Raw genomic sequence first — 111,927 nt, 5'->3', positions numbered from 1 at the left:
TCTTTCTCCCCCTAGCTGAAGCCTTGAGGGTCATCATTTTTTCTGCGCCACTTGACCAAAGATATAATGTTTTGATTAGGTCGTAAATCAAAATCTTAGGTTGGGTTTTTTCTTTTTTTCGGGGGCTTTCCTTCCCCTTATCAGCGGTGGCAGTTTGAACCTGGAACAATGGAGGCCGTAGAGAGGAAAAGAAAAAAAACGCACAACGAAATGGGAGATTTGCGAAATAGTGTGGGGAGGCGCGGAGGGGAGGGTGGTTAAACAACGGCGCTAGCCCCCCCGGCCCCCCGGCGGGCCGCCCCGGCCGCCCGCTGCGCGGCCCCCGCGCCGGGCGTGCGAGCGGCCAGCGCCGTCTGCCTCCCAATCCACATCCCAATCCACAGCAGCCAGCAGCGCGGCCCGTCCGCGCCCGCGCAGCCGCCCCCGGGGCCGCCGCCGCGGGGCCGCTGCGGGCGCGCAGCGTAAGTGGGGCGCGGAGCGGGGCAGGGAGCGCGCAGCAGCCGCGCGGGGGGCGGGCGGGGGATCCGCGGCCCCTCCGCGGCCCGGCGCAGGCCGAGGGGCCCCCGCGGGTTTCGTCTCGGGGCTGCCGCGGGGCCCTGCGCAGCGCGGCGCGGAGGCGCGCGGCTCTTTTGTTTTCGGACGCCTCCTCGGCGCACTTTGAACCCCGGCGTTGTGTGCAGCGCATTTATGGCGGGACTGGGGCGCCTTTCAAAGGTCGCAATTAAAAAAAACCCCACACAACTCGTTATTTCATATACACTCGTATATGTACATATAGGTATGCTTGCCTCCTTCCCTCCCGCCCTCTTTCGCTTCTCTTTGTATTATTTTTATGTATGAGTGCCTTCATCTGTGGGAGTGTGCATATATATATATATATATGTACAAATATATATATGTATCCTTACATACCTGTGCATTTATATCCACGTAAAATAAAAAAGCCCCCCTTTTTTTTTTTCTACGAGATTCATTAGCATTTTTAGAGGGAAATAACTTCCTAAGGAAAATAGTTAACATCTGAGGCCGGGGAAGTGTTTTAAAAAAAAAAAAAAAAAAGCACCTTTGCCGTTTTGCAACGTTTTGTGGTGGCGGAGCAGGGAACGGCGGCGTGTGGAGGGCACGGGCTGCAGCGCGGCTTTCCCTGCACCGACGGCCCGCAGAGTGCGCGCTGCGCGGGTGCGGAGTTCCCCGCGCTCGGCCAGCCCTGGGCGTGCGCGTGTAGGGGGTTGTGGGGTGGCCCACCCGGGTTCAAGCAAAGAACAAGGCTCAGGCCGAAAGTGCCCCTGCTCCCCCCACTGCGCCGCGTGGGCGCAGGACGGCGCGGATAGCACTCTCGGTAATACCTACGCGTTTCCAGGGCGTATAATTTACCTTGCTAAATGCCTACTTTGGTACGCATATTATACATGTGTAGGTCTGAATATTATGCACCCAACAGACCGTAACAGTCAATAATCCATGCACTACGAAGGATTTACACCTTCAGAGCTCCATACAATGCTGGACTAATTGATTGCTAAATCTTAGTTTTCTAAATGAAAGCCCATTTTGGAATTAATTTCTCCAATCGCCTGTCTCTTCTTCTCCAAGAAGAAAAGAGAGAGGAGAAAACAAAAAGACCCCCCTCAGCTGCAAATTTCTAGCGGCAAGGCTCGAAGGGGGTTTTTTGCTTGTTTGTTTCCAAAAAGAGGCGTCTGCGGCCGCGCTGCGCGGTGCCCGCGGCCGCGGGAGCGCGTGCGGCGGAGCCGGGGGAGCGGCCCCGGCGGAGACGATGCTCCGCGCCCCTGCGCAGCGGCGCAGCAGCCGCGCTGCTGCCGGCCGGCCGGGGCCCTGCTGCTGCCGGTCGCGTTTCCTCTCAGTGCCCGGTGGGTCGGGGGCGGAGGGTGGCTGCTCTCTCCCTTGCCGGCCCCTCCGCGTCGGGGCCCAGCGATCGCACATGACTAAACCCGGGGTTTTATTGACTTCAGTCGCATTAAAGGAAGGTAATATGTAATCAGACGGAGACAGGTTACCTACCAGGGATAAACCACGTGCCTTGAGAAAAGCCTATGCCTGAAACCACACTGGGAGCGGGCAGCCGGGGGGACCTGAGCACATAAAAGTCCCGTGTCTCCGCGCCTCTGCAAAACACCCTGCCGGCACGGGCTGCGCTGAAGGTGCCCGCAGCCCTGCGCTACCGCGGCCCCTCCGCGCCTGGCGAGAGGGCAACTTGCGGGGACAGAGCCGGGCGCCAGGAGCGGCTTAGGGTCACGCCGGAGCTCGAGCCCGAAAACGGAAAGAGAAAGAAGGAAAGACAGAAACAAAGAAGCCCGCAGCAGCGCACCTGGCGAGCAGGGGCCTGCGATGCGGCGAGGAAGAGCCGCGAGCCCTTCGGCCTCACTCCCCGGGCGGCAGGGCGCCTCGGGTTTACGCCCGCAGGACACGCTGCCTGCGAGTACCCTGCTACAGAGGCATGCCCTGCTATAGGGGCAGAGTCTGCTACAGGAGCCGGGCTTTGTGCACGCCGTCCGCACATCAGACGGGTGCTGGAGAGCGGGCTGGCACGGCACGGCCAGGCAGGGGCCGGCGCGCAGACTGCCCATACATGGCCCGTATCGATAACCCCGCGTCCGATGGAGGGGGCGGACTGCGACTGCCTTCCACTCTTTTCTTTCCTTGCATTTGATCTTTTCTCAGGCGTTTTTTGTTTTCCTCCTCCTCCTCCTGCGCAAAGACGCGGGCCGGTGCCTCCGCGGGGCTGCGCGCTGGGCCCGGCGGTCCCAGGGGCCCTTTCCTGGGGCGCGGGGCGCTGCGCGGCCGGGCGCGGAGGGGGACGAGCCCCGCCGGCGGCCGCAGCTGCTTCCCGAGCCGCGGGTTCGCGCTCACCTCCAAACCTGGCCCCCGTTGAACATTAACAGGCTGGAGCGGCCCTGCGGTGTAAAATGCTACATATAAAAAATGAAGCATCTCCCAGGTTCTAGTAAAACGTCCTCTAAAGCCGATCTATAAATGCCGGTATGCACTTAATGCTGCGGACCTCACTCACGTCCTGCACTGTCCTTGCCGCCCTCTCCTCTTCCCCCGCCCCAAATCCTGGAGGCCGCCGGCGGTCCCAAGCCCGGTGCCCCGGGCCCGACGCGGGGGAGGCGAGCTCCAGCGCCCACCCCACCGCGGGGCCCGGCCGCTTCCCTGCCTGGCCCCGGCCCCGGCACACGGCGGGCAGGATCCGGCCTCTCCTGGCCGGTCGAGCCGCGGCCGAGGTGAGCGCGCCTGCCGCGAGCACGCCGTTGAACCCGGCTCCAAACTGCAAAGAGAGGGGGAAAAAAAACCCCAAACGCCAAGGTCCTTAAAACTTCAAGGCGACAGGCAGCCCCCTGAAAGGAGCTGCCCGGCTAGTGGGGAGGTGGACACAGGGCAAGCCCAGGGGGGCAGGCCCCACCCGGACTGGGGCCCCCAGAGGAATGGGGCCCCGAGTGTGCCTGTGTGTGTGTGTCAAGAAGAGATATTCATATATGTCAGCAAGATCCTATAGGACTCAGAAAGGCTCCCACATGCAAATTCGACTCATATTTTCTCTCGTATTAAAGGCAAAAAGCAAGAATCTTTAATCAGAAGGAATGCAGCGCTGTGCAATTTTGGTGGGTAGGAATGGGCAGGAATCAATGAGAGCGCAGCAATCAATGCAGTGAGCAGCTGAAACCCATGATCAAGATTTATGCAATTGGAAAAGGAACCCGATTAACAAGCCCCTGGACTGCTGGGTGTGTATGTGGAGAAACGGCAGCACTCATGAAAACAGGAGGGTGGAGCAGAGCTCATCACTGCGTGTGTATATTTAGTGTGGTGGTAGTTCCACTGGCTCACAGGGGACTACTTCCATGCTTAAAGTTATTCACATGCTTGAGTGATTTGCTGGATTGTGGCCATATGTAAAGCAATAAATATAAGTGGCTACTTCTGTGCAAATAGAGATCCAGAGGTCTCACAAGTAATATTCCAGCAGATCCAGACCTTGTACAGTTAAGATAAAAGTGAAGAGAACACTTCGCTTTCATTCAATAACCCCCACCACCAACACCACAACCACCACCACCAATTAAGGTCACTGGAACAATACAAGCCTAAAGGAGCACAAAGCTCTTTCTTTAGGAAAATCCTTGCAGGGCACTTTCAAGGCTGCATTATCTGGAGAGGAGCAGGAATCCACATCCCCTGTACCTCTGTGGTTATTTTCAATCCTCTGAGCCACAAATTCTTGCACCATCATTGGTGGACGTAAAGCAAAACAAAAAACAAAACGATTTCTTGCTGGGCATGAAGGTGGTTGTTGGTGCCTGAGTGGGTCCCAGCCCCTTCATACTCCTTTGAAGTCAACGGAGCCAGAACTGGCAGCATTGAGTGCATGAGGAGGTCCCAAGCAAGCACAGACTCTCCGTATGAGTTTCGGGGGGGTGAATTCCCATGATTTCTCCAGGGAAGGCCATATGTGCTTCCCCCTCCTCAGCTGGGCTGGGAAGAGCAATGGAGACAGAGATGGCTCTTCTGCCCTTTCTCTTCTGTGGAGCCAAGATCTCTGGCAATTCACATTTTTTTAGTGTAAAGTAAAACAAAGTTTGATTAAAATAATAATATCCAGCTTTTGGCAATGCTTCCTATAAATTCATGGCTTTAGCCTGGTCTGTCTCATGGCCAGACTGTAAATTTTCACATTCTAACTCACTGTGACAAATCTCTAGCTTTAGTCATTGTTATTTCCTTCAGCTTTCACATCCTGCTGGCAAAAACCTCAAACTCTGGTATTCTCCCCCAAAACAGAAATTCCTACCACAAGGGCCATTACCCTGAGAACATTTTTAATAAACATGTTTGGAAAATGAAAACAAGACACATAAAATACATGAATGTGAGTTACATCAAGTGAAGACTTGGAAGCAGTTTCAAGTAGTATTACAAATAGGAAATAGCTTTCCAGAGATAAAAATACTCTTTGTGTTTTGTTAACACCAAAATTCAATCAAGCTTTATTCTCATGGTATATTTGGATGTTAAGGGACACCTTTGTCCTACTTGATGTGCTTGTAACTGGTGGCTGGGCCAGGAGGTCAGAGACTTCAGCTTGTAATCAGTGGGTGACTAGCAAAATCCCTGACAAATAATGTCAGTGTGATGCAATCAGGGTGACAGAGCCATTCTTGCATGTCAACAGCTATTGCTTAGTAAGTCAAAACAAAGGAAGTGGAGAGGGACATTTCATAGCAATAGGTTATTTTTCAAGTTCTGGTCCATGCACCTGAGATGCTATCCAAAACTCCAGCCCCGACACAGAACAGGAAAAATGGCTCCCACTGAGAGAGGGGTTTTTTTCAGCAAAAGGGGATATTAATCACCCTGAGAAGTAGCCCTCACTGCTGACTTGGTGGCAGTTGTAGGCTCTCTGCATCTTATAGGGTGTTTCCTTTTAATTGTCTAGGATGTAGGGAATGTTGCATTTTTTCTGTATTTGTTAACAAAAAGGCTTCTGAAACTGGAGTGCAGCTCTAACAATACTCTCCATGACAATAAAAGACTTAATTCTTGTGATGGCCAGACACTGCCATTTGAGACCGCTCAAATTCCCTCTGGTAGAACTGAAAGTTTTAAGGACATAAATAACACGGCTTCAGGACCTGAGAGTGCATTGTTTACATGTCAATATTACAGGCCTACCATATTCAGTGTTGCATTGTCTTCCTCGTAGTGGAAGGAAGAGAAGCTGTGACGGGCTCATCAACCCAACAGGGCACATATGTGTATGCTTAAATCCCATCAACTTCCAAGTTAAAATTTATGCTCATCTCTTATTGGAAGCCAGCAGGTATTAAGCATGTGCCTACGTGCCTTGCTGAATCAGGACCAGGTTCCATGGTTGGAGAGAAAGGACTGGGTTAAAATGGCTTCACTTCCTATGGCTTGAGAAACTCATTTCATCTTGCGCTGCTCAGCAAGGCGAATAACTAGGGAGATTCTAGTATGCCTGGAAAAAAATCCAAACCAGAAAATACTTAATCTCCCACCACAGAAATCAATCAGCTGCTTGGGACCAGCGTACGTCTGATGTTTAGAGGAAATGGAAGAATCAAATTTGAGGAAACCATCCAAAGGAGTTTGGTGAAGGCTTTCCACAGGGAAAGGAAAATGAGCCGGAGCTCAGATCCATGAAGAGCATGCTGAACCTGTTTGGAGGCTGTGGAAGAGTAACATGAGCAGATGCTACTGCAGCCTTGCATTAGAAACAAGTTGCATTAGAAGCCATGGAGCAGTTTTATTACTCTTCTTTTCTGGCTGGAAAAATAAAGTCGGAGGAGTAAGAAGAAAAGATGAAGCAGACTGAGAAGAAGAAAAGAGATCTTATTTCTGGTTCCTGTGATATTTCTTGTGCAAAGAAGAAACATTTGTTGAATATAAGGCCACTGAAGCCAATGCATGGTCATATTAACAAAGGCCTATGTGCTGTCTAGATCAGCTCAGGGGTGCTACATTATAGGAGTGATAATTCTGAATCTTGTTCTTTGGTGATGATACCCAAACAACTATATCTTACTGATTTTTTAATGACTTTCCCTTTTTAAAAAAAATCCCATTTATTATGCTTGCAGAGGGAAAAAGGGGCAATGAAGTTGGAGATCTTAATGCATTTCCATGATGATTGTCACTATTTATTCATTTTTATTCTTCATAGCATCTGAATAATTTCACTGTAAAGTTTAGTTTAGACACAATATAAAAGTAGAGCATGTGGAGAGATGAAGGTAGAACTCCCATTATGAACATTCCAGATTATTATGAATACAGGGCTATTAGGAAGAGAACTGGAGAACCTAACACAGGCCATAACAAGAAAACTACTGGGTTCTGTCCTGACACAGTTGCCATTAAAGGGATCTGTGGAGTACTTCCCTCTGAGAAGATACCTGCTCAAGGACTTGTCCTCAATGCAGTCTCCTAGTGAGGCAAAGAAAAACCTTGCTCTGTGTGTTAGGAGATGCCCAATTTGAGGCTGCAAAGGCAGACTGTAGCCAAACGGGTGAAAAGTATAAAATCATGAAAAGCCGTTACTGATATCCTGGAAAGAAATTCACAACCACATCTGACACTTATTTACGCATAATGCTAGTCCAGCCCTACTTAACTCTTAAGGGCATGACATTAAATAGCTAACCCTGGCTCTTTGTCCTCTGTGATTAAATTGCTCTCATGCAGTCTAGCTTCGTAACTGGTGCTGGAGGAGTAACGGTACCCCCAGGGGCTCTTGATGTTTTAGAGTCTAGTCAAGGGACTCATGTGAGAATTGCTGTGGACTGGAGAGATTGCACCGATCCTTCTTCCAGCTGTTTCCCGCTCTCCCATTTACCCTGGGAAGGGTTTATTTATGGGACCTATCTTTTCTCTGAAACTGAATTCTCCTGTCACAAAGTCTCTCTGAGAACAAATAATAAAGCCCTGAGGGAGCTGCGGTTTAGCCTGGCTTTGGGTCCACTGCACCAAGAGCATGGGATAGTTGCTGGGTACCATGCACACAAGCGCAGAAGGATGCTGTGTCCTTGGCACAGAGGGTCTGAGCGACGCACCACACCGTGGGGACCCTTCCAAGGGCAGGGCTCTTGGCTGCGGTGCTCCAGGCCCACCCTGCAAAGTGGCAGCTTCTGAAGCTGAGCCTAACTAATTAGGTGTCAAAATGGTTATGCATCTGCTGAACTCAGCCAAATGCTAGTTCCCATTTCAGCCACTGGGACATAGTAAAGCCACTGAGACTATGTTTAAACTGGTGGATCAGGGATGCTTCTAGACCTTTAGATCTGGGTGTATTTCCAGCCATCCAGTTTGGTATAATGGTTGAAGCATTCAGTCATGTTGAATATTCATATGTTTTCAACCATGGGAAGGAAACCAGGTATGCAAGCAAGCTAGAGGGAACCACAGTGTGTTCCTGTCAGGTCCCTGGTGCAGTACAGAGGAGACCAGAACCAAGGATGCACCATGAAATCCATATGCCAGTCAGGCTGGATTCAGCCTTACTCTGCCATGTATGACTTTCACCTCTCTTACCTGAACTAGAGTAACAATTATTTTCCATGTGTTATGAAGATAAAGGTGCATTAGTGGTTGTGAAATGCCCAGCTGTCACAGCGAGGAAAATCATTTCTGTGCATGGACAGCTAATTAAATCTATAATTTCCACCTAGCAGCAGGCACTGACTGGGCATAATGCACATGTTCATCTTTGTTAATATTTTTTTTGGCATACATAAGATTAGCAGTTTCAACTCCAGGCCTTTTATTCAGGTGAAGAACACGATCTTCATAAAAGCCTCTAAAGATAAAATGGCTTGTTGTCCTATAAGCTTGAAATAACCTACCTACACTAAGCACCACAAAAGATTTCAATCAAAAGGTAGCTACAGGAGAAACTGACTCAGAATGAAGCAGCCGCCTCACTACAGCATCATTAAGGAAAGACTTTAATAGGCTGGGACAGATTTATAATAATTAATACAACTTGCTCATTATCTGAGACAAGAAATCTACAACATATAGCATGTCTCTGCCTGAAATTTTAGACTTATTTGCACAAGTGTGGGCTGATTACATTACATGTAAGTAGCAGAGTGAAACAGGACATTTGGTCCAAATACATGTAAATAGAGTAACTAATAGTTTAAAGAAACTCATGTCATGGGCAATTTATACCCTCCTACTTTGTCAAATCATGTTGACCAGGTTAGACATTTTCATTTCGTCTCCTCAGGGAAAAGAACATAGTGTTTTAGAGGCTCGTCTCCAGAAAAAGTGCCACAGTGGTAGGGATGCCAACTTCTCATTTTCCCAGTGGGTGGTCTACTGCAAAATCCCCGAAAGGCGAAGGATCTAGAGCTAGCCAGGGCCTCCCTTAAGCTGAGGCGTTTAAGAGATTTTTATGTGTAATTTAAGATGTTTGCTGAGAAATAGAGACTCTGATTTAACTATTTGCAGCTTATGATTTTTCCATTAGAAAATCTTAAGGAACCATCAGCACATTCCGTATTTGACTGACCACAAAATCACAATTTTTTCCCTCAAATCTATTGCCCCACAGCAGAGTCCTTTGTTCTTCTCCCCTCTCATTTGGCTTGCACTTACTTGGAAATTGTCAGAGAAGACACTCTGCTACTTTTATTCACACCAAGAAATACGAGTTTCTAAAAAGATTGCCACTGATTTCTTTTGGGACAATTTGCAAAGGAAGGGTTTCATCTGTATGGCTGGGTGGACTGACGTTCCTGCTTAATGTTTAATACAATTCCAAAAAATGCTCAAAGGTGTCACCCTGCCCCTTCTATGCAGACACCCCTCCTTAATGCTGTGAAACCTCAAACTGGAGAAAAAGAGACCCGATCTCTTACCACAGGATGCAGATTTCTTCTGTACAAACTTCCCAACAATTCCAAGGATGCTTGAGCTGTACAGCAATGGACAAACGCAACTATATCTAATTGTCTTCCTTATTTAAGTGTTAAATTTCTATAGGAAATATATAACTTTTGTTTGACAGTGCAACAGGGTGGTCCTCTGTAAGCAGGGCAAAGAACCTGGTGCCAGTTTCCCTTCCTGCTGCTCCCCCAGTAAGCTCTTTTTAAGGAAGTAGATGTGTGAAGGAGCAGCAGACAAGATAGAGACCGGAGCCAGATGTTGCTCGGAGAGCTACCTCCTGACAGGGATAGAAACCCAGCTGTTCACTGACTCAGGGGGATTCCAGGTCGAAAGCTCTGAGATTTGGCGTGTGTGCGTGTGAGAAAGGCACAGCCTGCCCTCCCCTATTGAGGTTCTTCCCAGCCTGCAGATGGAGGGAGGAGGCACGTGCTGCGCTGGGAAATGCTAGGATGCTGCTAGGAAGGCTAGCGTGTGCTGCACAATGCTTTTGGGAGAAAGCCTCAGCCCCAAAAGTCATGAGGATTAGGTAGGTAGGCACATTTATCTCAGTAAAAGGGACTTTTATTAAGAAGTCCTGATCTGCAAAGGGAACTGCTACCTTAATAGTTTGGGCATTTGTCTAATTTACAGGCAGAACTCAGAGGAAGCTGCTCTGTTATGGATATGCTGTAGGCCGACAGCTTGTGCCTGACTTGTAAAATATATTAGATATTTCTGGGCATATTTACAAACACCTCCTAGTTAGGATAATAAGCCACTTGGCCAAAGTCAACATAAGCTGCAGCACACATCATGCCGCCGATGAAAACATACCTTCCACCTGAAAAACAGGGTTCAGCCTCAAAAACCACTCTCCTCCAATCTCCAATCTGTTTCACACCATAGGTTTTGGGGGAATGCAAAGTTTTCCCATGTGACTGGCCTGTTGCACATAGACTCTAACGAAGGGTCAGCAAGATGTGGTTCCACATGCTGAACAGACTGCTTTCTCAGAGATGTCTACCAATAACATACCACGAAGAATGAAGAAAAGCCTGTCCTTAGGATGGTTTTCATTTTATATTTTTTCAACATTCAGGAACAGGTGACGCACCTGTAAATTCCCTGCCAAAGGGATATTTCAGGCTCTTGCATAAAAATTCTGGAGAAGTGCACCATTATTCAGAATTATGAAGGTGTGCATGGCAAATCCCTATACTCTGTACTTGTTCTTATTCACAGGGTATTTCACTGAGACATAGGCAGTGGCAATTATCCACGCTGGAAAAACTGGGGCAATTTGTGGCGCTCTGCTGCAGAGTAGGAACACCATTCAGCTGCCTGTGAGCTCCCTGGCTCCCCCGGCTCCCTGTCACCCGGGGTCTGTGCTGCATGGCAGAGCTGGCCAGCAGTGCCCAGCACCTGGGAAGGTGCACAGCTCCTGCCCAGTGCCGCAAGGCAGAGCACTGAAGCCCACCACCACCGGCCGGGGAAAGCCTTGACGGCTCTGTGGGCTCACTTTCACTCATGGCTAGGATTACTTCTCGCCTTCCTTGATAAAGCCCAGCATGGGAGCAGATCTGACCTGCTCCTCGGCTGAGCACAACTCAGTAGCCACAGTCTGGCCCACTCGGCTCTGCGCTGCCACACGGTGTATCTTCAGTTTCAAGGCCTGCCTTCAAAAACCTTACTGTAAGGCGATAGCGTCGGTGATGCTACGTCACAGCTTCAGTTCCTGGACAGGAAGGGCAGCAGAACTGAAGCACAGGAGAAGGGGGCATCATTGCTCCTCTGACTGTTGCTAAGATCCCCTCTGGAAAAATAGTTTACAATTATTTTATACTAGTCCTTTAATTGGTAGTGTTATTAACTGGTTTTGCAGTATGCTAATCCCAAGAAAGACTGGTTCCCATTCAGCTAAGCACTGCTAGCTAGCGCAAGGTGAGAAATTCCCTGCTCAGAAAGGCTGCCATTTAAATAGATAAGACAAATTGTAGGAGGAGAAACAGAGCTAGAGAAAAGTGAAAAGACTCGCTCAAGGTCACATGGCAGATCAGTGGCAGATCAACAAAACAGTCTGGTTCTCTGAACTACCAATCTGCTGTCCTGCAAAATCTTTGGAAAAGATCTTTAATAACTATTGCTATCCTAGTGCCCACAGTGAAGTTGTGCAAATAATAAAACATAACTCAAATTATGGCATTCCAGAAATGAGTGTTTCCATATTTTATGCACTCAGAGTATGATCCCATAAGACAGCTAACTTGAATGAGGACCGATTTACTGGATTGGTCATTTGTTTTTAAAGATTAACTTTGGAAAAGCATAGTTATCCTGAAGTCTATTTCTTTCCATGGTGAGAGGAACATGCTGGTGACCATAATCTTGGCTAAAATATAGGATAAGGAACTATTCCCCCCCAGTGTGCTATTTTAAGTTGGCATGTGTTTACAGAGATAACATTTGATGTCATAGTTGCCACATTCGACAGAGAAAAGCCTGAGAGAACCATTAACTATAGGACGAGTCAGCAATCTAAGGCATCTTTGTCCTTTGCTAAATGATTAGCTCAAAGCAATACTTCTTCTGAAGTTTCCAGCTCAAGAAAATCCCACAAACAAACAGTCTAATAGCTATTATAAAATAAAGAATCCTTTATACATAGCAGAATTTTACAACAGCGCAAAACCAACCCATCTTTATTACCCACATGAAAAAATATTTATTTTTCATTCATTTCTAAATGCTTTATAGCAACATTAACAACAAATTTGAAAGTATCAGGGAATGAGAGAAGATAAACTAGAGACAAATAGGAGTCAAGATGCCAGATTTCTTTTTCTGCTCTACCACTTGGTTGCTTTGTAACTTTGGGTATGTCATGTAACCTCCCCACCCCACTGCATCCATATGCAAAAGGGCGAGGACGCGTCCTAATTCACAGAGAGATGCCTCTCCTTTTGCTGTATACCCAGTTCCTCGAACCTCCCTGGGAGGGGACCCAGGAAAGGGATCTGCTTTTGATGATCTGGAGAGAAGTCTTTTCTCAACGAATCCAGATAATCCCCAAAGAGCTCTGTGAATCCTGAGGGATCATGTTATTCAGGAGATGAGAGATGGCTGTCAAAGAAGAGTTATGTAGGAGCTAAATTCCCAGGACGCTGCTGATCACAGCTGCTTCGAAGACCTTTGAAAAGCTGCTGGTCAGCCAGGGAGCCCCAGGCAACACCTATTTCTCTTAGATGCCTCCAATGTGAGCAGGGGAGCCAGTGATATTTTTGCCTGCAGCTCATTCGGTTTCTGGGCTGTAAAACTCACTGGCCACAGCTGAGAGAAGGGGAGGATGTGAATGGGATAGGGGCAGCTTAAATTGTCTCCCATAGGGGAGGGGAAGATCTGTGCACAGGAGGTCCTCCAAATATGGGGGTCTGAGCAGCTGGGGGAAGAGCCCATACTGAAGCATATTTAACTTAACTGCTAACGGGTTAAGAAGAGCAAAACTCTTTTTTTAACTCGCTACTTGTGAAACATTTTTCCTTTTCCTTGGAGAAGTACTTTGGTAGAAGGTGTGGCACAGATGCCTGTAATAGTAAACACTGTTACTGGGAAACATAGCACTACATTGCATCCATAAGAATGTAAAGTCTCCTTTTGTAAAAGCCTATGCTAAGCACTTAAAATTTTTCCATACTGTCCTTCACACTAAAAACATCCATGCAGTATGTCTATCTTTGGTTGATGATTTCTTTATCTTTCAATTAAAGATTCAGCAGAAATGACTCAGCATTTCCAGGGATAAGGAAATTAATCTGTCATTTGGCTCATTTTAAAAGGGAGAAAAACACCTTCATCCCACTGAAAAGCACTAGCTCGTATGTGCTGAGAAGCAGGGATATGAAATTTGCTGACAGGGTCTCTCTGATGTCAGGAACACGTCCTTTGCTTTCCCAAATAGCATTAGCCAAATCTGTGAAATGCTAGTTTGGACATCCTCAGGAGAGACTTGCTAGAGCTGGGCAGCTAAACTCCCTGCAGAGGACATGTGCCGTCCTCCCCGCCAGCTCTAATCAGACTATGGCTGCTGTAAGGAGCATGCCCTGATGTGCCCTGAGACCCAAAGGCTTATGGACATCCCGGGGGCTTCCCGGCCACGATGTCCAGGGGCTGCTGCTTGCTTCAGTTTCTGGGACCACCTGGCAATCTTTCAAGCAGCCTGCAACGCTGCACTTTTGAACCCCAAGTGTATGGCCCCAGCTTTGCTGGACTGCGCAGGCTTGTCCTGAGGCAGTTTGGGAAATCTCAAGGAGAGGCTGTGGCCACTTGGCGGCTGGAATCACCACTTAGGCACTGCTGGGAGGAGGCCAGCTAAGTCTGCAGCAAGGATGCAGATCGTAATCAGCGTCTGGGGAGAAGCACTCAAGGGATACTGGCCTGACACGTAATTACAACTTGCCAAGAAACTTAAATTACTCAGTTCAAACTGAAATTTCAGGAGGGCTGACTCTTCCCCTGGAGAGACAATAGAGCTGAAGCTGTGCTTGAGACAGAAGGGCATGCCTGGCTCAGAGTCGGAGACCAGGAGAGATGGCACAGACACGCGTACTGTCACATGTGGAAGAACGGCAGTGGTTTATATCACCTCTAGAGCCTGGAAGCACTAGCAGAGGGCAATCACAGGGAGGAGGATGAAAACAGCAGTGCTGGGCAGAGGATTTCTTCATTGGCACGGCGAGGAGCATGTGGGGACTGGATGCTTGGCCATTTGACTGGGCACTGCTGCTGGCATTGCTCCTGCCAGCGCCATGCAAAACCAAGTGTCATTGTAGAAGGTGCCAGCGGCTGTGGTTGGCGAGGGGGGCACAAGCTGCTGTCGCCACCAGCCAGAGCGGGAGTGCCATGCCTCAGTCCCCGCAATTTGAACAGACGAACCCAGTTCTGGCCCATCTCATTTTCTCTTCCCCCCACCTGGCTGCCTCTGCCCTTGTTGTCTTAGGCCAGGAGAGAGAAAAAGCAGTCTTCTGGGACTGGTGTCTCCATGCGCAGGACTGGGAGCACTTTAGGCTTCCACAGCGCAAGTCCTGGCAGTGTCCCCAGCCCACGACAGGACAAGGCCAAAATTGCCCCGCTCATGGCCTGGAGCTGCAACAGGGCCAGGGCGGAGGACGCGAGGGCATGCAGGGGTGGCACCATAAGTCAACACTGGCAGTTAATAGCCTATATCTGTGCATGAGCAATTTTATACCATATGTATGGAGATAATTAGTTGTAATGATGGCTAGAAAAGGAAGGTGTGGGGAGCTGCAGTTTTAGGAGTCTCAGAACAATTTGGAATCAACTATATTTTTGCGCTACCCAGATTCTCATGCAACGGAGCAGGAGGCTATCGAAGCTTTGACTCTGAGGACTCACTGAACAACATGTTTTACTACACAATCCTTTCTTTAAACCCCAGCATCTGAAGGAAAGAATTGCTAGACACTTTATCTTTAAATAATGCTGGCACTAGTTGTAACATATGAATACCCCAAGAATAGTGTGTCACCTCTGAGGTTCCCAATTTTGTGGAAAGTTCTTGACATTAGTCTCTTCATGCTCATTTCCCCATGTTGAAAAGGAAGACAATACATTTCCTTTTTCTCCCCCACAGGAAAATTTTATTTTCCCCCTACCCTCAGGAAAATAGAGACAGGAACAAAAGAGAAAAGGGCAACAAAAAAAACAAACAAAATTAATTTTTTTCCTTAAAAACTTTGAACATTTTAAAAACAAATCATTTTTCACAAAAAAGTTCACATCTGTTATTTATAAAATTCCATTTTTATGTGATTCTTCTTTTGCTGGCTTCCATTCAGACACCAACAAAACAAATCAAACACAAGTATTACATGTTGTACCAGTAAGTGCTAGAGTCCCTGAAAGAATATAGCAGCGATTTTTTTTTTCTAAAGACTTGGCAAGGGAGGTGCGTTTGGAGGAGGGATAGAAGGAAGAGACGTAGCTTGAGAACAAAGAGAAGCGTAATTAATAGAGTACAACCCTCTTTATCTTCTTTGTCTCCAGATACCAAAAATATTCAGGTGAACAAGGAAAATGGCAAGTAAGTGTTACAGCCCTGATGAGAACCTGAGTCAAACGAAACAGACTTTCAGATAAATCCATTTTCTTTTTCAAACAAATGTATTCAAAAAAGGCACAAGCTTTGTCAGCTTGGGCACTAGACTTATTTTTAAACATTTATCTAGTCAGCATGCCAAGCTCCTAGATATGCTCACAAGCAAAATTCTTAAGCCCGGTGCTTTATAACTGCAGAACCTCTCTGCTGTCTTTCTTGGGAAACATATGCTTTAGGCCTTGTCTGCACACAGAAGTTGTGTCACTGCAGCCACTCTGGCATAAGAGCGCCAGCACAACCTTTCCCCTCTGCCCCACATTGCGACTGCCATTATACCAGTATAAAGACCTCATACTGATATTATTATTCCTTGCCAGGGAAAAGGAAGGAGCCACAAGCACCTTCCTGCCACTGTAAGTGAACTGATACCAGGAGCTGCAGACACAGTTAAAAGAACCCTCTTGTGCTTCCCCCCAAAGTATACTTGTACAAAATCTGTCTGTAGAGCAGGCTTTCATAGACTATGAGTCTTTACCCTTTTTTAATCCATTTAGATTAACAGCAGTGCACTGCTAATTCACATGGCAAAGGGCAAAGGGCTGTCTCCAAAGCACAATTTTCCCTCATAACAAAAATAGATGAACCCACTTTCCTCCAAAGAATTGATTGCTTGATGCCTTTGTGGGTTTTGCACAGCACTCTGGTGATGTGAATTAGGTATAGTTTGGTGAATGTGAAAGCTTGCTCCCCACCCACCCCCCATCTGTGGGGAAGGAAAGAATTTAGGTTTAGGTTTAGGACTGTAAAAGATACAGTAACTGTATTTTTTTTACATGTAACATTTTTGTTTTACACATAGTACCAAGCATTTTAAAACAAAAGAAGTACAGAGCTTTCTTTAGCTTTCTTAAAACGCCCATCATGCTAAGATTCTCCGTCTCTATTGAACTTGCAACACATTTCAATGAGGTACAAATACAATTATAAACCTATTATGTTAAGGGCTAATTCTGTTTTGTGTTAATACAGCTGCCAGTCCAAAGGAGCCTGGGTCCATAAATAAATTTCTTAGGAGATGGACAACTAAATATTATGGATTTACTAAATATTAAAGGATTGCCTGCATTTTGCATGTAAAACTTGTTTAGATTGGTTTTTAGGCCATTCAGGATTTGCACTAATAGAAATCAAGCAATTCAGAATCCAGGCTGTTACTGTTGCTTCAGCTGGGCTAAGCTGCTAAAGCCATTTTTAGATATTACATGCTTTCCTATGTACTACCATTCAGTTTTAGCAGTCCTTTTTGACCAAATGAAATAAAGATAGATGCTACAATAATTCTAAGAGAATAGAAATATATATATACAGTGGCAGATGCCACCAAAAAATGACCAGATCAGAGCCTGGAGAGGTGGCACAGAAAGGCGGTTTGTGTCTCTATTTTTTTCTAAGAACATCCTTCACTATTCAGCAATTTCTTTCTGGAAATTTTCTCAAAACAGTGGGAGATCCCTCAGCAATTAACCAAAGATGCAAATATTCTGAAATCTCTAACACTGGATATAAGTATATGAACTCAGTCAATAACATCATTCACATAGTTAAAGTGAGACTTGTTCTTGAATACTTTGCTGAAAGAGGAACCAAATAGACTTTCCTTTACTCGCTCAGCAAAGGAGTTACATAGGTGTTAACAAAAAAGTCTTTCTATATGAACTGATTATTAGTCATATTCTCTCGACCTTTCAGATTTCACTTCCTCTTTGTCTGACACTACATCTACTAAATCTCCCTTCACCTGTAGTGTAGAGCAAGCAGAACAAATTAGGACCTGAATTTTTTGTATAAAGTGTTACCAGAAAAATCTCAGTGTGGAATTAAAAAAAAAAAAGATGCTTTTGTAGAGATTAAAACTACAAAAAGTTATTTTCTCCCACTATCGACCACATTGGAGAGCACCCTTACATCTTCATTCACTTGTGCTTGCCTTTTTTTTTAAAAACTCCCACTGAAAATTAAGATTTGATTTGCATCAATGACAGTAAGAGGACATTCCTCCAAGCTGTGATGGAGATAAACATTGCACAGCCCTTCTTTTCTCTTCCCTTCCCTGGGTTCTACTTCATTTTTTCACACTGTGATAAATAGCACATAAATTCAGGATACTGCTGTATCACAAGCACAGCTTCCTCAAGTGTAACATCATGCTCTCCGTACCAGCACGCTGCCAGAGCCTGGGATAAAGCACAGCACATGCCTCTACCCAGCCTACAAGCGCCTTTCCAAAACGCAGTAAGGGCATAGTAATAATCTGCCCTCTGGATGAGTCACATTTAAGAAGTAAAAATTGATTTTTGTTCATGCAAAGCATAGAGCCAACATCACCACCAAACATATCAATAGTGTGATTGTGATAACTTCTGCTAATCACAGTAACTTAGGACTAATGCCATGATGTACATATCATGGTGGGGTACTGATATTAACATACCTATAAACATTTACACCTTTTCAGCTCCAATCCTGCAAACTATATCAGAGGCTTGCTTTTCCATAGAGGGAAGGGTCCTCTTTAGCAGACCAGATGGCAGGTTCAGGGCTTTTAAAGGCTCTATCCAGAACCCACTGGAGCAGATTCAGTCATTTTGCATCCAGTGACTCTCTTCTTGAGCACATGAAACAAAGAGCTAGCTTTTGCAATCACATACATACACAGAGCTGATAATTTTGGCTTTGTGAAGAGCGATTAATTCCTGGTGGCTGTGTCTTGCCTGTGATGCAGGAGCACTCTGTAATACTGCAGCTGTGGAGGCCACTGTGATTCCCTCCTAGTCCACAGTCCCCTTTTCTCCTTCCAGACTGGGCAGGAGCAAAGCAGAGAGATTGCGTTCCCACATTTCATCCCAACATGGTGTCAAGATGTAGCTGAGGTAGACAGCAAGATCCAGGAGCTAAGAGGTACTTGAGGTCAGACTGCATAAACACAGTCAGTATTTAAAACATATTATTTGCTTTTGCTGCAGTGCCTGGGGTCCAATTGTGTCTGAGAATGTTACTGTGCTAGGCACTGTACAAGTCCAGGAAAAACTAACCCTGACGTACACGTTGAATAAGAACAGCACTGAACCATGGCAGATTTAGAACCCATCCTTTAAAGATAATCATTAAAAATATTTGAAAAACCTGTTTTTTTGGAGCACCACCACCACCCCTTTAAAGGGGAGACCTTGTCAGGCACTAAACAAATGTTTACAGAAAGGTGTTTATGACTCAAAATTAAATAATGATTTAAGATGGAAATGTTGACAGAGCCTGAGTGCTAGCAATACTTGTAAGAATCACGATGCATTTAGGAATTTATTTCCTTTTACAGCCTATGATAAAAAGGAGAATAACTCTATGCATGTTTTAAAATAAAAGCAAAACTTCATGTCAAGTGCCAACCAAAATGATGTGCAATCCTTGAAAACAGAAATCTCTACTGGAAACAGGGATGAAAACTCCACTGTAAATGTTTCAGCAAGAAAAACGACATAAAAACATCATCTCCATACGTCTCATAGATTCCTTTTACTGTTTATTACTCATTGTTTCAGAAGTTCGGATTTTTAACTAGCACTGTCTTTTCATTTCTCTATTCCCCTTGTTTGCCTTTTTCTCTTAAAATGTGCATTTGCTTCAAAAAAAGACTTCTTAATTTTGACCCACTGGTGGCTCAGCTAAGTGCAGAGCTAATATTGACTAATTTTTCAAAATAAATTGCTCCCTCTAGTGAGATCATAGTAGTACTGATGTCTAGCAGATGTGACTAAAAATGGCTTGACTTGTGTTTTTCTGTACGACTCGCTTAAACGATTGGCTCATTATTGATTTGCTTCTGCACTCCCTACTCAGACAAAACTCCAGATGATCTCAAGAGGAGACTTGCCTGAGCAAGGAGTGCATGATAAGACCTTCTGCATTTAAGATAATTTTATTTACAAAGGCTTATGCCTCCTACACCATTAAAACCTTCCCTTAAACAACATGCCAATTAACGAGCAGACCTTTGGAGAACCACACTGGCTCGCAGAATGCTAAAGACTTTGCTATGAAGAGGTTTCATGCAAACAATACTGTTATCACAATCTCCTTTTCTTTCAGCTCCAAGTTATTTTAAAAAAAAAGAATCCAATTAGAGATAGAACTCAGGCTGAGCTGTGCGCTTCAGGATGCTTCCCTGCATCTAGCAGTTTTTAAAGCAAAAAATATTAATATGTAATATTTTACTTTGAAAGACTCCTGAGTGAAAAGAGTTTAAAAAGCAACAGTGTTAGCTTCTATTCAGCATCTTCTACCATGTCAATATGGTTGCATCAGAAGTAAGGCATTTAATAAACACCTGGGTGCCTAATATAATTGCAATTGTATGGTTTGTTTCTCTTTTGATTAACCAGACCTACTCTGGAAACAGTCAGGAATAACTCTGAATATGCAAAGACCTGAGGGCTAGGATGTTTCTCTGTTAATTCCTGCAAGCTACTGATCAGCAGTATTACCCTAAAATGACTGTGCAATCATTACACGTTCAGATACAGATGTGCGTCTCCCTTCCCCATGTATCTGCGTGGCGCAGCCCTGAGAGGGTGTCTAATGGCGGGTCCTTCGCCACCAGTACACGCAGACAGCACCTCCCCATGCCAAGCCAGGCCAGCAGGGAAGGGGCAACCCGCTAATTGGTTATCAGCGATAAGGCTTCCAGCTCCCCCTGCCTTGCTCATGTAGCTCGCAGTACTGCAGCCTCTCCCTTATTCCCAGTTTCTGGGTGGGTGCCCACCCCGCTGTCGGGAGCAGGCCCGCGTGCCGAAGGCACAGACCGATAGAGAGGGAAGGGGGAAAATTTGGGCCCGAGTTTCAGCACGTGGCAGGTGCGGCTGTTGCCCGGGATAAGGGCCGGGCCCTGCACAGGCCTGTGCTGCCGGCAGCCAAGGCATCACCCGGCCTGACGCACCGGCACCGGGACACCCGTCCTGCTCTCTTGCCTCGGGGGAGGGCTTTGCCCCCGGCCAGTTTTATATTTGTGTCTGACCGCGTTAGCCGCTCCCGCGCAGCTGGCCCTCGGCAGCGCCCTGGCAGCCGCGGGCGACGTCTCCCTACCTGAGGGCCCTCGCGAGATGGCGGCTCTCGCGAGATGGCGCCTCGGTGCGGCGGCGCTGACAGGGCCACGACGACGATGACGACGATGACGACGATGGCGACGACGACGACGGTGGTGGCTGCCCGCCTCCCGTCAGCTCCCCGGCTGCCCGGGGCTCGGCCTCCCGGCCTTCCTCGTCCCTTCAACCGCGGGCGAGCGGCGGGGGGCCTCGTGCCTGCGCGTGGGGCGGCCGCAAAGAGGCGCGGGGCCCTGGCGCCGGCCCCGCCAGGCGAGCGCGCGGCCGCCTCCTCCCGCCACCGGGGGGCGCGCGGCCGCCCCCGGCCGGCCTGTCGCGACGGCACGCGGCCTGTCGCGACGGCCCCGCGGGGGAAGTTCAGGCGACGACATCTCAGTGGGTTGAGAAGCGACCCAGCTGCCAGATCTGGTGAGAACGGAGAGGCCCGCAGGCGGAGGTGCTGCCTCGGGCGTCTCCCGAAGGCCCGGCCCGGCCGTCGCTGGGAGCTGAGGTAACCCCCGCCACCGTCACCTCCTCCAGTGGCCTTTTTTTCCCCCTTCTTTTTTCTTTTTTCTCTCTTTTTTCTCTCTTTTTTTTCTTTTCCTTTTTTTATTTTCTTTTATTTTCTTTTTCTTTTTTCTTATTTTTTTTTTTATTCAAGTCTTATTTGGCTTGAGCAGTGTAGGACAGTTTTTTGGGAGCGGCCTCAGCCCCCTCAGAGTGATGCTGGAGCCCGCCCCGCTGGCGGAGGCAGGCACAAGGGGAAGGGGCAAGGCAATAAAAGGGTGGGAATGGCGAGCCAGAGACCGGGAGGGGAGAGGGGGATTTGGGAGGAGAAAGGCCCTGATAAGGACTAATAAGGACTCGTGGCTGGAAAAGAAAATAATATATCTAAGTATAGGGACTTCTTCCTGCAAACATTTGTTTCTGTCAGGGCAAATCTCCTTTAGGTAGAATGGTTTGTTCCACAAAACTCATCAAAATTTCTCTGTAAAAGCTAGGCCAGTTGCTCTGAGATGTCTCCCTCCTGTCTGTCTGTCGGTGTCCGGCAGAGATGTGGTGTCACCATTTTGCTGTCACAAATGGCGCCATGTGAAGTGCTGAGGATGAAAACCACTTTGCTCTGTCTGGTCTGGCCACCACTGCAGGTTAGCGGGCCCTGCTGTGGCCTGCTCTGTGCGCTTTAAAATCTCTTCCTGAAGTAATGCAGAATAAGCTAAATTTTGAGGGGCACCTTGACCTTCAAAGCAGCACCCAGGGGACTCAGTGGTGATGTCCCGTCAGCCTCCATCCCGCTCGCATGAGGATGGCAATGCCTCTCTCGTTCTCCCTCTTAGTATTTTTGGGGACAGGTGACAAAAATATTTGGATGTTCTCCAAAGCGGACCATGATTTCCGGGTGTCTCTTCCGCTTCAACTTCTCTTTTTAACACTGTAAAACTTTCAATGAATCACTGATGCTAAGGGCAAAGTTGTAACTGGTTTTCTGTAAGCAAAGCTTAACTTCCATGAATAGTTCTTCAAAGGTCAAAGCAGACACACGCTGCTGGGAGAACAAAAGCCATGGGTAGCAATGGCTGAATTGTTCCTCTGCAAGTGAAGTAATGACTTGAAGGCAGGTGCTGAGGTTTCTTGAATAAATATTTCTTAACTTCTTTTCAGTGAGGAATAAAAGGACAAACTAATCTTGAAAGCAGTGGATTAAAAACCCAAACACAAACCGGTTTCGGAAACGTTGAGCTCAGATTGAAGGCACTTTGTTGCAAGCTGTTGTCTCCGAGGCTGCATAGCCTCAGATGGAGGCTTTCCTCTGTGGGAGGAAGCGGCTGTTCAACACGAGCTCCAGCCGTGCTTGCTACTCTGACAGTTAGAGGTCATTCCTCATTGCCACACCATTCTTGCTTCAGTTCCTTAACATTTTGCTGATTACAGTGTTTTTTCTAAATGATCATTGGCAGGTGCCTGTTTCCACAAGCCCTTGAAACACGAGTGTCTGTATGTTCACAAGGAAAGTCAAGTTTGCAAGGAGAGGTAATATGTTTTTAATGAATCAGCTAGTATAATTGGCAAAAGCTAACAAATACCTGTCTCAGAATGGTGTATGTGTCTGTATGATTGCTCAAAATGACATATGCCTGTTTTTGCTAAGAAACTTTCTTAGGTTGTAAAACCTAAACCTTAGGTTGTAAAATCAGCATCACTCCAGAGCTCAGTGCGTCTGCTGAGTTCAGGCTTGGGCGTAAGTCCTTCAGGACTGCCTCAAGTCCTGAGTGTTTGGTTTCCTGGTCCTTTTTAGCAGTGCCCAGTATTTTTTTGAAACATAATTTGCATTTTCAGCAATGTCTAATGACTTGAATGGCTAAATAGTGCTTTCAAAAGTGATATAGAAGCTTATTTTATGCTTTTCTTTTTGCATGCCTCAGTACTGTTACAAATCTGAGCCTTAATGGTTGCCATTTATTTTAGGTTAAATAACTTTATGTGATCTTACTTAGAAGCACTTACATGCTTAATGACTGGTGCCGTTTGTAAGAACTCTAAGGCAACTTTTTCTTCCATGTATTTCAAACACTTAAATGTTTCCACATGCACGCTGTGTTAAAGTCAGTGTCGTTAAATGTAATGACTACTAACTGTCACTAGAGGCTGCTCTTAATACACTGTGGAGAAACAAATAGGAAAACTTTTTTCACTGCATGTTCTCCCATAAAGGAGACTCTTTTTTTCCTTTTTCTTAAGGGGGGATAAAAAATTAATTTTTATCTCCATGATGCTTATGCATGGTTATCCTACTTATTTCCGTTGTCATCTGTTTAACCACAGCATCATTATAGCTATTACAGCCCTATGAGAGTAGGCAATATATGGACAAACCACATTTCTCAGACCATTATTCAGATTTTTTTTTTTTAGTGCACACAGATAATAAATCATAATTTTTGAGTTGCAGTTTAAGAAGTAGTTGAACTATTTTTATCTGTATATGAGCAATAGCTCCTAATTATACTAGGAACTTTACGTTTTACTTTAATGTGTGTATTTGGAGTAATACATTTCCCACAGTAAAAACATAATACTATTATTTCACTACTAGGTTTTCTCTGACTCTTGCTGTTTTCTGTTGTTAATCTTCTCCATCTGATTTGTCTTTGATAGGTCTCATTCATCTCCTACGTAAGGAATCACAGCTAAAATAATTTTTAAAACTTCAATATTTTGCAAAGAACTGTTAAACTGTTTTTGTAGAACTGTTAACATATAAAAGAGTCATGTTTAAGTAAACAAAACACAGGCTGTTGTGTCACTAGGACATGTGCATCAACCTACTTTTGCAACTTAAATACATTTCTGTTCCCTTTTCCTTCTGGATATTGTTTCCATGTTCATTTGGACAGCCCAGAATATACACCAAAAGTGTCTTTTTCCTGGGTAAAAACACCCTCCATTAGATCATAACGAGCTGTTTGTTTTAGGCTAATGCGGTGTTCCTCACTTTTTCAAAATGCAAAGATAGACAAATATTTCTTGCCCTGCGCTGTGCTCTTCTAGCCATGTATCTCCAGAAACGTGTATGGGGTGGGGGGAACAGGCTGCCCAGAGCAACTGCAAGAGAGGCACCAACTCCGACCTGGAGGCTGTACGGGCGTGTTGGCATGGCACCGCACTCACACTGACTACGGCCTTCATCTTAGCCCCAACTTTTCTGGGCAGGCCACTCTGGTGCCAACTAAGACACGCTGTTTGGCTGCATGCCTGCTTGCCCCCTCCTGTAATGTGATCTGAGCCATAGTGGACCTTCCCCTCTGTCGTGTTGCTGCAATGCTATTTACACAGTGTTGGGCTCTGCTGGCCATTCCGCTTTTGCAATAAGTGGTAACTGATTCGGTATTCATCAAAACTGGTTCCTGCTTGCATCAACCTTTCTCAAATTGCGTAATAGTCTGTGTGCTTCTGTTTTGTGGCTAGGGCGATACCTGAGGGTGTAGTTTGCTCTGGTTCACCTTCCTACGTTGTTCCGGTTCACTTTGCTGCCTGGAGCTTGTGTTTTCTCTGTTGCAGTCTGGCTGGGGAGCTCAGTTGCCCGTGCATGAGGCCAGCAGCCATGTTATTTCAGGGCACTCTCTGGGGCAGCGTGTTTTTGTTTGTTTGTTTTTCCCCTGAACTAGGGAGGAGAGAGTGAGTCTGTGTGGCTTGAATGAAGCTTTGTTTTGTGCTGAGGAAAGCTGAAAAGCTGAAATCTTGTTGAGCCTGATGCAGAAATGTTCCCTTCAGCTGAACTGAGCCTTTTCGTTTGGGGTCCTTGAAGTGGTAAAGTAAATGAAGGGCTGCATTTGCAGGACTGCCAGGGAGAGGAAGTTCCCTATGTGCAGTGGTTGGAGACCCTGTGCGGGAGGTGGGACGCTTGGTGAATTATCATTTCTGCTAGAGAGAACTTTAAACCATATCTCTTTCCTATCAGGCTATTGCTCAAACCACTGTACTGTAGAACTGTGCTCCTCTATGTTCTTCTTACTTATGGTCTATTAATGAAGACCTGAGCTTATTAGCAGCCTCTGTGGAAGTCACTCAACTTTGCTTAAATTAATAGTAAAATCTAAGGCTCTGGCACTCCTGTGTTCTCAGACGCTCATGCAAAGCACCAAACTAGAAAGTTGCTTTTTTGCTTTTAATCCTGACTGTTATTTAAGTATCACATGAGAATTTGAAAGATCAGCCCCAGTATACTGTCACATGTTGGAGTTAACATGCATTTCTGTGGAAGAGAGAGAACTGAGCCTTGGCCTGCTTTCTTCTTTGTAAATGCTCCAGCCCAAGAAAAAGGGAGCTGATGATTTTTCTCTAGTGTTTTTGTAACTGGAGGTCCACAATGTTTTCTCCAGCTGAAGTTGCTTAGCAAACCTGGGTGGGCTGTAATTTCAGTTTGCTGAAAATGTATATCTGCTAAAAGAAATGAACCAAAGCAGTTCTTGACTGTCCACCAGACACCTGCAAAATCCACTTCTCAGGCTGCCACAGCAACTCTTCTGACTTATGTGACCTTGACCTATGGCTTAGCAAATTTTTGCCATAATGTTGTGCAACTTTTATTTGGGCTAGTAGCTATCTTGACTACCCTCTGGAGAGTCTTCTGCAGTTGTCTTGTTTCAGGCTCCCTTTTTGCAAAAGACGTAAAAATAACACCAAGTTGCAGACCTGTTGCAGGTGTGAGATCTGCACCTCCGTGGTGTGCAGTCCCTGCTTGGAGAGGCTTCTTCACACAGCTGCAGGCTGCCCCTTGGGTGTGCAGGTGCATCTGACAGCAGGCAATACAGAAGGGGAGCTCTGCAATGGCAGAACCTCATGGTCTGCTCTTGGTCTTGCACTCTTTGGGAGAAACTATATCAAAGACCAGTCTCCTGTTCATTGCAAACAGTTTAAGAAAACAAAAGCTCTGGAAAGTATATCTAGAGGTCACCTGGCCATTCCCCCAGCTCCAAAAGAAAAGGGGAATTGATGGTTTAAGCTTGAGTGAAGGTTGAATGGGGGATATCATACATGCAACTGCAGCATCTATTTCAAATTAACTTTTAGTTTTCATTAAGAATAATTATCCTGTATCCCCAACCTTCCTTTTGTAGAGGAAGTTCTCCGGTAGCTCCAGTAGCTCCAGTTCTCTCTCATGCCTGGATCTCTTCTTTTTCCTGACTGCCTGGTTCTTGAGACCATCCCTACACGTTGCTTCAGCATTGTTAAACAGTAACAAGTGAACGTCAGCTTTGTAGCAATCTCTGGACATCCATGTGTGAAGAAGAGAGGATTGATACAGAAAGATTTTCTGTAGGTAAGGGATTACCAAAACAACTAGTGAGTGCTACTTATGAATGGGGTCTCTCAGATATAATGTATTAGTCATGTTTTGCAGGATTTGTTCTTTGCCCACAACTCTTTGGAGTATACTCTGGGAAAGCAAAACCTCTCTGACTTATCTGAACCAAATAAATTTCAGATGCTGTTATAAAAAAAATTCCTTTTTTTCCAGCGTGCATCTTGGAAAATCTCAGCAGTCATATGAGCCACTGTAGTACCTGTGAGCTGGAGAACACTTCCTAGTCTCATCTAACTATATTTTCCTGTACCAGTTTTCCAGCTATAGGCACACATTCAGCTGTCACAGATGTGAGTGTGGAGTTGGAGTACCTCCAGGTTAACTGGCTTCTGCCAAAATACTTGGGAAAGCAAACACAGCCTCGTTTGACTAATTTTCATAACTGGATATAACATAACATTTTCATAACACAAGATGTAGTCTTAATCTGGTAGTGTAGACTGATAGCAACTGGATGAGGTCCTATCCTTCTGACCTGTTTAGCCACTCTCTCCTACGGCCATTATGAGCTAGCTTTTTCCCTTCCACCTTGAGACCCAAACACTGCTGGAAGACACTGTTGCCCAAAATGATGGTAGCCAGGAAATGGCACTGGTCACTGCAAGATGACTGGAGGGTAGTTCCTAATCATGTCCTATTTCAACAGTGACACATACTGTATGTAAACTTTTTTAATGTCTCAGTGCTTTGTAGTGATTTAACTGCTGTTTTAGGAGCTGACTCAAGTACATTCATGCAGCTGTAGACCCTGTGGTATTTGCATTGGTGCTATTCATTTCTTGTTTTCTTCTGTGCAGTAATACAATATTTCCAGTTGTTTCTTTACCTGAATGATCAAGATAAAGTATTTTCATATGCCTATCAGGTTTACAGCCTCCTGGGCCCCACAGGCTCAGGCTCTATAGGATGTGCAGCTATGTCTGATATGAAAAAGATTTGTAGAGCTAGTGTAAGGCAACACCAGAACAGTCGCAAGTGCCCTCTCTTTAACTCACTACATCGCACTTTGATTACTCAAAACATTTCTCCCCCTCACTGTGTGCAATTGCCTTTTGCTCTGGTACAGTAGGAGCAGCAGTGCCTCAAGAAGCTGTGTGAATCTGAGGGGCCAGCCAGTTCTGCACTCCCTCATTTGGCTTTATCAGTGGAAATTCCTTCCTCGCTGATTGAATGACCAAGGGAAAATTATCTCTTTTTAAAACAGTTCACATTTCTTTGGATTCAGTTTCAAATTGGCATTCTTAAGCTTATCGTAGACCATTTGTAAATGCACTAGTTCCTGACCAAAAGATTTAGCGTGTACCAGATTTGTTATCCATCTAGGACAAACAGTCTGAAAGAGGCACATGCCATATGGTACATTCTCCATGAACCCTTTAAAGGTAGCAAGAGAACTGCATAATCTAAAGGACATTATTTAAAATTGACAGAACCTTTATCCTGCTATAAAAGCAGCTTTCTTCTGGGGTTTTTAGATTTACCTCCATGTTCACCTACCCACTTAAGATCAGTGTGGAAATCCAGCTAACCCTTTAACATCGAAAGTATCCAAGTTCTAGCCAAATGTATCTCTGATCCAGTACTGTTCAGGCACAAAAGCCGCACAGAGTCCTGTCTTCCTGAACAGAGCTAGAAGCAAATGATGGGAGGCAGTTGCTTTGTTCACAACCTTAAATCCCTTCCTCTCCTCCATTCACTTGGGGTCATGCTCCCAATACTTGCTCAGTCTTGTCCTTGACTTCTTGCTCTTTCTTTGCCTCGGTGGTATTTTTCTGTTCCTTCTTTCTAATCAGTCTTCTCCCCTCCCCGTCAATACAAAATAGTACCAAAATGTGTCATGTCTTCAACAGTGGAATGCCTGTGTGATTTGGATGGAGACTGTTTTTGTTATAACTTTCCCACACCATAGAAAAGTTTTATTATTTCTTATTTTCCTTAATGAAAGCCTACTGCTACAGCTAACAATTTTGGCAAGTTTGATCCCACCTGGTGGCAGTAGAATCTATCTATTAAAAAAAAGGATAGAAATCTGTTAAAGTAACTACTTAATTTTATATCATTCTAGTAGTATCTGTGCCTCATACTCTTCTTCCTACAACAAATTATGGCAGAAGCCTGTGAATGATTATAGAGTCAGTTATTTATTCCCGGCAAACTTCATTAATGTTCTCTTAAAGGGAAGACCACTAAGTTATGTGCTTGATCATCTTCATACCAATTTGGGATTGTTACACATCATGTCCAACTGGAGTTAAAACCTTTCAGTTAAAACAAACAGCATTGGCAGTGCAAAGAAAAGTTCTGTGAGCTGATCTTCCTATTGTATAGTCACAGCATTAAAATATGCTGATAGTCAGTACTACAACGTGCTGCTACCAAACCAGTTTGTAGAAATGACTTTGAAACCACCAGAGTTGTTGTTTGTCTTCTGTTCTTTCAGTTCATTCATTGAAAAAATAAAGTCATGTAGGCAGATTGGCATGTGTCTTACTGAGCAGGCAGCTGAACAAGGACAAGATAATAACTGAGTGTCTTCTCCATGGGCAAAGGACAGCCTATTCCCCATGACCTGATTTGTTGGTAGTTTGGGTCTGGACAACGGCTTCACTTTTAATGCCCCATGCATATGAAAGTGAGCAAGAAAAAAACCTGGAAGAAATTGCCTGGCACTTTGCCAGGCTTTTACCATAAAGAGAAGCTGATATCTGTAGCAAGTTGTAACTACTACCAGTCAAAATCCTTTCATGTGTTATTTGCAGGAGGCTGGCTGACCTTTTCCTTTGTCAGAACAACTGACTTGGCCAGCAGATTTGTCTGGGCTTGTGGCAGCCATTTGGCTATTGAGGGAGAGGCCCAAAACTACATCCTGAATCTCCTGGGAGAGGGGGGGAAAGTGTTTCTATCTGGGACTATGGCAGTGCCTTGGAGCCCTCTGGGTTATAAAGAGACCCAGAGGCAGGCAGAGCATCTGTACAGGTATCAGGATTTTCTGTATGTTAGAGCATCTCCTCAGTATCCAAAGTCTTCCCTCTGAATAGTACTGCAGGATGAAGAAGAGAATTGCTCTTCCATGCTCCTGCCTTCCCCTCCTCTGCATGCCTTTGTAACAGGCTGTGCCCCACGTCCTGCGAGAGAGACACTTTGGGGTCCTGCCCCCAGGTCATCCAGACAGGGACCAGCTCCTGCCGGCTGCCATCTGCTGCAGCTCCTTCCCACACTGGAAATGGGACTGAAGGCAATGAGGATGGGCTGATGCTCGGGTCTCCTGCCTGTACAGCAGCAGGACACAGTGAGGGAGTGCAGGGAAACCTGGGAGCCCCAGAGCACTCCTGGCTCCCCGCTCCGGAGGCAACAGGCAAACTGGCCCTGGCACCAGCTCCAGCTGTGCAGTGGCAGAGGGATTTGGAAATAAGAGTCCTTTCTTTGCTGCCTATGTTTCTACTGCAGATTGAATTGCAGCAGTGGGGCATATTTGCCCCTTCTGCCTGGATTTGCCATTTTTGTAATTTCTCAGAGAGTTTAGGAATTTTTCTTTTCCCCTGAAAAGCTGCTGAAGCTATATGTACCCCATAGCTGGGCTATGTAATAGTAGTTTTTCTGCATGCCAAGTAGTGTTATCACCTTATTAGAAAGAGACTGAAATTTCCAGGTGAATCATTTTATTTTATTTTTCCTTAAGAAAAGAGAGAATAAGTACCATATGTCTTGTCTGCAGTAACCACTGCCACAAGTTCTTCTTTTGACAAGATTTATGAACAAGACAAAAATAAGCAAGACAACACCTTCCCCAAGCTACGGAATCCCAGTTAGTAACATGAAAAATGAAGCTGAAAATATTGATTCCCTTGTGTGCCAGTAGTTAAACTTGAAAAATCAATGGGGAGGGAATTTTAACTGGCCTTTCTGTAGTGTAAGAAAGCAAAGCAAAATCCTGAATGTGGAATTTAAAGATATAAATATATGGGACAATTTTCGGACAAAGTTCAAATTACTGTGTAATTCCCTTTCCTTCAGAACAGAGCTCCCATAAGGTGCACTTGGAAAGGAATCCCTGAGTGTAGTAAAGATACTTCTGTATGAACCAAGGAGTAGCTTTTCAGAGTGGTTTACAGAAAGAGACCAATCAGCTTGATCAGCAAGGACCCCAGTTTTGCCCTCACTTCTACCTTGAATAACTTTAGACATTTTTTCTATTTATTCAGGCAAATTCATCTCCCAGAATATAAAGCTATTCATATGCACAAGTGTTGGCAGGATCCGGGATCAGCAACTACACAGATGTTGCTCTAGCAATGGGCTTCTGAGTGTTTGTAGAAAAAAAGCATTAAGCCTTGGTCCTCTAAGGTAGCTAGCTGTGAAATACACATTGCTAAATATCTCTGAGGATCTGAGTGACCAGAATGAGTGCCCGACATTTTTAACAAAGTAGGACGTTAAGGGCGTAGCCGCGTTTCTAACCACATTCGTATATCTTCCTTATTTTTTTTTAGCCATTCAATATTGTTCTTCACCTGCTCAATTGACTGCTTCCTGGGTGATTCTCCTGCTCCAGCATTAGGATATTTCTCAAAGAAATTTTCCATCTGGAAAAGAGAGAGAAAAAGAATTGACATGAAATAAAGAATGCTGCTATTGAGCAAATAACTTTTTATAGGAACCTGATTAAGGGCAGTTTTGTAAGAAAGAGATACTTAAGCTCCAGCTAGGAGCACTGGGATAATTTTACAGTAATTCATGCTGCTCTAGACATTTAGACAACAAAAAGACGAATTTCCTGGCAAGCAGATTTTAAAATACGTTTACTTAAAATAAAGATAAGTGCTATCACCATACCTGCCAAAGCTGGAGGTCAGTGTTGAAGGTTTGGGTAATGGTTACTATTCGGCCAAGGTATCTGTCGTTGATAGTGAATCTAGAAAAACAATTTAATAAACAGTATTGGATGCAAAAATAAGGATACTTGTTGACTGTTTGAAAGAAAAGGCACAAACAGTTATCTGAAGTTTAAACTTCTCATTGCACTGCCAGAAAACAGAGGCACCCAGGTTTCAGCGTTTTTGGAAATACTTGAAAAATAGTACTTCTATACAATAATTATACTGTTCTCAAATATTTCCACTAATGGAGCGATCTCTGCTGGGAGATGTTTTTATTAATTGAAAGCTTATTGTCTCATGTTGGGACTTGAGTGTTTAAAGACATCTTGGTCCTCCAACACCTATCTCCCTCCATGGAACCAAATTGCTGAACAATACAAACGCTGCCTGGTTCACAGCTCTAGGTTTGCAGGTATATTCTGCTTCTGTGCCCTGACCTGGCTTTTAGAAAGGAGCAGGAAGGAGAGAGAGAAGTCACTAAAATTTTTACTGTTACTTCTGCTGATCTTCTGTTACCTTCTGCTGGTTGCTGTTACTAGCTGGTTAATTCAGCTAGTTGCTGAATTTAAAAAATTCTGTATACTGCCTTGTTATGAAATCAATAGAAAGAAAGTTCTGCGTCAGAGTGGAGAATTGACTGTGGAATACTGCAGAGTGTTTCTGCAGCCTTGGTAGAACTTTCTATGCTTTTTAATCACTGTTGGTTATAAGTGGTCATTTAGGGAAAGAATGATTTTCAAGTTAGCAGCAACACACTTTTTCACTGTAGATGGCAATAATTGTGTTGAATACACTTTCAGTTCTCATTATATAAAGAAGCTGAGTATAAGGATGACTAGAAATTAAAGAAAACTTGCAAACTTTGCTTTTCCAGAAGAAAAGTAAATAGAGGTCAGTGATAATAGATGTGTGATGAAAATAAAGCAAGCCATGGCTTATAACAAAAAATACATATGGATATGGACTTAAAATTCCCAACAGAATCATTAACATACCTGCCAACTAAGTAGTCCCAGTTGAGCCGTATCCAGTCCCAGGCCATTGTTTTCCCATAGCTGTTATAGGAGATGTATCTCAGGACTGTGAAAACATCTTGACTTTTGATGAGGCTGGTATTGTAAATATATTTCAGATACCTAAGAAAAATCCCATAAGAATCAATGAGAGCATTTAATGAAAGATTCTGGAAAGCAAATATTAACACCTCCAACATACACTTCTACTCATGATTGTAAGAAATAATGCAATGTTAATATCTGAATTCTCAAGTATTTGCCACCATCGTTTTACAGCTCATCCCCAGACAGGGGTGTTATTCTTTCAAAAGCATCTTAAAGACAGGCTGATCTAAAACATAATTATCTATTAATGATATCATGAGATAATTGTATCAAAAGAAACATAAACATTCAGTCATCTCTAGAAAATCAGCAGGGTTCATGCCTCTAAGTTACATGAAAATTGCCAAAATCCATTATTATTTCTATTTTGTAATCAAGTAGTGAGAACAAGATTGGATGGGTAGATACACCTCAGCCAGAAGTCCAGCCTGTTTGGGTAGCCAAGCACCAAAAAAGTAGCGGTTTGGATTGTAAAGGCCTTGTAGGGACTGTAAGTGCACAGGCAGGTGGCTTGCTCACAGAAATCTGTGCTGTTGCTTTGTTGCTGAAGCTCTTATCCACACAAAATTAGAACTCATTCAGGTATAGTGTGCCTGCATGTGCTGCAGTTGTACATCCACTTATGGTATAGACAGGCTGGATTGATCGAGTGACTTGCTCAGCATGCGCACATACAGGGAGATAAGTCGTATGGTCCTAACTTCTCAACAGCACCTGCAGAGGAGCACCGCTTACACTGTTGTGGGTTGGAGTTAAGGATTATCTTCTTCTCTCCTATATGCAAGCGATAGGGACAATTTTCTCAATCTGTTAGCTCTTTTTCCCTTGTTATTTTAATCATAAAATAAGAGACAGTTCTCCTTGCTTTAGGAGGGAATTTTTATTTTCTGCAGATTTAGGCTGATCTAAATAATTAGTTCATGTCTTAATCATGTCAGTGATTAGTTACTGAATGGCTTTAGTTTATGTGGTCACAAGAACTTATGAATGCAGCTGGCCTCTACCACTACTTTATATATTATAAGTCTCATTTTCACTCTTCTAGCACCTTCTATAATTCCTTATTTCATCTTGTCTTAAACTGGGAACTCTCAGGCAGAAATTGCACCATCTTATAATGTTTAGATAGGGCTCCAACACAGTGGTGAATGACCCTGGTGAGGAGGTTTGCCTGCATCCCCGCTCTGTGATACCACCTCACGGGAAGATATCAGCTATGTTGAAGGGGGCTGATGTGTGTATGTAGAGCGGCAGCCTGGGGAGACACCAGCCCAGTCTGAGAGCTGGGCTAGCAAGGGGCAGTATCTCAGAGGAGGTTGTTAGATAACTGATCTTGAAAACCTATGGCATTCCTCATGCTGTAATCTGACAGATATGACAGCACGAGAGAGGACAGGTGAATGAGTGAACGATGAATAGTTGCTTCTATAGGGAAAGAAATATCTCTGTGTATTTAAATCACCTGTCCAAAAGGGTGATGTTATTCACTGATGCCAGACCATACAGGAGCTTTTCTTTTTCTTGTGCTAATGAAGTATCTTGGTATTTCTTGAACATGTAATTCCAAGATGGCTCATTGCCCGAGTTCTGCATCCCGTAGCGATATACCAGGAGTCGGAGATTTACAGGAGGACTAGAGTAAAGAAACAGTACTTTAATATTGTTACCCCTTTCCTGCTTGAGATCTGTGACCACGTCACAGTGTGACCACTGTGTTCTTCAGGTCACTGTGTTCTTCAGCAGCCACAACAGCCATGAGCACTCACTTTTTTCCTCCTAGCCATTCCTGGAAGTGGAATGAAGCACTGTTCAAAGCTTCTGTGTCGTCCACACTGCATGCAAAGTCTAGAACAGATGCACGAAGAAGCCTTTAAAAAAAAAAAAGAGAGACTTTCTCACTGCTTAACTTTCCTTGAATCTGTCAGTAATATGAGATGGAAAAAAATGACTGCTCAACCTTTCCAAATGGCTTCCAGAATCACTCCAACCCAGCTGGTTTACAATGGGTTTTACCAGGAAACGAAAATAGTCCTGAGGTAGAGAAAGAGTTTTGGTTACTTTTATAAATTTCATTAAATAACAGTATATTTGTGTTCATAGTTTTACTCATTTTAATTTTCCCAGAACTAGCACTTCTTGAACAAAAAATAACACAAACACATGCACGCACAACCTTTCCGGACCACCATAGCATGCAATGTCTGAACAAGCTCATGCGCTCTTGCTTGCAACACTGATGCACAGATAGGACAAGGTCAACCTGCTTCTCTCCAGCCTTGCCTGTGCTTCAGAATGAAGGCCGGGGTGTGACCAAGCACACATGCCAAAGCTTCTTGCCAGATGTAATGCTGAATTCACTACATACTTATTTCAGTGACTATTAAATCATGTTCAGCTTCAGGTCAGTTATCAAACTTGCTGACTGCCATGTTGAGGTATAGCTATCCTTCGTGCTGAGGACAGGTGTCAGAGCTTCTGCTGTCCTATACGAACTTATTTATTGGATGCAGGACAGCCTTGACAAACAAATGCCTGTACTGTGACTTACTGTGATGGATTATAAGAATAATGAGGCATAATTTCTTTCCTCCAAATGAATTGACAATCCAGGTAATTGAGAGATCAATACTAAGCAGTTTTCAGCATTTTTTTTAAGAGTACAATAACAAAAAGTAAATAGTGACAGCTCAGCAACTTTGAAAATCATTTGAACTTCAATATTATTGCTGTTATAGACCCTGAACTGTCAGATCCAGTGGTTCCGTGCCGGAATGTTTTTTTGCTTCATCACCTTAAACTGAAGATAGAGATTTGTATCGTCTTCAAGCATGTCTGCGAGGTAAGTGACAGCTGAAATAGCTCTATGCCAGGGTAAATAGTCTGTTTCATTTGTTAGGTATTTTGTGAGCTCCAGGGCAACAGAGTAATTCACGAGTCCAGCTCTGAGGAAGGAGAAGACATAACTTCTGTTGTTTTAATGACTTCCAGGAACTCTCTTCTTTAACAATATTAGAGCGCTATTCACTTTAAAAGGTCTGAAATAAAATTTGGGAGGGAGGAAAATAGTCTGCAGTGCAACTTGGGAGGTATTTTCCAAAGAGACCACTGAAGGATTACTGTTGTTAGATGCCCAGCTACAGGACCTCTCGTCACCACAAGGAGGCTGCCCATGTTGTGCAGACCAGCGTGCCTAGAAGCGGGTGACCCTCAAATGACTACATTAACTCTTGCCATACAAAAGGAAATTGCTGGTTCTGGAAACATCCTGAAAGGCTGAGGAGGTTCAGCCTTACAGGCTGTTACAGAAGGTCACCTACAGTTTATCTGTATGTCAGTATGGCCTGGTGCAAGAGCTAGAAATTTCCAAGCAATCTCTGAAACAAGAAAGGTGAGGTAGTAACTTCCTAATGCCATGCTATGCATTATAGACATACCCCAGATTTTCTGGATCCTAGCTTCTTCTGGAATGCTTCTATTATTGTTTCCTACATGGCAAAACCACCCCTTTCTAAGACCTTCACAATTAAAGCCCTGCTTACTCTTCCACTGAAGTGAAAGGAAACATTTCTCTTAACTATGCTGGTGCTACAAGCTGCCAATACATACTTATATTTGTGCCTTTTGAAGGACAACATAAGCAGAAAAACAATTAAAACTTACATCAGATTTAAAATTCTCCTTCCAGCCACCTGAGCTGAGTTAATTCTAATTAATAGACAACAGAAAGCAAAAAACTTGTATTGCAATCCCTGCAAGGAATTAGTTTACCTTGCTAAAGAAAAGGCATCATCCAAAATCCCTGCACGGTCAGCAGCTGAAAACATCTATATGGAAAAAGGAAGAGAGCAATCAGGAATATATTGATGATTTGCTGGAAAAATAGCATCTGGAGACCCTATAAGAGACCCACCACAAACAGGTTAATGTCATGACACTCACTGTGTGATTGTTGACCAGAAGACTGGCTAAATTAGCCCAGTTTTGACTATTATAATTCACCCGATAGAATCCAGTGTGGTCTGGATTAATTTTCACAAAAGAATTGGGAGATGATGTTATTGTAATTCCTGCAAATAAACAAACAATGATCAGTTTGCACATCTTACGTGACTCAGAGAACTCACTGGAGATGCTTTGGCTCCAAAAGTAATATTTGGTTTTAACCAATGTCAAAATAAGATCCAAAGCTTAATTTTAGGTGAATTTTTGAAAAAATGGCTGTATCACAGACCTTAATGGATGCCAGCACTTGTCTCAGAATATTGAATTGTGGTAATTACTTGGGGCCAGCTAGTTTAACTTTAAAATGGAGATCAGTGTGATTAGGGTGAGGATGGAGAAAATTAGTGTCATTGTGAAAAATGAAAAAATTTGCAAAGAAATAGTTCTTACTAATTTCTTTTAAAAGGATCTGACAGTTTTCAGTTTCATGATTATTAGTTTTAAAGTTTTCCCATTTTATCCTCTGTTTGTTTTATTTTTTAGTTTATTTCAACCAACTCTGTAAGTTTTTTTTTCCTGTACTCTTTTCTGATTCAGTTTTCATAGCTATAGATAACAGAATTGTAAAACAGGCTGAGACTTTACTCAAAACTCATATTTAAGGAATTTCCAGTTTAAATGAAACACCTGGAAAGATGTTTCTTTCTCAAAAATATGGCTTGGTCCAACTGGCACTACTAGTTATGAAAGTTTCCTTCCTGCGCATTGAAAGTAGTGGTCTTTGATCTGCGGTTTGAGGCTGGTCATGAGTTAAAAGCACTTTTCTGTTTGGATGACCCATATGAGGTAATTTTTTCCCTAAACTTGCTGCTTGTCCTACTACCCAAGACTTTTACAGATATAGAAGTAAGCAGCCAGTCATGCAAACAGGCCTTGCCAAGTTAATAGCCCCTCACAGCCCATTGTTTTGTGATGTGGAAGTTGAAAAAGGAAAACTTTTTTGTGTAAATCTCTGATCAGTATCATTACTGAAGACACTTTTGTTTGCTTTTGCATGGATACTAAAAGCAACCAAGTGAAAAAAAAATAGAACAAAAGACAAACTACATTTTAAATAGGTAAAATTCAAAAGAATATAAAAAAAGAGGTGATTGTGGTATTTCCGAATTTTCAACTTTTGATGAAATCTAAAAATTCCAGAAATCAGTAGTTAATTTTTTAATTTGTTTTGCACTTTTCTCCCAGTTTTGGGCACTAGAATAGGAGAATGAGACATTCAGATTTGAGTGCATAATAGAACAAACATTAAAAATCAAAAATACTCATATGGACATTTCCTCATTCCTTAAATCAGCATTAGAAAATATGTTTAACCATTCATAGCTCTTTTCCCTTCCCTTAACCTGACTCAGATTGCTTGTTTACCATGCCACAGAGGTGTTCATCAGCTTCCCACTTTATCTCTTGTCTTAGACTCAAGAAAACACACTTGTAAGTCCCACTGACATAAGTGCATTATATAATTAAGCACATGTTTAGATGCTTTCTTGAATAGGGCTGGATTTAAACACATGCTTAAGCACTTTACTGAATTGGACCTTAATTGATGTAATGTGTATATGGTGGAGGAATAATCTTATTCCAGAAATGGCTACTAACTACAGTACAACCAAGCTATGTGCTGGTTCCCTAATCTGAAAACTGAAAAGCATGAAAGTTAACTGTGTATTTTATTTCTTGTTAAGGGCATTGAAAAGCTTTACTCTACTCATTACTCTTAAAAGAAGTACAAGGGAAGTTTACCTGCAGAATCTGATTTATTGTAGAAAGTATAATTCATTGAGCTCCCAAGTCCCCATTTCACTGGAATATTCCATTTGTAACTGAAATTATTTAAAGAGAAAAAGAATCAAATGATATTTGAAACCAAATACTAAAAATAAAACCCTAGTATATCTTTTTATTTGGTTTAATGTGTACATTTTGTTTTATAAAGCCAACTGTGTCAGTGTTTATATACATATATAATGTATACACCTCTATCAGTGTCTGATCGAATATCCCTTGTAACAAAAATAAGCTTTTTACCAATAGTTATTGTCTATGTTGTAAAAATGTTCTCTCAATAATGCTTCAGGGGACTCTTCTAGCTAAAGCTCTGTACTATGATATTCTGTTCAGGCAAGGAAATGTCAGATATTGGTGTGGTATGATTAGGGCAGTTATTTTCCTTGTAAAGCAAAATAAAAGGTGTGAAGTGTCTGAGCATGTTTGTACTCTAGAGATGGGGAATAGCAGTAGCTTGTCTTAATACTTTGTATTTATAAATAGTTCTCAAAATGTGTCTGGTGTACTGAGCAAGGGAGCGGGGTAAGGTTTTGTCCAGTGTCCGAGGCAGATGTATGAGTCAAGTTAATATGCTGCTTTGTTAATTATGCGCCAAAGGTTTGATCCGAGAGCAGCACAGTGTATCAGGATTTTTGGAGATCAGTGGAACTGCTAGGGCCACATCCTTCATCTCCTGGTGCCTCTGCATGCTGAAGAGGGTAATAATTACCCACAATCAGAGAGAGATTGTGTGGATGAATTTCTGGTGTGCTACACTGTGTAGTTTATTACTATAGCTGAGAACATGCAGCCTCATTAAGTAGTATCTTCATGTCACATCAGGTAATAATCTAGCAGGGCACAGAGCAATTAATTTAGCAAAAGATGATTATATGTGGATGGGTGGCCTCAGTGTTAACATTTATATGTCCAGGGCTCTGTACAGACAACAGTTAATCTTCACAACACTCACCTGAGATAAGTGTTCAAGTATTACTAAACCTTTTTTATATATGGGAAGACTGAAAGAGTTTAAGCAATACTGCCATACAATCAGGAGGACATCTTGCCCTTTCCAGCCTATTTTCCTTCTTCCAGACAACCATAATTCTTCCACTGTTAAGCACTGAGGGCCAAACGTGACCTTACACTTCTTGCTGAGAAATTCCTTGAATACCTTCAGTGACTAGGTGCAGTCTCCTTGGTCTGGGGTATGCCTCATGTCCAAACTTTGTAGAGATTTGGACTCAGAAGGGAGCCACAGCACAGCCTGTCCAAGGCCCTGATTGGGCGGTCGCAGAACTACAACAGCAGGGTATGATACAAGCATATCTGCACAATCACCTACACAAGACTAATGAAATCATTAAGTCCTTTTGAGCAGACAGCTGCTCTTCCACATTAGCATATTGCAGTCCATCCCAGGGAGACTTTTCTTCCATCTTAAACATCCTGGTGACAATTGCAGCAGGCAAATCTGAATATTCTTTACAATCCTGGATCAACGGAATGATGGTTACTCTCCAGGAAATGTCAAAATGAAGATTATGCTCCTTCTACCTGAGTGTAGGCTCCTGCTACCTCCAGGAAGAATGATTAGCTGTTGTTTTACGTCTTTTGAGCAAAAATATTTTAACAGGTTTATACACTTATAGCTTTTACTAGCTGTCTTATGTAACATACTGCCATGGAATTTAGAGGGGCTGTTGTTTGACCAGAAGCCTCAACATTGTGTTTCCCCATGAGAAAGCCCCAAAAAGATTTTTTTTAAACTCTTGTTTTGTAAATGCATTTAATGGGGGGATTTTATTTAGTTTTCTTTATATGTTCCTGAAATCGCATACATAAATACTTTTCCTGAGCATTAGATACAATAGCTGTGTCCTGTTAACTGTGCATATTGAGGACATGTTCCTGACAGGCTGTGCTGTAGCTACATATTTGCCCAGCAGCACTATTTTAAAAGGACAAGTTTTTGACCTATTTCTTTTGAGTGCCAGGATTCAGGAGGGGACTCTTCAAGCCAGACATGCTGCAGGCAGCTGGGGAGACCATCCCTGCAGGGTTCAGAGAATAAAGCATGCACAGGGCCTGCAGTTTTCACTGCTTAAATCAAAACCCCTCACCCAGAGGTGAAATGGGCCAGTTCCATCTGTGGTATGATGTCTTCAAGAGCTTCCTTACCCCTATCTGTGAAGGTGGAAGGAGGAAATAAGGATTTTCAGTGGACTGACTCCTAGGCAAGAGAGTAAGTCTGTTCCAGCATAGATATTATCAGTATTTGATACTATAATAACATATACTATTGCATTTCACTTCTAAGTCATTTATAGAAACAACACATTTAGCAACAAATTCCCCTATCACTTTGAGAATGGCAGGGACAGTGCACAGCTCAGCTTCTTGACAGGTTAAGGTAGGAGCTGCACTGGGATTTCTACTTGAGAAATGACAAATGGCAAGTTACTGTAATTCTTGAAGTCAGGTGAAAGCAAGATTCCTGCATAGTGCAGTAAGCCAAGATTTTTAACACAAAGAAGCATTTTGACTGAATAGTCTGTAACACCAGCCTTCATATGGTACAGGGCTGGAGTTTGAAGCTAGAATTGCTTCAAGTCTGCAAACTTTTTTGCTATGGTGGGAGAAGTACGTTACAAATACGTGGGTAATTCTCCTATCTCAACTCTTTTGATACCTATACGTATCTGCCAATACTGTGGGCCTTGCATTGCTTTTTTTCCCCTTTTTAATCAAAAGGAAATAAAATGGCCACAACTCTTTCTTCATTCTTTCCTTGTTCTCAGTCTTTGTATTAAAATAGCTAGTAGAAGCTAATGGAAAGTTCCATTTGGGTAGCTTTAGTTCTGATTCAAACAGTTAAATTTTACTGGTTTAATTGTATTTGGTTAGTTCAAGCAACAGAACCTTCCCAGTGTGGGTTAATTTGAATCTCTTTCACTGAAATGTTAGCAAAGTTGCATTGCCTGAGAATTGGGGCTGGCTAGGAGGACATACGATGTCAGCTCTGGTCAGTTATTCACCTGGTTAACTTCACTGGGTAGCTGAGCCCTTTTCCCATGCCATTCCAATGCACAGGCAGGGATCATCTCCTCTCATGCTAGTCATCTGCTAATTAAAAAATATGGTCTTCTACAGTATCCTACCTGTCTTGAATAGGGTAGATGTGTGTCTGAAGCTGACCCTCTGGCCACACAAGGGCCCAAAATGCCTATCTTTGACTAGGTAACTATCTTGTAGATGGCTAAAATTAGCCAATACAATCCTGAGCTAAATAGGAAAAAAACAGCTGTTGATGAGGATTACTAGCCTTCATACATGACCAGCTATTTCACAGTAATTCATGTTAATTAAACCACATAGGTAAGACCCTATATTGGGATGTATTATACTTCCTATACCATATGGGAAAAGGGAATAAGCTATCCTGGTATAAAATACCTGTATCATGGTACCTGCTTTCTGAGAAGAAACAATTTTGTGTCAATTTTTCTTAGTTTGGCAGACTGCAGTTTGCAATGGTTCAACAAATGGCTTGTTATCACCTGAGCTGTCTGTGCATGAGAATGAGACCTTTGGCGGGACCCCATCCACTCCTGTTCTGCTGTGTTTGAGAGAGAACCCTTGAGACAAGGGGCTGATGCAGTCCTAAATTTGAAATACTTCAATCTAGCTTTCCATTAAGTTTGTTTTTAAATACAAGTGTTGAGAGTAAGTTTATCAAGAACAGGTGTAACTGCTTTTTTTGTGTGTCAGTAGGAGAGAGTATCTGTCTGTACAGTATTTCTACCTTTCTGTTTTGAACAGACATTTAAAATAAGATCTTACCCGAGATCAGAAGGAGGATAAGAAGCATTTGCCTGGGGATCCAAGAGAAAACGTTTCTGTGTGAACACTGAATTAATTCCCATCTCCAAAACAGGGTAACCCATCTGCCTAGTCCATGTGTCCATGACTTCCTTCACAGGTTTATTACTTGCCTATGAATGAGGGGAAAAGGTTGCAGTGAAAAAACAAATTCAGGCCAAAGTGGAAAAAAAAAGTGTTTGACACTGAGAGGAAGAAGAGCAAAAAGGAACAAAGGAAAGAGCAAGTTCAGCACAAAAAATACTCTGTTAAATCTTTTTATGGTGCCTGTCATAGAAAGCAGGAGTGAGCTGGAAACTCAAACATATCCAGAGGAAATGAGGAGTATGTGAGCAGGAGTTTAGGCAGTAACATAGACAAGAAATACGCAGTGCCCTTTGAGGTCCCTTCCATGCTCTAATCTCTCTCCCTATTTTCTGAAGAATGAACAGAACAAGACAGAGAGGATTAACAGAGACTTTTCAAAGCCAGAAGTTCCCTTGCAGCGTTCCTTGGCCTGAGTGTGAAGGAGGAGCCAGTATCACTAACAGCAGCTACACTAATGTGAAAACTGATCCATTCTGTTGACCATGAACTTGTATTCTACAGACCGAAGCTGGAGAAAACTGCCAATGCCCTCCCACAGCCTGCTGCGTGGGAGGGAAAGGAGCCAGGATGCCTGTTCCCTTGTTCAGGTTGAGCAGGTGAAGTGAAGATGCAGAACACCAGAGGGAAAGCAGAGATGCGCAGGGAAGAGTCTGGGATCAGGGAGAAGATGGGAACTGGAAAGCAGACACGAAAGCACAACTTGGGCTGTGTGAGTGCCCACAGTGGGGGAAGGAAAGGAAAGGATATATATTGTCAGGTTAAGGACCTGGTAGTAGGCAGGTGGCCTTTAGGGCTAATGAGATGGGAAGAAACAACCTGGCCTCAAGGAGAAGGAAAGACCAGAGAATGGAGACAGTGAACTCAGAAGCTAAAGGGACAGAGATGATAAGCACCAATATTATTTGCTGATGAATATTGTCAAGAGCTTTCAACTAGACAAGTCTGGTTAGACATAAGGAAGAGTGCATGTGTACATGCATAAGGAAGAGTACAGATGTGCATGTGTGTGGCTGGTGAGACCATGAAATTAGTTTGAATTGCTGGAGGTTGTGGGGGGGGGGGAATCCTCTCAGAAGCAGTCATGTTTCTTATTCCTCTCCCCACACTCCTCTGTCAAAAAATGAAGAAATAATATTATATTTACTAGAAATAAGTTGTGTTGGAATATGTTGGGAGGCTGCCTAGCTTGTGATTTCTCATTGACAGAAGAGCTACAGAGTATAAAAAGTTTAGGAAATTCAAGGCAGTAGGGTGAAATCTGAAACTTTTCACTAGCAAGGGTTCAGATTGCTGCAAAGCATACCGTTTCCAGTGCTGCCCAGAAATCGTCTGTCTTGGCATTCTTGAAATAGTTGTCCTTTAAATATATCTAGAGAGAGGTAGAAGACTGTGTGAAAATACTACCAGATCTTTCTTCTTCACGTACAAAAACAAAACTCATATTCAGATAGCATCAGTTGTACATAATATCTACCAATGATCAGTAATATTCTGAACCTGGAGGAACTTTGAGCTAGACGTAGGCTGATTCATTTCCCCAGCTTTTGCAGGCATCATTCACCGTATTGAGTTTCCATAGGATATTCCAGGATTATTTTAGGCTGTTCTAAAATGATAGGCTGTTCTAAAAAAGAGATCTGTCCCCTTCTTTTCATAAGTATGGGAGGGAGGCTGTTGCTTTAAGCAATGCTTCTAACTTCAAGTAAGCCAAAAACATGGAAAACTAGTTCCTCAGAGAAGTATTGAAAAGGTCAGTCTGCTGAAGAAAAAAAAAGAGCATTCCCTATTGATAATACAGTAGGTGTGAAAGTATTTAAGTATTTTAAATTTACTCATAATAAGGTATGATTATTTATATACATGCATACTTTTATACATACATACATATATACATGTATATATATATACACACGTATTTCCAGAAGAGGACTCTCCTTTTTTATGAACTACTGTTTTAATTTAAATGTCTGTCTCAAAACAAAAACCAGGCAAAGACCAAAATGGCACCAGGAAAGCTATAGTTGCTTACTGAACAGATATTTTTGGCTCTGTGAATGAAGTTCCTCAATATATCCATTTTGCATTACTGCAGGAGGTTAAACGGATCCATATTAATCTTATAAAGTTCCCTTACTTTCTAATGTATCCCATAATATTAGGAGTCAGCATTTTCTGATGTCACATTAATATGAAATACATTTGTACTTGAAGAGTTCTTTATATTTTATTCAAATGGACAGAAGCGTTGCACATTTCTGTCTAATTAGGGAGGTTGTTAGGAGGAGACAGCTGTTTCAGGAGGTTTGAGTAGTTGTGGAATCACAGTGGAAGTATGGAAATCTGGTCACCTCTAAGTTGTGATCAAAATGACTTTTGCAAGGATTATAATGGCGTTCAACTTAGTATTCACCCATCCTAAACACTAGTCCCGTCTGTGGCTTACCTAGCTGCTCAACATGCTTTCTTTCCTATCCTGTTAACTGGATCCTGGTAATGTTTAGTCAGTAGATGGTGCTGTTTGTTTCATTCTTAGCCACAGCTAGCTACTTCTATGTTCTTGAAGGCTCTGAGCAAACAGCAGTTATTAGTCTCTTGTGGACAGGGTGTCTGTGTTTTCCTGTCATTTAGAACTGTCCTGATTGAATATGTGAAAGGAAAAATTAGGGAAAATACTACAACTGTCCTGTAGCAGCTCGTGCTTTCCAGAGGGGAGGGAGATAAGAACCATTTCAGTAAACCTGTCTTCAGAAACTTCAGATGTCAGCTGACAGGAAACAGCATATAACCTTGCTCTTTCAGGGAGGGTTCCTTTCTCCCCTTTTTCTTTCTGTAATTTTGTAGCATTGCGTTTTTCCTCTAAGAGAAAGGTCTCTGAACTATGCAACATCTCCCTTTTCTGGACCTGATTACCTTGGCTCTTTGGGACAGGGTTCCCCTATGTCAAGTCCTTATGTCTGTAACAGATTCCTGCATAGCAGGCTTGGGTGGACTGGAGGACAGTGGCACCAGGAAGCTGCAAAAGTGCTCTCCAGCTGAGTGAGGGGAACCTAGCTGGCAACAGGATAAAGAGCAAAGACAGAGCTGAGGAGGTTTCTGTACTACCAAGCTGTCATGAATTTAGGTCCTTGCGGGCAGACTGTCAAATCATCCTGCAGTTCACACTCCTGCTCTGCAGGAGCATGAACTTCCCTTTGACACTGTCCAGTTGGCACTGAAATGAATTATATATTTCTGCTACTAATACCAGGATCTCTGATGTTCACTTTTCTGAATGATGGGTTTGCAACCACCGTGTGAGGATCAGCTGCATTTCTTGCATGCTTTGAAACCTGTCATACCTGACACCCTTTCTGGAAGAGGTCTGGTGTCAGCCAGTCTCGAAGCATTCGGAGAATTGACGCACCCTGGGGACAAAGGGAAAGGGAACAAGGTCATGCCACACTGTTGTAACACCTTTCTCTTCACCTAAAAAGTAACGTGAATATTTTGCATGCAAAAAATAGAAGTCATTCATGTGGCTAAGAAAGTGGTTTTTCCTAATTCCTTCACAGTGCAGCATGCCGGCCTGCACAAACCCTGAGTTTAATCCTGACCGTGAGAGTTGGTCTTTAGTCCCAACCAGATGCCCTCTTCTGAATGTAGCTGGGCCAGTGGAAGGGCTCCCGAGCCCTGCTGCTGGGGGCTACTATCCCACCCATCTGCCAAAGGTTGTATGAGCACTCCCTCTTCTACCCCAAACAACACTGGGCTGATGGCAGCAGAGAAACTAGCCACATCCAGCTGGACAGCTTGAGAGAAAATGACTTCTGCTGAACACCCAACAGACAGGAACTCCTGAACTGGAGCAGGTCCAGGGCATTGCATGTTGGGGATGTCTCATCTGAAGATTCACAATGAGCTTGGCTGAAGATTGGTGCAAGAGCTTTGGCTCCTGAAGGAGAGTAGCATTAGGATCAGAGAAGTTACTTACTTGTATGACACAGAAAGAAAACAATTAGGACCTTGAAAGAAGAAAGAAACACAGAGAAAACTGGAGAGATAAGTAAGAGTCATGTGGGACAAAGAGAACAGTATGGGCACGAAATGAAGGAAAACAAACACTATGCAAACCAAATCTAAAATGTAAAATACAATTTTAGGATTAGTATGTTTTCATTTTCCCAATAAATGAAAGGACAGGTGAAAGCCTAATGCTCTGAATGGTTTAAAAATACAGTTGTCCCATGAAAACAAGAGCATTATTTGGGTTCTCAGTAAATCCTGTCTCCCCTATTTATATGTTTGAGAATAACAACTTGGCTGCACTAGTCATAGTAGAGTTTGAGCAGATATGCCTCAGTCTGCTTTCCAAACTATTGCTGCAGATTCAAGGTAGTCAGCAGATGACTTTTCTGATACACTAATTTAACATGTTTGCCATGAAATATGTTCCAGAATGATCCAGTAAAATTTAGAACAGATGTTCATTGGTGGTAATCATAAGGCTGCTTATGATTAACAGTGATCATAAGGCTGCTTGTCTGCACTAGGGCATCTTGGTTCCTCGGCTTTATCTATCAGCCACTTCTTATCTGATGCCACCTCTCACAGACCGTCCCCTCGCATTTATAGTAAGAATCAGAGTAGAGCTCTTGTGCATGTTTTTAGGGGGCAGGGGAGATTTCTTTTGGTTTAAATTGCAATGAATTGTCATCCCCTTGCATCTTCTACAACTGCTTTTCAGTCTCTTTCCCCTACTCCTGTCCCTCCACTACAGTGTGACGGAGTGTGTTTGAGAAAAACTCATGCTAACAAAACCACTGGTTATAGAAACCCTGGTGTTTTCATAACTCTGTCTTTTTCAAATATTTGGGGAGGTTTAGTGGAGCAACCTTGATTTGATTAGCTGAGCTTGTCTGGTGGTGATATGTGTGTGTGTTTATTTGGATGTTTTATCAATGCCCGCATAACTTCTTCTAGAGAGTTGTAGTAATTGCTAAGCGTATTACAATATTATATAAAGCAGAAATGTGGCGGGTTTAATCCTAAACTTTAGCTGGGAGGTTTCAAAAACATGAGGCTCCCAAAAGCAAGTTTCAAGCAGAACATATTTAAATATTTGTTTTCTGAAAAGCTAATCAATCTCTGATTTCCAAAGATGGAAAATCTCACTGTTATCTTAACACAATGTGTCAAATTGAGAGAGATTATTAAACTTGAAAAAGAGGCAAGAAGTAGTTCCTTTTTAAGTGCAGATTAAAATATATATATGTGTGTATGTATCATATATATATATATAAAAAATGTATAGTCACCAGCTCTACCTAGTGCAGCTTTCCTAGATGCATAATGCCCTACTGCTCTGACAGCAATTAGATGTTCACTCACAGAATACACTGTAATGACTCCGTAGACCCTTAGGCAATTCATTAGAGTTTTAGGACTGTATAAGCCCTGTAATTGCTCTGGTAAAACTAACAGAGAGCATTCCAAGTTATGCTTTATTTATTTATTGATGAATATTATCACAAGAAGATTGTTTTTACAAGAAAAATGCTAAAGAGAAGCCAAAATAAAGCCAAAAAGAAACAAGCTAATTTTGTTAAGCATTTATATAAAAATATCAACAATATTTTGAGCTAAACCTATGTGAAGACTTTCTCATTCAAGCCAAATTATACCCCAAGCACACTGTTCCCAAACAATGCATGAGTTCTCAAGTGTTTTCTCTTAAAAAAATTAATGTTCATGTAGCAATTATCTAGGCACAAAGAAATGAGTTAAAGCTAAGATTTTTTTTCATTGTTTTTTTAGACCATGCAAGAGTGTGTCTCTTGCTTAGCTCACCACTGAAATATCCTATTTTGGTCCAGAGTATTTGATTTAGCTCTGTATATTTCTTGACTTTTGTTTAGTTTGATTTAAGAAATTCAGTGTTATACAACGTAGGTTTTCATGTGGTTTACGATTTGACTGTGAGGTATTTATGATGCAATAAATACTGATTGTATTGCTGAATAGAGGATTTAACAATTGAAAACAGAGAATTGATGGAAATGGATCAAGTCTAGCTAATAAAAGTAATAACTATAACTACAGATTTTAATGAAAGCTGAAATCAATGAAATACTTTATGCTTAGCAGGATAATGGGAACTTGGATAGAGGGAACAAGCAGGATGTAGTAATAGTGGATTTTGCGTGTTCTGTGGAAATTACCGCTATAGCATCAGACAGGAAACTGATAGAGTCATACAAGAAGCTGTCAAGACAAATGTGGTTTATCAGGGTTAGACACAACATGGTGTTGGAGATGGTTGGTCGAGGAGAGAGTGACCAGAGTCTGAGCTCCTCCACGACCTTGGTGGCAAACATGGTGCTGAAAGGGAAGAGGGATGGGGGTGCTTTCCTCCTGTACTTCTTCAGACTAAATGCGCCAACCCCCCCCAAAAAAAAACAGAAGCAGCACTGTTTCAGTGTGCTTGAGTCAAGGAGGTACGCTGAGCCCAGTATCTCCGTCCTAGATAGTCTTGGAGGTCAACAGTGGTTAGATCCCAGGGAGTCCTGGGCTTGTGGTAGCCCATCTTTCCTAAGGCTTCTAGGATGCCTGGGATACTGTGAGCAACATGAGACAAAATTACTTTCATGTTTTCCCCTACTTGATTCCCTGTCTCACTTCCTCAAAATCGCAGTTATACTGCCCCAAAGGTGGGACAGGAAAGCGCGAGAGAGGGAATCCAGGCCTCTGCCCTTGCATTAGATTATATGGCTTGACATAATTGGGCTGCCTCGGCACATGAGGTGATGGGATAGGGGTGTGCTTAGTGCCCTGTTTAGGATAATTTTAAAACTGCCAACTCTAGTGGCAGGCACTGCTGACACTGTGATCTTCCTGCTCCGCCGTGTGCTGTGTGCAGGTTCGCATGGCACACAACAGCTGACTGGGGCTCTGGTTGCGCCGCTCTTCTCACAGCTGCTTTTGTCTGAATCATCATTGGCAACAATAGGGAACTTCCCAGAAAAGAGGTTTGTGCAGACACGGCCCACGTGGGTTAGAAATGATGATTATGAGCTCCCCTGCCTTTTATCTCCTCTCCCAAGCCCCCACTTTCCTTGCAGCCAGGGTTACACCAGAGGCCTGCCTACCTTACTGTAGGATATCCCATCAAACACAGAGGTGATTTCAGCCGGAGATGACACGTCAACCACAATTGGGTGCGAAGACAGCAAAGAGTCGTCCTTCATTACAGGAAGCACATCATCAATTAAAACCTGGTCGAGCTGAGAAAAAGTAGATGTTAGAATAGAAACAAAGGCAGAACTCTGGGTCTTGCTTCACAAAATAAGTAGCTTGAACTGCAGCTTCTCTAGAGGGGAGGCAGTTGGAAATGGAAGGAAATTTCACCTCCTCTAAAGGAGGGCTTACCCACTCATACTACTGAGAGGAGAGGAAACATTTTTTTCCTTAGCTAAGGTAAATTGCCTTTTACAAATCCTGTTTTCCCATGTGTATCACAACACAAAAACTCAGTACGGAAAAAAGGAGCCTGTATTACCAATTTCAGTAGTGAGATAATATCTGCAAAGCATTATGGGCTCCTCTTGCGAAGATGTAGCTGGGGAGGAGGAAGGGAAGGAGGGAGGAAGGAATTAGAGTTCCCCATCCCTTGGTCTGCTATGATTGTTATTATTATTTTAAAAGATGAAGTGACCTGCAGTCAATATCCCCTTAATCCCTAATCAACATAGGCAAAATAGACTAAATTTCTATTTAGTTTTCTCTTCTAATACTCATTAGGATAATAACATTGAAGTGGCTCTAGGTCTTAAACGAACACAGTGTCTGAATATAAAAAGGACTGTTAAATATTAGGCTCAGTAATTAAAATTTTGCTTATCCAAATAGCATGACAGATTTACTTCAGGGTGTAGAAGAAGTGATCCAGGAATGATTTTGTCTTCAGCCTCATATTATACAAATGAGATATTTGGGGTGAGCAAGGATGGGAGGCAAGGAAGCATGCTCTGAAGCATCAGGTAGGCACTGCCTGCTTCAAAAGTACATGGACTCAGGGGCCAGTAGTTTTTGACAACAGGTTCAACCTATGCAAAACCAACCCTGCTTCCTTCCATGTGCATACCTTGCGCAAGTTTTGGTAACCAGAATCTCATTGCTTCTGGACAGCTGGGGGAAATATGAATGCTATGTGCCATCACTACTCTTTGGGAGGGAGGAAGGAGAAAGCAAGAAACCTCCCTTTATTCACACACTGTTTTCATTCCTCAGAGCATAATGCATATTTAAGGCTACCCTCTTTCTCTGAAACCCTGAAGTGAATGAAGGTGTTTTTGCTGCACAGTTAGTGCTATGGGCCATCCACTGTCACTGCCTACTTTTGCTTTGCGTGGATTGGAGATACTCTGATTTGGAGTGTTTGAAATAACAGTTAAAATGCTGGCAACAGCTGAATGGGGAGGTCTGATATTCTTGATGAATAGCCCAAGTTGTGGAGACAGGTCCAGGTTCCCAGCCTTTGCCAGGTTGGATAATGACTCTATGACAAGTCCTCTGAAGAGATATTACAGCCCAACTAGATAAAGAAGAATCCCCATCTTCCAGGATGAGAACTTTAAACAACCTTGAAGAATTGCCAAGGCTTAGCCCAGAATCCACTTAGTTATTATTTGCCATAATAATAACCTAACGCTTGACTCACTTGTAAAAAGAAAGATTCTCCTCTGCAGAGTAAAACTTTACAAAACTTACTTCAACTAGTTTCAGACCAAAACATAGGTAGGTGGAGAAGCTTAAACTGAGTTAGTTCTTATACTTTCAAACCCATAGAAGTTGAGGTACAGAAAATACTCAGTTTAAGCCAACTTTTTCTCTATCATCTTGCACTGCACTATATTAGTTTTCTATAAATATACTTTAAGTCCTCATTATCCTTGCCTAATTTTTACTCCTTTCCAAAACATTCCCCCTCCCCCTGCCAAAAACTGCACAAAACAGAAATAATTACCATTTGCCAATCTGGTTCTGCAACATTTACTCCTAGGAACTCAAAGTAACTGGCAAATCCTTCATTTAACCACAAGTCATCCCACCAGTCCATGGTCACAATATTTCCAAACCACTGTAATTATAAACAATGAAAGATGCAATTTTAGCTAAATAGTAAATGTACATTTCAGGATCTCACATCTCTGCATCGTACATCATTTGTTTACATTTCTTCCTGTTGCCAGATGAAAATTATCATAATTCTGGGATTTTAATAGGAATTCAGGCCTTGCCTTGTATTAGAATATCACTTTTATAATAAAATTACATATTACTGGGGGACTGCTAATGATTCATGTGCCACTGAAAATATTTTTAGTTTCTTCCTCTTGATTTGATGATTTGCGTTTGTAAGGACATGTTTTCAGACAGCCTCCACAGTTTATACTCGTCCCTATTTGCTTGCCCAAAAGAGACATCTGCACATGCAAATTAGTTCCTTTAAGACATTTCAGACACATTTTCATAGGCTGGCTCACAGTCTGGACCCAAGCCACTAATTTCCTGAGGAAAATTCAAAGGCAGTACTGATACTTTAAAGCTCTAAGAGGGAATTGTCTTAGTGTGATATTTTGCAATCAAACTGTGAGCACACGTAGATGATCTGGAGACAGGATTCATGACACAGTATTTTCACAAATAAAGCATTGCTACTACACACGCGAAGCACTTTAAAAATTAAACGTCCTAAAATGTACCTGATGAACGAGCTCATGGGCTATCACAGCTGCTACTCTCTGTTTGTTGGAAGAGGCAGACTCATTGGGATCATAGAGCAGGTTTGTTTCTCTGTATGTGATCAGCCCCCAGTTCTCCATAGCACCTGTCCCAAAATCTGGAATAGCTATTTTATCTGCAGTGAAAGACAGAGAACATGATTACTGCTGGATTCTTTAAGTCACTTAACTCATCCTCTTTCTGCTTATTCACAGCCCATTTTGCTTGCTTACTGTTTGTGGTTTGAGTTTACCACTGTGGGCTGCAGTCTATAACCTGTGTTTAAGAAGTGAGGGACTGGCCTGCAGCAGCTGATAGCAACCACCCTGGCTCTGCTGACATTAATAGAGCTACAATCTGGTGCACTAACTGAGAATATGTCCTGAGAGATGATGCTATGCCACCTCCCAGGAGCGTGCATACCATACATTACTTAATTTTGGCTCCAGAAATTAATAGTATTGTCTGGGGATATGCTGTAGGCAATAAACCATCTGAAACTATCTGTAGCATAATGAGGCATGTCATTGTTGTATTAAAAATATTTATTGACACGTTAACCAAAGTAAATCCCCCATGTAGTGAACAGCATCTGCTTCTACTCATGGCAGTCTGTGGGGGTCACTCCTTCATGGTCAGTAATCAATATAGGTTTAACTGAGAATTATGGACTCAATTGAACTGGCATTTTCTTCTTCAAAGAATGACCACAGCTTTCCTATGTGAGTTGGTGAAAAACTACAGATGGATTTAAAATTAGATAGAAAAAACAACCCTCACATATACCTCTAATAGAAGGAAGGAATTACTTACTTTATTTTAAACAGCTTGATTATAGAATCAAAGCTGATAGTCTGGCAAGGGATCCAATGATGGTCTAGATGAGGAACACAAAGAGAATGGCAGTGCCAGAAGCCATAACTCAATGTGATATATTATTTTTAAATAAATCATTATGTAGAAACATATTTAGTTCATCAGGTTTGATCTAGCTGACTTCTGACACTGAGGGGACAATACAGTAAGTCAAGATTTATTATCCAAAATACAGACATTCTGAAAAAACAATGTAAAGTCTACAGATCATCTGTCATCTGATACCACTGACCCAGAGGTTACAGGTCCACCTTATAGTGTAGGCAGGCCCCTATCCATGTGCTATGATGTGGCAGAACCATCAGGCATTTTTGAAATGAAAGCATGGATATGAAACATGGGTGAGATGTAGTCCCAATAATTAATTGGGACCAGTGGGCAAAAAGACAACATACTGTACTGTTTCCCTAATTTAGTTGTTGTTGAAATGCAGACAGAAATTTACAGTAAACTCAGCTGATGTTTTGAAGGAAGGAGGTAAAAATCTGTTGTTAAAGTAATATGGGTTAGCATATTAGTTACATTTATGAATGTCCCATAAAGGATTTGAATAGCACTGTTAATAGTCTTCAAAGTTTTAGGGTTTTTTTTCCATTACATTGTTTTAACTTGTTTGTAGTTAATGTTTTTTCCATTCTTTTAAGTTTATGAACCTAACTAAATTACCTCTTTGGAAGTTTTAGGAGGAGGCGTTTCCAACGCATTTTTACAACACCGATTACATTCCCAACTTTATTAGTTCAAACTGTACAAATCAGATCCAGATTCCAGATAGCCCAAGCTAAAGGATGCCCAAATGCTTTTTTTTTTCTTTTTTTTTTTCTGATTTTGTAACCAGAGGCAAAATTTGGTACTGTACTCAATCTTGTTTAACTCTGGATCTTCATATTCAGCGTGGCAGTAGAAACTACAAATTATACACTGGACCACATTCATCTCTCTAAGAAGTGGATACACACCCACTTTGCACTAACATTAGTAAATAGTATGACATACTCTCTGGCAGTTTACATCTTCACTTATCTCACTGCTGACTTTTGTCCAGAAGTTTCCATGAAAGTGGTACATGTTTTTCTCTAACTGCATCTGGCTCTATTTTAGCTCATAATGTTCCTTTGCTCATGTCACCAATGCTTCCCCTTATTTTCCACAAGACACTCGAAAATAACCATGCCAGCAGTGAGAACTGAAGGAACAGAGCATCACTACTGAGACCAACCCTCCCATCATGACATTTAAGAACATCTTGAACTACAGGGATACAGCTTTAAAACATCCTGACATAATGTCAGCAGTTAGCAACCAACCATTTTCATCCTCTATTTTCCACTGAAGCATGGGGACTTGCAGGAGAAACATAACTGTGAGAGTGAATTAACAAAATGAGAAATATAAATATTAATAATCACCTAGTTTTGGAAGAGAATAGCTCAAATTAAAGTAATTTTCAAAGAAGTCAAACACAGTTTTTGTTACGTTTGCTGCATATTCTGCTGTGTGTATTTGCAATGGCTGCGCATAAACTCTCAGCTGTAAAATAAAGTAGAGAGACAATTAGAGCATTTCTTGGTTAGACAGGAGAAATCAGAAAGTGGCAAGCATTGAAAAGTCCTTTAGCATGCAAACACAAAACACTGCAGATATTCTCCTCTAAGAGACTGGCCTGAATGCTAAATCCTGTTTCCTGACTCGTTTATTCAACAAAGGTTTTCAGAAGAGAAACTAAGTCAATGCGTAATCTATGGATGCTTCCCACAGTATGCCTAAATGGCAAAACTGGCAAGACTCATGTCCAAAAGCTCACACTGGCCATCTCCCAGCACCAAAGCTTGGAGCAGAGCCGGACTGCATACCAGCCACTCCTTCTCCATGGCCTGTTTTTTTCAAGAAAGAAACCTGGGCAAGTATAACAGAAGGGAATCCTCTTGGTTTGGGCAGTTCATTGATTGGGACTGATCACATCAGAGCAATCTTCAGGAGCACATCTGTCCTGAAATCTGCCTGAAGCCCATGTCATCTTATTTTCCTCAGTCTCTTCCTACCTTTCCTATCTATTATCACTTTAATTTCCTCTTATCCTTGTATATTTGAAGATCTCAGGCCCTTTGACTGAGGCTCCTGCCCACCAGATCCGTAACTCAGGACATGCTGGCCTGTGCAGGTGAAGTGGCCATTTGCCCAGGACTTCAGGCTATACAACCACCCAGTCACAGCTACTGAGCCTACTTGGCTGCTGCATCCCTGGAAATCCCAGACAAAAAACAGCTGCCTCTTTTTCCCCCAGATGTGTCCAAGAAAACTGGCACATTTGGTAGCCCTGTACTCAGCCCTGTACCTGGGTGACCATATCTGTGCTCCTTTTGTATATCTGAGCATGCATTTTCTGATGAAGGCAAAAGATGGTGTGTTGAGTGCTGACCTTTACAACCTTCAGGCTTGGTGTCTGGGATTGGATGCTAACATATAGGACCTTTTGGTTCGTACTGTCGAGTGATAGCAAACCTCAAGGCCTAGTGAGCTAAGAGTCCTTATGGTGCTCACAACCATGACGATGAGGCACAGAGCTTCAGAATGCCCATTGGGCTGTTGTCGCTGCATTGGGAAGAGAAAGTTTGTCTTTGGAGTTCTTGGAGTCTTTTGGGGGGGCCTTTCCCTCAATCTGTTTGCCAGGTCTCTGCCGCATAGTTGAACCATATTGCAGCAAAGTCCCCTGGCAGGAGTTAAGTGGTCCTCTGCACTGTCCCCCAAAATCTCCAGTGTGGAGGGTAAGAGATCTTCATATGGAGTAAAGTTTCTGGCTTTGGATTAATCAATCCATTTCATTTTGCAGGCTTTATATCTCTTATGAATGGACGACATTCTTCTGGCTGCTTTGGCGTGGCTTATTTACTCCTCATTGCTGTCTTACAGCCAGAAATTTAGGGTCTAAACTGAGCAAAGGAGTTGGCCTACTCTGGGAGCCCTCTTGGAGCCTGACAATGCATTGGTTTCAATACCGTAAAATTATACTTCCTCCAACAAGGGAGGGAGACAGGAAAGTGGTCAGAAATAAAGCTGGAATGAAAAAACAAAACCAAAAAAGCTTATGAAATTCGATCGGGAATCCGTTCCAGCCAGGGGATTTCCCTCAGGGTCAGTTTGCAATTATGGGCTGTAATTTCCACTTCAGTAATCTCTTTACCCATTTTAGCATTCTTCGGTCCCCTAGCTGATCCATATTAACGGGCTCGAAAACCTTCAGCATGCACTAGAACTGACTTTGGGTTTCATTTGTGTAATCTCCTTTGTGATTCTCCAAACTGCACATTCAGTACCTGACAGGTAATCGGCTCAGCTGCATTGTTTACAACTATAGGCACATTTTCCACCATTGATTCCATTAACATCGTTGTTAGGGCAGTAATTTTCAGAGCTGATGGCAGAGCTTTTAAATAATTTATCGTATCATGTGAGCTGTATGCTGTTGCTTATTAAAACAATATATAGATTACAGGGCTTTCTGCTGGATGAAAGATTTATTGTTAATAATTTTTATAGCAAACTATGCAATGTTCTTTTCAATAATCAGTGAATCTAAATATCCCATTGCTTGGCGAGACTTAAAAGTTTTGTGAATGAAATTATTTGGTTGGGAGAAGGACTTTCTTAATATCTGATTAAAAATTCTAGTGGTAGCCTCATTTTACTGATGAAAAGGTAATTTTTAGTGATAAATTTTATGTGGTTCCATTAATTCAAAACAATCTTTTATCTGTACTTCATATTGGTATAACTATGTCCTTATTAAGACAAAGGGAGAGCTCATGATTTTAACCAAGCCTCACTTACCAAGTTTTGTAGTGCAGACAAGCCCTCAGAAATTGTTAGTGAATAGTGTCAGTAAAATATGTAATAACCAAAGCCTAAACTAGAAGTTTCTTCAGGCAAACTCTGTGCTAACATGAATACCCCTGCTTCTACACACACACACTTTAATTACCATGTTTCAGCAAACACTCCCTTCTATTTAGAAAAGCTACAACCACCCAAGAACATTGTGGGCATTATTGTTTTGCTTGGAAAAAAACAAATATTGGCCTCAGAGCCATATTTTGGAGTGTGACATGATTGAGCAGAGAATCTCAGTGAAGGAGAATTTTGCATCTGTAAAATGAAGTGTTTTGTGTATGCTGTCTGCATTTCATTGTTTTCTGCTGGACTACGTTCTGCAAAAAGCTGAACAAATTTTGATTCTTGAAATAACTGAACTCTAGAGAATATATGTCAAGGCCAAATAACTGAAGTCATTTCTCTGATAATGAATGGAGTAGTCCAGATGAGGAGCATCTTGCTAACAAAGTCCAGTGACTAAGTGGCCTAAAAATTTCTCCCATTAAAAAAATAAAAATAAATAGCTACTCAGACCAACAGCAGGAATCCAAGTATATTGCATGACTATGTCACAATGGGCTCCATTTCCTTGGCTAAGTGTAGTTTAGCCTTGGTCCTTTGTCAAGAAGTAATATAACTGTACAGCACGGTGCTAGCAAAGGCGTAGAGCAGGAAGGCCTCTGCACAGCACTGTGCTGTGAACTCTTTGCTAAGCAACTGGGTCAGCACCTTGGAGCTTTGTATGAGACAGGTTTTCACATTGGTGGACAGCCTAAAGTAGGGAGGGATTTCCCATGTTTTCTCAAGCAGGGAAACGGAGGAAGAGTTTACTTGCTAAAGAAACAGTGTCCCAGCTGGGAATACACTCTAGATTCCCAAACCATCACTCATTTCCTCCAGAAGAGGAATACCTTCCTTCGAGCAAGGCTGCTAATTCAGCTGAACCGCAAGTATGTATGAGAAAGGAAGGGGAAGTAACAGGAGCATGACTCTGGGATCATCCTCGTCTCAGATGAAAAAAAGACATAAACCAATAAATAATTAATAGCAGGTTGAGCATTCCAGGCAAGGTTTACGCTAAATGAGGACTTTGGGTTGAAGGGCAAATCATAGCTTGAGTTTCCGGTTCAGATGCAATGTAATATCTTGTGTTCTGCTTACGCAAGTTCATGATCAGCTGCACCTTCAGAAGATTTTTGCTGAATCCAAGCCAGAACTCAATTGGATTGAATTGCCCGTATCTGTTGCATCAAAATCAAGGAGCTACTTTGATTTTGTGGGTTCAGATTCAAGTATACTCACTTCATTAGGGCATCTGCAAAGTATCCAGCTGTTTAGGTGGAGACTATCATTTTTGTACGTATTTATAAAGTAATTACTGTGGCAGTTGCCTTTAGCCACTATTGTAATATAAAGAATATTATAGACAGCAGGCAATTGTCACAGCACTGTAGTCCTATGTCTCCATTGCTGTAAGCAGGAAAGACTTCAAGTGCAGTATAGATTTGCATCTTTTAAGCCTATAGAAAACTGTAAAATATTTGTACCCATGGCCTGTAGTTTTCTTGTACCCCTGGATTTGTACATCCCTTCAGGATCTGGGGTTGAAATCAAGGACCAGATTGGAGAAATGATGCTCCTTTCTAACCCATGTGCCTGTATGGGAGGTATAGGCTGGGATCTCACCAAGGTGGAATCACCTGTATCAGGGAGATGGGAAAGGGCTGTGAAATAGTATTTAGACACAGTCAGAGAGACCACTGTGAATATCTGCTCTGATCTCCTGCATAAAATGGTTTGTAGGAAAGGAGGGGAAAATGATAGGTTCCTCTGATTCTTTTTTTTTTAATGCAAATCACAATAAATCTGTCAGCTGAATCGTGTTCAGGCCGCAGCAAGACTTACAGGTTTTCCACTCTTGGATATTTTCTCTATCCACTGGAACTGGTGTACTGCAAAGCATACCAAGTAAGTGCTCATGGGAACTGACTGCTCAAAAGTTGTCCGAATCCAGCCATTCTCCAGAGGTACAGTTTGCTGCAGAAATGGAGAAATAATTAATTTGACTTTTGGAATTGCAAACGTGCAAAAGAGGGTACAACATTCTTACGAAGACTACAACTGCATAGGAATGATAAATCACCTTTCCAGGTTCACCTCTTCTGGCATCCCACTGCTGATGGTATGAGAACAGACAAAATGTTCTTTCTTAAAGCTGCAATAGATGGAATGGGAGTTTGTTTTTCTGCACTAAATATGTTTTCCTGGTTCTAATTTTGCATCAAGGATTTGAAACCATTCACATGCATAGGTATTTTGCCAACAGTAGTTTTCCAGCATATTTTAGTGTGTTTTGTTCTTGAAAAAGTTGCATAAAATGACATCACTTTGGACAGATCAAAGAAGAGACTGGATTCTGTCCTTTCTTAAATACATGCATCATTCAGGAGCCAGGGAGTGCAGAGGTATAATTTAGAGTAAAAACCAGACCAAATAATCTATCCCAATCTCTTTCAAATAGAAACTAGCACTGCTAATTGATGAGTTGCTTAGATGTCCATAAGGTTTAGTGATGATCATAGTTTTACTTTTGTAAATCAATTACAAGCCATTCCTGATTTTCCTAAATGTGTTTCCCAAATTTCCTTAACTCTCAACTGAACTGTCTGACGAAGCCTGCAATCTACTGCACATGACTCATACTCTGTTTATTTCTACTATTCATTTTTTGCTATTGCCCATCTAATAATTTTTTATGCTTCTGACTGATGACTAATTTAAATAGGAGAAAAGCAAACAGCGTATAAAGACGCTAGCCTTCCACTAGAGGTACAGTACTTCCATAAGATTTCTTTGTTATAAGTAAAAATAAAGTATAAATAAAGTATAGACAGTGGAAATTACAGGTAATGTGATTCCATGAGCAGAGAAGCCTTTTCACAGGTATATTCATGATTTGCTTTTCCATTATTTTACTCTATTTTGATAACTTTTTCCTTCAAAATCAGAACTTCAGTGAAAACGTAAAAAAATTGCACTCCAGTGGAAATTGCAAATGAAATGGACAAGTTTCTGGTTTTGCTAACCTGACTTTGGCATATTGATTGTAAACCTCCATACCACCAAAACTGCTACAGAATACCTAATACACAATGTACCTTTACAAACTCTATCTCGCAAGCTCTGTTTCCATCCACTGAAATGATTCCCCAAAGGTTTTTCACTACTAAGAACAAAAAAAACAACCTTGTGACCACACCACATGAAAAAGGGTCCTGGTATCATCTGTGAACATATATGTCAAATCCTAGTATGAACCCAGCATAATCTGCATCTGCCTTGCCTTGCCTTGCCTGTACTTGGATTTTATCAAATTATTTAACAAGTGGTAACTAGCCCTTTAAAAGCTCATTATTGTGCGTCCATACTGTAGGCAAGATCCACATGTAAAGATATAAAGATGTAAGGCAAATTGCAAAACCCACTAAATCTCAGGAATATCTAGCCTCACCTCCTCATCTTCCTTACCAGTGCCTTCCCCTATCTGTCATCTGTGAGGAGAAGTAGGCAAATACTCTTCTTTCATATGTTGTTCATCAAAGTGCCTGGTACTCTCTTAGGTATCAAAGAAATATTTTTAATAACAATAGGTCAGAGCTTTAAATTTGCAGAGGGTCTGGGAGGCAGCTGTATCAGATTGGTAACAGTTCCCTCAGCTGCCTTGCTAATGGATAGTTAGGGTTTGGGGACTCTTTCAGTAAAACAATACATGGTAAAGCAGACTTTTTTTTTCTTGGTAGGGGAGTGTTGGGGAAGATGCAAATGTCAATAGCTTGGAGGCTGGAACTTTTTTTTTTTTAACTGGGCCCTTCCTTTCCCACTTCAGGACACATTCATTAGAAATTATACACTGGAGTACACATTCGGTTAAACTATTCATTAGAAACTCTCTTGGCTGAAAGCCGTTCAGTCGTCTTCCAGAGTGCCTAGAGGTAGATAGTTGATGCCATTGAATTTCATACAGAACTTGGAATTTGACCCACCAGGTCCAGAAATAGATTATTTAGAAAATTAATGTCATGGTGGACTGACAAGTGTCCACACCCATGAGCTGACAGATGGGATTTCAGACTCTGTATTATTAAAAATAATAATTCTAGGCTTTCTTGCTAGCAGGAATGTTTGCCTCTAGATTGCGATCAGCAGGCCCTTGCTTTGGAACATTATGTATTTTTAGTGGTTATTACTAGACTCCCCATCTGGGAAGCAGCTGTCTTCCAGAGTGTTTCTTCTCAGAGTCCACCTGCTATGACTGAAGAACCTGCCATTGCCTCTTTATGGTCAGTAGGGAATGCCCACCTAGAATAAGTGAATACGGGGACAGCTAGCTGAAGACAAGAGAGATGGTTAATGGCACTTTGGATTTGGCTCTGTATTGCTATGCTGTGTACTCACCAACCAGTGGGAATCTTAACGAAATGACCAGTCCTATTTTATGGAATATTTATTAAGCTCCAGCTTTACAGTATCTGGGTGGCAGAGAGCCTATGAATACACAGTGGCCTTCCAATCTATGTCACCTTTCCAGTGGCTTTACAGAATTGTTCCATTTAGGCAGTACAGTTGGGATATACATACCTGTACCGGCATGTTTGAAAGGGCTCGGTACTCTTGTTGATGGATGATAGATATAGTGTAAGTTGCCTTTTTGTTGGGCTCATCAAAGCAAGGAAATGATTTCCGTGCATCTGTTGGCTCATGATCAGTAGCTGCAATGCTCCTTAAACAAACAACACATTGGCACATTATTCTAAGCCTTCATTATATACCTTTTTTACCTTATCTACGATTTGTAAACATAATTACTTAGTAATTTTACAGAGTGTAATCAACGAACAAAACATTTTTCTCTGTACTTGCCCATTCATAACAGTAGGTGAAATTAGAAATGTGGAAGCTGACATTGTATAGGCTTCTGGAACACTTGTCATCAAAAGCACCTAGGGTTTAGAGCAAAAACTAAAGACAATTACTCATAATGAGATGTTTTTAGGAGCCAAGCAATAAAATACAAATAACACCTCATGGACGGTCACCTTGCTGATGAGCATTCCCATTGATTTCTGTGCCCAAAATAAAGTACTGATGGTACCATCTGAAAGGAAATTAAGGTCCTAATCTAGTGATGGACTGTTGTTACTTGGGTAGCTTCATGGGTTGTTTTCTCACTAGAACTCATTTTGGAATTGGGGTCTTGAACATCTCCTGAGAAGACACATTGCATAATTGCCTCTAAAATCTCAACTTGCCTATGCAGCATTCTCATGACTGTTAGTTCTCTCTTTGCAGCTACCGTGTACACCTTTCTGCTGGTGCTGCTACACTCTACTGACTCCCACGCTGGAGGGAAGCATGTGAAGTCCAGGTAAACATCCTAGCACAGAACTGATGCTACACTATGCTTGCCATGCTTGTGCGTTTTGAAAGTTATCTATCTCAGATGTACCAAAACAACTATGGGAGCTAGACAGCAGGGGTCATGAAAAAGAAATTAAGATGAAAGCTGTGAGAGTTTGTATCAGATGTTTGCTTCTCACGGTGACATCAAGCTCCCCCATTAATGAACCATTAAGTGCCAGAGCATATTCTCCAGTGATTGATGGCAAAAAGGATCACAGATGCTTCTTCAATTAATCTGGAATGCTGGGCATTTTCTGACAGCACTTCTACAGCTGTTCCAACTATATTAAAGTAGTTTTTCTTTCCAAAAAGTAATTAAAAGTGTACATCATAAATTACAGACCTGCAGCAATCCTACAAGCTCACTTGACAACCAGTTTTTCAATGTTTCCGTTGCCCTTGACATTCCCCTGTGATGGTTAAATACTAAATTGGTCATTAGGAACTTGTAGCAGCATGGTTCATCTGAAAGCCTGATGGAGGGTAGTATGTCTGGGTTTTTACAATTCATGTTTATTTGTATAGTCACTCAAATGTTCATGGTCTTGGAGCAGAAAGCATATTGAACATTCACCTTAAAATAACTTCAGGCTCAATGGAGTTTCTTTTCATGGTAAATTGTTTGATGTCACTCTCTACTTTTTGTAGGATTTGAAAACTATTTCACAATTAACTCCAACTCCCCAGGGCAACACTTCACAACTATTGCTTAAAAACTTGGCTATATATTTTGACACATTTATATCTTGCTCCTAAAGACTGATAACACTATGATATCTCTGTTGATTTATAAGGTGATAACCCATCTATCCTCATATACTTGTGGAGGCAGACAGACATCAGCAGTGCAAAACCTCACCACTACTATTCCTATGGGGTAGATTATGAAAATTCCAGGCAATGCATAGAAGTAGCACTAGAAAAATGAAATATTGTAATTTACTTTCAAACTGTATAATGTAGTTTTTAGATAAGATTCTTTGCCGTTTGGTGGCTTCTGACCTTCTAGTTGCTATTGATGTCCAGGCCCTTAAATGTGAACCAGAGGTGACAGTTGTAAATATCCTAGTAATAAGTGAAGATCTGTCTGAGACTGCATCCAGCTGTTGTTCCCAAAATAAAACAGTGCTACATTTAGGACTACGATTAATTTCCTTTTTTAGCCAAAAACCACAGGGTTTTAGTGCAAAAAAAGCTTCTCTTTGAGCTAAGTAAAGCATTTTTCTTTTCGTCTTTCCTTAAATTCAGATTAGTCATTCTTCTGAGAAAATTTTGCTCCATGAGGAAGAAATTCAGGAGTGTTATTATCTTACAATACAAAATATTTTGCCTTTTTCTAACCAATAAAATCCTAAACACAAGTCTCACTGTCTGTTAGAGACGTGCCCAGCTAAGTATCGTTTATATCCTTCCTGCTCTCTTCTCATGGAGAACAAAAACATTTCCTATAAAAGGGAACCCATGTCTTGTCTAAAACATTAGTAATGCAAAATCAAAAAATATCTGCTTTGACGTGTTTGTATTATCAGTTGTATTAAGGGGAAGATAAAAGGAGGTTTCAGCACATTCCTTGACAGGAGTTGATGAGTTAAAAAAAAATCCATCGCACCAGGAAAAAACTCTGTGTTCCTTTCCCTAATATATAAAAATAGCACAATTGTAATGTATTTATGCTCACTGCATCTTGTAAAGTAGGGAAGGACTGTTATTGCCTTTTTGTCAATGGGGAAATGAAATGCACAGAGAGAGAAGTAGTTTTACCAGAGGACTTCAATGCTTACAGCCAGATTCAGGCACCTGCAGGAAGATCTAGGCAGATCTATGTCTGAAATCTGCATCCTCAAAGCTTCTGCTTACCCGCCCCCTACCCACAAGCACACACCAATTTTAATAGTTGTGTTCCCAAGATATCTCAAGATCCACGTCTGGGTATGTCCAAAAGCACCTTTGTCCTGATGGGGATTGTGCAATCTGTCTGAGCAGCGTCCCAAAGAAGGCATTCTTCTCCTCAAGCCTCCCAAGGATCCCCAGACTTGCAGGCATGTTCAACACATGTCTACCTGTTTTCCATAAAATGTAGTGGGAGATTTGAATCTAAGCAACAACAAATCCTGGATTTCTGCCCACTTTGTAAACAAAAGGCATTATAGCAATACTTTGGAAAACCTTTGCCCTCGCAGATAGACAGCTGGGGATCAGCTCGATCCTGGGAGCTGGCTTTCTAGTACCATGAGTTCTTGCAAAAGGTCCCACTGCTTCTAGCACTGCCCAGAAGGGATGGGGGAGTAGATTAATTCTGAATTTGCTCTCATTTCCATCTCAGCCCCCCTTCTCTCTAACATCCCCTGTTAATAGACTTGCTTGACTTTTGCTGTTACAAGATCCAATTTTTATTTACTTGCTACATGATCAAAATTGAACTATTTGGGTGGAAATTTTCCAAGGGTGGTATTTACCTCAGGCAAATGTAAAATAATAATCAAATTCCAGTCAGCATTGTTTTTGAGCAGAAAGCCAGAGGAAAATGCGCTTATAATAAGTTACAAACCCTTCCTTATCCCTATCCTATCTCCTGTCCTCATACTGCATAGCAGCAACTTGAAATTTGGCTGGCAGTTGCTTTCATTTCAGAGCTGTACTTATCACTATCATGTACATCGCCTCTTCCACCCCCACAAACAATCTGTCCAAATTTAACCAAGTTAAAAGCATTTCAGAAAACACACCATTCACTCATTCTTTTCAGAGCCTTTCTCAAGCCTAACAAAGAAACGCACATACTGAAGTTCCTCTCTGCACAGAGCATTTTCAGACTGCTGGCTAGGATCATCCCTGCAATTGTAGCTCCAAGCATCCAAACCAAGAAGCAGGAACACTCAAAGTGTGCTCATATTTTATTCTTTCTTTAGCTTATGAAGCTCTTTCCTTTTTCCTGCCCTCACAAATTTGATCCTTGTCTTCCTACACTGTCTGGACCTGAGGGATGGGCGCTCACCTTTCCTGCTCTGTGACTTAGGAGAACTGTCTTCTGCTCCTAGTGTTGACAAAGACTTGGGGCAATTCATCTAATGTCTAGATCTCCTTCTCCACCAGTAAAACAGAAACAACACAGCCTGGTTTATAAGGATGCTAAAAGGATACACTTTAAAACTGTTGTGGTGATATCAGATGCTCAAAGTATAAGAACCAAAGCACCTTCTGAGTCAGAGCAATGCTGAAGTGGTAGATGGAGAAACAAGAGTGAAAGAGCTGGCTGAGAGCTGAGCTGTTCTCTATGTGGCTTCTTCCCAGATCAGATAACTATGTTTACATACAAGAAATCAACGCTTGTTTTTTCCTCTGCCTCTTGCATTTGCTGCTGCTTATGCCTGTCACTGCTGCTACTCCTGGCTTTGCCTGCCAGTGGCTGAGCAGAGCTGATGCAACTCACTCATGACACTGCTGTCCCAAGAGAGCGAACTGGTGCCCTGAAAACAGACCAGAGTATTTGACTCGATGTTCCTGCTACAGGGCCCTGGAAGAGACCATCCAAGTTTATCTTCTAGATGTAAAGGCTGGAATAAATCCCTTCAGAAAATGCAGACATTGGAAGAATGTATGAGCCCTTGTCCTCTTCCATATGCTAACTGAGAACTACCTCTGACCACTGGGAAATGACTTTTCCAAACTTCCTCCTCAAAGTAGTACAAATCTGGGAAGTGGAAGAGGTTAGCTGAACCAGGAGGGGCTTTGTAATCTTTCAATAACTGTTGATGCTTTAAAAAGGAAGAGCTAGAGCATAAACACTCCAAATTAAGATAGCCTTCCTATTTTAGACCTCCCTACCCATAATTTAAACCAGCTGCAGAAAGGACAGGGAAGTTCTGGCTTGGACATTCCTCAGGCTTACAACATCAAGGAGGCATGATGTCAGGAAAGCTGTTATCACAAGAGCATTTCACAGCAAAACTGTTACCTTGGGGAGTGACAAGAGAGAGTGGTGAGAGCTATATGCTATTTATTGGACTACAGAGGTAAAATACAGGCCTCAATCCCTACACCTGAGGGAGCCATTCACAAAGCTCAAGGGTAACCCGGGACCAATAGAGTTTGAAAAATTTTTTCGGAATAGAAAAGAAAAGCAACAGCCCTCTAGCTCGTGTTATCTTGTCAGCAGCCAAAGAGTTTTGAATACAGCATCTTCCTTAGGGGAATGAGAAAATTAAAGAACAGCCCAGAAATGTCAGCAAGTGGTGAGAGACAAGACTGAGAAGCCGAAAAAGAAATAGAGCAGGTCTGCAAGTAGAAATAGACAGAGAAGAAAGTTTAAATAAAAGAAAATCTGCTTTACTTGGTCTTTCCGTTCTCTGTGTAGGTGGTCCTATAAAACCCAACCAGGGAACCGTTCAGCCAGCCTTGAAATTTCAGGGTGAGCACATAGGGCTCGCTTTCATTAGCAGGAGACAGCTCTGCTTCTGCCTTCATCACTATGTACTCTTGAGGTGTGTATTCAAAACAGTCATTCAGTGCAATCTGCTGTCCTGAGGATTTCTTGAGTGTGGGCATTTCTGTAATCTTGGTCTCTCGCAGGTGGAGCCACAGGTAGCTGGTAGGTTTTTCCAGAGCAATAGAAATATTGACTGTCCCTGTGTAAGTGTCCAACTCCATTTCAGGCTTCACTTCCAGGTCATAGTGGACAGGGTTGATATAAGTGGGTAGCCTGAAATGTCTCCATTCCCCCGCATCGTCATTTTTAGGAGGACAAGGACCCAGATCCACTGGTGCAGGGACTGTTGGCTGCTCTGTATCTTCTGAAGATTTAGGTCTGCTCAGTCCTACACCAAGCCCCACAGCTAGACCTACAACAACCACGACGCCACAGATAATAGCCACATGCTTTGTCTTCACGCAGTACTTCTTGGACTTCTTATCCTCAAAATCCATACCCTCCATCTCTGCTCCCAGGTCTGTTCTCGGAGCCAAACATTAACCATAAAAAGCTTCTAAGTCACTTCAGCACTTGCTTTTTTCAGTAAACTCAGCAGACTTGGTTTGTATTTTAATTGTGTAGTTATAGCTGTTCTCTGCCTGTCTCCCCCACCTCGCTTTCCACAAGACGCTCAATTAATTAAAGATAACATACATTTGGAGGAAATGTGAATGATCAAAAGGAGTGCAGCTGGGCAGGGAGACGGAGGGAACTGACACAGAAGAACATTGTTCCTGCTCTGCTCCCCTTATAAGCAGCGCAACCCCACCCCCAGCCCCTCCTGTTCTGGCCCAAGTTAAATATAAAACAGTGCTATGTTAATCAGCAGTTAGGAGATGATCAGATGCCAAAGCTCTGTCAGCAGCTTTCAGACAGAGTTTGCAGATAGAGGTGTAACTGCTCCAAAACCTCAACCTTTGCCACTGCCTCTGCTGTGTCTTGTTTGGGTTTTTGAAGTTTGGGTTTTTCTTTTTTCTTGTACTAGCAAAGATTTTTTTTGAACTTACAGCTTATAGTTTGTGAAATGACACCTCAAAATTCTCAAACATCCAGCAAAATCATACACATCTTTCAAGGCCTTCTCAACCGTTTGCCCTCTTTTCTAGGCTCATATACCTTTGCTGTGTAATTCCAGGCAGTTGCAGACAGAAGAATGCACAGTGGAACAATAAATCTTGATCACTCACTTTAAACTTTAAAACATGTCTAACCCCATTCCCCACAATCCCAAGGCAGGAGAGAGGAGGGGGCAATTTTCCAGGAGATTGCTCATAACTGTTCATGAAGGCAGGTAGCTTAGGATATTGTTACCTTGTTGGTCAAGGCAATTACAGTGCTGTCTGTGAACCCAGTGCTGTTTGGGGTTCTTCTAAATATGCGGTTGTATGATTTATGTACTAAAGATCTAACTCAGCATTTACTGGATGTCATCAAGATGTGACACTTAAGTGAGACAAATTAATTGGATAGCACCTCATTCTGCTTGGAAGAAGTATTTTTGTAAGAAAGGCCTAAGCCTGCAGGTAAGGTGTTGCTAATGGAGTATAAAACTGAATGCAGCAATATTGCTGACCTTGTCTGATACTGAATTGAAGGAAAACAGAGTAGAGTAGAAACTGCAGCACCCAGTTCTCATAACCCTTTTCTCCACTCATAGAGCATATTATTTCAGTACGTTCTGAATGAGGTGCATCAGTTTGGCTTCATATCTCCAGTTTAAGTTTATTGGGAGACAGATTAACATCACTTACAATTCTCTGACTACTTAGCCTTTTTTTTTTTGAGAGAGAGAGAGAGTTGGATAAAGTTTCACCTGGATGGCTAGACTTAGGCCCTAGAATCGGCAAACACTGATTGCTCTGAGCGAGACACACTGGATCAGGCAAGGGCCTTTTCCAGGATAGACTTCATCCCATCTGTTTAGAAATGGATCTGCTCAAAAGCTTTACAAGTCTCAATTTGAAATATCACCAGCCACCACTGAGAGCTTTAGCCACCCAATCCACATCAGCACTCTTACAGCAGACTAGTGTTTATACAACATCTTGTTTTAAAAGCAAAGTTTTCCAACGGGAACTGAGAAAAGAAAAGGTCTGGTTTTTTTGGACAACATCAAGTTAACTCTTACTCAGATATTTTCAAAAGAGAAAAAACAATACAAAAATCAAGCAGAGAGCTAAAAATCTGTTTCGCATTATGTCTGTTTTTATTGATTTCCATTTCTCTGCCGTGAACAAAACTAGATATGACGTGGGAAACCAATGCCCTTTAGTGGGTTGGGTAAGAACTTAACTTCTAGCAACAGAGCCAGAATGGAAGATAATGCTCTTAACATTTTCAAGCATTACAGCTTTCTTTTGTTCTGATCAAAGAGGACAAGGAAAAGAGCAAGAACAGATTTTAAACAAGACATCTTAAGCTAGAGCAGGCCATAAATGAGGAGAGAGTAAATGTGTCTTGATTTCAAGAATGCTTCCTACATCACTGCGATTTTCTTTCTCTTTAGCCAAGAGGTTTTCTGTTATGTTTTTAATCTGAAGATGAAAAATATGCTGTTTGAGTTTATAGGCTGCAGAGCAGGTTATTTACTGTAATTATGACGAGATTTTCAGATTTCTTCACTGGTAACAATTACCTCCTACAGGGAAGAGCTAGAAAGCATAACTGGGTAAGCTGGTTCCAAACAATAGCAAAAAATATATATTTCTTATCCTAAGCCATACAAACAACAGTAGCAGTCAAAGTGATTACAGGCTAATGAGGAGTGACAAAAGTATTAGCTCAAGAAGTAGCAGAGATTATTGGTTTCTTCTGCCAGTCAAGAGCAGCAGCGTGGTTATATGCAAGCTCTAGCATTGGTCTTCTCTTTGTAAAAACTGAGGTTCAAGTCTAGTTACACCCAAAACTGGGTATATTTCTGATAGCGGCCATTAAGAGCAGGCTTATCCCTCCCATATCAGGAGTATGCTTTGTTCCTAGCCAGCACCACTGGGGGAGGGAGGGAGAGGGAGCAGCAAGCAGCAGGACTAAGCTGTCTGGCTGCCAAGATAACTTGGGAGCAAAGACCCAATATACATGCCTAAGGACAGGATGGGGCTATAATTATCAATCTCTCAAGCCGGGAGCAATAAATGAGGGCAGAGCTCACAAGGGTAGTGCCAGTGCTTTCCCTGCTCAGCTCTCCACAGGTAGACAGGGGCGAGCACAGAAAGGCTTCCTCGAGGAAGCAGACCAGCACCGCAGCTCTCGTCAAACACACAGACTACAGATGTCTGTAAAGATACAGACTGTCTGCCTTCTCCCCCCGGCCTAGGATGAATCACCATATGGAAAGGGGAAGAAAGCCCACCCCAAGTATAAACCACAAGCATGACTACTTTACAGTCGTCAATTACTGGCCTATTTAAATACAATTTAAATTGGTTTAGTTTAGTGTAGTTTCTAGAAAACTGGAGAAGGATTAAAACAATCTTGTCAGTCACCTGGATGATGCTGATACTTGCTGTCATTTGTTTGGTGTTGATTTTTAGTTGAAGTCATTTCACCTTAAGTTAGGATTTAGTCCTCAATCAGAACCAGAATTATTACATTAGCTTAAACCTATCCCTTTCACCACCTAAAATGGGAGGGTATAAAGTCACCCTGCTCTGTCATGGCATTATTGGTGGGGACATGTATGTGACTAGGAACAATATCCAAAAATCTTCTCAGACAACTACCAGGTAAATGCATCCTAATTTTTACAGCTATACCAGAACTGTCAGCCATTTATTTCCCATATAATTTCCAATTTCTAAGTTTGGAAAATGGAGTAAAATTTTGGCAAGTCACAGCCAGGAGCTGAATTACAGCACTAGCACAGTCCTGCTGTAGGCATTCAGGGAGAAATGATGTAGTCCCAGGAGATCCTTAACTGAAGCTGACAATGAGCAAAGAGCCACTCTGGAAAGCCTCAAAGACATGGAAATAAACAAAGTATATAAAAAAAACGCAAACTCAAGATCCACAGCTAATCACAACAGATGAAACTCCCATGAGCCAAGTCCATCTTTGGAATAACATGAAGTACATATTGGGCTTGTGCCAAGGATGGTTTTGGCTCCCTGAGTCCGGGGACATTAAGGCATGGAGGCAACGGAGTCAAAAGACCCCTGATTTCCTGTCTGTTCTCTGAGCTGCCCTATGAGATTTAGGGATACCATGATAAATGGGGCCCCCTCTGCCTCCATCAGGAATCATTTGGCTCTTGTTATACTAAACTAACACTCCCTGTTAGAGCTGTGGTTGCAAAAAAGAGGACATGAAGCAATCTGCTGTAGTGACTGTTTTCTGGCAGAGCTTCATTTGTAGACTTCTCCCTTGTGGACCTCTGCTGAAAAAAACTGTAGGACATCATTAACTCAAGAAATGTGAAACTGATTGTAGTGTTCCACCAGGTCACAAATGAATTATAGCATAAATAATTCCCTTGCCCAATATATCCTACATCTATGAGTGACCTTGTCTCCATCTTAGGTTATGAACACTCAAGCAATCATGAATCCCCTCGAAAGTTTACAAGCCTTGCCAATTACTGGCTTACAGCAGGCCTTGTTTCACTCTCAGTCTTTTCTGTGATGATAATCTATAACTATAAAACAAACCCTCTTGAATTTGCATTGTTTGGAAATGCAAACATTTTGAACTGATAGAAGAGACAGACAGTCAAGGTTTCTTCACTCATAACAGTTTTGCTGGTAAAATCTTTGAAGGCTGGCCTCAGCTATGGCTTGTTCTTTGCTTAACTGCCTCAGGAGAATGGTATTATTTGCTTCGTAGCCTGACAAGCTTTGTGTACAACACACTGGTTGAAGCACAGTGCAATCCCTACCTCTTTCAGCAGTAATATCACCTCTTTGGAGTTCTGCTGGGTGCCCCCAGCAGTTCAGTTCTGGACGTTTTCTTTGATTTATCACTGTGGTTGAGGTTTAAGGGAGTTCTCTCCAAGCCTTTTCACAAGGAAGTCCAGTGAGTTACCTTTAGCAAAAACTGTTTCCTTTCTTTTTTTCTGTTTTAAGTTTCTGGATATGGATTCTGTGCCCCCAAAATGTGAATGCCATCTCTTAGACTATCTACATAAACTAAGCAAGTCAAACTGTATTCATTTGCTTCAGTATATTGTATCATACAACTTTCCACTGCCTCACTACCAAGATAAGCTTGCTAAGGTTCCTTCATTTGAATCATTAAAACCAGAAACATAGCCTGGATCTTGGTGAATACAGTTCCTTCTTTCCCAGTCCAGCATGTTTTATTATTGTTACATATTAATGCCTTGTTTCTTGTCAACACTGGTCACTAAATTAGTTACAGTTTATGACTGCACTTCAAAGGCCAATATGGAATTTCCTTTTTGTCTTTAAAAATATGCCTAAAGGGAGTTCTACTGTATCAATAACATACAATTTAATTTATATGGACATTTTTTCAAATGTACTCAACATAGCATCTTCTTGCCATTTAATACATCTTGTTTAACAACTTTCCAAGCAAAAGTCTGAGAAAAGCAACAAGCTTCTGCAGTGTAGCCTGCAGGATATGGTGTTTGGACTCCAGCAGGGCTCATAGGAAAGCCAAATACTGCAGTATAGAAATTTTCAGTGGAAAATTCCCAGGTGAACTTCTGGAGGCATTTTATCCCCTTAGAAACGAAAGAGTTGCCTTCCACTCTCCTCCCCTTGTTGTGTGTGTGAGGGTGACATCTCAGGAGACCTTCTCTCTCCACTTGCAATTCAGGGCACTACTTTTAATCGATATGATATGAGTTGCAGTTCCCTGAGATGCCACCTCTGCCCTTGAGCACTGCTGTGTCATTCAGTACATAGTTATATTGATCCATTTCTATGTCGAAATAGCAGGGCATGAGAAGAAAAGCATTCCTGATGAAGGAGAAGCGTAAAGTTCTCTTCCTTCCTTGACTGACCGCAGCCTGAAACTATTGACCTTCAGGGCAAGCTCCTTTGTACAGCTTTCTCTTTTAGAAGCAAAGGGGGATTTGGAGTCTAAGTAAATGAAAAAAAGCATTTGTCAGCCCAGTAATGATGTCTGCGCAGTATGCAGTGATGGCACTAAACCCAAGTAAGATGCTGGCTTCATTGAGCAGGTAATGGAAATGACTGTGGAAAACAGTATTATTAGTTGATGGAATGTTTTAAGTTATGATAAATTGTGGGTTTCTCATCTTATTGAAGAAGGCACAGTGGAAATGAAAATAGGCATCAGACTAACTGGCAAGACAGAGTGGAAGGATCAGTCCATCTTTTAATCACCGGAAGAGATTAAAACCCTGAATCTTGCTCTCCTACAACTGTGTGCACACTTGGGAGCAATTCCATAACATTCAATAGTAACGTGCTTTTGAATTTGAAAAAAAAGAACAAGAGGATATAACAGTGTGAAAACAGTGGATAACTTAGATGATTAAGATAATTTACCTATCCTATAATAAAATAGCAGGGAGACACATATGGCTTTCAAAGGCAGTAAATTTGAAATAGACTAGAGAAAACCATTCACATTAATCTCACGTATCTCATCTGTGGCATTCCTAGTGAGGGGCCATACACATCTGTTTATGAAGCGTCTAATGCAAGCCACTGTGGGAAAACAGATTAGTGGACTGAGCAGACCTCTGATTTGTTCTGCTATATAAATTTGTGTAGCCCTTTGCTGCTGAAGTGCATCAGAAATCATGCTGAGTCACAGAGAAATGATTGATTGCATGACTTGTGGCACAAGAAAAAACCCATAAATAAAACCAAGCTCATAGAAGAAGAGACATCTATTAAACTTTTTTTGCTCAGTTGGAGATGAAATCTCAGAGAAATTCTCTGTCAACATATAGGTAGGTTATTTCCCAGTCTGTTACCTCCTGCATTTGCCTTTTGCTTCATTTTCTTGACCAGAGTGATGTAGCTGCTAGAACAGAAAACAACTGCAGCAGTATAAACCGTCTCATTTGGCTATTATATAGGAAATCCTTCCCTTCCCCACCCCCCTTATAAACAGGACTGTAGTTACTGTAAGGCATTTGAAAAGGAATTGAGAGACTGGGGGATGAATGCAAGACAGAGTCAACAGTCATGGCTCTATCTGGCTCCCTTCCCAGCCCTACGCCTCCTTCCCCCCTGATTCAGTCTTTTTTCCTGCAAAATGTAAATAGAACAACTGGGACTTTGGGACTTCAACCACTCCATCCATTTTGCCATGCATGGAGCAGTCTACCTCTCAAGAAGCAGCTCGATTTCCATCAGTCCTTACCTCCCCACAGCAACTGCAAACAATAGCCACAATGGTTGGGTAGATCAGGAGATAGGCAGATACCATCACCTTATATCACGGAGACATTGCAAAACGAGGGGAAAAAAGGAAACACCAAAAAGCAGGGTGTAAATCACTGAAGTTTGTTTGCAGCGAGTATAAAGACTGGTTGATGGGAGGGTTACAGCAAGCCTTTTACTCAAAAAGGCTTGTATCTTTACAACTCCAAAGGTTTTGCTGCTACCTCATTTAACTGAGATAGCTGACAAATCATCCCCTCATTTAATTCTGGACAGTCAATGAAAATGCGCATTTGCACTGATGATCAAGAAGCATCTCATATGGATGTTCTTCATTTCTAACTGTTGGAAACAGTAATGCCAAATAACCTAGGAATAAATAAGATGATTGCCTAACACTAGTCCTGCAAAAAGGGGGCAACAGTAGGAGGACCATGCTACTAGAATAAATATTTTGCTAGCGAGATCAAACTGGCAGCAGTGATGACAAAACTGATTAGTTACTGCCTTCTGAAACTAGGAAACGAAATAAAGATTAATAGTCTCCTATATCAATATAAACCCGAGATGGAAGTCCAGACTTTTGTTGGAAGGAGGAAGAGACAAGAGAGTGCTAAGGTAAAGATGTATCTCTAGCCTGAGCGGTAAAAACATCTCCTCTGCTTGGTAACAGAACTTGCCAGGGTTCTTCTAGTCCAGCTTGGATAGCCAGATCCAGTACACTGCTTTTTAATCCTACCAATATCCCAACTCAATATCCTGAACAACATCCTACGTGGCTCTAATGCATTTTCCCAAAGGGCAAAAATATTCTGCATTTTAATTTATGAGCTAGGAAGTATAGTTTTTTCCTGCCAGCGGGTACATTTCTATTTTCACATGTTCTTTCCATTCATCACATTGCATGCAGAACTACCTGTAATCTGTCATCAAGAACAAATCACCAAGTATCAGTGTCATTTGTATAAATGGGATCCACACAGATACCATTCATGCAGTGAGATGAGTGGCTCACTAACAGCAATGGATGTTTGTTGTCTGGGCTTTAGGAAAATAAAGCTGCTTGTTAAGTTGCTAAGTCACTGGATTTCTTGGAGCTGCCAGTGTTTTATCAGTCAGAAGATTACAGATCAAGGTATAAAGGTGAAACCATTAGGGCAATGGGTTGCCACAGAAGCAGAGAAGGGACATCTGAAAAGAAGACCAGCTCAAAATAGGCTGAAAACATTATAACAAAGTAGAAATTTCAAACAGGTTCAGATAGGCATACATATGCATGGCCATACTATAATCTAATATTTTGATCTTGAAAAATTTTGTGATTCTACCCAACTCTGAAGTTACTATCTTCCATAGACTGGAAAGAGGAAGTTACAGCTGTTAATCCTTTAGCCCAAGGCTACGATAGCAGGCCGTTTCAGAGCTAAGATTAAAACCAGTTGACTGATTCCCAGACATGTTCCTAAATCACTCAGCACGCACACCTTCATAGAGAGGTATATATGTATGGGCTGATGAGGTATATGCACAGGAGTACTGGTTAGAAAGTTTGCCTTAAAGGGGATGTCAAAGTACAGGAGAAAAGATTTGACTGGGTAATATATATTTTTATTTTGGCTTTACTTGGGAGTTGTGTCCTTCAGACCAACAACCAGCCAAATGTATTCACACAGAAAAAATACTCTAAATAATAGTTTGTTCTATTTTAGCAAACCCAGGCTGACCTGAGAGTACAACTTTGTTCTGTTGGCCAACAGTAAGTCCTCACATCTGAATTAATCTTTATTATGAGCAGTAGTAATCAAGATGGTAGGAGTTTCTACACAAACGTGAGGACATCTTTATCTTTTAGGCATAGAACATTATTTTGAGCTTGCATGCAGCAGTGCAGGTTGCCAAGAGTGTAAAGGAACAGACCAGCAAAATGTAGCACTCACTAAAGACTGCACGGAAGAAAAGGGATTGCAAGCAAAAGCAAAACCCAGGAATTTCAGATCTTCCAGATGATCAGAGCAATATTTTATCTCTCTCTCTCTTTTTTTTTTAAGCAGCTAAGGAGTTGAATCCTTTATGTCCAACACCAAATGGTGCCAGAGAAGCTTAGACTTGGGGAAATAATCAAATAATGTCTTGGTCTGTCTGGATCCAGTTCAAGGTTTTAATTCCTCGTCTAAGACTTTCTCCACTGATATCTGCTCCCAAATGAGATTGTATTTGATGCACCAATTCACTTTTAAATTTGTAGAGATTGCTGCTTCTGCTTCCTTTGGAAAGGTTTAACCACTGGGGTTTTACAGAAGTGAGATGGGATATTTTTGTAAAGCTGGGTATTTCCTGCAGAGCCTTCTTTCCCCTTTTTGTTTTTACTCAGTTTCTTTTCCTTTCCCTTGAACCCCAGTGAATAGATTCCATCAGGAATCTTCCTTTATTAAAATAACTTCCTTCCAAGAAGTTCTGGCAACAAAAGCTACAAAAAATACCAACAAACCTAATTAATGAAAATGGATATAAAAGACAACTTGTCAGCCTTTATCTCAATGTCTTTTAAGAACACATGACATTACTTCAAAATGATTCTGTTTTCTGGTTGTGGTAGCCTGTTCCTGGTCCTTTCTGAAGTCAATGATAAAATTTCGGTTTGCTACAGAGACCAAGAAGAGATAAAGCAGAAAAGTGCAAGCCTACATTAATTACTAAGTCTGGGAAGGTTTAAATATAAGATGTTTGATGCTTCTTCCTCACAGAATTTTATTTTTCTATTTCTATAAACACATTCAAGAGTGTCCTAAAAGTTTTAGGTCACATAGAGACTTGATCCTTGCCCAGAAAGTGGATCTTCTGGTATCAGACATGACAAAACCAAGTAGGGCAATAACAAAAAGAAAAGGGGGAATGCAATAAAGCAATAGGACAGTTATGTCAAATGGCAACTTAGGCAAGTAGATATATGCTATACATCTTGATTATTTGTAATCCAATGTATTCAATTCTGTGACATGACAGTTTCTCATCCTGTTGGCTTGCTTCTCATAATGACACAAGCCTTTATATGAAATTTTCTTTTAAATTAAATAATTCCATTAAAATATCTGCTCAGTTGAAAGAAGCACTTTCAGGCAAACCAATCCCTAGATGAATTCTCAGAACCCATATCTACAGTGCAGTCACTGTTCTTCAAATCTGGTGTGTCAGTCTAAAGATTAAAAAGTCAAAGGACAAGTTGTTTGGCATAGGTTTACAATGATGGTTATTTTTCCAAGAAGACAAAATTGTTTCTGAAGCATACACTTAGGGTAACAATAAAAGAAGGTGCAATCTATTTAACTGCTTCCTACACCTTTAACTTCTATAGTGTTTTAGAATGGAAATAATATTTTTGAGGAAGATATTCACCTACTACAGCGATACACAGCAATATAAAGCTCTCTGAGACAGAACTTCAATCTTTTTCCTAAGTTTACATAAAAATTGTGCATCAAGATTGCTATGACTTTAGAGAATCTCTGCTCAAACAGTTATAAACAGACCAGATCTGGGTCTGCCTGCTCCAGCTGAAGGGGAAGTAGCTTTTTTCCCCTCAGAAGCTATGCAGCCTTCTTCCTTCCATCTAGTTTCATCTGCGGTACCTCTATTATTGGTAGAGATGTGCAAATCTGCAGACATGGCCAGCAGGAAAAAAAAATTGGAAAAGGAGGCAAAGTTAATCACAAGTCAGTGAGAGGCTCAAAACAATGCTGTTTTTGTAGTCACTTGTCAAGTAAAATGATACTTTGAAACCTATTTCCTTCCACCAGTCCTTCCTGCTCATTCTAATTATCTATAATCCCAGACCAAGACTGATACCTGGATGGCTGATATTCTGCAAGTAATTTGCCTAGATTGCAAAGGAATGCTTCTGGCTGCGTGGAACATTGTAACAGTGCTGTTTTAACAGTACAGGTAAAAAAAAAAAAAGTTCTATATAAAGAAATAGAAGAGACTTTTTCTACTTCATCCAAGTGAGATTTGATTTTCTTGAGTCTTATCTTCCTCTAAGAGGCAGAAGTACATTTAGATCCAGAAAGAAAGCAGAGTTCATAGCTTTGCCTTCAGGCAGATTCACTACAGCTTAAGATGCTGCACAAGCTGTTCCCTATTGTCCTGTGACAATATTTTGGCACGCGCTCAGCCAAGGCTCCCAAATTCACATGAAGCATTTAAAGAAGTGGCCCAGTTTTCTAAGTGCCTCCACATGAATTTAAGTGTCTAACTTAAATCTGAGTCTTCAAAGATTTTTTTTTTTTAGTTAGAAAAGACCAAAAGTGAAATTTAATATTTGTATAAGGAAAAAGCAAGAAGAGAATTAGTTTAAAAAAAAAGTCATCACCTCCTTCCCAAGGTTATCCTGAAAGCTTATATATATTATACGCTGCAGCTTTATGCCCCTGGAATCCTACCAATAACACAGTATTATGCTCCGACTATATCTAGACTTGCAGGCAGAAGTACAGTCTCATTTTAACAAAAAGATGAATTCTGGCTATGCTTGTCTGATCATCTGGATTACTGCCATTGCCACACTGAGCTGGGTGTCTGTGCTCCCACTGTGCCAGCCCTTCCCCGCAGTACAGCAGGAGTCAGGACTTCCTCTGACTCAGGCTGCAAGCTGTCTCCTGGAGTACACCGATCAAGTGCCACAGAGAGGAAAGTTATATCACCTCGAGTCAGGCACGCAACCTGCGGTAGTGTCCAAGCGAATTCCTTCTATGGCCTTGCAGTGCCTTTTATCTGATAACTTTAAGTGCAGCGCTGAGAGAAGGAGTCGGATATCTGGCACTGTCATTCCACCAGGAAATAAAATTCAGCACTAATCCGCTCTCAATGTCAGACTCCTGCAGCCTTGCCCAGGGCAGACCACCAAGCACAACAGAGCTTAGTCCGTCTCTCCTGAGCAGCACCGATCCTGCATTCAGCCCTACATCACCAGGCCTCCAAGTATCTGAGCGTGATACTGTCTGTCCCAACAGCCTACTAGCCACCCCCGGGAACCAGCTCAATTTGAACAGAACATTTCTACTGTATTTGATTCCTTTCTGCAAAGCTGAAAATGCAGACAGTCTCCTCAAAGCCTTCGCATTCCTCCTTTGTGCTCGGTAAAGTCCCTCTCTCATCAATGCCTTTTCCCAGGGGAAAATTCTAAAAATTAGTTTCTCAGATGTTTTCCAGAACATGTTCTCAGCTTTATGAGTATCAGAAATCATTGTAACAAGAGAAAGAAAATGCTTTTATACAGTAAATCACTAAAGCCACTGCCCCCCCTCCCCCCCCCAAACAGCATGAACTAGTCTCTTAAATACAGTTCCAAATCCCTTGATCTGCTGGGATTTACAGGCCTCACCCAGAAAGCGAGGGGTGAAGCCAGGCAAAGCCCAGGGAGCAGAGGAAACTGCCTCAACTGCTCTGAACGAAAGGGCTGGCAAGAGAGCGGCCAGGGGAGTTGGCAGCTACAGGAACTTGCTTTATGGTGAGGCCTGATGACAGGGTGAGATTTCTGCATATCTGCTTTGGAGGGTGTAAACATGTGAAAATACTTCCCTGGATGTACAGTTAATGAGGCAACCCTGTTATCTTTGGTTTATTTTTGGCATCTGTGTGACTGGATGGTATATGTGTAACACTTGGGATTCACTTCCCTCATGCTAACATTACACATGAAGTCTCTTGTGACTGCCCCCTGTCTCCAAAAATTCCCATCAAATATAAGAAGAGCCAAGGCCAGACCTGTATTTATGCCTGTTCCCAAAGCTGTGTGATTATTTCTAGACTTTAAATTATTGAGTTTCAGCAGTTCTAAGAAAACTCATCCAGAGGCAGTGGCAACATGGATCTGAGGGGTTTTTGTATCAAACGATGATTTACTTCCCTGTTCCAGATAGTGGAAATCCATGCTGCTTTCCTGAATCACCTGTCACCTCATAACCTGCCACCATTAGTAGAGTAGGAGATATATAGATGTGAGATTGGGAAAAGAGTAATATAGCAAGTAAAAGCTATGATGCACTGAGCTGGTGAGTTCAGGAAAAAGTCTGGAGGGGGCCACCTGCAGGAAATTCTGCATTGCTAGCCTTTGCTGTAAAAGAGGAATGGAAAAGGAAGGAAAAGCAGGCCCAAAGTGCAAGTGGGTGAGGCATTGATAGCAAGACCATTTACCGTATCCAAGATATACCTAAGATGTACTTAGATCTAGATAGTATCCCTACTGGTACTGTGCCCTGAACTTCAAAGGGCTTATTTGTGGGGAAAAGGGGGAAAATAGACTGTAAAAATATCCTGCTGTTCTTCCTGCTGCTATTTGAAAGACGTTTCAAAACACTACATCCTCTTTGAACTGGACTTAAATTTGGCTTTTCACAACTCCCTAGGAGGTGCCCTGCATTGAAAAGTATACTTTTCTATACAGAGAGTCCTGGCAAAAAACCCTGACTTCAATGAACAGGGAACCAGAGCCTCATCTTGTGTAGCTTACTATTGCCTGTCTTGAAAAGGTACTGTTGTTATTCCCATGAGAATGTGATTTCACTGTCTTACTGTGTGGCAACTTCATTGCTCATTTATAAATAGGAACAGATGTTTCACTTATATACCAATGAGGAACAGGTGTGGAAAAGGACATTATTTCCTCCCGATTTAGCATTGTTTCCCTTTCTTCACACTAGCGTCTCTGTGAAAATAATCCACTCCCCTGTTGCCCAGCCACTCAGGCTGGGAGTGGAGGAGCTGGTGTGCACTGCCCCCATACATGTTGCGCTGAGAACATCTGGATTTCAGACTCCTGCTGTTCTCTTCAAAGCCCAGAAGTACAAAACAGATGACTTTTTGCAGCTGTATGAAGGTGGCAGTGAGGGAACCTGAATCAATATTCCTGATTACTCAAACAGTGCCAAGACACTGTCCTGCTTTAGACTTGTGCTGATAAATTTGCAGAATTTGTTAAATATAGGTAGCCACAGTGTTGCTTAGATGGAAACTCGGTAATCCTTTTCAGTGTGATTTCTCTACCATAGTACGACAGTTAGTCTTCTAGTTAAATAGTTAGTTGTTTATCCAAGATTCATCAGTACATTTTGAAATGATAGAGGAATGGTTCTGACTTGATACATGTTGGTGGACTTCATTCTTTCATCAGGAGTGGCTTTAATCGTTATCAAATTACACAGAAATAGCATTGGTGTTCTCACATACTGGAAGTAATGCAAGCATAAATCATGATAAGGGATTGACATGAATGCTTATTCCACAGCAAGATTCTTAAATGTGACCTTGAGCTAAATAACCTCAAAACTGCATGAAAAAGACCCCAGGTTTCAAACTCTGTTGAGCCTGGGAAGAGATCGGCCAGTACATAACCCTGAACTTCTGTGCTTTGGATACGTCTTTTGCTGAACATTTCTGTTAAGAGAAATAAAGAAGCTAAAAGGACAAGCTCTTACTGCCTCTGTATGGGCTCCCTCTACTCATGTAAACAGCAGAATGATAGCGTTTTCTTTCTATCCCATTCTGAAGTTAGATGTTTAATGTTGTTAATACTTAAGGTGCACTCAGAGTCATTCTGATTGTGAAAGAGTCCTTTATGAAGTGAACCATGCTATTTCTTTTTATGATGCAGCTGTTCTTAGAGCCAGACTCTAAGATTTCATTACTACATAACTTGAAAACTGTGCTATTGCTTGTGCCTAATAGCTGTAAGTTACTCCTCTGGAATTAAAAAGGATCCTACTCCATTAAAATAAATAGGCTGATAGATACAGTATTTATCGATAGAAAATATACAGGCACCCTACAGTTTGGCTGTTCGTATCCTTCATACCAATTCTGGTTCCATCCAAAGGAAGTGCTGTGCTCTCTAGCATATGACTTTGAGATCTCAGTTCACACACTTGGCTGCCACTCTTCCTTCTGAAGGCATTTTTCCAAAGCCATAGGAGGCATACTCGAGTCAGTTACTTTCTCATTTCTTCTGAAGTCATTCTCAACTCCATTAAGCCATGACTGTCTGTGCTCGGTCTTTGAGTCCTGGTCAGCAATATACCTTGCCAAGGTCTTAAAATTTTGTCTTTCTTGGTATTTTCCTGTAGGCAAAGTTAATGTTTTTTCAGAGAGCTTTCAGGAGGGAGCAAATTTTGCAGAAGACAAATATTTAGTGGAGATGCTTGAAAGTCCTTCTCTGTGCACATGGCTAGAGCACTGTCTTTAGTGGCAGTGCCATTGTGGTGTACAGTAAAATGCTAAAACTATCATGATCTTTAGGGAGGAGTTAATCCGACGTGAAAAGCCTGGCAGCTTTTCTTACTGCACAGAAGGTAATATAGCTGGCCCTGCCGTGAAATGCTGGGCCCCAAGCTGACAAAACACGCTGGTGCTCTGGGTTAGCAAATCAGAAAGATGGGAAGTAGGTTATTTTTTTTTACTGGGGGAAGGAGGATGTCAGATGAGTGAAGAAAGAGTTGGCTACCAGGGCTGAGAAATCAGGACTGTCAGTGGGGCTGAAAAACAGTAGGTGGATGCACATGCAATTTCTGCGGGCTGCAGAAGTGGCTGGATTGACTGAAAGAAAAGCAGGCACCACAGAGTTTCTGTGGATGAATAGCAACTTAAAACATCTGTTCTGGGGAAGAAAAATCTTTTTAAGCTGTAGAGTTTGTTAAGATGTCAGGTCTTCAGGGCCACAGTAAGGAAATGTATGTACCAAGAATCTGCATAGGTGCAGTAAGACTGTGCACCTGTAAAATCCCGTATGTGCAACATGCATGAGGGGGGATCTATATGGCACACCCTGTACTAGCAACATGGCTTGGAGAGGAGGCAACTGTTCAACTCGTAGTACCTGTGGGAAGCAAGAACTGCACTGATTGCTCCTCTCTCAGAGGAGGTCAGTAGGGGCTGTATTTCTGACACCTGAACCCAGCAGCTGCAGGAGGGCTACTGCAAAGAGAAAAGCAGACTCCAGCGTGGTCCAAAGGGTACATACTTGACCTCTGTTGCCTGGTCTACAAGGTGAATTATATGTGCTCCATTTCTGCCTTGGATGTAGGACTGATTCTTCCTCAGGTTTGGTGCTGGGACTAGCTACCTGGCCATTATTGCAATAAAAGCAGCAAGGAATGGAAAGATCTTTCTTCATTTGCTCACTCATGCAGCAGTTGGGAATAATGTGGCTTTTGATACTTATCTGCTACTTATTAGGCACAAAGGAAAGTTGTAACTAGATGCCATAGTAAGCATGAATAAAAGTTAGGTCAGCTTCAGCCTTAAGAAAAAATAATAAATGTGTTTTCCATGGTGGATAGTTCTTCTAAATGGGCCTAGCTGCTGTCATCACTTGTTCTCACCATTGCAAAAAGGAGTAGGAACATTTCCAAGGGCAGTAGACTTCCTTGACTTTTTTCATTCCTCAGTCTCTTGCTTCCTGTTTTATTATTCATTTGGGTCACTAAAATTCCACTTGTCCCAATATTGGGCTTCAAACTTCCAAAGTGTGTTTGGGTTATACTCAGTCTATGCAGCCAAATGTTTATACGGCTCCTTCTATTAAAGCTATTGGTTCTTGTTCTCTCTTCTTTCCTGCTCTTTGTTTTCCCTTGTCAGAGCTATTTTATAATCTGAAATAGTTTCAGTGAAGTCTGCAACCAATGTTTTTGTTTCACCATCTGTACCTCTCCTACTGAAGAGGGCAGAGATGCATGGAGGTCAAATTCTGATGCTCCACTTTGGCTTCAGGGCTTCTGAGCAAAATGTCTTCACATCGGTGGGGTTTTGCCATAACAATGGTAGCAGGATTTGGTCTCCTGAAAATGCTGACATCAGGAAATGCCTGTTGTGCATTTCTGGAGGCAAAGTCCTTTTTTTACAGTGTATGCAGAAACCCTCAGTTTCTACCTGCTCCTACCTCTCATACTAACCTTGAGGATGTTTACAGGAAAGATAAAGAAGCTTTCATTTAATTAGCTATCTGATTGCAAGATTTTAATGATCTTCCCTGAGACTAATTCTCTTTCTTCTAAAACACTGCAGCACAGCAAAATAGATACATGCATTACATGCCATAAAATCTACCGAGGCCAATTATTTTTGATCAAAAGGCATCTATATGAAGTTCATGTGATTACTTTACTGACATTTATATGTGAGCATTTTCTCAGTCTCATGACTGCAGTAAAGACAGGTCAGATCCTGTCATCTTCGTGCCACTTGAGATACAAAGGCAATAGAAGACTGATGTAAACAATAACCCTACAGTTCCCGCTGAAGAGCAGAACTATCAAGGAGAACTAAACCTAATACAGAAAATAGATTTCAAAAGTGAGGTATGGGTTCTTCACTAGAACTGGTCTGATTTAGTATTAGGGATCAGTGGGACCCTTATCTGCCTCTAGGTTGGTGAAAGCAACAGAAAGTCTTTTTTACCATCTCCCCTCTTGAAGTAACAGCTTTTATATCCCAGTGTACCTGAGGTTTGCTCCACTGTGCCTGAAAGCATGTTTATAAGTGACTAAGTTCTGCATAAAAGTTGTAATATATAACCATGCAAACTTCATGACTACTTTCTCGGTCTCTCAGATACTGTAGTGCAGTGTTACAGCACCACTATATTAGACACACCTATATTCAAAATAACAACTACATTCTATCTCTACTTAATAAATGTTAATATCTTAATGACTGCAAGAATTAGCCTATCAACCATATGCACCTTAACATTTCATTGATACCCTCTATAGTCCCAGTGCCTGGGAAGATCAGACAATGACAGAAAGTATTGTCCATTCTTAAGGCTAAAGCGAAGGGTGAACCCACAGAAGGTCTTGGTTATGTGCTCTGTCAAAGATCTCCTTTGAGCTTGGACAAACTGTGGAGTATCTCAACCTTTGAGGACTTCAACAATGTCTAAAGCTTCTGTGGGAATCAAGCAAACAAACATACCTTGATAAGGGGGGCTGGGACCTACAGTTGTGCAAATAAGTAATGCGATGCTTTGCTGTGTTGTAGATTGGTGACTTAGATGCCTGTAATCAGGTTGATATGACAGACAATCACCTAAGATATTGCTCTTTCTATTCCCCTTTTTTGATAGCAAATAAATGCAGTCAATTGCTTTGTATATGCAAGCCTGTTTGAGCAAGGAAAATGCTGTTTGTTCCACGTTTGCACACATCAGCTTCTGTGTGCATAAGAACACGTCTGTTTTCTTAAACTGCTCTGCTAATCTATTACTAGGTCCTCTCTTTGCAATGCATTTGACTGAAGAGGCTCCATAGCTGTTATCAAAGCTCAGATATCTTGGAATTGTGCTGGGATGTTCCAGTTGTACCTTAGTTACTCGAAAAACTAATGCAACACTGTGCTTCCTGGTCCATATCCAGGGAAATATTATCTTAGCTTTACATAATCCTTACACTTTAACCCTTGTTTTTTAAGACAGGAAGTGCCCAGAAAGGTATCTGTGTATTCACAGGATCTATTTTCATACATGTACTTTATAATGTAAACTTCTAATTAATCCTGCAGCTGTAGTGTCTTGCTGTTCTCATTTCCCCAGTGTCAGTGTGCCCCAGCTTCCAAGACAACTGGCAGGAAATGTTCCCTTTCCAATCAGCTGTCAGCTCTCCTTTGGCTGTAGGACTGAACTATGGTGGGATGATATGTTTTCACATGCCGCAGCTAGAAAGCTGATCTTGGGGACAGACGATGAGTCTTGGGTACTGTTTGCTGGTGTGGCCGATTCAGAGCTAGGGCAGCCTCCTGGCCAGAGTGGATCAGGATGCAAAGGGGAGGGAGCCCTCTGAGCAGCGGTGAATGCTGGTGAGGTGTGAAGGCTGTTTGCTCCTAGCTGACAAAGCTGGCAGTTGCTGATACTAATATTGTTGTGGGCTAGCTGTTGAATTTGCTCCTACGTAAAAGGTGAAAGAAGAGTATCCAGATCATAGGAGTGCAAGCTCACTAAAGAGCTCAGAGCACCCCATTTGCCCTGGCCTGTGTAATATGTTCCTCTTGAACACTGCCCTCTCTCCTGTCCTGTCACCAGCTGAGGGGGTGTGTTCACTTTGAATCCAGATGTGAGTCTTGAATCCGAACAAGTAAGTCCACAGGAAGCAGAGGTTTGCATTTGTACAGTAGTACACACTAAAGCTCTAATGCTTATTGTTAGATTCTTTGGGCATTCTTACAGTGCAATAACTACAGAGAAATTTGTAGGATATAGAAAAATGTTACCTACATGCTACAAAGTAAAATATATACTCACAGTCTCAAATCAATTTTCTGTACTGTCTAAATCAGGTATTCATATAGTACAAATTTGTATTGGAAAAATTCTAATTTCTTCTCTTATGCTTTAAAGAAATATAGTCTGGGTTTAAAACATGCTATAAAGTTTAATTTAGTCAGAGTGTGTCCTGTTCCTTCTTAGATGTGCATTTGCTAAAGATCAGTATTATTGCTGATAAAGGTTAGTCTTACATAACCTGTAAGGAGACATAAAATCTTTAGCGTAAGGCAGTTCAAGAAGAACCTACTATGGCAGCTCTAAGAAATACAGAGGGAATGATGGGTTCAGATGAGAAACTGGAGATTTCATCTGTTATGTATTTTGCTGCTGACATCAGTTGGCAAGGAGATAATCATTAACAGGATTAATGTAGTAAAGATTATACCAGCTACTTGATTTTTTTTTACTTTTCCCCTAGCATGACAACCTTTAACCAACTTTCCCTGGTGAAGGCTAATTTAGATAGAAGAGGAGGACTGCAGAAAGTATTCTGAGGCAAGGGTCTATTTCTTTGCCAGACCACTTTCTTTTTCCTGATCTCTGATTTCCCAGCCTAAGGCACAGCTTATATAAGTGTCATTCACACCACTCATGGTATACAGCTGCTTCCATGTGGCACTGGCTTGGCATAGAGGCAAGGCCTCTTATTGTCAATAGTACATTGCTCTAAAAGGGTGGAGGACTTGTTGTAGTGGGATGAAAGGGTCAGAGAACAAATTACAGGCAAATATTTTTGTTTGTATTTCCAGGGACCTCAGTGGAAAATATTCTCCTTATCTTCAAAGGGGTTGTTAGCAGCTGCTCACCTTCCACATCTCTGGTAGATATCTCAGATGGCATGAAGTTATAGTGGGATCCCACCAAAACAGGCAGTGCTGTGACTTTGCTAAGAAAGAAACAGGGCCTTGAAACATTGGGGAGAAGCCAACAACTAATGGCATATTGTCACTCTTTTTTTTTTCCAAGTTTGCCAAAAATTCAGTTACAACAGTCACATTGGCTTTAAGAGAATGAGTCAAACCCTTGTTCAGGCAGGTCCATATTGCAAGTACTCAAGCTACTTTAACTGAGGGAGCCTTGTATGTCTGCAACTTGCATGCTTCATCTACGAAACAGAATTTTAATACCATTTAAAATCTTAGTTCACAGAATCACAGAATCACAGAATGGTTGAGGTTGGAAGGGACCTCTGGAGATCATCTAGTCCAACCCCCCTGCTCAAGCAGGGTCACCTAGAGCACGTTGCACAGGACACTCTCCAGTCGAGTTTTGAATATCTCCAGAGAAGGAGACTCCACCACCTCTCTGGGCAACCTGTTCCAGTGCTCTGTCACCCTCACAGTAAAGAAGTTTTTCCTCATATTCAGATGGACCTTCCTGTGTTTCAGTTTGTGCCTGTTGTCTATTGTCCTGTTGCAGGGCACCACTGAAAAGAGTCTGGCCCCATCCTCTTGACACCCCCTGTTTAGATATTTGTATACATTGACCCCTCTCAGTCTTCTCTTCTCCAGGCTAAACAGGCCCAGCTCTCTCAGCCTTTCCTCATAAGAGAGATGCTCCAGTCCCCTAATCATCTTCATAGCCCTCCGCTGGGCTCGCTCCAGTAGCTCCATGTCTCTCTTGTACTGGGGAGCCCAGAATTGGACACAGTTCTTTTCCTCATGTCACTAGTCATAAATTCAGAGATAACATAAGGAATTTTCTTCTGGTCATGTACGTAGAAAGAGATACCGGAGTGGAAGATTTAATATTGCCTTACCCTCTCCTTACAGGCCCTTGAACAGAAAAGGATCTGGACAGCAAAGGATGTTTTATCTTTAAAACTTTGTAAAATCTCCCCAAACTAGGATGAAAAGACTATTTAATCTCATCCCTTTTCTTTTAACTTGTTTCGTCAACTTCTATGATTCCTATGAATTTTATCTTAATGAGAACTTTTTCTTATTATAACTCTTAACCTTTGGCCCATAAAACAGAAGAGACTTAGGAAACTTTTAACAGATTGAAAAGTTTGAATAATTATCAAAACATTCCTTCCTAGGAACAAATTTTACTAACAGGTCTTTCCTAAGACACTCCTAATCAGAAAACGTCAATGGGTTTTAAACATAGGTCAGCTAACTTTGGTACGTTCCTTAGTCTTCAGGCTGGAGGATGATCCATAATTCTTCCCGTTCTTGCTAATAATTACAACCCAGATAGACTACTTGAGAAGAAAGGGGTTCATCACTACCTTAGAGCATCTCAGGGTAGTAGAGATGGCTGTGTTTGTGTGTTTGATTTCTTGCTGTGACACAAAGAATATTTTGCTATTCTGGAACAGGGCTTCCTCAAAGCAAAAAATGTGACCAGGCCAGAAGCAACTTTTTTTTGCAGAAATGCCAGGAATCCTCCACTCTGCCAAGGATCCCTTGTCATAGGGAACTGAGTGGAGCTCTTTTGTCTCCCCAGTTATTCCCAGTTTGAAGATGGTCTGATGGTGAAGTTTTCCTAACAGATCAGAGGCAGAAGTGATTCATGCTGTGTCCAATACCAATCTGTGCCTGATGCTCATGTAATAAATGACCATCTGAAAGGGCTATTCTAAAAGGTCTATTATTACGATAATAGATCCATCACATTTCTAACACTCAGACTTGTGTGGAGTCCATCACCCTCCACAGTGAACAGGCCTTTTGATATAAAATTCCCTTGAAGAGAATAGGAGTGTTGTTAATCTGGAGCCAAATAAATGAGATGAGAATTTTCCTGAGCTCTCTAAAATGCCCAGAAGAAACAAAAGGCTGTTATCATAGATAATGGTTTCCTTGAAATTATGAAAGTAAGCATGTCCTGAAGTAACTCTATGTGATAGAGCAGTAGTGACATACTGATATATTCTGGTAGTCTACATGTTATAGTACATACTTAGCTATTGGAGCTCTTGTGGATGGGCTACATGGGCCTAGCCATGGAGGCAGATTAGTAGGAATGATTTGTAATGATTACTGTGGTCATCATTACAAAGGAAGGCACTGAGTTTTTCCTTACTAGTCATGCAGAATATAGCTGTCATAGATATTTTATGGTCAGTACATTTCTAATCTAATCTAATCTATCTTGCTATAATAATTGCAACATAAGTATTCCTACATGAATATTTAAGAAACTGCTTTCCTTTAGTATTGTATAGCATTTGCATAATTCCTGGCAGATTTAAACTGTCAACTCTGTTTACATTGCAGTGGAAAAGTATTTACTGATCCATACAAATGTTACATTTGCATCTATAACAGAAAACGCATGCCACTTCAGTTTGCTAATGAGAGAAATTATACATCTGCTTAAAGAAACTTTGTCAGAGGCAGAGCTGGCATTTCCCATATCCCGTTAATATATGGATACACTTCTTTTACCCCTGGAATTTCAGTCAACTCTGAGAACATGTTGTTGAGGAAATTGAGTGGTGCCAGAATTTATATGAAGTATTAAACCCCAGGCTTCTGAGCTGTTGACTTATAATAATCACAGACTCATTTGGCTGGCCAAGTAACAAGTATAGCATTAATATAAGGTTTAAAAATTTAAAGAACAAAATAAATGGGACATTGTTCTGTTCCTTAAGGGATTGAACATTTGGGGCCTCAAAATCAGTGTTTGAGAGAGAAGGTGCTGAGTACCTGACTGGATTTGGCACCAGGACACTTAGCCCTCCTGGTAGCTAGTAAACCCCTGACTGATAATCCAGATGCAAACTTCTGAACAGACTCCATGCAGAGCAGCACAGGTCCAGCTAGGTTTGTTAGTTTAACCTCAGCAGAGCTTAAATGAAGCAGCACTGGTCCAAAGCTGGCTTTGAGGGACCCTAGACCCTGAGGGAACATGATCGAGCTATACCCAAAGGGCTCTTCAGAAGTCAGCACCAGTCCAGCTGGGTTTGGTACTTCTGGTCGTAGCTGGCCGTGCTTGTCCTGGTCTGGTTTCATGTGCCTTTGCACTCTGCCCTTGTGCTAGCTGTCTGGTGGCAGAAGGGAGAGGACTTGGCTCCCCATCAGTCCAGATAGGGAAACGTTGGCTGCAACTCAGTCTTCTTATCTTACCGGATGCAGGAAGAAAATGATGCACTCTGTAGCAGTCTTCTGCATTGTAGGAAGTAGCTGAATTACAAGAATTAGCCTGAAGTGGCAAATGTTCAAATATCACAGGCTCGGTTCCAACCAATGTGGAGCTGGCTTAGAAAAGGCTAATGTTTTAACATTAATGCTAGGTTCTCTTTGTCGTTGGAAACTTTCAGGTGTACTTGATGAAATTCCCACCATGTCACTGAAAAGGCTACAGATTTATATGCCATAGACACAAACTTGACATTCCTGTTTGTAGAAGCTGGGGCACGATGTAATGCATTAATGTCTGTGAGATTTGAAATAAAACCAGCACTGCATCCTTCTGAATTGATGACCCTGTTTAGTCCCGGACTCCTTACTCTACTGATACTCCTCTTGCTTTGAAACATTTTCATGAGATTTTTAATTGGATAGGTCAAAGATAGTTATCGAAAGGCCTTGCTTTAGCTGCCATACTAATGCAGGAGGTATGATAGAAATCAGCTGTGAATGCTTCTTTGGCACTAAGCTACTTGAGAAAAAACATTCTCCTGTAAATATAGAATTTTATTTTGTACCAATGTTTGCAGTAAACTCAGGTACTCTATCATTTCAGTTTAACTCTCCATCCTTTAAAATGATGCTCTCAAGTATTTTTCCCCATTCCTAATAGTGGTCTTCAAAGTAACAAGCAACTCAAAATGTCCAAAAAGTGAATAACTGAACTGTGGAAAACATCTTTGTATTAAATACAGACATGGGTGAAGCTGCTTCTTGACCCCAAACACTTACTGATTTCCTTCCTTCCATGATCCTTTCTCTTAATAAATGCAGTGTTACCTCATTCTAGTCATTAAAAGTCGAGTGCATCATTAGTTCTTTCCTGTACAGGAACATAATATATGTCTTAACATGTTCTTACTGTTACCTGTGGAACATCACCAAATTTGTTTCTTTCTTTCTTTGGTAGTTGCACTTTCAAGTGTCACCTGGGTGTTACAACACCATGTTTTTATCTTTAAATAGTGCCCATTAAATTGTGTATCATTCGTAAGAATTGCCTCAGAAACACTTCTCTTGAGTTAAGACATTTCTCATTTGTGGGCATGCTCACACTAGTAGCCTGTTTTATTGATATTTTAAAGTGTTCCTTCAGAACTGAATTTGTTTTCTCAGTGTAAGTGCTCTTTGCATCTGTATTGTCCCATGGTCTTGGGTTCATGTAATTTGGACACGTGTTTAAGTTAGAATATTGACCTAACCTTTAAAATCCTGCTGTGTGTTTAAGAAAATTTTGGAGAGAGATCCAGTATTTTGGTTTGTGTTCTTCCTCAGTTTAAACTGAAACTTGGTGGTATTAGGATCTGCTCTGCATTTCTTCCTGTTTCTGAAATGTCATCTTTTACTCCTCTGTGTAATAAATTGAAATGCCACCTCAGTCCTGTGCTAGAGCCGCAGATGATCTCCACTGGGGGGGGGGGGGGGGGGCGGAACTGCATACATTAATGGCAGGGGGTGGGGAGAAATGTAGTGGCAGAAATCAGCCACTTGAAAGCATGCGGACTGCTTCCTGCAGCAGGGTCAGTGGGACTGCATACAATTTTTTTCCCATTCTCTCTACCAAGTGTCCAGCTTTTGACCTTTATTTCCTGTACTGTGTCCTCTGACATTTTTTCTACAAACCCTTCTCCTCTGCAGACCTGATTGACAGCTCCAAGCATTCCCTGGGATGGGAGAACCCCAGCTTCAAGTTCTCACATCTCTCATATCCCAGACAAGTATCTTAAGCAGTGGGGCTTTAGATCAATATTTCCCTAATCCTTCAAATGAGGCTATGTGATAGCTGTGACTTGAACATGGATGAAGAAATTTCAAAATATATTTCCAAGGAGTTCAGTTTATTCTTACAGCAGTGTCTCCTGGGGCTTCAGAGGAGGCCTCTGCCAAAAGCTGCCTGACAAATAAATTGCTTTGTGCTGAGCACATTTACTTCAGACTCTGCAGTCAGTGGCAGATTCTCCCCCCACAACACAAAAACGCTGCGACACTGAACTTCACACAGAGAGGATCCGGCATCTCCGGCTCACAGGGTGCAGGGCCACCGAGGCATGATTTCTGCATGTATAACTTTCCGCGCAGTGTATGAAGCTAGAGATGAAGAATGGCTGGCATGAAAGGAGAATAAAGTGTGATGATGAGCCCTGCGCAGTGGACCCCGGCGTGTCCACAAACGTTTACAATCTCCTCTTTGTCAGACCGGCGAGCTGAACGTGTGACCTGAGTACAGATGAAATGTGACCAGGCCCAAACTTAGATACACACAGTACATTTTTCAAAAACATGTGGCAATTGCTGTCTGAAACTTTAGAAGTTGGCCTCTTCTGATTTGGTTGTACTTGATTTATATTAGCAGCCTAAGGACCTGGTAGAAGAATTCTAGTTGTTCAGGGCTTTTCTTATTACCCTAAAATTCCTCAATAGTTTTTCACTGTTGGAGTCAAAACCCTTCAAGTTTTTTACTTGGAAAGATTTTCTTTTAGTTCATATGTAGGTTCAATATTGACGTCATCTGGTATTTAGACCCTAAATCAGTAGATATAGGATGAAACTAAATAGAAGAGGAATGTAAAAAGCAATTTCAGCAAATCAAGAGTCTAGAGAATTAAATTGCTCACCCATGCTCCAGGAAGCAAACTTGCACTCAGGTTACAGAGAAAGGTTTGGATTAATTGACCATGTCGTAATTTTCCCACACCCTTTGGTCATGGAAATCAGATGCAATTTTCTGATGCCCACAGCATTAAACCAGACATGTTCTGAGGTATCTTAGAGCAACCAAAGCTCATTAATGGTATTTTGTGGCGTGCAAAAAAATACGTTTACATTGCTCGTGTCCCTCTTGAAGGGAGCGTCACAAACAGCCAGGCTACATACAGCAATTTTCTGGAATGATGGTGAGGATGCCTTTGTCTTTCCATTAGTTGCCAGAGTGACAGGTGTCTAGACCTTTGAGGAGCTGATTGACATGGAAATATAGGTAAAGTCTAGCTCAAAAACATACAAGCTTTTAAAATTCAAATACACTTTTCTTTTGCACTTACATTTTTTTTGGAATCATTTAATAAATTGATTCCAGCTAGGTATCATGCTTACATTTTTTCTAGAAGAGCTAACAGTAGAAAATGATGAAGACCTCAAATTTAGATTATTAATACGTTATTATTTTTCATAAGATGCTGTTGTATATATGCTAATATAAATCTGCCAAAATAGTTAGAAATATAAATTCTAACCTACAGTCAGAATAAATGAAGAAAATAAATTTGGAGATTCACGATCCTTTGACTTCCTAAATTAATGCTATATGCATGTGCTTGTAATATATTTACTTGTTTTTTTAAGTTCAGCCTCTCTCAGTGGAATTCCCATTCATTTTACAAATTAGCAATTTCTACAGAGATTTGTCAGGGAGTGTCCTATAGAAATATAAACAATTTATAACTATTCTAGGATGCTTAAGGCAAAACCATTAATTACAAAAAATGCAAGAATGAAAGGAACTGAAAATAGTGGGTAATGACTGTGTTTAAGTTCAAAGATTATTAGCTTAATTACTCTATCCATGAGTGAAATGCATATAATTTCTACTACTGAAAATGGAGCAATTAAGTTTTACATCAAGGACCATGTTCAGTTACCATTACCAATTAACTCCACAATATTTTTTCTCACTTCTGGTTAATTCAGTGAATACCATTATTTAAGCTTCCTAATTTCTTAGATATTCAAAATATTTTATGGAAACAATAGTCATGTCTGCCTCTTCTCTATAGTGGAATAAAGTTGGCCTTGCACCCAGAAGCCAAATACCAGAAGGTTTAGCTGCCCTCTTAATAGGCTCACAAAATTCTCTTTCCCACTTATCAGAATAGGTCAGAATACACCAGCATATTAGAGAGAGACCAGATCCCATATTATCGTCCCCCCTACCGGAGAAGTATAGTGCATGGTCACTCCACTGACTGGAAAGCAATTAATGTGCTTTGATAATCTGACAGTTATTAGTTCTTTTATTTTTTGCAGCAGCCAAAATTATTCCTAGGATTTTATTGTGATGAAGTCATGCAAGCATAATATGGCTATGCGGTAATATAATATTTACTGTGTAATTCAGGCTCCACTGATGAATTATTAATTTAAAATGTCAGCAAGAATGTATCCCCGCTGTCAGATGGGGGCCATCTCTTACCCTCTTACATATGTTGTCTTGTTAAACTCAGTGTTTTCCTCTTCCTGCCTCCCCCCGGAATAGCAGAATGTCTTTGAATTCCCTTCAAATAGACATTGTGATGAAGAATTTGAGGAAAATACTGCAATATTTTGTTACTCAGTCCCAGAGGAACTCAGGAGCCCGGAGGGGCCACCCTTCCTTCCAACACAGCCAGCAGCTTTAAAGCCCAGCGCGAGGTGAAACCTGGTGGGACCACTGCAAGGGGACAGTGCCAAGTAGGACACACTGCACGGGCATCGTCCTGGCTCTGCTGCTTCCTGGCTCTTTTGTCCACTCCTGAGGCTCTGGGCATGGTGGTGGACTGGGAATCACTGGTGTCCTGCCCTCCTCTTCCTCTCTGACTGCCGGTCCTCAGTTACCACCTCTGCACACAGCTCCTGGAGGAGATTTCAAAAGCCTGAACTGTTGCTCTCCCTAGGGCCAGGGTCAAGCCCACAGCTGCCCTTCAACCCATCGGTCCCTCAGAAGGCAAACCCGGGGTGGCCACATCTCTGAGGGCCTCCCCTCAGCAAAGGGGAGGAAGGAGGGACAAGCCTGAGCTGCAGAGCAGCCCTTCAGCTGCTCTCGGTGCAATGGAGAGCTGTCCTGTGGCAGGTTCAGTTTGCACTGAGAGCCAGAGATGCCCCAGTGCAAGACTGAGATGGCTTAAAAGCAGATGTGCCATCCCCCAAGCCCAGCACAGACCCTGGCACAGCCTCAAACTGATTGCACACTGTTGTCAGCTGTTTCTGTGGTTCAAGAGCATTTTCTCAACGTGCTGGAGTTCCCAGTTTTAAAAAGAAGGCTTTGCTTTTAGACGACCCTCATGAATAACCATATTTTAAGGAAGAAGGTCAAGAACTGAAAAATCCCTGAGAAAGCCACCCTTGGTTTGCCAACCATGCATTTGTCAAGTTGGGGCAGAGGTTGCTTGCATTTTAGAGGTAGTCATGCATTCACAATATCTGTCTCGTAAAAATCAGGACATTCTGCTTTGCCACCAATAACCCAAACACGTGACTTCAGTTACTCTAAGAGACCTGCTTGCTGCTAAATACTTGCTTATTGGCAGTAAAGCTAGTTTTGTTCAAACTTGCTTTCTGGAGAGGCTGTCAAATAAATTCTTCCAGAGTGCATGCATCGAATCTCTCACAGAAAACCTGCATTACATGTACATGTATTAGTTTGCATCTCTCCTTTCCTTGTGTAGCTGACATGGACTTACTTTGACCTGCAAGTGGCAGTATATGTCTTAAAATGCTTCCTTCTTCCATAGTTCTTTCTCATCCAACTCTTATCATGTTAGCAGGGAAGGATAATCAGAGGGCTACACAATTCCTCTGACTGGGGCTTACTTAAATACTTTTCTTGTCTGCACGGTGTCACACAGCTTCCTATTATTCCTTATACTGCTCTAGCACAGGAAAAGATTTAGAATTGCTTTCTTTTATTGAGCTGTTTTAAAGCTGCTTTATATAACAGTCAAAAGATGCCTTTCCCTGCATATTTTGGAGGCTTTCATTTACCTATTGTAAATTCTAAAATAGCATGACTCATTTCCATATAATTCTGGGGTGTTCTCAGAAGTATACATTTGGAAATAAGTTCATTCTGTCAACAAAAGAAACTTAACTTGCCCACATAATTTCCTTTGCAAAGCTAGTGTTAAAATTCTTTTTTATTTCTTGATATCAAAATAAACTTTTTGCACTGCTGTAGCACTTACTAAGCAATTCTGCTGACCTGATAAGATAGTGACAGGGTTTGGTCAGATCCCATGGCAATGCACAGAATATAAACAAATGGCATTTCTCACCATCTTTGATGGTGATCATAATCTGTGACCACTCTTCCATAAGGTTTTAATTCCTATAATATCTCTTCCCTAAACATTTTTCTTCCCTGTCTTTAATAGACATTGTTAACCTTCTCTGCATATTTGACGGATGACATTAGGAAGGTATCTCAGCAGAGAGTATATCAAAAATGACTGTCTACCCAAAGTACTCAATGCACTTGAGAGCTTGCCATAACAATGTACATGAACTTAAATCTTGGATGGTATTATATACAGGAACATATAGGAAAGGAAAATGTATGAGGAAAGCTCTGAAAACTTGTTTCAAAGAGTTCATCCTAATATACAAGGACTTTTCTCCTGTGGAATTGAAATGTCCTGTGGAGGTGAAAAAACAGGACTCACCTGTAAAAAGCAATAAGAGAACTTCAGCAGAGATCAAAAGACTGCTTACCTGGCTGCTTGATGAAGCTGAATTGCTGAAGTAGCTCCTGGGTGGGACTGGCAGCCAGTCCCTTTGGACAAGACACAGAGAAACTTGGACTGACCCAAGCACTGCACAGGTTGTGGTCGTTAGACAAGTCTAACAGCAAGACTGCTTATTCCCCATAGGGGCAGTCCCATCTCTAGTGACAGAAAACAGCTATTGCCCAAATTACCAGAAGGCACTCATATTCCCCTGATAAAGTCTGCTAAAGATTTTGTCTTTTGTATGCCAACAAATTGCTTAAAATTTACCTGTGAAAGGACTAGCATGAAAGATAAACTTAGTTTTCAAGGCTTTCCTCTGAGACTCTCAGCCTGGTTTGTTTATTTGTTGGGTGTCACCCTAAGTTTGAAAAAAGCTAGAGGGATGCCCTACAAACCTCTGTTTTACAGATGGAGTAAGGAGGCAAATTTATATTTCCTGAATCTTACTTTGCTCTCTCACCTGAGACAACTCTCCCTAGGACTGGATGGAAATCAAAAGTAGCACTCTTCTTTTGCCTCTGTTTCCCATCCTCCTGCCGTTTTGTGTATAAAGGTGCCATGCTTCAGCCTTGCCAGCTGGAAGTCTGCTGCTTTTTCACAGGCTTTAAAAATAAATCTTAAAAGAAACTCTTTTGTTCTGTTTGGCTATAAAGGACACTGAAAGTTTCATATATAGCATATCACGCATAAAAATAATCATCGCAACTGCAGTGTACAAGTACTTATTGTTCTGAGGTAAAATCAAGAGTGTCACAAGTGAAAAATATTACTCTGAAGTCCTTGCTTTAAGAAGCAGAGAAAAAGAGCTATATCAGTGGAAAACCAGAACACAGTGTTTTATTTGTAAGTCAGCCTTTTTATGGTATTCATCAGAATCCCTTTAGTACCTCATAAATATGAATTAATTTATCCTCATAACTCCTCTATGAAGTATGGAAATATTATTTTCTTGAGTTTAGAGTGGGGAAAATGGGCCAAGGAAAGATCAAATGATTTGCCCAATGTCACAAAGGTCACCTGTAGTAGAAGCAGAACAGAAATGCAGATCTCCTGAGTTCCAGACCAGACTTTTAACCACAAAATCATCTTCCTCTCAAACATAATCATTGGTATGTATCACACAGGGGGGGAAAAAAAAAGCATCCTACTTTCAGGAGAATAAAAACAAGTACTGAATGAATGATAGTTGCAAAGAGGAAGTGCTCTGTCTGGAAAGTTTCAAGAGCATTTAGATACTACTGAAGTTTCCAAAGGGTAACTTTGGATTCAGCTATTTTCACAAGGTAGCAAGATCTTTAAAAATAAATTACAATAATCCATAAAGAACAGGAATTATAGATGAAGAGAGAAATAATGAGCCTGATTTTTTTAGGCTTTTTAAATGTACATCTGAACTTTAAAGCATCCATGAATATCCTATTTTTAACACCATGAGTTTCCATCTCTGGTCAGTTTTATGATCCTCAGTTTCAGAAACAACATCAAATGTGTTCTTCAATCAGTATGTTGACAGTTTCATACCTGTGCTAGGTCTGTCTAAATCCTAGTGCTCTGAACACAGCCAAGGCAACCCTACAGTGTTGAGATTTTTAGAATCATAAATGTTTCTGGTTTAATTTTCTCCAGAAGTACCAAGAGTTCTCAGGTGAGAGAGGACCTGTATTGTGCTAGATAGAAGGCAGCTGATGAAAGACAGAGTTCTGCATCATTGTTTTCCTCAGTGATCTTTGAGTACAGTTAGTCGCAGAGTTGTGGGGACAGGGAAGACCTTTTGAAAGGTGCAGTGCTGTATCAGGGGCAACACAGTGTGACAGTTGCAAAGCCAGCAGTAAAGCCCAGAACCCTGCCTAGTCTAATACCTTGTTAGTGCACCACACTGCAATTACCGCCTTTAGATTTTGTTTATGCTTGCCCATAAGTAACCAGCTAGTAACAGGATGCCAGCACAGCCTGGAAGAAGGTAGGTGTGCAACCTGGTGCATGAAGCTGTATCAAGTATGACATATACCTCAGTATGCATAAGATGGGAGTGGCTTTAAAATAAGAATCTGTGTTTGTTGGCCCATTCCCTGAGATTTTCTACCACTTCAAACTTTTCAGGTTCATTTCATTTCACAAAATGTTGTTAAATCCTGTTCCTTTGCACAATTTCCTACTGACCTAAAAGTTTGGCTTGAAACTCCACACAGGACTTGTGGACTGGCAACCTAACATGTTTCCTCTCAACCCCATCTCTTCACTGTCCTAATCTTGAACGTAACAATGTTTAAGCTTTAAGACTTCTTCCAGGCCCAGAATGTATGTCCCTATAAATAGGAAGACCCCAGGGAGGTTTTGGGGGGAAAATGAAGATGAAGGAAAGGTGGGAGAGAACCTGTATATTTGTGCAAAGTGGCCAATGACTTCTGTGATCAGTGGTGGGAGTGCAGGGGGGGAGAATGTCATAACCAAAGAGTTGCATCACCCCATAACAAGATACTTCTTGCTATATGTAGCCTATATGTTGTGCCTGTCCCCCAGTAAGCGGTGCCACAGGAGTTTCACTGACTAGCCCCTCACAAGGATGACAAGCAATGTCTCTACAGCTGCCTCCAATGCCACTGCCCTATCACGCAGCCCTGCCACTTCAACTGAAACATGTCCCAACTGCAAAATGTTTCCTGCTCTGACCTCTTCTCTCAGGCATGCGTGTGGTGTCACAATTCATAACACACACCCTTCGACATTTGTGACATAAATGCATTTGCCTTTTGTTACTAGGAGTGGTGTTAGCCTGCAGGTATTTCTCATGTGTGTCTGTATGTGATGAGAGAGACTGATAGATTACAAGGCTAAAAGAGCAATCTGTTGTTGTCCCACAGTAGCACAATACAAAGCCACTCAGTGTCCGCTTGTTTCTGTACCTACTTCTGCAAAACACTATTATCTGACAGTCTAGGTGGCAGAAGGTAGATTTTTCAAGTACTTTTTTCCATTGAAAACTGTCAGTCCTAATTCCTGCTTGAAGATGGGGTTGCTATGCTCAGCACCCAAGCTGAAATCCTTTAGGAAAGCAACAGGCAAGAGGTCAAGTCATATGGCTGATTTTTTTCAGCTCCAACTGCTCCGATTTTAAGATTATTATGTAAGAAGCAGTAGTTCTAATCCCAGTGTGGTTTGAGTTTTTTTCTCTGACCATCTGTGAACAGAAGAGTCTCTACCCTCAGCACCGAAGCAAGGAAGGATTTACCAGGCAGTGGAGTCCACAGGAGAAACAACTGAAGGACTTGGGACCTGCATGGATGCTCATCGCTGGAGCAGAAGTGGTGGTACATGAAGAGAGGAGTGCAGTACCCGTTAGCTTCCTCTCTTGAGAAACCAATCCTGTCTGTTGCTCCTTCTCTTAAGGGGAGAAGGGAATAAAGAAAGACTCACCTCTCTCTGCATCCTTAGAGATGCTGGGAGCATGGGAAAAGAGAATCCAGCTTCTCTCAGGAAGGAAGATCACAGGCACACTCAGCTGTTAGCCCCTGTCCATGTCGGGTTTTGGGCAACCTGGAAGAGAAAAATCCTTAAGGAATCTAAGGACAAATAAAAATGCAAGGATGAAGTTGAAATATAAGAAGAAAGAGTATGTGGTCAAAAAGGGGGAAATATGTCAAATAATATGGGGCTTAGCAGACATTTAAATGATGTAAAGAAAGGTAATGACTGGGAGAAAGACATGCAAACAAAAATAAAAAGAAAGAAAGGATTAGAGGCCAGGCTTTAAAGAAGAGTAAGAACACAAGTCATTGTCTCCCTTAAATGTTTTTGGAGGCTTTCCTTTTCTTCATTCAGTTTTGTCTGCTTAGAGTTGATCTCATCTTTAGAGCTGATGACTTATAAATTTCTATCAAGCATTTTTTCTTAGCTGTGCTAACAAGATTTTGGGGCTGAAATGCTCTGCTGCATTTAACATGGAATGTCTGGAAGACCTGCTTTAAAGACTTTTAAAGTCCCTGAAACTTCTATCTTTGAAAAGCTGTTTGTTCCAAGATAGACATTACTGTAGGGCAATAAACTAGGGCCAACTGTTTGCTGTTCATGGCAGTTTTTATAGCCAGGATTAGTATATAGGCCTATTTGCTGGAAAGTGTTAGCTATCGCTCAAGCTCTTTCTCTGCAAAAATTAAATTTCTTACAGTTTGTGCCACAGCACTTTCATACAAAAAGCATAAATAAAAAGGGTTAATAGCAAAGAAACCCCACATGTTTTAAAGAAATAGTCTTAAATTGGGCCTTTAAAGCACCTCTGAGAATCTGTTATGGTAAGGCAGACTTCTCCAAAATGTTGCCTCTCTCATGATAGGTAACATAATCTTTAAGAAGATCTTTAGCAAGATATTCATAGTGAATTTACAATACAGAGTTTGCAATTCACATCGACTGCTGTTCGCAGAGCTGTCAGGATATGAGGTATGCAAGGATAGTAAACAGCATTAGCTATCACCAGAAAACTGACCAAAAGAAACTCAAGACTTTGGCTGTATCACAGACATAGATGCAAGTATTTTGTAAGTGACGGGTTGGCTTTTGCATCGCTGCAGCGTGCTGTGCTTCTGGTTAGCAGGCACTGCAGCTGCCAATGTGTGCCTTCTCCCTCGCTCACCCTGGGAGCAGGAGCCGTGCCAACTGCGGCATCCTGCCAGCTCCCCAGAGCACAGCCTGCAGGGGCCAGAGGGACGGCACAATGCAGGCACTCATTTATGAGTGTCTGAATTTCCACATTTTAGCTGCCCAGCTGAGGTATTGGGAATTTCCCATCTCAAGATATTTCAGGGTCTTTTTTGAATTGGGGACGCAGAGGACCTTTCCAAATACAATGGAAGTATTTTAAATACAGCAGATTTTAGTGACTTGCCAACTAAATGGCACCACATTTCCAGGAAGTCCAAGAAGAGATGAGTTTGCCGTGTGTGCATATCTGCTGTCAATTTTGCATGTGCTGACGTATTTTTCTCTAACTTTTGTATCTTCTTATGAGCTCACAGCCACCTTTCCACTACACTGCAGGTGACACCTTAAACAAACACAGAGGATTCTGCCTGCTCTCCTCAGCAAGCAAAGGCTCCATCTGTGTTTCTGTGTCATTGCTAAATTCAGTCGGATACATTTCAGAAGAGCATAGCCCTCCCAGTTGCAGCATGCAATCTGACTCTGGGAAAAGCTTTGGTATCAGACTTGATCTCAGTGACCTGTGAGCCACACAAGGGCCTGACCCAGAAACTCTGACTGTCCCACTTGCAGGGTGGGCTTATTGACTGGTTGGATAGAAGCATGTCAGTTTTCAAAGAAGCAAATGGAAATGTGAAATAAAGGAGGAAAACAGTTTGGAAGTTCAGCTGTTTTTCAGTGTATAGGGTCAAATCCTCCTGCCCTCACTTCTGCTGACTAGCACTAATTAGCCTCACTGATGTCCCCCAGGAGTGCTTGGGTAGAAGGAGAAAGCGAAGATGTTAAAATCATGTCTCTGTGTTCTTCTGTCCTAAGTGGATGGGAGACATCTCAGGAGGAAAACACATCCAATTGTAGATAAAATTTGTAAATGACTTAGCTTACAGGACCGGCTTTTCCTGGGGCACATTCTTTTCCAGTGCTTTCAGTGTAGAACTGGTTGTATCACAGGCACTAAAAGAGTTGGAATTGCATGAGAAGGAGTATTTTCACATCTTCTATACTAGCTGTGTGCCAGTGAAAAGTCCCAGACAGATGCAGGACTCAGCCAGCTGTGTTGCTCGCTGCCTGGCAAAAGTACCTTGATTCAAGCTTCTCCGCATTCTTTAACTCTGGCCTGACAGAGCCTGCTTTCGGGCAAGGCAGGGCACTTCCATCTCCTTGTTTGCTTCAGTGATGGTAATCAGTACAGACATGGCCAGAGAGCAGCAGCATCAGCCAGTGCCAAATCCTGGTGGTGAGAAGTGGGCATCTGCCCACTTGGAAAGGCCTGAGCCCTGTCATCTCCTCGCCTGCGGATACTGGGATCGACAGGCTGTTCTGACAGTTCCTCTTTCAGGCAATTTCCTCTTCCTTTCACTCTTTTGGGGAGCATGCACTGAGATTTCCCCAGCCTGCAGGAATCCTTACAGCACCTGGCCCAGGGAAGTCTGTGCTTTCCTGGGTCTGGCTGAACCTCTCCAGACCACAGAGGATCTCCTTCCCCAGCCGCAGCAGCAGGATATTGGATTAGGTCTAATGACCAAAATTTAAAAATTAGCAATGCCTAAAAAGAGGCTCCTTCTCCAAGCTCCTGAGAACTTTAGCCAAAAATATGGAACTAAAAAAAACCTTATTGATCTCTTGTTTTTCTCCTTTCCTCTGCTGTGCAAGCATGCATCACAAGGCTAAAATCTAGGGCATGCTGAAGCCAGTGATAAAATGCCTATTGACTTTAACAGAGTCTGGATTTTACTTCAGAAATAAACTGCAGAGCTATGCAATAAATGAATTCCACATCCCAGATGCAAACTCATACATTTAACTGGTTTAAATTGCATTACTCTTCGTTTATAGTGGTGCTATGGGAGCATAAATTACTCCTGTGTTTCCTATATATTACTGAAAAACAGACGCTATACTTAATCTGCCTAAACTCCAAAACTAGTGACACACATTTCAATTACAAATTGTGTGCAGAATGTACAAGCTGCCAAAGTAGCTTCAGTCGGATGTGTGCCCAGAGGCTCAGTAATGGATACAATATTTTGATGGCTAGTTTATTTCTGTATTGGTGTCTATACTTTCCTTATGCATACCTCCTTGATTTATGTCTTTGCATAATTGTAGCCTCATTTCTTTATTCCTGAAATAGTTAGAAGGCAACTGAAATGAAAAATTAAAATCGTTATCTAATTTTGTATGAGCAGAAGGTTCATTGGAATGTATCTACAGTGAGATAGGCATCATTGACAGCTTTGTCAAATTTCCCATATGGATGGTTTCTGCTGATTTCTAGGCAGTTACAAATAATGGCAGTTAAGGAGCTCTGTAGCTTGTCTGACAAGGCTGAAACAAGAAATGTGGGTATGTCTCAATATGGAGAGCTTACAGTTTATGGTGCTGTTGTTTTGCTTTTCTAAGGAACTGGCAGGTTGGCTTCCAGCACAAATCAGCTCAGGCTAATTTGGGACTACCGCAAATGATCATAAGTGACTTTCATAAATGATCACATGATCCAGCCTGAGGAAAGCTGGCAGGATCATGAAAGATGGAGCGAAGCTTTATGTTCAGTATGTGTTCGGCGTGGAGCCTTTTTCACCTAGCTTTGTTGTCCTACAATCCCATATTCAATGCACAGAAAAAAAAAACAGTTCTAATCAAAGGGAAGCTTGCCAGCCCGACTAGACATCTTTTATAGTGTGAAGATGGCTGCTATAGTGAAAATCTGTTTATTAATATCTCCGTATTTGTGTAATTATAGGGTACTGTGTGATGAGTAGAGCTGAAGTTGGACGTGAAGTAAATGGTCTTTCAGACACTTTGGGATTGCAGTAACTGTTAAATTTCTTGGAATCTTCCTAGTTCACTTTAATTACATATTGCTACAAATCTGTAGAACAAAATGGACTACTCTTGATAACAAAAATTGGCAAAATTACATGTGATCACATTCAACCAACAGAATCATCAGAGCAATTATTCCTAATACTTTTGTGTGACAAGGTTCGCATTGTGTGTATTTTATACATTTGCACTTCTTTTCTAGTAAAGTCAATAGGGGCAGGAACAAGAATCTACTGATAACAGATCTGTGTTGTAATTATGTTGGGTCTGGTTCATGTCTGATGATAAGAACCATGTGTTTATATAATTTAGACACCTGAAAAGAAAAATGGGAGTTTGGAGCCTCCAGAACTGAGATTTGTACAAGAAGGGAGTTTCTCTTTTGGCTGATTCATAGAAAATAATAGGGCTGAAGGTTGAGAGGTTATCTAGTCCATCCTCCTAAATCAGTGTAAGCCCAGGCATGTTTTGTGCAGCCTCTATGGAATTGAGAGCAGATGAAGAGCATTTACATACTCAAAGGCTACTCTCATGCCCACTCTTCAGTGCTCTCTTTTTAGGCTACTGCAGTCATCTCTTCTACACCAGTGATCCTAACCTTTTTTTCTTTCTCCATAAGCTTTTTGGGGGGAGCAAAGAAGTCCAAGAAACACCTACTCCTCATGGAAAAAAAATCCACACTTGAACTTCTTCTTGAAAACTGATGCAAAATCTTGGATTTCTGCATCTTCAGTCGATAGGTTTACCTCCTCTTCAATCCAATATATTTATAGAACATCACAATTTGTTGCCCTTGTTAGAGGCCTATAAGATTAGCTGGTTTTCTACAAGAAATGGGCATTTTTTTTATCTTCAGTTGATACGCATAAGTGAAGCTATCAGACTCTCGTATTACTAGATCAGGGAGGCCTGGTAAGTTTTAATGGCTAGGTAATGGGTATCAAATGGAGCATGATGCATTTGCTGATCATTTGTTGGGAATGTTCTCTCTGAGAGAAAAGATCTGAAGTATCTGAAGTGCCTGACTTTAGAAAGACATAACAGAGTCTGTGGGCCAGCTGTAGACAAACATGATGAGATATTCTCTTGCATCTGTTCTGGCTAGGGACACTTTACATTTCGTTTGTTCTTAAAGAAACCTTGAAAACTGTGAAACTGAGAACATCTTACTTGCCAGGTAGCTGTTTCCCTTGTAGACTCATCACAATTGAATTAAGCCAATTAAGCTGATGTAATTAAGAGTCTGAAATTGCCTCAGAACAGTGATGTTGCTCAGTTCTTTGCTTCACCTCACAAATAGTCTCGTATTGGAGTTATCTGTCTTACATGTGTATGACACCTTCAGTCACAATTATTTCAGCCAAGCAATATATGATTTATTTTGAACTGGATATACTAGGAGATTCCATAAAATTTAAGAATAGCTGAAGCAAATAATAGCAGTGTTTCCTTTTAAACCCACACTCAAGGTCTCCTCTTCCTCCTTGCAAGCCTCCTCCTGGAGCTCTTTTCCCAGTAAGTTTTGATCACAGTTCACTGAAACCATGAGAGCATTCTTCACTGACACACAGAGGATGTGATGCAGTTGTCTTTGGACTGCTCTGGCTTTTTGTCTCCTCTTTGTCTTTCTTAACTTTCCCGGTGTGCACCTCCTGGTGTGTAGCCAGAATTCCCTGCTGGCACTAAGAGTGCAGGCTCCTGCTAGGCTTCCCAGGGATGAGTTTGGCCCATAGCTTCAGAGCGCTTTTAAAAACAGTAGTTTCAGGTCTGAGGAAACAGGTCAACCTTTCTGAAGCATGTGACTCTTCTTTCTGAAGTCACTTTAGTCATCATAAAAATCTCATTCAAATATCTAAAAGCCCATATGCTGGATTCTTAAAGGCAAGCAGTGACATAGATCCCCAGCGTTCACCCACTGGTGCTGGCAGAGTTCGACACCCAGATATCTTGCCAAGCTGAACCTAACTGAGGTTTGCAAGGAGAACTAATCAACCTATATAGCACTAGCACATAAAAAAAACACGCTGCATCTTTTCTTCTTCCTCAGAAGTACAAGTAGCTTAGAACTGTAAACCATATTTAAGAAGTCATTAAAAATACATGGAATTAACTAACCTAGGTTTTCATCTGAAAATAATGTTCTTTAAAAAAATCCCCTTTGCAAATCTGTTGGAGCAAATCTACCAATCTCATGGTTCTGCAGTGCCACATTTCTCTGTGGCATCTTATCACTTGCCACATCAATACCAACCACCAAGTGTGTAATCTTTAATGCATGTGAGAAATTTCTCCCTTTCAGAGTTCAAACTTTGCTTGCAAGGAACTAGAATGAAATTCTCATCCACTAAGTGGTCTGTCTGTTAAAATAACTAGGTTTTCATCTAGTCTAAGATTTACTTCTCAAGTATATCATCCTTCTTCAGGAAATATAAGACTTTGATGTCAAAGCAGTAAATGATGACTCTCTGTTGCAAAGTCAGTGTGCATTTCCAGAGCTCTTGCTGTAAAGGCTCTTTGTGTTTTCCTTGATTTCTATTAATATGTTTAATGTGTGCTTTTCTTCTCTTCTGTTCCCTAAAAAATGTGTATGTCTTTGTTGATGGTAATTTCTTTCTTGTCTTTTCTTCTTTTTTTTTTTCTTCTTTGAGGAAATCAATTCTCAAGTTCTTAATTAATTCTCCTACCACTGTCTTTGCAATTGGCATGACCTTTGTGGTTTTACAGTTTTGGCTTATCTAATTGGCCAAGTAACACCCTCCTTATGTTTACCAAATTCCTCTCCTGACTGTAAAACCCCATTTGTTTTGTCTGGGTGACAGAGTTCTCTCAGCTGCAATCCTAAAATTGTTTCAGGAGCAATTTTTGCTTCTTATCACTCTCCTCTTTTAAAATAAATTGTATTAATTAGTTTTTAAATCAGACGTTTGAAGATCCCTGTATAGTCTCATTCTTATCTTTTAGTTCTTTATACTGAGGCTGTCCTCAGTTAGGTTGTGGTGGCTATTTATATCACTCCTGAATGTTCATCTCCAATTATAAGTCTGTGCAAAAGGCCAAGTCTGAATTTACGTGGAACTTACTTCAGCAATTATCATAATATAAATGACTAAAATATTATTAAAGGGACTAAAAGGGACTTGTGAAGACAATTTAAGGTTCTGTTGAAGTCATTTAAGTTACTGAAGCTCTATAAAAATGATGAAATCAGAATTTGATGCCAGAATGGGGATTTTACATTAAATTTAGGAGCTTAACTACCAGTCTGTGCATTTCTTTCTACAATACTGCAAAGAAATAAGAACAGATCTCTTAACATCATTGCATCTTCTAATTTACAGAAATATTTTTGTTCAGCCACACAACTGTAAATTTTAAGATTTGGCTTGGGAATGAATTTTCTCCAGCTTCCAGCTGGAGCTGGAAGAAATCCAGCCTGTCTCTCTCCTAGCTGAGTACCCATTAACCTCAGGTGACCTTCCCTGGTCACTGGTTTTGATGTAAAGCATTTCTTTTTAATTGAAAAGTTTGTTCTTAAATACAGTGTAAATGAATGGCATGATACATATAATGCAATAACCTTCTAGATAAAACGTAGCTGCCATCAATAGATTGAACACAAGCAAAATCAAGGCAAATACACAAATGTACACAGAGGAAAGTGGATTGATCCTTTCCTTCTTATTTTGTATGAAGTATATATATGATGTCCATTATTTGTATTCTATGAATAACACAAATTTATGTGTTGGTGTGACTCCTAGTAATGTCTCTAAACAGCAATATTACATCTCTTCCATAAATAATCTGCAGATTGTCCATAGGTGTTCACACCCTGTCATTCATCTTCGCGATTAACCCACAGCTGCTTTTGCCTTTTTTATTGTTGCTGTTTTAATGGGATGGAATATATATGTATTTTTTGGTCAGATTCTATGGTGGAGGCTGATTTCTATATTTCTGCTTTAAAACTCTCTCTTCTTGGCATGGAGTTCTAAATAGATTTGTTGTTTCTTTCTTCTTTTTTTCTTTATTGTTACCCCTAAGGAATGCATATTATTCTGAGCTAGGCCAGCAAAAATTTGGCATAAGAAAAGGTTGGTAGAACATGTCTTTTAATCTATTTTGGGGAGACACTTGCAATCCCTTTTTCAGGATGTACATCAACTGCTATGGCAAAAACAAGGATCAGTACAGTGATGTTTTTCTGTGGCTACCTCCTTGGCTTAAGGATGCTTTTTCTGAAAACTCTAGGGAATGTGACCTGGATCTCTGTTTTAAAGGAATAAAATCGGGGTGGGGTGGCACCATCACCTACTTCTATAGCAATCTTTTTAAAGAAAAGCATTGCCCCTGAAGCTTTGTTTGGGGTTTCATCTTGCCTCTGCATGTAGGGCATACTTTAAAAATACTGCACTGAGGCCTGCAGGGAACTTTAGGCAGAAGATTGCTGTTTTCTGGATCCTGATTTGGCCTAGGCATAACGTAGGAGCTGTGATGCTCAACTATGTCCAGACTGTGGGAACAGTGATATATCTGTACCTCCAGATTCAGGGTTATAATTTTTCATGTAGAAAAATTCCATTTCACTCATCACTCAACATTGTCTGATTTTTCCTCTTTGGGACCTGGTTCTGTGCGCTTGCATGATTGGGCTAGGGGTTAGGAAACCAATCTAACAGAAGTTACAGCAGCTGCATAGCCCCAACCGATGATTGCATCCCGATGGCTAATGTTAGTGGGATTTAAGTTTAACAAGTAAGTGGGATGTAAGTTTAACAAATATAGCCCAATTATAGAAATGTCATGTAGAAAGCTGAAATTCCCTTTTCCTAGTTCATTAAAAAGCCTCTCTTTTGAAAAGTAGTTCAGTGACACTTTTCTTCCATTTGTAAGCATTTTCTTCTTGCTTCAAAAATTCCCATTTATAATGTATCCAAATTGTATATCTAACCTTGAATTGTACTATAACACCCTTTAAACATGGAGATATCTTCCTTCTAAGCTCCAGTGCTCCGGGTTGATTCTCTTTGTAGCGCTAGCTTTTGCAAGGACTGGGTTGTTTTCTGTAATGCTTTTTGCCAGGTCAGAATTTCTCTGCTGCTTTCCTGCTGAATGGGACCCACACCAGGTTTAGCATTAGTACTGAAGATAATTGTTGCCTGCTAATGAGGTGCCATAAATTCTCCTGGAATTCTTCAAGCAGCAGAATGGGTTTGTGAGTTCAGATTTGTTGACTTTGTTGAAGGTTATGGTTATGATCAAAATTTAGATTTAATCTTCTGAATTTTCCTTGAAATGACCTTCAGGTGGACAGTAGTGTTCTGTGCAAAAGAGCAGCCTTATGGATGGCACAAAAAAATAACCCTCCCTTGTTAATAACCCTCCTTCTTCTTATATGCCAAGCCCATGTGTTTCAGGCAGTGGATTGTGATGAAGGGGGGATGAAAAAGGGGATAAAAAGGGAGGAGTCCAGGATCCTTACATCTGCAGCCAGAAATTACAATTGATTCTAATAGCCACCCTGGTGCGACTGACATCCTGTCAGCAGTTAAAAGTAGCTAGCTTTCTGCTGTGTAAACGCTTGGAAAGGAGGGAACCCCAAAAGGAGATGCATTTGCAAAAAATTTGAGGAGCACTGTTTTCAACTTTGTGCAGAAAACGAGACTGAGTTTCCTGAAAACTGGTGAAGTGTTTTCACAGTCTAAACTTGAAATGTCAAAATAGACCTACAGAGATGAAGAATCGGATGTTAATTGTGGATTTATTGAAGGCTATTAGAGAATAAATGCTCGAGATAGATATATCTGAAATATCCTGACTGCAAATGTCTATTTTGAAGGCACTACTAGTATGTTTTCCCTTTCTGTGTGATGATCTACACCTGCTTTGATTTAGTATGATTTGAGGAGCAGACTGTACCAACACACTCTGAATTCTCCTGTGAGCTTTTCATGACTTTTCATCCTTTCCCTAGTTTATGCATCAAGCAGGAGACTTTCGTTAATAGTTGCCAGCATTTTTGTTGCGATTCCCACATCAAAATTGATCAATCCCCGTTTATCAATCCACCCTCCACCCTTCCTCTTCCTGCCATCAGATAGCACAGCTCAGTTGAGGGAAAGAAATCCAGTGGGGGTCATTATTGTGCCTTTCTTTCCATTATCCTTGTTTTTGTCCTTAGCATAAAAATGAAGAGGATTGCAAGACTGAGGGGAGCTGAGAAGAGCTGTTCCCTTTCACTTGGTGAAGGAAAGAGAAGTAGGTGAGAACCAAACCAATGTGTTTCCAGCCTGCCATTATCAATCCCAGTTTAGCCAGCACCTTTAGCTTGGGAAATACTATGTTGCTATTCTGTGCTTATTTTTGCAACTGATGCACAACTCCTATTGAGTACTGCCTTGAAAAAATAAATCTTTGTCTATTCCTCCAGTGGTGCATTTAATTTCTTTTCCTTTCTTTGGATTCAGTTTATTTAAAGCTTTCAGAGCACTGAATCTTTAGTTATTTTAGGCAACCTAATCTATTGGGAAGAACACCTCCAGATTATTTATTGTGTTTCTAAAATGGCATATATGCAAAAGCAGACTGTGAAACATATCGCTGCATAATAGGATTATATAATTGTATTTATCATAAAGAGGGATATTTGCTATCTACTCATAGTTGCCACTTCCACTCAAGCATCTTGGGGCACAGATCTTTTTCTTTCTGGTTTACTAAAAAGGGACCTTCCAGCCAGATAAATGGTGGTGCCATCTGTCACCGTGACTGCTACCTCACAGTCATTTTGCATGTGCAGTATTGGAGCAGGATTTCAAACCCTTTTGTTTAGCCGCATGTGTTTCCCTTGTTCTGAATAGCTGTGTTGCTAGAAATGCCTAATCAACAGCAATCGGCTGTGCTTTGCCAAGACTCTCTTTTCTGCGTTAACCCCTTTGAGGTTTTGTGAGGGTCTGCCTACTGGCAGCTTGCCGCAAAATAGCAGGTCAGACTTCACAAAGTTCTTTGCAGATAAAGGCTGTGTGTAGGTACTAAGTATTATTTACTGTGCATTTTCTGTAATGTCTGCATAGTGTGATCACTCCTCCGGCTTTAGGTGTTGATCTGGAGTGCAGGGAGAAGGAATTCCAAGGGCAAGGAAGCCGAGAACAAACTGTGCCATATAGGAGGCCGTTGCAGCCCGTTTTCCATCAGAAACAAGCTCAGCAAAATTCCTGCCTCTGTGTTTGCCTGAAACAGGAGGTGAGCCTGCAAAGTGCTCAGCTTTCTGCTCTTTCGCATCCAGCTCCCTATTGGCAAAAGCAGTCTAAGTGTTCAGTGCAGCTGGCTGAGCTCCATCGATGCTGCTTCGTGGAGTCAAGCCATGCTGTCCCCAAGGCAATGAGTTTTTAGCACATGCAGTGCTTAAGGAGCTCCTGGGAGCGCCGATCCTGTGTTGCCTTCCCTCCCTAAAGGCTGCCTTCACAGGGGGG

General features: G+C 41.8%; 1 protein-coding gene and 1 long non-coding RNA gene across 2 annotated transcripts; one reads left to right on the top strand and one right to left on the bottom strand.

The window, feature by feature from the left end:
- Positions 1-30,172: 30,172 nt before the first annotated feature.
- On the bottom strand, positions 30,173-67,154 carry ENPEP (glutamyl aminopeptidase). The gene is made up of 20 exons (XM_013951592.2): positions 66,553-67,154; positions 61,401-61,542; positions 58,668-58,799; positions 54,302-54,422; positions 51,998-52,152; positions 51,259-51,372; positions 49,382-49,516; positions 45,596-45,661; positions 43,561-43,626; positions 42,132-42,283; positions 38,262-38,341; positions 36,456-36,583; positions 36,285-36,340; positions 35,308-35,458; positions 34,474-34,547; positions 34,283-34,384; positions 33,979-34,149; positions 32,391-32,531; positions 31,352-31,430; positions 30,173-31,101 (listed from the first exon to the last, which is right to left on the bottom strand). Exons 1-20 carry the CDS (start codon positions 67,152-67,154, stop codon positions 30,952-30,954), a joined length of 2,817 nt encoding a protein of 938 aa, XP_013807046.2. The 3' UTR covers positions 30,173-30,951.
- On the top strand, positions 35,259-110,731 carry LOC106491901 (uncharacterized). The gene is made up of 3 exons (XR_010884249.1): positions 35,259-35,355; positions 62,112-62,187; positions 110,637-110,731. It is a non-coding gene; the product is annotated as an uncharacterized lncRNA (long non-coding RNA).
- The last annotated feature ends 1,196 nt before the right edge of the window (positions 110,732-111,927 follow it).

This window comes from Apteryx mantelli, chromosome 5 (assembly GCF_036417845.1).
Source record: "Apteryx mantelli isolate bAptMan1 chromosome 5, bAptMan1.hap1, whole genome shotgun sequence".
Lineage (NCBI taxonomy): Eukaryota > Metazoa > Chordata > Aves > Apterygiformes > Apterygidae > Apteryx > Apteryx mantelli.
The sequence above is the reverse complement of the archived record's forward strand: the minus strand, read 5'-3'. Positions and strand labels throughout refer to the sequence as shown.

Excerpts from the sequence above, each read along its gene's own strand:
- ENPEP (XM_013951592.2), bottom strand. The coding sequence starts at position 67,154 with ATGGAGGGTATGGATTTTGAGGATAAGAAGTCCAAGAAGTACTGCGTG. Across the intron at positions 58,800-61,400 it reads TTTCAAACATGCCGGTACAG|CAAACTGTACCTCTGGAGAA; the intron begins GTATGTATATCC and ends CCATTTCTGCAG. Across the intron at positions 42,284-43,560 it reads TCTGGGCAGCACTGGAAACG|GCAAGTAATAAACCTGTGAA; the intron begins GTATGCTTTGCA and ends CCTCATTCATAG.